This window comes from Gossypium raimondii, chromosome 12, assembly GCF_025698545.1.
Source record: "Gossypium raimondii isolate GPD5lz chromosome 12, ASM2569854v1, whole genome shotgun sequence".
NCBI classification, from domain to species: Eukaryota; Viridiplantae; Streptophyta; class Magnoliopsida; order Malvales; family Malvaceae; genus Gossypium; species Gossypium raimondii.
Genome location: NC_068576.1, coordinates 56,541,879 through 56,676,666, shown reverse-complemented (window position 1 = coordinate 56,676,666; position 134,788 = coordinate 56,541,879). Strand labels below are relative to the sequence as shown.

At 30.8% G+C, this 134,788-nt stretch overlaps 16 protein-coding genes and 1 pseudogene across 20 annotated transcripts; 5 read left to right on the top strand and 12 right to left on the bottom strand.

The window, feature by feature from the left end:
- Positions 1-9,861: 9,861 nt before the first annotated feature.
- Positions 9,862-10,689, bottom strand: LOC105762294 (40S ribosomal protein S20-2). Its single transcript, XM_012580165.1, has 2 exons — positions 10,590-10,689; positions 9,862-10,004 (listed from the first exon to the last, which is right to left on the bottom strand). Exons 1-2 carry the CDS (start codon positions 10,687-10,689, stop codon positions 9,862-9,864), a joined length of 243 nt encoding a protein of 80 aa, XP_012435619.1.
- Positions 10,690-15,123: 4,434 nt separating this feature from the next.
- Positions 15,124-18,311, bottom strand: LOC105765615 (carnosic acid synthase). Its single transcript, XM_012584808.2, has 2 exons — positions 17,282-18,311; positions 15,124-15,827 (listed from the first exon to the last, which is right to left on the bottom strand). The coding sequence occupies exons 1-2, from the start codon at positions 18,227-18,229 to the stop codon at positions 15,201-15,203; spliced, it is 1,575 nt and encodes a 524-aa protein (XP_012440262.1). The 5' UTR covers positions 18,230-18,311; the 3' UTR covers positions 15,124-15,200.
- Positions 18,312-20,465: 2,154 nt separating this feature from the next.
- LOC128035411 (labd-13Z-ene-9,15,16-triol synthase, chloroplastic-like) lies at positions 20,466-23,202 on the bottom strand. Its single transcript, XM_052625041.1, has 2 exons — positions 22,148-23,202; positions 20,466-21,198 (listed from the first exon to the last, which is right to left on the bottom strand). The coding sequence occupies exons 1-2, from the start codon at positions 23,114-23,116 to the stop codon at positions 20,572-20,574; spliced, it is 1,596 nt and encodes a 531-aa protein (XP_052481001.1). The 5' UTR covers positions 23,117-23,202; the 3' UTR covers positions 20,466-20,571.
- An 808-nt stretch (positions 23,203-24,010) lies between these two features.
- On the bottom strand, positions 24,011-26,522 carry LOC105765613 (cytochrome P450 76T24). The gene is made up of 2 exons (XM_012584807.2): positions 25,479-26,522; positions 24,011-24,637 (listed from the first exon to the last, which is right to left on the bottom strand). Exons 1-2 carry the CDS (start codon positions 26,445-26,447, stop codon positions 24,011-24,013), a joined length of 1,596 nt encoding a protein of 531 aa, XP_012440261.1. The 5' UTR covers positions 26,448-26,522.
- Positions 26,523-36,342: 9,820 nt separating this feature from the next.
- On the bottom strand, positions 36,343-36,902 carry LOC105762293 (flavonoid 3'-monooxygenase CYP75B137-like). The gene has a single exon (XM_012580164.2). The coding sequence runs from the start codon at positions 36,857-36,859 to the stop codon at positions 36,377-36,379; it is 483 nt and encodes a 160-aa protein (XP_012435618.2). The 5' UTR covers positions 36,860-36,902; the 3' UTR covers positions 36,343-36,376.
- A 4,080-nt stretch (positions 36,903-40,982) lies between these two features.
- Positions 40,983-43,771, bottom strand: LOC105765612 (labd-13Z-ene-9,15,16-triol synthase, chloroplastic). The gene is made up of 2 exons (XM_012584806.2): positions 42,696-43,771; positions 40,983-41,785 (listed from the first exon to the last, which is right to left on the bottom strand). The coding sequence occupies exons 1-2, from the start codon at positions 43,668-43,670 to the stop codon at positions 41,159-41,161; spliced, it is 1,602 nt and encodes a 533-aa protein (XP_012440260.2). The 5' UTR covers positions 43,671-43,771; the 3' UTR covers positions 40,983-41,158.
- A 9,892-nt stretch (positions 43,772-53,663) lies between these two features.
- On the bottom strand, positions 53,664-55,731 carry LOC105765611 (40S ribosomal protein S13). Its single transcript, XM_012584805.2, has 5 exons — positions 55,603-55,731; positions 55,399-55,471; positions 55,170-55,308; positions 54,509-54,695; positions 53,664-53,954 (listed from the first exon to the last, which is right to left on the bottom strand). The coding sequence occupies exons 1-5, from the start codon at positions 55,623-55,625 to the stop codon at positions 53,921-53,923; spliced, it is 456 nt and encodes a 151-aa protein (XP_012440259.1). The 5' UTR covers positions 55,626-55,731; the 3' UTR covers positions 53,664-53,920.
- Positions 55,732-65,724: 9,993 nt separating this feature from the next.
- On the top strand, positions 65,725-68,535 carry LOC105765610 (probable LRR receptor-like serine/threonine-protein kinase At5g63710). Its single transcript, XM_012584804.1, has 4 exons — positions 65,725-66,367; positions 66,456-66,716; positions 66,807-67,655; positions 67,731-68,535. Exons 1-4 carry the CDS (start codon positions 65,929-65,931, stop codon positions 68,210-68,212), a joined length of 2,031 nt encoding a protein of 676 aa, XP_012440258.1. The 5' UTR covers positions 65,725-65,928; the 3' UTR covers positions 68,213-68,535.
- Positions 68,536-70,524: 1,989 nt separating this feature from the next.
- Positions 70,525-73,845, top strand: LOC105765609 (protein PPLZ12). 3 transcript variants are annotated; one of them, XM_012584803.2, is made up of 6 exons: positions 70,525-70,729; positions 71,911-72,031; positions 72,163-72,254; positions 72,746-72,842; positions 73,120-73,515; positions 73,600-73,845. In XM_012584803.2, the coding sequence occupies exons 1-5, from the start codon at positions 70,535-70,537 to the stop codon at positions 73,488-73,490; spliced, it is 876 nt and encodes a 291-aa protein (XP_012440257.1). In that variant the 5' UTR covers positions 70,525-70,534; the 3' UTR covers positions 73,491-73,515; positions 73,600-73,845. The 3 variants fall into 3 exon arrangements, with proteins under 3 accessions (XP_012440257.1, XP_012440256.1, XP_052480755.1); XM_012584802.2 differs by having other exon boundaries at positions 73,591-73,845; XM_052624795.1 differs by having other exon boundaries at positions 73,120-73,845.
- A 4,193-nt stretch (positions 73,846-78,038) lies between these two features.
- LOC105765608 (uncharacterized) lies at positions 78,039-83,509 on the bottom strand. Of its 2 annotated transcripts, none has more exons than XM_012584798.2 (5): positions 80,929-83,509; positions 79,473-79,697; positions 79,113-79,277; positions 78,643-78,763; positions 78,039-78,379 (listed from the first exon to the last, which is right to left on the bottom strand). In XM_012584798.2, the coding sequence occupies exon 1, from the start codon at positions 83,292-83,294 to the stop codon at positions 80,931-80,933; it is 2,364 nt and encodes a 787-aa protein (XP_012440252.1). In that variant the 5' UTR covers positions 83,295-83,509; the 3' UTR covers positions 78,039-78,379; positions 78,643-78,763; positions 79,113-79,277; positions 79,473-79,697; positions 80,929-80,930. The 2 variants fall into 2 exon arrangements, with proteins under 2 accessions (XP_012440252.1, XP_012440255.1); XM_012584801.2 differs by having other exon boundaries at positions 79,204-79,277.
- An 11,959-nt stretch (positions 83,510-95,468) lies between these two features.
- On the top strand, positions 95,469-96,409 carry LOC105762292 (probable rRNA-processing protein EBP2 homolog; annotated as a pseudogene).
- Positions 96,410-96,510: 101 nt separating this feature from the next.
- Positions 96,511-100,186, bottom strand: LOC105765607 (AT-hook motif nuclear-localized protein 6). 2 transcript variants are annotated; one of them, XM_052624686.1, is made up of 5 exons: positions 99,372-100,180; positions 97,742-97,809; positions 97,496-97,627; positions 97,138-97,299; positions 96,511-97,041 (listed from the first exon to the last, which is right to left on the bottom strand). In XM_052624686.1, the coding sequence occupies exons 1-5, from the start codon at positions 99,721-99,723 to the stop codon at positions 96,748-96,750; spliced, it is 1,008 nt and encodes a 335-aa protein (XP_052480646.1). In that variant the 5' UTR covers positions 99,724-100,180; the 3' UTR covers positions 96,511-96,747. The 2 variants fall into 2 exon arrangements, with proteins under 2 accessions (XP_052480646.1, XP_052480647.1); XM_052624687.1 differs by having other exon boundaries at positions 96,816-97,041; positions 97,124-97,299; positions 99,372-100,186.
- A 1,791-nt stretch (positions 100,187-101,977) lies between these two features.
- On the bottom strand, positions 101,978-105,045 carry LOC105765605 (protein YLS7). Its single transcript, XM_012584795.2, has 4 exons — positions 104,911-105,045; positions 103,832-104,577; positions 103,246-103,520; positions 101,978-102,987 (listed from the first exon to the last, which is right to left on the bottom strand). The coding sequence occupies exons 2-4, from the start codon at positions 104,343-104,345 to the stop codon at positions 102,178-102,180; spliced, it is 1,599 nt and encodes a 532-aa protein (XP_012440249.1). The 5' UTR covers positions 104,346-104,577; positions 104,911-105,045; the 3' UTR covers positions 101,978-102,177.
- Positions 105,046-111,611: 6,566 nt separating this feature from the next.
- LOC105765600 (protein PSK SIMULATOR 1) lies at positions 111,612-113,093 on the top strand. The gene has a single exon (XM_012584791.2). The coding sequence runs from the start codon at positions 111,760-111,762 to the stop codon at positions 112,936-112,938; it is 1,179 nt and encodes a 392-aa protein (XP_012440245.1). The 5' UTR covers positions 111,612-111,759; the 3' UTR covers positions 112,939-113,093.
- Positions 113,094-114,536: 1,443 nt separating this feature from the next.
- LOC105765601 (uncharacterized) lies at positions 114,537-116,141 on the top strand. The gene is made up of 2 exons (XM_012584792.2): positions 114,537-115,564; positions 115,790-116,141. Exons 1-2 carry the CDS (start codon positions 114,764-114,766, stop codon positions 115,898-115,900), a joined length of 912 nt encoding a protein of 303 aa, XP_012440246.1. The 5' UTR covers positions 114,537-114,763; the 3' UTR covers positions 115,901-116,141.
- LOC105765599 (probable aminotransferase ACS12) lies at positions 115,598-118,751 on the bottom strand. Its single transcript, XM_012584790.2, has 4 exons — positions 118,242-118,751; positions 118,023-118,157; positions 117,069-117,229; positions 115,598-116,971 (listed from the first exon to the last, which is right to left on the bottom strand). Exons 1-4 carry the CDS (start codon positions 118,611-118,613, stop codon positions 116,107-116,109), a joined length of 1,533 nt encoding a protein of 510 aa, XP_012440244.1. The 5' UTR covers positions 118,614-118,751; the 3' UTR covers positions 115,598-116,106.
- A 1,739-nt stretch (positions 118,752-120,490) lies between these two features.
- On the bottom strand, positions 120,491-125,933 carry LOC105765598 (cation/H(+) antiporter 23, chloroplastic). Its single transcript, XM_012584788.2, has 3 exons — positions 125,635-125,933; positions 123,831-124,811; positions 120,491-121,799 (listed from the first exon to the last, which is right to left on the bottom strand). The coding sequence occupies exons 1-3, from the start codon at positions 125,860-125,862 to the stop codon at positions 120,561-120,563; spliced, it is 2,448 nt and encodes an 815-aa protein (XP_012440242.1). The 5' UTR covers positions 125,863-125,933; the 3' UTR covers positions 120,491-120,560.
- Between the last annotated feature and the right edge of the window lie 8,855 nt (positions 125,934-134,788).

Sequence of the window (134,788 nt, the reverse complement as noted above, 5' to 3'; positions counted from 1 at the left end):
AGTAAGTTTATATTTTTATTACTTGACTTCAAAAAGTTACAAAATGGTCATTGAGCTATGCAAAAGTTTTCATTTAAGCCAATGGCCTTATATGTTCATTCCGTCTGACCAATCGAAAGTTTTCCTTCCCCTTCTCGTCTATAATTCAATTTTTTATATTTTAATGAAACAATTTTGAATGTCAAAAATCTATAAATCAAAATTCAAATAGCCATCTTCTCCGGTCTCCGAAATTGTTCATCAGATCAATTTGGATATAAGGTACTCTTTTTCTCTGATCGCCACTTGGAGTTCACTAACTTGACTTAAAAAAACTTAATTGCCTAGTGACATAAATATAAAACTTTCTGGTAGTTGAGTGACTAAAATATAAAACTACTAATAATTTAGTGAATTTGGATGTAGTTTACCCTAAGAGATTCTTAAGTGATTGGTTACTATTAGTATACATTAGATTAATCAACTTTGAAATTGGAAGGTGTTAAAATGAGGGTACATTTTCACAATGCCCAACAACACATACCACTATATATGTACACTGGCATTATTAGTTTCCCAAAGTTTATCAAAAGTAGAGACATTGTTAATTGCATTTACCCTTTTGGGGGTTTGAATTTTATAAACTCAAATCCTCGTCACTCTTTATTAGTACATGGAAATTGGAATCTTACTACACAATTATTTAGATATGAACTAACATTTTGTTCAATTTTGTAATTTCTTTTATTTTGGCCCCTAACTTTTCTTGTTCATATTAATCTCAATCTTTGAATTTGATAGATTTTTTCAATTTAGTTTATAAATTAGATTCCATTAAGGTATAAAGACGTGTTACTTTGAAATTATATCATGAGTGATGAATTTTTTATATTTTTAAATTATATATATTAAATTTCAAGCAATAACAAAATATAATCTTAAAATGCTACGTTATTATACGTTAATAAAATCCAAGTTTAAAAATTAAATATAAATGAAAACCATATAAATGCAAAGAACAAGAAATGGTGTTTAGCATTTAGTACTATTTAAAGATGTAATAAGCTTTTCTAGAGCTAATAATGATTTTTAACCCTAAAAACCTACATGAATGACTACTTGTGCTAGTAGTTGGCGGTGCAATTTATGAGCAAACCAACTCATTTAACTCTATGCATATGATTGGGTTATTCTATGCTTTTAAACCCATTTATCACATTGGTTATTTGATTCATTTCCTCATCATTTGCTTTAATTTCTAATCACACATTTGCCCATTAACCTTATTTGATATCAATACATATATTGATTTAATCAAATTGATGTGTAATTAATTTTTAGAAATAGAAAAATAGCGGATGTAAGCACTAAAAGAATGAATTTAAGTTTGAATAATGGAATCGACGTTGTTTGAAAGAGAGAGAGGTAATCACAAATTTCGAAAGGATTAGTGAACTGTAAGATGAATTTTAATTCCATTTGCTATGAATGGAGCTTTAAAAAAAGAGCACGTGGATGTGTGGTGGGATAAATTCTTTTGGATAATAAGTACGGAGCAATATGATATTGCTTACCTTGTATTATACAATATATGAAATTACCATTTTACTCTTATCTATAATTATTAATGGAAACCCTTATGTTTTATATTTAAATATTTATTTTCTTATAAAAGAGATGGAAAATATTTTTAAAAATGAAAAAGATAAAATTGAAGCGAAGTAGGAATATATACCTCCTAAATTTTAAGCCCAAACCCAAGTTTCGACCTATCTCGAAATAATAAAAATATAAACTCAAATTCGATCTGAATTAAATTCTAATATTAGTGGATTTGACAACCTCCACTGGTCCGTTTCATTCAACCTACTTTAGGTGTAGTTATGCTACGGTTACATCCCCTCAATTGGCCTTTCGTGCTGTGCAATTTGAGACGATTGGGACCCCTTTTTTAACGTCTTCATACGAGGGAACCGTCCTTTAAACGACCAAGTGCATTATTGAATCCTTCAAACGCTTGGACGAGTGCTCAGCAAGGTTTGTAAATTTGGATTAGTGATCCAAACATATTGGTTTGATACTTATTTCTTTTATTTGATTAAATAAAGTATTAAAATTTTATAAAAAAGTTTTAATTCAACCAATTTAATATTTTTCTCTATATCGATATTCCGATTAATTCTCGATGCAACTGGTTAAATCAATCTGATTAAAATGATCAAATTAGCCAACAATATATATATTTAAGTTTTATTCAATTAATGTGAGTTAATTGTGTATTAATTCAATTGAAAATAATTAAATAATTTTTTCTTTTTATAAAACGGTAAATATAATTATAAATATATATTTTATCTTTTGCATAATTTTAATTCAAAATAGATTTAATAATTTAATTTTACCAACACAACTAAAGCTCATATTTTTTTATAAATATATATAGTATATTTTTACTCACTTCATAGTATAATTTAGGTTAAAATATGCTATAAGTCTTCGTACTCTTCAAAATTTTGAAATTTAATCGATGTATTTTTATTTTTAAGAATTTAGTTTCTCTACTTTTCAATTTTCAAAATTTAGGTTCAATTGTTAGCATCTGCTAAATTTATTTTGTTAAATTCAAGTTCATTACAACGTCGTTTGTTAGTTGCATGGCTGTCAAGTAATTTTTTATTATTATTTCAAAATGTCACACTAACAAAATTAACAAACAAAATAATAGTTTTCTCGGTTGATCTTGAATTTTAAAATTGAAATATAGACTAAATTGTTGCAAATAAAAGTAAAAGACTAAATTCTAACTTTTAAAAGAATATAGGGACCTATGCTATATATTTTAACCTATAACCTAAATATATATTAAGAAAAAAGAAAAAAGAAAGCAACACAAGGGTCATAGTCATAGAAATTAGTCCTATCCTATCTAGGATGTTTCATGGGTGTGTAGCTTTGTTTACAACATGGACCCCTCTATGTCTAGTTGCTCAAGCATGTGACTATACATATACTTATATATATATATATATGAAATTAGGACCAAATAATTTTCAACATGAAGTGGTTATGGTCGTAGAATTTGAGCCCTATGGGTGTAGATGATAGGTAAAGGTATGGGTTTGGAAGAATGTTTAAGTTTTCTTTTCCTATTTATTATTGGATTTGGACGCATGCAAAGGATTAGGTTAGGAATGATTAAATTCGAATATTTTTAATTGAGTATTTTTTTTTGGAAAATAAATATGGGATAAAGTGTTTTGTTTTTACAACAAAATGTTAATTTTATTTTACTTATCACGTCGAAATTACAATTTTACGTTTATATATGATTATTATAAATGTAAAAGTATAAAATACAAATCTTCATTGAGATTGTATGACTTAGGACAGGACGTATGGTTCTTTTTAATTATTTCCATCTTTTTCTTGAAAAAAAGAACAGTGGAAATGTTATAAACAACTAGCATGGATCAAATTGAGGCAATGCGAGATATGGATCGATGAATGTATATAACATTTATAAACATGGTAGTAAATTTTAAGATTATACAATTATAATAATGTTACGCAGGTGGTAAAACAAAATGTGTCAACTAGAGCTAATAATGGTCTAAAATTTTGCTCAACCTTAGCCCGAATAAAAATGCTAAAATCCAAGCTCAGTTCGTCCCGTATTAAACTTTTTTATATGCAAATAATTTTTAAAAACATAATACATCAAATACAATAAACACATTAAAATAAATATTTCCGAAAAAATAAAAAATAACACTAAAATAAGTGTAACTTAACAAGCAAATACCTCTAAAATAATAGCAAAATTAATAATAAAACAACAGTTATACAATATCCAAACAATAACAACAATATAATTGCGAAACAATGGTAAAACACTAAAAAAAAATTAACAATTTTTTTCTTTCGCAAATTCGGGCCAAGTCGGGCTGGGCCCATTTAAAAAATGGGTCTTACTTCTTGTCCAAGCTCATTTTTTCAAGCCTATATTTTTGTCTAAATCATCTCACTATTCAGACAGACCTTTGAGTCAAGCTAGATAATCCGACCCATGAGTAAATTAGGAGATAAATTGCATAGGATGATACCTTTTGATATTGACAAAGTTTTAGGCTTTATCACTTTTTTTTGAATAAAAAATCCGAAATTGAGTTATAATATTTTAAATATTATAATATATATTTTATCCTTATTGTAATATTAAGTTGCCATTTTTCAAGATATTTACGTTAATGTTACTATTTTTGGAAGTTCAAAACTTCGACTTGTCCTTTGACACTAGCCTTGGTGTTTCTTTTACATGATAAATTGATTTTGATTAAATTAAAAGTTAATCTGATCAGTTTAATTTAACCATTAAAATTAATAATTCAACTTTTAATCAACCAAATATAAATTAATTCAAGTTTAAAGACAAATAAATAGTAATAATTTTAATTTAATCAAGCAAAAACTCAAAATAATTTGAATTGATAATTATCTAAATATAGAATGGTGGATTTTGAAATAATTCATATTCAAATAATTTATTTGGTACTAATTTTTAATCTGACCGGTATCTAATGTAATCTTGACGACCAATAACATGATTGCACGTGATAAAATATTTAAAAATATAAAAAAAATATTTTTATTTTATTTTTTATCAAGTATCAAAATATAAAATTATCACATGTCACGATATTATTTGCCGTCCATGCCACATCAAGATATTTTATCTGTGTTGACCAAGTACCTAAATAAAAAAAAGGGTAAAATACTAGATTGACCCTAAATTTAATATTAAAATTATAAGTCGAAAAAATTAAAACCCGAATAGAAATGGATAGCGTCAAAGCACAAGTGACATTGAACATTGGGCGGATAGGAGAGGGGATGAGATGGGTGCGGCTAATCACGGAGTGATTTTCGCGGCTCTAAATCATGACAGCCGAGCCAGCCAGTAGCAATCTCACAGCTCAGCTAGAGAGCGACTCTTTTTTATTTTTTTGCATTGGACCCCACCGAAAGCAATCAAAAACTACTGTCCTTGGACCTTTAATTTCTTTTGTTCACCATTTCCCAACGTCACGTCACCTCCCCTTTTCACGCGTGCCTTCCACCGAAATATCTCACGCGCGTATTTATGGTTTTTTCGGCGGACAGCGGCGCGGGAACTTGGGGTGCTTGGGAGCGTTAACAGCTGACATGCTCTGCTCATCACCCTCTCTCTCGACTACCAGACGTTCGGGTTTATCGCGTGCGAATCACGGGCTTTAGCTTCATTTTCATGGACAGTTCATATTTTCAACTTGAGGAGTTTAATTTTGGTGAATATAACTGCCAGGTCCCTCTACTATATTAATTAGATTAAATTAGTCCATATGCTATTAAATAGATTATTTTAATCTTTGTACTATTAAAAAGAATAAAATAATGTCAAATTTCAATAGAATATTCTAATTTTTTTTAAAATATCATTTATCTTAACAACCTCTTAATCTAATGACAAGAGTATTATGTTGTAGGCATGTAAGTTTAGGTTTGATCCCAAGCAACCATATTCTCTCCCCAATTATAAAAATATACATATATCATTTACTATTTTAAAAATTGTATTTTAAAAGTTTTTTTATGATTTTGCATAAGAACATTTTGCTTAAAGTTCAATTGTAAATGAAAAAAAAGTTTATTAGTAAATGTTCATTCAATTCAATTTTCTAATTCAAAATTATTATTTGATTCTTTTTAATAGTAAATGAATTACAAGATTAGAAAGACTAATCTGATCCCATCCCTATAATTGAAGGACTTCACAAATCATAATTTTTATTACTCTACTAATGAAATATTTTGTTTAGAGTTTAATTGTAAAATAAAAAATAATTTTATATAATTTTTAAGCAATGAGTACAAGTGTTTAATTGATACTTTTAATAATAGAAGGATTAATTTGATTTAATCCCTATAATAGAGGGACTTTGCAAATAGTTTCACCATTTTATTTTGGGAGTTCCATTTCATGTTATAATACATGTTATTGTTTTTGCTTTAGCTTCATTTTCATGGACAGTTCATATTATATTTATGATAGCATCTTAATTGAGATAATGATTTATATAAACCCTTTTCTGGAGTACTTATTTAGCCATTTCTATCTGCCAGCTACCATTTATTTTTATCCATATAATTCATGTACTTTATACATTATTAATATAGCATTTAGATTGTAGATGAAGTTTCTAAAATTTCATGGATTATGGTAAAAATAAACATTCAACCAAACCCTATATCACAAGTTCGTACCATAGTAAAAATAAATTTATTTTATTTTATGCAGATTGAGTGCTAGTGTTGTTGTTAGTGTATAAGGACGTGAGTTTGAATGCGTTGAAATGCACTATCATATTATTTAAGGGTTGGGGAGAGCTAAATATTATATCAAAAACAAAGATTAGGAATAGTGATGCTACACTTAAATGGAATGAAGTAAGTATAATAAAAAGTATGGTTTGAAATTAATTATTATATATATACAATTGATGAAGTTAGTAAAGTGTGTATAATAAACTTAAAATATTAAAAAAAATTAAAGTACAGCTTTAATTAATTTTGATAATCCAATTAGTATGGTTTAAATCCTATCATATGCATATATTTTTATTTTTTTTCAAATAAAAAAACTAAAGTATCCTTAAATATTTATAATTTAATTTAAATGCAAATGGATACTGAAGTAATTTTCCCAACTGAATTGGAATTCGGTGGATGAATGACATCAACTCAATAAAAGGCTTTATAAATAGTATAGATGGTACATGAACTCCCGTAAGGTGATATAATCTCACCTATGAAGATAATGAAGAGGGAGAGAGATTGATTTTATATATGTTACATTTACGGTACATTCACGATATGGGTGAAAAAAAATTATATAAAAATCAAATGATTGTTTAGCTAAAATTGTAAAATGAAAGGTTGGATATGCATAAATTTTATACACCGAGATTAAGTTAAATTCCAAATTGTCAGCAAAATGCTACGAAAATAAAGATAAAATGTATTGTAGCCAATTCCAACGTTTCGTGTAGAGAGGATATTTAAATTAACAAAGCGAAGTAGTGTTGACTGTAGGAGGAAAAATGTCTATGTAGTAGGTAGGAAAAATCTATGGAGCTTTCTCTTTTAAGCTGTCATCTACAACCATATATTTTTGTATATAAAACAAGGGTTTTTTTTTTTTTTTAAGAAATTGCTCAATGAGGAAGACTCTCAACCAGAAATAATCAATGGAAACCCTAAGTTTATATATATATATAATTAACTCAATCAAAATAACTCACAACAGTCCCAAATAAAATTATGCCGAAGATTAAAAATAGGCTTTGGTTTGTGGAGATTTTAAGAAATTTTGAGGTGATTTTTTTTCATATTTATTTTAATTTAACTAATTGAAGCATTGGAGATAAGGATATGGAAATTTACTAAAACTTGAAATATATATAAACATTAAATTGGCAGTTGAAGTTCTTAATTCTCAAATTATTAAGTGAAGGTGCATTTGGACATTCATTATGTACAGCTTTCACTAGGCAGGGCCGATAAATAATTAAAGAAGGCAGGCAGTAAGGTGGAAACAATATATTATAGGTATTGAATTGAATCTCATGCATAGGGCATGGCTGTTAAGGCAATCAATTTACCCTTTTTTATATATTCCTAATGCCGATACCGGTTTGATTCGGGAAAAAAATACGAGTAAACAGAAATTTAATTTAATATCATTATAGATAGCCCAAACCCAATTTTATAAATTCCAATTAATTTGATTTGTCGATATTTAAATTAAATAAAATATGTGAGCTTTTTAAGTTATAAATTGGAAGTTGAATCCAGTTTAATTTTTTTTTCCCAATCCAATGGATAGTTAAGTGGATTAATATCACGTTGATTGATTCTTTTTCCTTGAATTGGAAGCCAAAGTCATAATGATTCTAATATTTCAAAAAAGAAAAAAAGCCTAAAATTGTTGTACTATGATTCAACAAAAGCTTGCCCTAAAATAATGCTTTGTTTGAGGTGAAATGATGATGAATGGAAATAAAGAACCGAAAGAATCCACACATTAAGATATGATTTTTTCATATAGACTATACAAAAAGGTCATATAATTAACTTGACAAAATGATTACAAACAAAAATCAAGACTCTTTTTTTCTTTTCTTTTTCCGTGAAAATGATGATGTTAAAGTGATTGGAAATAATGTGGGGGAAACTATTTATTCTTAATTAATGGGTTAATTTGACTAAACCTCTCAAATCACAAATATATATTTTTTTCATTTAGGATTTTTTTGGGTAAGATAATTTGATCTTAAAGTGAGTCCACTCAGCCTTATGACAGAGTTCCATGTCCTAGATATCAAGGCAACCTTCAATCCATTTTTGGGGAGACTCATCAAGCTGGGGCAATCTCTTCTACATATCATCAGTGTTTGAAATTCCGCTACAAAGGAAGCATCGTTACGATCCAAGCCGACAACGAAGTCAGACTATCTGCTGAGGAGGAGATTATTACCTTTCGCCGACCAAACATAGTTTACACCCCAAGTTATTTAATTCACGAAAACATTATCTCCTCCTTTTTCGTAATTCTTTTTAGATATTTATATTTAGATTGTTTAGAGTAATATGTATTTAAACTCTTCGACCCGACTCAAATCAATCAAAGTTTGATCAATAAACATCTCTGGTCACGATTAGATCTGTTTATGGGCCGGGTTACTTACTCAAGTTTAAAGATTGTTCAAAATTTGGAAGGATTTAGATAAAAATATTTGGCTCAAAAAACGAGCTTAAGTTAAAAAATAGGCCAGTTTAAAAATCTGGGTTGTGTTTAGACTTGAACATTCAAGGCTCGAGTTCAATCCAACCCTTTTTTTAAGTTTGTAATGTTTTACATTATGTAATTAAAATCAATAAATAAATTATTTATTATTATATTGTAAACGATAAAAAATGTTAACATGACTATAAATAAAAATTATTTTTTGGTAAATGCAGATAAAATAATCATTCCAGGCATTACAAAACCATCTAAACCTTCATGTAAAATCCAAGAATTGCATCGAACACAAATATTCGATTCAAGATTAAAACACAAATATAATTTTAATTTTAATTTTAAAATAATATAGGTGAGCTACAATAAGATTAGATTAGCTATTTATAAATATGAACATGCTTGAGAAAATTTTAAACTCATATTTTAAGTTGAGTCAAGATAAACATAAAATATATTAAGATGATGAGCCAAATCTATCAACACACCTAATTAATAACATTCATTTTCTTTTCAATTGCATCCCATTATATATTGTGCAAAAAATAATGGTATTAGGAAGTGGTAGTATCTTACTCATCAACAAATCGTAAAATTTTTTATTATTTAAGATTTAGAAAAGTATTTAGATTTGTAACAATTTAAATGTATTTTATAATAAATTTAAATAAAACTATAAAAATCGTTGTCAATAGTTTTACCTAAATCACTTAATTTATATCCTAGTTTTGTTCTACTTTTCCTATCAACTATTGAATTTATTTCATTAAAAAAATCTATTGAATTTATTTCACCATAATTATCAAACAAACACTAAATCATACTTATAACCAATATGAAGTTCAAGCAATGCCTTTACTTCCATACAATACTAAAAAGCTCTATAAATAATACATGGAAAATTCAACACCTAAAAATACCAAATAAATTGTTTGGAAATTGGGAAACCCTAAACCTTCAACCTTAAAGTTGAATATTGATTACGAAACAATAAAACAAAAATCTTAAACCCTAAAAGGATAAAATAGCAAAAGCAAAGGGGTGTCTCAAACATCAACAATAGTAACTTCAACTTGAACACCAGGCTCCATGGTAATTGAAGTGACTTGCTTCACCACATCTGGTGTGCTAAACAAATCTATCAATCTCTTGTGGATCCTTAGCTCAAATCTGTCCCATGTGTTGGTTCCTGCACATACCAAAAATTTTCATACAAATTTGTATAAGATTTGACTGAAAAAGGAATGTTTTTAGAATTGAATCAAATTAATCGAATCATTTATTTCCAATTCAACCACCCAAAAATTAAAAAAAATGAAAAAACCTTCAAAATTTTACAAGCACAATTAAATAATAATTTTAATATAGATTTAACTTTTATTTCATTTTTATTTTGGGCTTTATTTTATATTGAGTTTTACCAGTTGGGTCAAATTTTATAGCCCAAGCTAATAAATTGGGTCAAAAGGTAAAAAAAAATAATTTCAATTGACCAAATAATCCAATTCCAACAACATTAGAAAAACGAATAAAAAGTAAGTGGAAACAAGGATAAAGCTAAAACCCTAAATTGGATAAATTGATATGGTTTTTTTGTGTAAACTACCCTCACCACAAGGAGCCTTCCTCGTTGTGATACGTAGGACTTTTGTAGGCATCCTCACCGGTCCCTTAACCCTAATAGCTTTAGCTTTAGCAGCTTGGATCAAATCACCACCAAATTTTCAGTAATAATTATACAAAGCAATATATAATTATGTATTGTTTTAAATACCTTTCTCCAAGTTTTTCGCATTTTTTGAACAAAGGGTAATCCTTATCTTACGTGGTTCTTCATAACCAGGCTTAGTAGGCTTCATGGGTGCATATGTCATTGTAACAAAATAAAATGAAAAAAAATCGAAATATGTATTCATAAAAGAATAATTTTTTTTTTAATCTTGAAAGAAGAATAAAATTCTATACCTTTTTGGTGGGAAAGGAGTTTGCTTTGCTTTCAAGAAATTAAAATCAGGTTAAAGTTTCTGTTATATATATATATAATATGTCAACTTAGGTTTACCCTAATTTTCATATTGGGCTTTTGGGTAAAAGCCCAAAATGCTTTCCCGAAAAACTAACAGCTAATCATATGCTAACAAAGTGGCTTTAAAGAGGAGTAAATAAAGAGATAAGCCAATTTGTGTTAAGAATTTTATTATCAGTAGAAAAACAATTTACTAAAAATGAAAATGTTAAAATATGTCACAAGTCATTGTGCTTTTCGAAAATTAGGAATTTAGTCATTATACTTATATTTCATGGAATTTAATCCCTCTGCTTTTCGAATTCAAAATTCATGTTCAATCATTAACATTGTTAACTTCATTTGTTAAATTACATTCTGTGATATTTTCAAATAAAAATACTCACTTAGTAGCCATGTAATTAAAAAATAACTTTGTAATTAACTTCAATTTAACAAATAAAGTTAACAGTTGGACTTAGTTTTTGAAATCTGAAAGTCCTTGAAATAAAAGTACAATGACTAAATTCTGAATTTTGAAAAGTATAGGACTTTAGGCACATTTTAACCAAATGAAAAAAAGACAGAAACATACAAGAACACCTGTAATTATATTAGTTTTTCTTTTTTAATAGACTGAAGCAAGATTTTACAATTAACATGCACAAACACGAGGCAATAAGATGAACAACAAAATCAACCCTGGTTTGAATAAAACTAGTAGGTTAAAATATACCAAAAGTCCTTGTACTTTTCATTTAATTTGAAATTTAATCCATATACATTTATTTCTATGAATTTAATCCTCTACTTTTTAGATTTCAAAATTAAAGTCCAACTATTAACACAATTAAAATTATATTTTTAAATTTAGGTCAATTACAAACATCTTTTTTTTTCTAGTTACATCATTGCTACCAAGTGATTATTTCTTTTATTTTAAATGTCACACCAACAAATTTAACAGTGTCACACCCGAAAATGTTAAAGGATAAGTACAACAACAATTCTAGGTATCTAATTATAAAACTTTCTGTTTATGAGGGTCGTAGTGTAATTACATGAATCTTGCTAACTGATTTGGTAATTGGTTAGATTTCAACTATTAGTCTCGTTACATTAGAACTGGGTATTTTCTTTAATGGGAAACATTATGATGATGAATTGGTTTTGGTGATCGATTGCGGGAAGGTTATATAGGAGATAGATATCATTCCCCTAGTAGCACTCTCTCATTTATGTATTCATTTTTTTATCTTCTTCTTTAGTTTGTTTTGTAAGAGAGAAAATTTAAGGAGCGGCCTGCTTGAGGGGAGAAACTAACGTATTAGCTTATGAAATTGGAAATTTAGTAAACTTCTACTCAAGAAAGAGGAGGCTCAAGCGATAGGGGAAAAATCAAGTAGATGTAGTCGGTATAAGCTTTTAGGTATTTTGCGGTGAGTTTCTGAACTCAAATCCTCAGTGTTTGTTTTATGTATATCAGTACTGTGTTGTTGTGGTATGTTTGACTTCATGCGCTGCTGATGATGAGGAGTTGAATTATTGTGGGATGTTTGTTGTACGGTTATGCAAAGTGATGATCTACAAATGCATGTTTAGTTGTATGCATAAGTTTGTTGTTTTAATGAACTGTTACTGGTAAAGTAATTACTGAAGAGGTTATCATTGGAATGGTCTGATGGTGATATGTTTTGTATGATCTGTGTTGTGTTATTAACTGTATGTTTAGTTGAATGCTTGTTATATGTCAGTCGCAAAAATGAATGATAAGTGGAGTTTGAAGTAGACGTGCTCATGGGAGGGTTTGGGTAAAAATATAGGCCCGAAATATGGGCTTGGGTAAAAAAATGAGGCCCGTTTAGAAAACGGGCCAGGCATTGGGCACCACTTTTTTGGCCCGGGCCCGGCCCGGCCCGATATAATAAATATATTTATTTTTAATTTTTAATTTTAAAATATTTTAAAATACTTTTTTTATTTTTAATTTTAAAATATTTTAAAATACTTTTATTTTTTTTTAATTTTAAAATAAATTTTGGTATTTATTAAAAATGGGTCGGGCCGGGCCGCACGCAGGCTTATAATTTTTCCGGGCAGGTTCGCAAAATTCAGCCCATATTTGGCCGTAAGTGAGGCTGGGCTGAAATTTTTATGGGCTACCTTACCATGAGCACCTCTAGTTTGAAGGTATGTAATGGTAGATGGAAGTTGAAGAAATGTCATGTTGTACATCCAATGCCACATGTTATTGGTTTTGTCGCCCCTTCATATCCATGAGGGGATTTTGGGCCTCTCTCACATTAGGTCCAATTACGAGTACTTCCCGAATTTTTTGATCCAGTACTTTGTAATTTGATCCAACCCGATTCTATTTTTCTATTTCCCAAAATAAAATTTAATATTTTATATTAAATAATATTCTCATCCCAATTTTACCCCCGATAAAATTATGACGATTTTACCCCTAGTAAAAGTTTTGAGAAAATATGTTTAATATTTCACCACTCAACATATTCATTATGACCAAATAATTTATTTTCATTTTCGAGCTTTAAAATAGCTTAAAAACATAAGCTTATTCTTTCGATCATTTGAGTAATCCATGTACATTTGCAAATGTATCATTTCTCATTTTCATTTCTATTTTGAGAAACCTACATTCATTTCCAAACGATTTCATTTCTCCATTTCGGAGAAAACCATAATTATTCCTGAATGTTTCCCATTTCTTTATTTTTATTAATTCTGTTCATTTTGATTCAAACATGCAATTCATTTCTAGTTTCAATGTGCTAGCGAAGTGATCGATTGAACATATGCAATTAGGGCTCAAATGATTTATAATTAAGTTATGGCTTTTTGTTTATTAATTATAAATTTATTTAGTTACGAAGTCATTCCACTATAGTATCATGATTGAGCTCTCCTTAACAACATATTATTACGAAAACATCTACTCAATGCTTGTCTAATGACCTTGTCATAAGTGTGTTACCCTCATAGGATATCTTTAATCACTTTAGGATAATATTGGCTCTCCCAATATGATTGGCCGCTCCTCCTCTTATTGCCTTTTTGCGAATGACGGGAGGAAGAACTCAACAATTAAAGACAAGGGTCGATTAAAATACTAAGTGCGGAATTTGCAAGTGTGACATGTAAGTTGTAATATATTTGTACAACGAGGTACAAGAGTATTCTGAGGATTGAACCCAAAAGAGTCGAAGATTGAACAATTTCTACTAATGAGCATGCAAAATAAAGAGTCTAACCAACTAATTGTTGAAAATTATATTATGACAAATCATAAGGTCAAGGAGAATTACACTAACCTACGATCTAGCTACCAAGGACTAAATTAACAAATGCAAAATTATGAAATTAACAAATAAAAAACAAATGGTGGTTGATTGATCTCGACGTGGTTTACTCATCCTCAAATTAGGGATCCAATTTGCTTAAACTCCTAAAATAGTTCCATTTTACGTTTCGATTTTAATTTTACCAAGTTAGACAAATTAATCCGATTTATCTCTGGATCTCATCGGCTAACTCAGGACCACCAAATTGGTGCTGAACAAGATCTCCTCTCGATCTCACTTGCCTAAATCTTACCTTGGGATCATCAATCCTAAGTTTTTAGGTTCATTCAAATTAGTTCAATTTATTACAATTTAATCCATCATCCAAAAATCAACTCACCACATCTCCATCAACCAACCCCTTTAAAAGTTTAGTTACCTATATTAAAAGTAAAGCTAATGAAAATGAAATAAGAAACCATAACAACCATTAAAATAAAGCTAAAGAAAAATATTAAAGTTTGGATTTTTAAGCTATATTTGAAGAAAATATGAGGATGATAAACTAGCAGCAAAGTAAAGCACAATAAACATTAAGGGTAAGGTTTTTAACAACTGAAAGTAAAAGAAACTGAAATAGCATTAAACAAAGAGTAAAATGTCATTACAAGTAAAAGAGATAAGCTAAAAGTGCAAATAAACCTAAGTTACAGTAGTAACTAACTCAACTAATTATGGAAGCAACAAGAACAAGAAGAAAAATGCAAAAAAATAACTTCTACAACTCTAGAAGCTGATGAAAATAAAACCAACATTGTTAAAAAATTAATGTTCTAGTTAGCATTTCCATTAAAAGGAAGCAAATTGACTCTTTTTGAAAGATTAATACCTAAATTTAGGTAAAAAAAAGAAGAATAAAAACCAAATTGACAAAAGATGTAAACATTTAGGGTTAAATTTGACATTATGTCAATATGAAAAGTAGAGGGACTAAACTCTTGAAAATAAAAGTATAATGATTAGATTCTAAATTTATAAAGAGTACAATAACTTGAAATATATTTGAATTGCACATCTATTGGTTTTGTATTGAATTAGATAAACGTGCAATAGGCACCACAACAAGCGGCTCTGCCTTTGTTAACACGAATCGTAGCTTCTCTTTTACATCAGGTTGTCGCCCATTTGGCAATTCCCAATCAAAACAATGCAACAATGTCGCTAAAATTTGCATAATAATTTTTTCTGCCAATGGAATCCCAACACAAATCCTCCTCCCTGATCCAAACGGGAAAAAATGGAAACTATTTCCCGTATAATTCCTTTTCTCAGTGTCTTTCAAGAACCTTTCTGGTTCAAATCGAAGTGGGTCTTCCCAAAACTCGGCATCCCTTTGTATTGCCCGCACGTTGAAGAAAATACAGGAATTCTTAGGGATGGTGTAACCGGCTATGACGGTTGTCTCGCTCGGCATGTGCGGCACTAGCAAGGGAACTGGTGGGTGAATTCGTAATGTTTCTTTCACCACAGCATCTAAATAAAGTAGGCGAGGAAGATTGGACTCTTCGACAACGTTTTGGTCCCCAATTATTGCATCCAATTCCTCGATGACTTTTCTCAATTTATCCGGGTGCCGTAATAATTCCGTCATTGCCCACTCCATTGTCGCAAATGTTGTGTCCGTACCGCCGATTACCATATCCTATATCCACAATGACAAAAGATTAAGGCTGAAGAAATTTTAATTAAAACCGAGTTAACCTATCAAGTCAAGATAATTAACTCAAGTCAATTAATTCGATTTTGATTAAAGGATTCAATTAAAATATCCATATTACATAGTTATTTATTTTATATTATAAATTTATAAGTTCCAATATAAGTGAGTGTACCCAATAGTCAAAGGTTAAAATATGTTGCTAATTATTTACTTTTATAAAATTTGAGATTTAATTATTATATTTTAAAATTTTAAAATTAAATTATTTCACTTTTCAATTTAGAAATCTTAATTTAGTCATTAACACCTTTAGTATTTCTTATTAAATTTCATCAACTTAGCATATATATTTTTCATCAATTATTATTACATCACGTGACAACACTCTAATTAACATTACAAATAAATAAATTTTGATGAAAAATACTATTGATATAAACGATTGAATTGAGATTTTAAACAATAAAATTAACTTGTCAACTAATAAAATAAAATCTTCCTTTATTGAAACCCAATCCTAAACCAATTAAGTCGAATCGATTCGATTATTGTAGTTTTATCATTAAATCAATTCGGTTACTAATTTTTATTTTTGAAAAATTGACCAAATTTTTAAAGCTAAATTAATTAAATCAACTGATTATATACCCTACAAAAGATACCATAAATATCCAAATTCATAAAATTTATAATTAAACTGGCTTATATATATATAATTAGTAGTCACTTAATTATTGATAAGTTTTTTGTCACCCAATCATAAAATGTTACAAAATGATCATTTAAGTATTCAATTTTGTTTTTAATTATTAATAATTAAATAGCTAGCAAAAGATGATATGGTAGCTTTTAAAATGGATATAATAGCAACTTTAACCTCCATATTTATACATTATGTTAGTTTAGTCTTGATTCTAAAATTAACCCTCAACATTTACACATCATAAAATTTAATCTTTTTTATAATTTTATTTTTTTATGGTCTTTTCACCTAAAAGTTCAAAAAAAACAAAGTTATCAGCTAAACTAGATAAAAGAATACCAAATATTGAAACACCAAAAATTCAATATAATAATTTTTATATTTTCTTGTTGTTTTAAATTCAACCCTCAATGTTACAGAAAAACAAAATTGCAAAGAAAAGAGACCAAATGACTCAATATATAAATATTGAGAGTTAGGTTTTAAAATCAAGATCACAATATATAAATATTAAAATTAAAGTTATTATTATACTAATTTTAAAAAAATTAAGTTAACTTTTCGAAAGTGATTTAACAGTTGGTAACAAATAAGAAAAATTTATTAATTGGATGACCTTTTTGTAAATTTTCATGAATGGATGACTAATAATATATCTATATACATTTCATAAATTTAAAATTTTGTACCTATATTTTTATTTCTACCGGATTTCAAAATTTAGTCTACTTACCAGCAGCAAAGCCTTTATTTCCATCATGGATAATGAAGTTTTGGCATCGCCTCTTTGGTTCAGCTCCAACAATTGCTGCAGAAAATCCTTACTGTCCGCCATTTTTGGTCCCTCTCCGAGCTTCATTCGCTGCTTTATCACTGATTCGAGAAACCCATAAAACCATGACAAATGCTTCTTGGTTTTGGATTCAATTCCTTGTAAATTGAACGGCCTAAGCATCGGGAAAATGTCAGAAATATTGGGTTCTCCCATCAATTTCATAAATTCCTCTAATCGATCCTTAATTTCAAGCCCAAGCTTTGCTTCTTCTCCATTCAATGAACCACCCCATAGCATGCTGATCGTAACGCTCAGCGTTGTTAAGAATATTTGTTCGCTGAGGTTAATGGGTGACCCGATTTTTCCATGGATATTCTTCACCATTTGTCGGATCTCTCGTCGGCGAAATTCGTAGCACGCATCGAGCCCTTTGTTGCTCATGATTTCACGTACGACGAGCTTACGTAGCTTCTGCAATTCTGGGCCGTTGGATCTCCACACAATGTCAAGTCCGCCAAAGGTTCCTTTTATGGCCGCCACCGGAATATCGCGGTTGGCGAAAATGGCGTCGTGGTCTTTGAGGATTTGTTTTGCGATTGATGGTGAGCTTATGATGATGTAAACTTTTCTTCCCAGCTGAAGCTTGATGATACGACCGTGGATTTGGGATTGCTTGGTTACGTATTGGAGGAAATCGGGTTTGATGAAAAGGAGGTGGCCGAGTATCGGCAAGCCTACCGGGCCTGGCGGCGACAGCTTAGTTTTTATGACGTGTTTCTTAACCAACCGTGAGAAATAGATAATTAGTAGCGTCGCCACCGTGAGAGTGGCTGCAACTTCGGTGATAGTGAATGCAGCGAGTCCATCGCCGGCAAGGACTGCAACCTTATCGTAGAAGTTCGACATCGATGGGTACTCGGGTTTGAATAGGAAAAAAGATAAGAAGCAGTGGAAATGTAGTCTCGTGGCAACAACTCTGATTTGCCTTTTCTACAACCTTCTATCAAAATATCTTTCACCTTTTTTTATATATATTTTATTAAAGAAAAATCTCATCGCCATGCCACATGTCCGATGTCATTCCTCTTCAATATCATCCACTCCTTTCTGTTCTTTCATGGTTAAATTCTACTCCAAGTCCTTGCTCTTTTTCTCATCCATTTAATCTAATCCTTTCCCTATTTTTATTTTTACACTATCACCCAAAACTTCTCACACTTCTACAATTTAATCCATTTCTTAAATTAATTTTCCCAAATTCAAAAGTCCTTTTAATTTCTTATAATTTCCTATCACCTTTCCTACTAATATTAATAATTATATTTTTTTTATCTACTCCGAAAATTTCAAGCACGTGCCAACCCGAATTAACACTGTTCACTTCTCGAGAGATGTTACATAATTATTGAAACTTTTATCTAATGACTACTATTAATCCAATCAAAATATCTTATTTACTATTTCTTTTTCAAATTTAAAATCCAAAGGTAATTCAAAACTTTTAATCCATCTGTCATCCTCTGGTTGTTTTCATCAATCACGTTTTTTTAATAGTACAAATGAATGAAAATTTTAATATAAATGATCAATTTGCTCTTTTGATCTAATGTATAGAGACTAATTTGACTATTTTGTTAGTAGAGAAAATAAAATACAATCGACTTCTAATATAGAAGCCTCTATAGTACTTTTATCGATATATTTATTAATCTTACATATCAAACACGATTATGTTGTTTGATAATATAATAAATTATGATTTTTAAAAATTATTTCATGGTTTTAACTTTTGATGAAAATAATTTTAATCTTATTATTATTTCAGATATTTTAGATAAAAATAAAATTTGATTTAAAAATAAGAATAAGAATATTTTTCAGTAATTATATGTGCACTTATTTTTGTTTAATAGAATGTGAATTTTTATCGATTTATATGAGTTATAAAAGGAATGAATTAAAAGGAATGATGTTTGTAATTAGTTTACACAATCATCCATCTATAAATTAGAAAATATAAAAATGGTGAGAGATCATAAGGTGAAAGTTGATAGCTAAGTGTGAGTAAAACTCGATTTTACTTGAAAGAATTGAAAATTTTTTGAATTTCGAGTTAATCGAATTGAGTTATTTGAGTTATTCGATTTTTTGAGTCAACTCGAATAAGTGATTTGGTTTTTCAAGTTCAAGTCGAGTTGAATTTCACAATTCAAATGACTTGAATAACATATTGATGTAAATACTCCTTTCGCCCCTATCAATTTCGAAAATGCATAAATTATTCTCATTCAACAAAAAAGAAATCAAAATAGTTTTAAAAAATTCAAAACATTCATAATTTTTTATTTAAAAAATTATGAAAATAGAAAATCTAAAAAAAATTAAAAGAATCCAAAACAATAATTTTGAAGGCTTAAACAAGTAAATTACCAATTCGACAAGTTTAGTTTTTTAAAATTTAATTCGAACAATTTCACTCGATTTGATTTCACTTAACTCGATTTGAAAAAAAATTCAAATCAAATTAGGGTGATAAAATAGGACTCATTAACTCAACTAACCCGAAATTGAATGCTCACCCCTTTCACATCCATCTTTGTTTGATATTTAATTTAACATGTAAGGAATAATTTGTCCGTTTTGTTTGATATTTGAGTTAAAAGTTTTTTTACATAAAATAAAAAGTTAGAAATTATTAATTTATATTAAATTTGATGTATATAATCTACATAAATAGAGCATGAAATATGATAGTTAAATTATTAAAATATTAATCATATAAAAATTATAAAAATATGTAAAATCACTTAAAATTTAATGCGAAATAATCTGAGTAAACGTTTGAGTAACATGAAAACATGAGTTGATAGTCGCGTAAATGAACAATGAAATAACAGAAACAAATATATCCCTTGGCAGATGGCCATACGTATAACATCATATCAAAACACATGTACATGACATATATTTAAATATATGCATATTCTATGACCTGTACAATATATTAACATGCAAATATATAGATTAAAAATACATATTTTCATCCTAACATAAGAGTGCATGATATAGTTTCAAGATATATATATATATATATATATATATAAATATAAATAACCGTATAGTCATACGGTTATTATAATACTAATAAAAATAAGTAGATGGTTTAAATTTCTATAAATAAAAATACAAGGATTAAATTTAAAATTTATGAAAAGTATAATGACTTAAAGCATATTTTAATCACAAATTTATTGATATTGCATTGAATTAGATGAACGCGCAATGGGCACAGCAACAAGCGGCTCCACCTTTGACAACACCAATCGTAGTTGCTCTTTCACATCAGGTTTTCGCCCATTCGGCAATTCCCATTCGAAACAATGCAACAATGTCGCCAACACCAGCATCATAATTTTCTCTGCCATTGAAATCCCAACACAAATCCTCCTCCCCGATCCAAACGGGAAAAAATCGAAACTATTTCCCTTATAATTCCTTTTCTCAGTGACATTCAAGAACCTTTCCGGCTCGAATTGAAGAGGGTCTTCCCAGAATTGGATGTCCCTTTGTATTGCCCACACATTGAAGAAAATATTGGAATTTTTTGGGATAGTGTAACCGGCTACGACGATGGTCTCGCTCGGCATGTGTGGCATTAGGAAAGGAGCCGGTGGGTGAATTCGTAACGTCTCTTTCACCACAGCTTCTAAATAGAGTAGGCGAGGAAGATGGAACTCTTCAACAATGTTTTGGTCACCGATTATTGCATCCAATTCCTCAACGACTCTTCGCAATTTATCTGGGTGTCGTAGTAATTCCGTCATCGCCCACTCTATTGTTGTAAATGTCGTGTCCGTAGCGCCAGTTACAATATTCTATACTCACAATTAGAGACAAAGGATTAAAGTTGAACAAAATTTAATTAAAATCGAATTATTTTATCGAATCGAAATAATTTAATTAATTTAATTCTATTAAATTAATTAAATTTTGATCAGAGTGTAAAATTAAAATACATTAGGTAAGTTGGATGTTTATTTTTAAATCAATAGCAAAATTAAGTGATTTTATATACTTTAAAATAAGTTCGAATCCAATTAAATGTACCCTTTATTCAAAGGTTAAAATACCTTTATATTTTTAATTTAAAATTATAGTGCAGTCATTAACATCTTTAGTATTTCAGTTAAATTTTATTAAGTTAGTATATTTATTTTATTTATCAATTATTATCACCACATATGACAACACTCAAATTAATATTTCATGTTGGTAAATTTTGATGAAAAATATTTTGATATTAACAGTTGAATTAATATTTTGAATAAAAATTAACTTACAAAATCCTAAATTTTATCTCCAAAATCATATAGTTTATAACTAAACCGATGAATTCCATGGATTGCTATGTACTTTTTCTAAACCATGTCTATATATATACATATATGTCTGGGAATGGATCAACTTTATGTTGATGTGAAATTGGAGTAATTTACACATTTTCGTATATTTTTGTACCATTAATATTTTAATGAATGAACAATTGAATTTTCTTTTACATAAAATGAATAGTTAAAAATTTTAATTTATGCCAAACTTGATAGGCACGATTTACATGAATAGAGTATGAACTATGAAATATGACCATTGATTTATTAAAATATTAATTGTGTAAAATGTTACGGAAACAATATAAAACCACTTAAATTTTGTACCGGTATACCGGATTAAAATATGTAATATAGTTTTTGTAATTTTTTTAAATTTAGTAATGTAGTTATATTTTTAGAATTCCGGATTTCAAAATTTAGTGTGTATGCTTACCAGCAAGACAGCGTTTATTTCCTTCATGGATAATGAAGTTTTGACATCTCCTGTTTGGTTCAGCTCCAACAATTGCTGCAAAAAATCCTTACTATCAGCCATTTTGGGTCCCTCTCCGAGCTTCTTTCGCTGCTCTATCACCGATTCGAAAAACTCATAAAACCACGAAATATTTTTCTTGGCTTTGGATTCAATTCCTTGTAAATCAAATGGCCTGAGCACCGGGAACATATCAGAAACATTGGGTTCTACCATCAATCTCAAAAATTCCTCGAATCGATCCTTAAATTCAAGCCCAAGGTTCGATTCTTCTCCATTCAACGAACCACCCCAAAGCATGTTAACCGTAACGTTGAACGTTGTTAAGAATATTTGTTCACTGAGGTTAATGGATGACCCGATTTTTCCATGAATATTCTTCACCATATGTCGGATCTCTCGTCGGCGAAACTCGTAGCAAGCATTGAGGCCTTTGTTGCTCATGATTTCACTTACGACGAGCTTTCGTAGCTTGTGTAATTCTGGGCCATTGGATCTCCACACAATGTCGAGTCCGCCAAAGGTTCCTTTTATGGCCGCCACCGGAATGTCGCGGTTGGCGAAGATGGCGTCGTGGTCTTTGAGGATTTGTTTTGCGATTGATGGTGAGCTTATGATGATGTAAACTTTTCTTCCCAGCTGAAGCTTGATGATAGGGCCGTGGATTTTGGATTGCTCGGTTACGTATTGGAGGAAATCGGGTTTGATGAAAAGGAGGTGGCCGAGTATCGGCAGGCCTATCGGGCCTGGTGGCGGCAGCGGCGAAGGCTTGGTTTTGATGATGAGTTTCTTAACCAACCGTGAGAAATAGATAATTACTAACGTCGCCACCGTGAGAGTGGCTACCACTTCGGTGATGGTGAACGCAGCCAGTCCGTCGTGGCGGCGCAACCAACCTTCGCCAGCAACCTTATCGTAGAAGTTCGACATGGGTGGGTAGTCTGGTTGGAATAGAAAAAAAAGCAGAGGGAATGAAGTACTTATTTGAATTATTAAAAAATTATGTAATTCACCACTTCCCTGGGAATTGGAAGACTTATTTACAATCATATATAATAAAACGAGATTACAGCAATATGAGGTTGCGGCTATTGGAGGTAATAGCATTTCCTCCTCTGTCGCCATAAATATTCTAAATGTGATAAACAATTAATCATCAACTTTCCAGAAATGTTGAACTTTCTAGAGATAGAAATTTTGATTGTAATTACACAGAACAATTTATGAAAATAAATCAAACTAAACTTATTTATTGCATTAAATGTAAGTATTTAACAGATAATAAGATCAATAATATTCATACTAACCGAGTAATTGTGATTATCTCTTTTCTTTATATATGTATATGTATATATATTCAAATCAGCATCTATTTGATGCATGGTAGGTGAACGTCGCCCCACTCACCATGCTTATCTCTTTTCCTTTTAATATTATATTATTACCACTTATGCATATTAATAATGAAATTATAATATAAACACAAAATATCTTATTTATACCTTAATATAACATTGATTCACTAGTCTCGAGCTTCAACTTCAAGTTTTATGTAATTCCACATTTCGGGTTTCATTTAAAAAAAAAAAAATCAAATTTTGAGATTCATGACAAAGTTTAAATTTTGATTAAGTTTCAAATTTTAAATAAAACTCGAAAATTGAGTTAAATTGAATCCAAACAAATATTTGAATTAACTTAAATATGAGCGTGAATACTAATAAAAATAAGTAGATAGATTAAATTTCTATAAATAAAAGTACAAGGATTAAATTTAAAATTTATGAAAAGCATAATGACTTAAAGCATATTTTAACCACAAATTTATTGATATTGCATTGAATTAGATGAACGCGCAATGGACACAACAATAAGCGGCTCCACCTTCGACAACACCAATCGCAGTTGCTCTTTCACATCAGGTTTTTGCCCATTCGACAATTCCCATTCGAAACAATGCAACAACGTCGCCAACACCAGCATCATAATTTTCTCTGCCATTGAAATCCCAACACAAATCCTCCTCCCCGATCCAAACGGGAAAAAATCGAAACTATTTCCCTTATAATTCCTTTTCTCAATGACATTCAAGAACCTTTCTGGCTCGAATTGAAGAGGGTCTTCCCAGAACTCGGCGTCCCTTTGTATTGCCCACACATTGAAGAAAATATTGGAATTTTTTGGGATAGTGTAACCGGCTACGACGATGGTCTCGCTCGGCATGTGTGGCATTAGCAAAGGAGCCGGTGGGTGAATTCGTAACGTCTCTTTCACCACAGCTTCTAAATAGAGTAGGCGAGGAAGATGGAACTCTTCAACGATGTTTGGGCCACCGATTATTGCATCCAATTCGTCGACGACTCTTCGCAATTTATCTGGGTGTCGTAGTAATTCCGTCATCGCCCACTCCATTGTTGTAAATGTTGTGTCCGTAGCACCGTTTACAATATTCTATACCCACAATTTGAGACAAAGGATTAAAGTTGAGCAGATTTTAATTAAAATCAAATTAATTGAGATAATTTAATTAATTTAATTATGATTAGAGTGTTAAATTAAAATACATTATATAGGTTGAATGTATATCAATAGCGCTGGATTTTATATACTTTAAAATAAGTTACAATCAATTAAATGTACCCATTATTCAGGATTTCAGATTTATTCATTATATTTTAACAAAAACAATGAAATCCATCAATATTCCTTATTTTTAATTAAATATTTTTGTGTTTTCATCTTTAAATCAGCTCGGTTACTAATTTTTATTTTAGAAAAATCGATTACTCTTTTTAAGCTGAACTAATTAAATCAACCAATTACACACCCTACAAAACATATCGAAATCTCCAAAATCATATTGTTTACAACTAAACCGACCAATTTCATGGATTGTTATGTATTTTTTAAACCATGCCTATATATAAGGGAAAGAATCAATTTACATCGATGTGAAATTTGAGTAATTTACATATTTTGTATATTCTTGTATGATTAATATTTTAACGAATGAACATTTGAATTTTTTTACAAAAAGCGAATAGTTAAACTTTTTAATTTATACCAAACTTGATGTGCATGATGTACATGAATAATTTATGAAATATGACCGTTGTTTTATTAAAATATTATTCGTTTAAAAGGTTAAGAAAGAATGTAAAACCACTTAAACTTGTTTTACACTGATATACCCCCTAGGTTAAAATATGTTAGTTTTTGTAAATTTTTGAAATTTAGTAATGTAGTTATATTTTTAGAATTCCGGATTTCAAAATTTAGTGTGTATGCTTACCAGCAGCACAGCGTTTATTTCCTTCATGGATAATGAAGTTTTGACATCTCCTGTTTGGTTCAGCTCCAACAATTGCTGCAAAAAATCCTTACTATCAGCCATTTTTGGTCCCTCTCCGAGCTTCCTTCGCTGCTCTATCACCGATTCGAAAAACTCAAAAAACCATGAAATATTTTTCTTGGCTTTGGATTCAATTCCTTGCAAATCAAATGGCCTGAGCACCGGGAACATATCAGAAACATTGGGTTCTACCATCAATCTCAAAAATTCCTCGAATCGATCCTTAAATTCAAGCCCAAGGTTCGATTCTTCTCCATTCAACGAACCACCCCAAAGCATGTTAACCGTAACGTTGAACGTTGTTAAGAATATTTGCTCACTGAGGTTAATGGGTGACCCGATTTTTCCATGAATATTCTTCACCATATGTCGGATCTCTCGTCGGCGAAACTCGTAGCAAGCATTGAGGCCTTTGTTGCTCATGATTTCACTTACGACGAGCTTTCGTAGCTTGTGTAATTCTGGGCCATTGGATCTCCACACAATGTCGAGTCCGCCAAAGGTTCCTTTTATGGCCGCCACCGGAATGTCGCGGTTGGTGAAGATGGCGTCGTGGTCTTTGAGGATTTGTTTTGCGATTGATGGTGAGCTTATGATGATGTAAACTTTTCTTCCCAGCTGAAGCTTGATGATAGGGCCGTGGATTTTGGATTGCTCGGTTACGTATTGGAGGAAATCGGGTTTGATGAAAAGGAGGTGGCCGAGTATCGGCAGGCCTATCGGGCCTGGTGGCGGCGGCGGCAACGACTTGGTTTTGATGATGAGTTTCTTAACCAACCATGAAAAAAAGATAATTACTAACGTGGCCACCGTGAGAGGGGCTGCCACTTTGGTGATGGTGAACGCAACCACTCCGTCTTGGCGGCCCAACCAACCTTCGCCAATAACCTTGTTGTAGAAGTTCGACATTGGTGGGTACTCTGGTTGGAATAAAAAACATGCAGATGGAATGGAGGACTTATTTGAATTATTAAAAAATTATGAACTTCGCCACTCCCTGAAGGACTTAATTATAATCATATATATATATAGCAAGAGGAGGTTACAGCAGTATGAGGGGGCGGCTATGGAAGCTTATGGCAATACCTCATTCGTGGCAATAAATATTCTAAATCTGAAACAATTATTGTCAACTTTCCAGAAACAGAATAATTTATGAATTATTCTTGAATTGAAAATAAATAAAATTAAACTCCATGCGATAGTTTGATAGTTAAGAGTATTCACTCCTCATCTCAGATATGGTTTGAATTCGAATCACGTTAGCTACATTTATTATTTGGGCTTGCCATGATATTGTAATTCAAAAAAAAAAAAAAAATTATTATATTAAATACAAGTATTTGGTGCATGGTAGGGTTAACAATGTTCATATCCTGTGACGAATCCAGAAGTACAATTTAAGGATAAAGATGAAATTAAACCTTTTCTAAAAAATTTAAAATTAAAAAATATATTTTTATAAGAGTAAAAATATAATTTTATCGTTTAGAATAAAAAACAGAGGAATGGAGGACTTATTTGAATTATTAAATGATCATGTACTTCACCACTTTATTAATTTTTATACATATTTTACACGTCATTGAATCGTTTAGAAATTATAAATTTTGAATGAAATTACACGTCAAACTATTCTTTAGTAAATAAAATCTGAATAAAATCTAAATGAAATCTTTATAAAACTAAATTTCTATATTTTATAACCTTTATATATACTCAGCCAAAGCATAACACATTTTTATTTTAAATATTTTACCCTTTTTTGTTTTTAATAAATAAGTTATTAACTATTGAAGGTAATGCTTCTTAAAAAAAAACAAACATCGCATTCTTTAATTAAAAAAATAGAGAAAATGTACTTATGGGTTAACTCTCTCAATCACTAAATTTAAATATCAGGACGGATATTTCTAAATTCATTATTGCCTCATAATTAGTACGCTCTGCTCTACCACCCATCTCGCTCCGCTATGGATGTATAATCTTGAAATTCACTATCAACTCCATGAATGTTGGATGCATCCATCTCCACCCCATTCCGCTCCACTTCAATTTAATTGTTGGTACTTATCTTTATTTTTTTTCAATCTTTTTGAAGTCAAGTGAATATTTAAGCATAATTCTTTAAAAAATGTATTTAAGCATAAGATATATGAATTTTTTCTATATTCTATTATTAAATTTTTACCCTTTCAATAGTTTATATATACAAAGATAAAACAATAAGTGAATATAGTGGAGTAGGTCGGAAATGACAAGAAATTACCATAGTCACTTCATATCCACTATTCAAAAGAAAAAAAACTCCACCCGCCCCGTCCCACGTCCACTTTTCAAACAAAAAAAATCCGCTTCATTCGGTGTAGATCAATTCAAAATTCATGAGGCAGTTTGAAGTTTTACAACCTTATTTTAGTGTGAAAAAGCATCCTTTTCTTTAAAATAAAATAAATAAATAATGTGATGTTAAAGTATTTTCTTTCATTTTCCACTGCTTTCTCACCAACAAAATAGAAACAAAAATCAGAATGCAAAGTTTTGACCTTTAATCAACCCAAAATGAAAAACGCACTTTAAATAAACAACAAGACAAATATGCAACTATATTAGTATCCAAGGAATCACCAAAACTTACGAGAGAATACAAAAAAATACAAAGAAATATAAAAACATTAAACAGTACCAAAAATTATAAGTAATTATCAAAACTTGGTTGATTTTATTAAATTTTTAATTTTTAAAAATTATCATTATATATAAATATTAGCATGAAAAATAATAATTTAAAAGTTAATAATTTTTCGGTCTAAAGGTCTCATTTCAAATTTTCATTCGAAACTGTACCAAAATTATAAGAGAATACCAAAAATTATAAAAGTGTACCGAAAATTATGAAGAAATATCAAACATTATAAGAGTATATCAATTATTATGAAGAAATACCAAAAATTATGCTAAATATTTTATCTTGTAACATGTTGAATTTGTACAGCCCAAATTTTGTCCGGGGCCCAAAACCCAATCAACCCGAACACAAGTAACAGACCCAACAAATTTAAACCTAACCCAAGCCCAATCCTAAACAAAACCTAAACGGCCCAAATGGCCCAACACAAAAAAAGAAACAGGAAACCCTAAGCCCTAGTCTGCAGCCGCACCTAGCTAGCGTCCACCCGCCACTGTCCATGCCACTTGCTCTGCCACCGCCGAACCTAACCCCTGCCCATTGTCACGTCGACCACCCCACTTGCGCCGTCACTTGCAAACACGCAACCAAGGAAAAAGACAAAAACAGACCACAAAAACGGGGGAAGGGATTTTTTTTCTTTTTTCTTCTTTCGGCTATAAAGCCGATGATTGTAAAAACGAGAGGGGTCCGGACCCTTTGTTACGAACATCAGAAATAAAAGAAAAGGTTGCTGCTTTCATTTCGATTTATTATTTTATTTTTTATATATCATTTTTTATTCTTCCTTTTAAATTGGTTTTTCTTTAAAAAAAGACTATTAATAAAAAAGAGGAAGAAAGGTACCTAGGCTCGCCATCGCCATTATTTGCCTTGCAGCGTCAGCATACGACTTGACCTCCTCCACGCGCGTTTGACACCTGCAAAAAGAGATCTGTTAGAGTATGCCCAAAGATCAATCATGAGATGGTTGTAATAACATACTTCATTTATCATGTTTATTAATATAAGGCGTTACCATTATTATTTCAATTTCTTTTCTGTATGTATAAATAAACTGTTTTATAATAATGTCCTGAGAGTAATATGATTATTCTTAAAAGATCCTTAGTCAAGTATTATTGTTGGATAGGACAACAATAATGCATTAAGACTAACATGTAGTTGATTGATGATAAAGAGTTGTCATTGATATGGAATGCCAAAATCGATGCATGAATATGTGTGTTAGAGAACGACATATTGGACTGACCCGTTATGAGTATGTTTCTTGGATTATTATGTAATTGTCACAACATTACTCATAGTGATTAATATGTATATGATCCTCAAACTTGAGATCATCATAATCCCAACATCATGAGTTGTATATTTTGATACGATCAAGCGTATAATCGAATCGGGTTGTTCTATAAAGGCTGATGTTGGATATACCACGATCTATGTAGAGGGATATGGTTGATTGATATAGGATAAGTCCCTCCTACATAATGGGAGTAATATCTTAGGCCACTTGATTGAGTGAGACTAGAAATGCATGACCATGCTCAAATAAGCTGATATGAGATGTCATACTTATTTGTATATCATAGTCTACTTAAGATATCAAGGAACATGGAATGGACTATGCAAGTGTGACTATTCCATGACTTGTGTCCAATCCAGAGATAAAGGACTTAAGGATTATTGCTTGAAAGGTTAATCATAAAAAGGTTATGTCGAATCATGATTTATTGTGACTTAGGTAGTAATGATGCATTGCTAGGGGCCACTCATTGTTTGTAACATTAGAATCGTTCTAGTATTACTGCTAACGTTACAAGAACCTACAGGGTCACACCTATAGTTGAAATGAACGGAATAAAACATAGCTGGTATTGTGTTTGGTTGTCGCTTGAATTAAATTAATTATAGAATTAATTTAAATGGATAATCAAATTTCAAACACATTATGTACAAGGTTGTTGTACGCATAATGAGAACATGAATTTTGTTAGTATATAAATTCAAATAAATATATAGTTTATCGAAATCATTATTATAATTAATGTAATTATAATTTTTGGTTTAAAACATAGTTATATTTATTTAATTTCTAGAAACCCTAAAAATAGATATAAAAATCTCGTTTTTCTTTGCTTGAGGTCTAGCATCCGTCAAAACAAAGTTTTTCAAAACAATTTTGGGGATTCCTTCCATTCATTGTCAACTGGGTGGATTATGTATAAGCCGGAGTCACGATAGATTGCGGCTTGGTTCGATAGTAGATCAGATTACTCGTTGCTGAGCCGTTGTTGTCTTCTCAGAATAAAGATTCGGTAATTTCGAAACCTTATTTCACCCCGATTCGTTCCTCACACATGGATCCATGGTTAGGATCGCCGAATATTTTAATTTTCCGCTGCGCCGTAGGGGTGCCGACGTTCCAACAAGATCAACACACAAGACAACAAAAAAACCAAGCAAAACAAACAAAAAATAGAAAACTAAGAGTTTTTTAATCCGGCTATAAAAGCCCAAACTTCATATTTGTAATTTTTTTACACACACACTAATTCTGAATACAAAAAGAAGTTTGAAACAGATTTAAAGAAAATCAAGGTGCTTTTTTATATATTTTTATTCAAAATAAATAAATAAATAATATTGAAAAAATAAAAAAGGGGTGAAATTTATTACCTTTAACGCTGCGGTCAGAGACTTCTCCAGTCTTGAGGGTGGCTGAGTCAGTGGGCTCGCCGCAAACCCCACCGGCGGCAACTGGGAACCAAAAGGTCCCTTTGTTTTGTCTTTTTTTTTTCCTTCGTTTTTTGAATTTCGAGGGTCTTTCGGGCCGTTTTAACCCCAAATCCGGGTTCTACTCGGGAAGAGAGGAGAAAAAGTGTGGTTTTGGCATTTTTCACCACATAAGCAATTGCCATATTGTCTTGATGACCAATGCCATCACAAATGGCCAACAACTGGGCCCAATGGCCGGAAAAAGAGGTGTGAAAGGGAGACTGAGAGAACAAAATGAAGGCTGAAATGTTTTTTTTTTTTCTATTTTTGCTATTTATATAGGGTATAATACGACGCCGTTTTGGGCTTAAGCACCAGTGGCCAAAACGATGCCGTTTTGCATCAGACCCAAAAATCGACCCGAATGCAACCAAGATCTACGCGTTTTTGCTTTAAATGGGCTATTTGCGTACGCGGTCCTTCTGCTTTTGCGATGCTTTGCAATTTAGTCCTCACTTGTTTTTTTTTCCTTTTTAATTTTGCGGTATAATTTTTTTTTTCCTTCCGCTTGCTTCACTTTGGTCCATGCTGGAACGCTGCGCATAGGGGCTGGGAATATTTTCCCAGTCAGTCGCTCATTCTTTTTAAGCACGTTCTATTTTGGTCCCTAGTAACCCTTTCTTATTTATTTACAATTTAAACCCTGAACTTTAGTTCGATTTTAATCTCGTACTCAGTCCATTTAATTCATTTATTTTCTTTTTTAAAAAAAGAGCTCTTTTGTTATTATTTATTTTAAGTTTTTTATATATATTATTTATTCTAAACTATTTTTACCTATTATTTATTTAAATTTTTTTATTATATTACTTATTTTAAACTATTATATATATTATCATTTAAAATTTTTATATATTATTTAAAAAATTGTTTTATATGTTATTTTATATTATTTATTTTAAACTGTTTTGTTATTATTCATTTTAAGTTTTTTATATTGTTTATTTGAAACCTTTTATCATTTACTTGAATTGTTCTCGTAAATTATTTATTTTAAACTATTATTTACTTTAAATTGTTTCATATATTATTTTGGTTCGCTTTCCTTTTCATATATTATTTTGGTTCGCTTTCCTTGATTGTTAATATTGATATTAAAGTGACATGCTTTGTGTGATTATTGCTATCATGTGTACTATAATTCGTTTATTCGTGTTTTCATATTATTGTCACTCATTGATGTAACATTTTATTCATAAATCGTTATTCCATGTTCTATATTATCATTCCATTTCATTTCATCACTTCAAAAGTCGCGTTTAATTTTTATATACCCATAATAAACTGTTCTATTTTAAAATTTTTAAAATAAGGCAATATTTCGCATTTTGGAGATTCAAGAAATCATATCCTAACTTACGGGGTTTCAATTTTCTCGTTAAACCTAAATAGCAAAATATCATTTTAAATTTCAAAATACATGGAATTTCAATAAAAATTAAAGGCAAGCTTATTCTTGAGGGTTCCAAGTGTCGTGTCCTAACTTACGAGACGTGGCATTTCGTTACCTCGAGACGAGAGGGTCTTTAAATTTCTTTTCGATTTATTCAGGCATTTTTATAATGAACATTGATAAAAAAGGATTGTATTTTAAAATCTTTTCAAAATTTCAATTTTCGGCATTAAGACATTAAGTAATCAACTAGGTACCAATTTTGGGCATATCGAGGGTGCTAATCCTTCCTCGAGCGTAACCGACTCTCGAACCCATTTTTTTGGATTTTGAAGACAAAAAATTATCGTTTTAGTAAATTTAAACTTTTATTAAAATGATTAAATTATGAGGTGATCCGATCACACCTAAATAAAAAGGATTGGCGGCGACTCCATTTTCGTTTTTAAACAGAAAGTCAACCCCCTTACAAAAAATGATTTCGAAAAATATATTTTCAATTTAAAATTTGTAGTTTTGTCATTTAACACTTTTAGTATTTCAGTTAAATTTTTTTAACTTATCATGTTTATTTTTATAAAAAATTATCACATCATATGATGACATTTAAATTAACATTTTGAATTGATAAATTTTGACCAAAAATATTTTTGATATTAATAGTTAAATTAAGACTTTGAATAAAAAAATCAACTTGTTTAGAGACAAAATCCTAAATTTTATTGATATAAAAAATAACAATGTGTCTATAGTTTATTCAAAGCCTAAACCTAAATATATTTTAACAAAAATAATGAAATCCGTCAATTTTTTTATTTTATTTTTTCATTTAAATCGAATCGGTTCGATTATTGAAATTTTATCTTTAAATCATCTTTGTTATTAATTTTATTTTTAAAAATCATGGATTGCTATGTGCTTTTTTAAACCGTGCCTATATATATATATATATATATATATGTAAATGGGAAGGATAACTTACATCTATGTGGAACTAGAGTAAATTACACATTTCCTTATATTTTTGTACGTTTAATATTTTAATAAATCAATCGTTGAATTTATCGATATAATCGTACTTATCATACATGTAAATTTTTAAATTAATTCTATATCTCTATTATATCGATCTAAAAAGGGAACATATCAGAAATGTTGGGTTCTTACCCTCAATTTCACAAATTCCTTGAATTGATCCTTAAATTCAAGCCCAAGCTTCGATTCTTCTCCGTTCAACCAACCACCCCATAGCATGTTACTTGTAACATTGAATGCCGTTAAGAATATTTGTTCACTGAGGTTAATGGGTGACTCGATTTTCCCATGGATATTTATGAATTATTTTTGAATTGAAAATAGATAAAATTGAATTCCATGTAATGGCTTGATGGTTAAAAGTGTTCATCGTCTCAAGTGTAGCTTAGATTCGAGTCACGCTAATCGTATTTATTATTGAAACTTTGCTCTAATAAAAAATAATTTTATCGTGTACTTTAATTCGAATACAAAAAAAGGATAGAGGGACTTATTTGAACTATTAAATGATAACGTCCTTCACCACTTTCCTAATAATTGAAACGTTATAAAATATTTATACATATTTTACACGTCATTCAATTGTTTAGAAATTATAAATTTTGAATGTAATTACATAGTAAATAAAATCTAAATGAAATCTTTATAAAACTAAATTTCTATATTTTATAACCTTTATATATTTTCAGCCAAAGCATGTGGAAACTTTCAACTCTGCCTATTTTTATTTTAAATACTTTACTCTTTTTTTGTTTTTAATAATTAAGTTATTAACCGGATACTTCAATTAAAAGAAATAGAGAAAATTATGACTAAATTTGAATATAGAGAAGGATGTAGGGATGGCAATTGGGTGAGGCATGACTGATATTGCTAAATCCATTACTGTTTCATAATTGACACACTCTGCTTTACCGCCCATCCCGCTCTACTATAGATGTATAATCTTGAAATCCACTACCACCTCCATGGATGTTGGATGCATCCATCTCCACCCCACTCCGCTCCGCTTCAATTTAATTGTTGATACTTGTTTTTAATTTTTTTCAATATTTTTGAAGTCAGGTAAATATTTAAGTATAATTCTTTAAAAAATATTTAAACATAAAATATATAATTTTTTTCTATATTCCATTATTATATTTTTACCCTTTTAATAGTTTATATATACAAGGATAAAACAATAAATATATATAGTGGAGCAGGTCGAAAATGGCAAGAAATTACCATAGCCGTTCCGTACTCACTATTCAACAGAAAAAAATCCACCCACCCCGTCCCATATCCATTTTTCAAATAAAAAAATCAGCTTCATTCAGAGTCGATTAATTCAAAATTCATGAAGTAATTTGAATTTTGACATCCTTATTTTAGTGTGAAAAAGCATCCTTTTATTTAAAAATAAATAAATAAATAAAGTGATGTTAGAGTATTTTCTTTCATCTTTCTCACCAACCAAATAGAAACAAAAATCAAAATGCAAAGTTTTGACCTTTAATCAACCCAAAATGAAAAACTTAGGAGAGAATATAAAAAATACAAAGAAATATCAAAAATATTAAAGAGTACCAAAAGTATAAGTGCCTATCAAAATTGGTTGACCTTATTAAATTTATTTCATTTATTAATTTTAAAACCTTATTACTATATATTGATATTAGCATAAAAATAATAATTTAAAAGTTAATAATTTTTGGTCTAAAAATGGCATTGAAAACCTTTTACTCTAAAATTATACTTCATTTCAAATTTTCATTTCAAAAAAATACCAAAAATTATAAAAGTGTATTGAAAATTATAAGAGTATACCAATTATTATGAAGAAATACCAAAAACTATGCCAAATATTTTATCTTGTAACTAGTTGAATTAGTGAAGGCTTATTGGAAAGAGATTTATGCTGGTTGGCTAAAGTACTCCAGGGCATAGAGGGAGTTGGTGGGATAAAACATCGTTGATATCTCTCTCTATCACATACTTCTATTTTTTTTTAAAAACATAAATTATACTCAAGTTTATTTATTAATTGCTCAATTATGAAAAGTTATAAAATAATGGTAGTTTATCACCACCCGTTAACTTTAACATTCAACATTTCTATATTATGTCAATTTAGTATTGATTCTAAAAAATTTAACTCTTAACGTTTTTCACATTAACTGATTTGTACAAATAAATTATGAAATTATTGTAAGAAATATACCACTGCAAAACAAAATTTTTAGCACTAATTGGATAAATAAATTGTGTGTAAATAAATTAAATAATAACTGTGTTGTGGAAGAACCATTACCTTTTAAGCAAATTCGTACTAATCACTGTAATCGTTTAGTGGATATCGCCCCCAAAGTTAACATAGTATTTCAATATTTGTACACCGGAATAAAGAAGATGAAACAAAATTGGTGTTGCACTTTTCAAAGAAATAGAAAATAACCGGAAAATAGAGCTTGGAAAACTAATCGGAAAATATACTGTAAGATCCCAAAAATAAACACAAAATATCTTATTTATACCTTAATATAACATTGATTCACTAGTCTCGAGCTTCAATTTCAAGTTTTATGTAATTCCACATTTCGGGTTTCATTTCAAAAAAAAAAATCGAATTTTGAGATTCATAACAAAGTTTAAATTTTGATTAAGTTCCAAATTTTAAATAAAACTCAAAATTTGAGTTAAATTGAATCCAAAAAGATATTCGAATTAACCTAAACCTTAGCGTGAATACTAATGAAAATAAGTAGATGGATTAAATTTCTATAAATAAAAGTACAAGGATTAAATTTAAAATTTATGAAAAGTATAATGACTTAAAGCATATTTTAACCATAAATTTATTGATATTGCATTGAATTAGATGAACGGGCAATGTGCACAAGAACAAGTGGCTCCACCTTTGACAACACCAATCGTAGTTGCTCTTTCACATCAGGTTTTCGCCTATTCAGCAATTCCCATTCGAAACAATGCAACAATGTCGCCAACACCAACATCATAATTCTCTCTGCCATTGAAACCCCAACACAAATCCTCCTCCCCGATCCAAACGGGAAAAAAATCGAAACTATTTTCCTTATAATTCCTTTTCTCAATGACATTCAAGAACCTTTCTAGCTCGAATTGAAGAGGGTCTTCCCAGAACTCAGTGTCCCTTTGTATTGCCCACGCGTTGAAGAAAATATTGGAATTTTTGGGGATAGTGTAACCGGCTACGACGATGGTCTCACTCGATATGTGTGGCATTAGCAAAGGAGCAGGTGGGTGAATTCGTAATGTCTCTTTCACCACAGCTTCTAAATAGAGTAGGCGAGGAAGACGAAACTCTTCAACGATGTTTGGGCCACCAATTATTGCATCCAACTCGTCGACGGCTCTTCGCAATTGATCTGGGTATCGTAGTAATTCCGTCATCACCCACTCCATTGTTGTAAATGTTGTGTCCGTAGCACCACTTACAATATTCTATACCCACAATTTGAGACAAAGGATTAAAGTTGAGCAGATTTTAATTAAAATCAAATTAATCGAGATAATTTAATTAATTTAATTATGATTAGAGCGTTAAATTAAAATACATTATATAGGTTGAATGTATATCAATAGCTTGATTTTATATACTTTAAAATAAGTTACAATCAATTAAATGTACCCATTATTCAAAGGTCAAAATACTTCTACTTACATGGGATTTGAGATTTATTCATTATATTTTCAATTTAAAATTGTAGTTTAATTAACACCTTTAATAATTCAGTTAATTTTATTAACTTAGTTTTTATCAATTATTATCAAATTATATGAAAATATTAATATTTCAAGTTGATAAATTTTGATAAAAATATTTCTCATATTAACCGTTGAATTAAGATTTTGAATAAAAAATTAACTTCTTAGAAACAAAATCTTAAATTTTATCGAAATAAAAGCACTAACAATGTGTTTTAAGGTTATTCAAAACCTAAACCTAAATATATTTTAATGAAATCCATCAATATTCCTTTTTTTAATTAAATCAGAATCGGTTCGATTATTGTGTTTTCATCTTTAAATCAACTCGGTTACTAATTTTATTTTAGAAAAATCGATTAATTTTTTAAGCTGAACTAATTAAATCAACCAATTACACGCCCTACAAAACATACCGAAATCTCCAAAATCATTTTGTTTACAACTAAACCGACCAATTTCATGGATTGTTATGTATTTTTTTAAACAATGCCTATATACAAGGGAAAGGATGAATTTACATCGATGTGAAATTTGAGTAATTTACATATTTATGTATATTCTTGTACGATTAATATTTTAACGAATGAACATTTGAATTTTTTTTCAAAAGCGAATAATTAAATTTTTTTAATTTATACCAAACTTGATGTGCATGATGTACATGAATAATTTATGAAATATGACCGTTGTTATTAAAATATTATTTGTTTAAAAATTAAGAAAGAATGGAAAACCACTTAAACTTGTTTTACACTGATATACCCCCTAGGTTAAAATATGTTTTTTTTTTGTAAATTTTTGAAATTTAGTAATGTAGTTATATTTTTAGAATTCCGGATTTCAAAATTTAGTGTGTATGCTTACCAGCAGCACAGCGTTTATTTCCTTCATGGATAATGAAATTTTGACATCTCCTGTTTGGTTCAGCTCCAACAATTGCTCCAAAAAATCCTTACTACTAGCCATTTTTGGTCCCTCTCCGAGCTTCCTTCGCTGCTCTATCACCGATTCGAAAAACTCATAAAACCATGAAATATTTTTCTTGGCTTTGGATTCAATTCCTTGCAAATCAAATGGCCTGAGCACCGGGAACATATCAGAAACATTGGGTTCTACCATCAATCTCAAAAATTCCTCAAATCAATCCTTAAATTCATGCCCAAGGTTCGATTCTTCTCTATTCAACGAACCACCCCAAAGCATGTTAACCGTAACGTTGAACATTGTTAAGAATATTGTTCACTGAGGTTAATGGGTGACCCGATTTTTCCATGAATATTCTTGACCATATGTCGGATCTCTCGTCGGCGAAACTCGTAGCAAGCATTGAGGCCTTTGTTGCTCATGATTTCACTTACGTCGAGCTTTCGTAGCTTGTGTAATTCTGGGCCATTGGATCTCCACACAATGTCGAGTCCGCCAAAGGTTCCTTTTATGGCCGCCACCGGAATGTCGCGGTTGGCGAAGATGGCGTCGTGGTCTTTGAGGATTTCTTTATATATATTTTATTAAAGAAAAATCTCATCACCATGCCACATGTGTGATGTCATTCGTCTTCAATATCATCCACTCCTTTCTGTTCTTTCATGGTTAAATTCTACTCCAAGTCCTTGCTCTTTTTCTCATCCATTTAATCTAATCCTTTCCCTATTTTTATTTTTACACTATGACCCAACACTTTTCACACTTCTACAATTTAATCCATTTCTTAAATTAATTTTCCTAAATTCAAAAGTCCTTTTAATTTCTTATAATTTCCAATCACCTTCCCTACTAATATTAATAAGTATATTTTTTTATCTACTCCGAAAATTTCAAGCACGTGCCAACCCGAATTAACACTATTCACTTCTCGAGGATGTTACATAATTATTGAAATTTTTATCTAAGGACTACTATTAATCCAATCAAAACATCTTATTTACTATTTCTTTTTCAAATTTAAATTCAAAGGTAATTCAAAACTTTTAATCCATGTGTCACCCTCTGGTTGTTTTCATCAGTCACATAAGTTTTTAATAGTACAAATGAATGAAAATTTTAATATAAATGATTAATTTGCTCTTTGATCTAATGTATAAAGACTAATTTGACTATTTTGTTAGTAGAGAAAACAAAATACAATCGACTTCTAATATAGAAGCCTCTATAGTACTTTTATCGATATGTTTATTAATCTTACATATCAAATACGATTATGTTGTTTGATAATATAATAAATTATGGTTTTTAAAAATTATTTCATGGTTTTAACTTTTGATGAAAATAATTTTAATCTTATTATTATTTCAGATATTTTAGATAAAAATAAAAATAAAAATAAAAATTTGATTTAAAAAATAAAAATAAGAATATTTTTCAGTAATTATATGTGTACCTATTTTTGTTTAATAGAATGTGAATTTTAACGATTTATATGAATTATAAAAGGAATGAATTAAAAGGAATGATGTTTGTAATTAGTTTACACAATCATCCATCTATAAATTAGAAAATATAAAAATGGTGAGAGATCATAAGGTGAAAGTTGATAGTTAAGTGTGAGCAAAACTCGATTTTACTTGAAAGAATTAAAAAAATTTTGAATTTCGAGTTAATCGAATTGAGTTATTTGAGTTAGAGGTGCTCATGGGTCGGGCCGGGCAGAGTTCATGCTGGGCCCAGAAAAAATTTTGGCCCTCATCCTAGGCCCGGGCCCGGCCCGGCCCATTTTTTAATAAATAACTAAAATTTATTTTAAAAATAAAAAATAAAAAAAAAGAATTTTAAAAATATTTTAAAATTAAAAAATAAAAAAAAATATATTTATTATATTCGGCTAGGCCCGGGCAAAAAAAGTGGTGCTCGAGGCCCGACCCGTTTTCTAAACAGGCCTCATTTTTTTTGCCCAAACCCATATTTTGGGCCTATATTTTTACCTGAACCCTCCCATATTTCGGGCGGGCCATAGGGCCGAGTCGGGCCGTCCGGCCCATGAGCACCTCTAATTTGAGTTATTCGGTTTTTTGAGTCAACTTGAATAAGTAATTTGGTTTTTCAAGTTCAAGTTGAGTTAAATTTCACAATTCAAATGACTTGAATAATATATTGATGTAAATACTCCTTTCTCCCCTATCAATTTCGAAAATGAACAAATTATTCTCATTCAACAACAAAAAAATCATAATAATTTTAAAAATTCAAAACATTTATGAAAATAGAAAATCTAAAAAAATCTAAAGAAAACATAAATTTTTTTAAAAGAATCCAAAATAATAATTTTGAAGGCTTAAACAAGTAAATTACCAATTCGACAAGTTTAGTTTTTTAAAATTTAATTCGAACAATTTCACTCGATTTGATTTCACTCTACTCGATTTGAAAAAAAAATTCAAATCAAATTAGGGTGATAAAATAAGACTTATTAACTCGACTAACCCGAAATTGAACACTCACCCCTTTCACCTCCGTTTTTGTTTGATATTTGATTTAACATGTAAGGAATAATTTGTCCGTTTTTGTTTGATATTTGAGTTAAAAGTTTTTTTTTACATAAAATAAAAGTTAGAATTTATTAATTTATATTAAATTTGATGTATATAATCTACATAAATAGAGCATGAAATATGATGATTAAATTATTAAAATATTAATCATATAAAAGATTATAAAAATATGTAAAATCACTTAAATTTTAATGCGAAATAATCTGAGTAAACGTTTGAGTAACATGAAAACATGAGTTGATAGTCGCGTAAATGAACAATGAAATAACACAAACAAATATATCCATTGGCAGATGGCCATACGTATAACATCATATCAAAACACATTTACGTGACACATATATATAAACATGCAAATATATAGATTAAAAATACATTTTCATTCCAACATAAGAGTGCATGATACAGTTTCAAGATATATATATATATATAAATAACCATATAGCCATACGGTTATTATAATACTAATAAAAAGCATAATGGCTTAAAGCATATTTTAACCACAAATTTATTGATATTGCATTGAATTAGATGAACGCGAAATGGGCACAACAAGAAGCGGCTCCACCTTCGACAACACCAATCGTAGTTGCTCTTTCGCATCAGGTTTTTGCCCATTCGGCAATTCCCATTCGAAACAATACAACAACGTCGCCAACACCAGCATCATAATTTTCTCTGCCATTGAAATCCCAATACAAATCCTCCTCCCCGATCCAAACGGGAAAAAATCGAAACTATTTCCCTTATAATTTCTTTTCTCAATGACATTCAAGAACCTTTCTGGCTCGAATTGAAGAGGGTCTTCCCAGAAGTCGGCGTCCCTTTGTATTACCCACACATTGAAGAAAATATTGGAATTTTTTGGGATAGTGTAACCGGCTACGACGATGGTCTCGCTCGGCATGTGTGGCATTAGGAAAGGAGCCGGTGGGTGAATTCGTAACGTCTCTTTCACCACAGCTTCTAAATAGAGTAGGCGAGGAAGATGGAACTCTTCAACAATGTTTTGGTCACCGATTATTGCATCCAATTCCTCAATGACTCTTCGCAATTTATCTGGATGTCGTAGTAATTCCGTCATCGCCCACTCTATTGTTGTAAATGTCGTGTCCGTAGCGCCAATTACAATATTCTATACTCACAATTAGAGACAAAGGATTAAAGTTGAGCAAAATTTAATTAAAATCGAATTAATTTATCGAATCGAAATAATTTAATTAATTTAATTCTATTAATTCAACTTTGATCAGAGTGTAAAATTAAAATACATTAGGGTAGGTTGGATGTTTATTTTTATATCAATAGCCAAATTAAATGATTTTATATACTTTAAAATAAGTTCCAATCCAATTAAATGTACCCTTTATTCAAAGGTTAAAATACCTTTATATTTTTAATTTAAAATTATAGTGCAGTCATTAACATCTTTAGTATTTCAGTTAAATTTTATTAAGTTAGTATATTTATTTTATTTATCAATTATTATCACCACATATGACAACACTCAAATTAATATTTCACGTTGGTAAATTTTGACGGAAAATATTTTTGATATTAACAGTTGAATTAATATTTTGAATAAAAATTAACTTACAAAATCCTAAATTTTATCTCCAAAATCATAAAGTTTATAACTAAATAATCGATCAATTCCATGGATTGCTATGTACTTTTTTAAACCATGTCTATATAAATACATATATGTCTGGGAATGGATAATTTTGTATATTTTGTACCATTAATATTTTAATGAATGAACAATTGAAATTTCTTTTACATAAAACGAATAGTTACAAATTTTTAATTTATGCCAAACTTGATATGCACGATTTACATGAATAGAGTATGAACTATGAAATATGACCGTTGATTTATTAAAATATTAGTTGTGTAAAATGTTATGAAAGAGTATAAAACTACTTAAATTTTATACCGGTATACTGGATTAAAATATGTAATATAATTTTTGTAATTTTTTAAAATTTAGTAATGTAGTTATATTTTTAGAATTCCGGATTTCAAAATTTAGTGTGTATGCTTACCAGTAAGACAGCGTTTATTTCCTTCATGGATAATGAAGTTTTGACATCTCCTTTTTGGTTCAGCTCCAACAATTGCTGCAAAAAATCCTTACTATCAGCCATTTTTGGTCCCTCTCCGAGCTTCTTTCGCTGCTCTATCACCGATTCGAAAAACTCATAAAACCACGAAATATTTTTCTTGGCTTTGGATTCAATTCCTTGTAAATCAAATGGCCTAAGCACCGGGAACATATCAGAAACATTGGGTTCTACCATCAATCTCATAAATTCCTCGAATTGATCCTTAAATTCAATCCCAAGGTTCGATTCTTCTCCATTCAACGAACCACCCCAAAGCATGTTAACCGTAACGTTGAACGTTGTTAAGAATATTTGTTCACTGAGGTTAATGAGTGACCCGATTTTTCCATGAATATTCTTCACCATATGTCGGATCTCTCGACGGCGAAACTCGTAGCAAGCATTGAGGCCTTTGTTGCTCATGATTTCACTTACGACGAGCTTTCGTAGCTTGTGCAATTCTGGGCCATTGGATCTCCACACAATTTCGAGTCCGCCAAAGGTTCCTTTTATGGCCGCCACCGGAATGTCGCGGTTGGCGAAGATGGCGTCGTGGTCTTTGAGGATTTGTTTTGCGATTGATGGTGAGCTTATGATGATGTAAACTTTTCTTCCCAGCTGAAGCTTGATGATAGGGCCGTGGATTTTGGATTGCTCGGTTACGTATTGGAGGAAATCGGGTCTGATGAAAAGGAGGTGGCCGAGTATCGGCAGGCCTATCGGGCCTGGTGGCGGCGGCGGCAGCGGTGAAGGCTTGGTTTTGATGATGAGTTTCTTAACCAACCGTGAGAAATAGATAATTACTAGCGTCGCCACCGTGAGAGTGACTACCACTTCGGTGATGGTGAATGCAGCCAGTCCGTCGTGGCGGCGCAACCAACCTTCGCCAGCAACCTTATCGTAGAAGTTCGACATGGGTGGGTACTCTGGTTGGAATAAAAAAAATGCAGATGGAAAGGAGGACTTATTTGAATTATTAAAAAATTATGAACTTCGCCACTCGCCGAAGGACTTAACTATAATCTCATATATATAGCAAGGGGAGGTTACAGCAATACGAGGGGGCGGCTATGGAAGGTTTTGGCAATACCTCATTCGTGGCAATAAATATTCTAAATGTGATTAAACAATTATTGTCAACTTTTCAGAAATGGAAATTTTGATTATAATTGTACAGAATAATTTATGAATTATTCTTGAATTGAAAATAAATAAAATTGAATTCATGTGATAGCTTGATAGTTAAGGATATTCATCGCCCATTCCAGGTGTGGCTTGAGTTCGAATCACGTTAGCTACATTTGTTCTTTGGGCTTGGCTCTGATATTGTAATTCACAGAACAAAATTAAAAAAATTATTGTATTAAATACAAGTATTTCAATATTCGTATCCCGGAATAAAAAGAAGAAACAAAATTGGTGTTGTTCTTCTTAGAGAAATAGAAAAATACCCTAAAAATAGAGCTTGGAAAACTAATCGGAAAATATGCTATAAGATCCCAAAAATTGGGTTAGAAGAAATTGAATTTTTAAATCAAAAGTGATCATCACTCGATTAGAGTTTAGACTTTGAAAATTTTTAACAAGTAAATTGATCTGGTTCAGTGGTTAAGTGTTCTGAGTATGTGTGTGAGGTTCTAAGTTTGAATCTTGGTTTTGAAAATTTTGTTATTTTCCTTAAACTCTTACCTATTTAATCTAGTGTTTGAATCTCGATGAAAACAATAGTGAATGTTTTATTTTTTATTTTCGTGTGTGGTAGTTAGTTTCGGTTGGTTAACTTTTAGTCACCGATTATTGCATCCAATTTCTCGATGACTTTTTGCAATTTATTTGGGTGTCATAGAAGTTAGACATGATTGGGTAATCTAGTTGGAATAGAATAAGGCAGAGGGAATGGAGGACTTATTTGAATTATAAAATAATTATTCGATTTTTATCTTTTTTTATCACCCGTCGTTAAATGACTAATAACAAATTGACGTGGTAGTTTTTTTTTTTAAATTGAGATAATAACAACTTCAATATTCAACATTTATATATTATGTCAATTTAATTTTAATTCTAAAAATTAACTCTCAACGTTTTCACATTACCTAATTTGTATAAATAAATTATAGACAGTGAATGTATGGTGTGGAATAACTTATGTTGTTTTATATCTTTATTTACATTAGATTTTTTTCAAACTTAGGTAAAGGTTAGATACTATGCACATTATAATCGTGTTTATTATTATTAGGATTGAGTAAGAAAAAGCTGAAAACTGACGTATGGATGATTTATAGAATGTAAGTTTAAAATTGGTGATACCTAAAATTGAATCGAATCCTATTTTTTAATGAATAAATTGATTTTAATTTTAATTATATAAAAGCATACTTATGTAAATTTTGAAATGCTGCCATTTTGAGTGGTTCTTTTCAGATGAGTCAAAGTTCAATTTCCAGTCCAAGAGGGCATTGATAAAAGCCAAGAAAAAATCCAAGAAAACTGGACCATGAACCCTCCTAATAATTGTTGAGTACAATTATTTTGTTTTAATAGCTAAAACCTTCGAGGGAGAAAATGAGAATGAATGCAATATCAAATATGCAATTACAAAATAAACTGTGTAATATTTTATTTAGTAAAATTTTTAAAAAGTTCGATAAAATTATCATGGAGGTGTTTATATTAGGAATTAGATTATATCTTTTCTCACTCTACTAAAAAAATGTGTTAATCTACGTACGTTAGATCAACGAGTGAAGTGGTCCTTCTATTAAAAGTTACTTCAATTTCTACTGTTAAAAACTAGTCTTTGTACGTCAACATGAGATATACGTGGCAAGTCATGTGTTACTTTTTGATTATTCTGTCAGCTATGCCAATTTTTAACAATAGAAATGGAAGAAATTTTTATCAGAAAAGACCAATTTCCTCTTTGATCTAATGTACAAGGCCTATTTTATTTATTTTTTAGTAAAATGGATAAAATACAATATAACATTTTATACCAGAGTTTCCGTGATTTGTTATCAAAAATGTCTAAAAACATACTTATAAGCTTGAAACGTTACACATTAATTTTTCAACTTTCTTAAATTTTTTCGAATCAGATTAAATTTTACTACTATCCTATGTAATCAGCCCAATTTGCCCTGCCCCAATAACAGTCCATTACAGCCCAATTTACAAATAAAGGCCCAAATAAAAAAAACTGAAGCCCAATACAAAACCAAACCCTAGCAACTTCAGAAAAAAACAAAAAAACATCCACCCTAGCTTGCTGTCGCCACACCTAGGCCTGTCCCTCTGCCACCACCGCGCCACCAACTCTGCCACCTGCTACCGACTCCACTGGCACCAACACTTGCAGATAAATGACAACAAATATTAAAAATCTTGTAAAAATGGCTATAAAAGCCTAAGAAAACCGATTGTAAAATGGGGGGCACAGAGATTTCAAAAAAAAAAAACACGAACATTTGAGAAATAAAAAAACAGAAATCGTTTTCTTTAAAGGTGATTGTTTTTATTTTTTTGCTCTTGTTTTCATTTTATTTTCCTATTTCGAAATAACAAAAAAAGGAGTTTTTACCTCATTGGTTGGTCGTCGGAGGGTAGACGGGTCGAGAAGTTTGCGGAGAAAGGGGAAACTTTTAGTTTCCGCCACCATATCTGACTGCGCCGAGACCGTGAGACGACCGCGGCGGTGATGGCGGGAGCCCCTGGCCGAAAATCGAAATGAGAGAGAGTGGGGAGCGTTTTTTTGAATTTTTTTTGGAAAGGGAAGAAATGAATTTTTTTTTTTAAACGATTTGGCTTAAATAGCCCAAGCAAAATGACGCCGTTTTGGTCGGCATCCTTTAGCCCCAAACGACGTCGTTTTAACCTGAATCGGACCGACCCGACCCGAACTGTAATACCCCAAAATTTTCTACAGTAAGGAAAGTAAGATAATATCTCTGATATAATAAAATGAGGAAATAAAGTGCTAAAAAGGGGTAATTTTGAGTTATGGCAATATTGGGAAGTATATTATAACATATTAATTCAAGAAAGGATCAAATCGTAAAAGTGAGAAAAGTTTTGTTACTCAAGACTAAATACTCAAAAGTTGAGGGGTTAAAGTGTAAACATGAAAATCTTGAAGGACCAATAGTGTAAATATTTTAAGGGTGGAATAATCTAGAAACTAAGGAAAATGGATGGATTGGGACCAAATTGAATAGATGAAGAATTATGAGGGACTAAATTATAATTTTACCAAATTAAGTGATGACTCAAGGATGGAATTTTAAAAGATCTAAAGGGCAAAATGGTCAATTAGAAGAAAGAGAAATAAATAAATAAATATTAGTTTATTAATATTTTAATTGGATTTTTAAATGACATTTTATTTTTTATTATTATTGTTATTATTAATATTATTGTTATTATATTATGAAATAAATTAAAATATGAGAAATGGATGGTAATGATAAAACACATGTGTAATAATATGTAAATGTACAAATGTAATATTTATATTGTTTATTAAATAGATATTTATTATTATTAACTATATATATATAAGACATAAAGTAAAAAAAAAAAAAGAAGAAGAAAGTTACAGAGAAGAAACAACGAAAATAAGGGAAAGAAAAGAACAAGGGGAAATTAGAGATTTGAAGCTTGGGGCTTATTTTGGTAAGTCAATCAAGTCCTTTTCTTTTAATTTTGATATTTTAGAAGCTTTAGAATAAAGTTTTGATGAAACTAAGTTGACATATTGAAAGTTTATGAGTTCTCAAGTATAGTTTATGTTGAACAAAAACATGAATTAGGGACTTAATTGAATGAATTTCAAGCTAGAATTGATAAAAGGATTAAATTGAAAAGTAAGCTATAAATCTTATGTTGTAGGGACTAAATTGAGGAAAATTCAAAATTAGGAAAATTTTCTGTAAATTTAATAGTTAAATTTGAGTTTGGATGGAATTTGAATAGAAAAGAAGTATGAATTGAGTTAGGAAAGTAAGTAAACTTAGTTAGAATTAAATTGTAAAATAAGTTATAAGAAACAGTTTTGGATAGCAGCAGTGGTCTAACTTTGAAAAATCACCAAAAATTGTGGGAATTAAATTAGAAGATGAATAAAATATCAAATTAAAGCTTATTGAGTCTAGTTTCTCATACAATAAATGGTGTAAGCAATGGAATTGAAAATCGTGAGATATTATAAATTTTGTGAGACAAAGTCAGAATGATTTCGAGTTCCCCTGTTCTGACTTTGGAAAATCATTAAAAATTGTAAAAAAATAATTATGGGATAAATTTTATATTCTTAGAATCCTTGATGAGTCTATTTTCAAAGGAATTAAATGGAAACATCATCCAAATTCTGTACAATTAGATAATTCATTTTTAGTGAAGAGTGGTCGGAACTGTCAGACAGCGAAACAGGGGAAATTTAAAGAATAAACTGTACTATTTGGCCAAACCAAAAATTCTGAAAATTTTATGGAAAGAAGGTATGTGAGTCTAATTTCAGGAAAAATTAATGGATCTTAATTTTTATTTCTATAGCTCAAGATATAAATAATTTAGTGACTATGACTCAAATGGACAGCTTTGAATAAATTTACAAGAAAATAGTGAAATTATAGATAATGTTACTTATAAGCATGCTATATAAATTAAGGATGTGGAATGGAGAGGAGGAGGAGAAAAATAAATGTATGAATATTATGCTAGCATGGATTTACATTACAAATGGTTAATTTGCATGATTTGGGCTCGAGGACTAAATTGAATAAAAGTCAAACTTTAGAAGCAATTTTTAGAAAAATGTCAAAAATGACCAAATTGCATGAAATGAGTTGTTTTATTAAATTAAAAATTAATTTAGATCAAGATCGGGTAGAAAATCGAGAAAATGGAAAATTACCAAAATGCCCTTGTATCTTGGTATTTCTTCAAATTAGCCTGGTAAGTTCATATGGCTGAAATTTAATGATTAAATGTTAATTTCATGAATTATATAATATATGATGAAATATTTATTTATTGATGAAATGAGAAGAAAATAAAAATGCGAAAACCAAATAAATGATCAAATTAAGCGGAACGCCGGATTTGAGTACTTCTGATCAAGTAACAAAGTGATAAGTGGTAGCTTTAGCTACACTTATCTGATCAAGTGACAAAGTGATAAGTGGTAGCTTTAGCTACACTTATCTGATCAGGAACAAATGATAAGTGGTGACAAAGTGATAAGTGGTAGCTTTAGCTACACTTATCTGATCAAGTGACAAAGTGATAAGTGATAGCCTAGCTATACTTATCTGATTAGGGACAAGTGATAAGTAATCATACGTAAGACCATAGTTATACTATGGCAAGGTGAAAGTGAAGTACTCAATTTTCCGTAATCGTTCCCTAATTTGATTAAGGATGGTAAATGACAAATTGGCCCAAAAGAATTAAAGGAAATGGATAAGTGGTAGTGTATTTATACAAGGATGAAGTTGTTATTTAAGCTAAAGTGATATTTTCATTGCAAAATTTAGAATTTTCATAAATGTGTTAATGAATGGTATAATCGATAGACGTTGAATTAAATGGTAAATACGTATTAGTGTTGAACTTAATGACATTGAATTGTACGTGAATTAAATGAAAATTGCTAATGATATGATTTAAATTGTGAGCATGAGAAATTGCGAATTGAATGAAATGGAAATGAAGCATTAAATTGCATGAGTATGTATCGGGTCTCGTAGGCCCTAATTATTATGATCATTATATTTTGAGGATATATTATGAAAAATTATAAAAGCATGTTAATAATTTTGAAAATTTTAATTTAGATGAAATTTATAACTCGGTTAAATACGTTTACAAGCGTATGTGTTCTGGTAATGCCTCGTACCCTATTTCGGTGTCAACTACGGGTAAGGGGTGTTACACGAACCGCTTAAGATCCGCGTGTTAAATTTTACTACTATCCTAAATTTTGAAATGCTGCCATTTTGAGAATTTCTTTTCAGATGAATCAAAGTTCAATTTCCAGTCCAACAGGGCATTGGTAAAAGCCAATAAAAGTATCAGCCGTGTTGTTTTCACCTAGTAAATAATATTTAGCACCCCATTTTCTAAGCCACCATCTTGGTTTTTTTTTTTTTAATTTCTTCATATTTTTTAGTTTTATAATTTTATTTTAATTGATAAAAACGGTTGAGTTGATAATTTTCTTATTTTTAAATTTGTAATATTTTATAATTATAAATTTTGAAAATTTAAAATAATAATCAAATTGATAATATGCAGACGGTGAGGACTAAATATATTAAATTGTTTAGAAATAAAATTAAGGACTAAATTTTTAATTTATTTTCGAGATTTAATTTAATTTATATTATTTTAATAAATTTCCCCACTGTACTGAAATACTAATTAGCGAACCAACAAACCATGCACAGTCTGTATCTTATCAACAAGGGCAATCTGTATCGTTATCAACAGGGATTAGATAAAGAAAAAGAAAAATAGAAGACCTGAAATAGTTATAATCACATTCTATTTTAATTTTTATTTAATAAATAAATAAATTATGATTAAATATCGAATCAAAACAAGTGTGATTGATCAATTTTCGCCTTCCTTTTCAACATTTTTTATAATTCAAATTTTAATTTTAATTATGCAAGAAATTGTTTCCTTAGTATAAAATCATAATTAAGTCCTCCATTTCTTTATGTGAGTAGTAATAAAATTCAAATTTAGTATTTGGGAGAGTTATTGCAACGTGAATAAATTCTCTCAATGGTTTTAAATCGAATCGATGATCAAATTGATTAGGTCATTAGTTTATCGGTCAAATCAATTCAATTAAAAATTATTAAAATTTTAAAAACCTAATTTAATCGATTTTTAGTCCATTCATGGTTTATACTAATTCTCAATATACAATAAATTATGAAATTATAGGTATTTGGCACAAAATCAAGTATTAATATACAATAAAATATGATTTTTTAACATAAATACCCCATTTCTTATGGGAGTGATGAAGTCCATAATTTTTTAATAAAATTTAAAAAAACGGTTTAACTAGTTCGTATCAATTCCTGATCTAATCGTTTCAAAATCTTTCTCTAGATTAGTATTCGACCAATTCCTGGTCTGATTGATCCGATCAGTTCAAACGTCCTCCCAATCCCTCTACCTTTTCTCGATCCAAACCAAAGTACCCACTGATGTTGAACTTTTACAATAAAGTTGCAGTCCTTGTCGATGACAACTGGTTGCGTTGCCACGACGGTCACGGTTGAGCTAAGAGACTCAACATTAAAATTATTATTGAAAATCTTAACCCAAATTCGAGTTTAGTTCAAAATCAATACTAATTAATTGAATTTTGTATCAACCATGAACCAGAACTTAATTATTAATAAACGGATTTAATCGAATCAACTCAAATTCTTATTAAAAAATAATAATAAAATTCATATCCAATTAGGAGTAATTTAAGTATTAATATACAACAAAGATGAGGGTATTTGGCACAAAATCATTTAAAAAGCAACACATGCTTTTAGTCCAACTCTTTGCCTTAAAATGAATTACCTGCGTATGGAGGCTTTTTTTTTTTATAAAACTAATCTAAAAAATTTAATTAATTATCTAAATGATCCATTTTTTTAATAAAATACAGAAATTGCCTTAAATTGTTTGGCGCCACCAACATGCCACGCCAACAACCAAGATAAAAAAATTAATTTTTTGGTGGAGCCATGTTAAATGACATCATTTATATAAATATCAAGAAAATACTACAATTTTTAAAAATGAGAGATTTTAAACAAATTTTTCTTTTTCTATGTAGCCAAATAATTTGGCACCAGTTTCCAACATCTCTACCACCTTTTTTTTTTTTGTCATCTCCTTTGTTTTTATTATTTGTTTATAATGTTTTAATTTTATATTTTTTGGGTGGAGCCATTTTAATTGGGATCATTAATTCATTTAAATAATTTTTCTTTTTAAAAAAATATGTTTACTATTATTTTATATAATTTTTGGTGGGGTCATAATTCATTTAAATACTTTTTTAATTTGTTTATTATTTTTATAATATTTTTTATATTTAAATTTTTTATCATCTCAAGGCTTTTATTTTAAAAAGTAAATATGCTTTTAAAAAACAAATAAAAACATTTTTTGTCCCTTTTATGTTATTATTATTATTTGTTTATAATATTTTAAATTTATATTTTTGGTGGAGCCCATTATAAATGGCATTACCAATTCATTTAAACCCTTTTTTAAAAAATTATTTGTTTTTCTAAAAAGTAGATTTATTTTTAAAAATATTATAAAACAAATAAAGAGAGATGGAGATAATAAAGAACAAATAACAAAATAAATAATAAACTGTTATAAATTAAAGAGAGATGGAGAGAATAAAGAACAAATAAAATATGATAAAAAAGATTATTACAATACTTCATCGAGTCTCTATTTATAGGCATAAGAAGTATAAAAGAATTAGAGATCTAATTCTAATAACTATTAGAATTTAAAGTACATTAAAACATTATCTCGATCATGATGGACATCCACTTAATAATATATTCATAACATAAACAAATTTTTTAAAAATGTGTTTAAAAGAACTATGACTCCTCCAAAAATTATATTAAAAATAATAATAAAAAGAAAAAAAGGATTTAAATGAACTAGTGGCGTCATTTGGAATGGCTCCATAAAAAATATAAATTTAAAATATTATAAACAAGTTATTTGGAAACTGGTGGAGATGTTGGAAATTGGTGGTGTTAAATTATTTGGCTCTACTAAAAGAAAGAAAATTTATTTAAAGCCCCCCTCCATGTTTTCAGAAATTATAGTATTTTTTCAATATTTATACAGGTGGCACTATTTTATATAGCTCAACCAAAAAATTGATCTTTTTTATCTCGATTGCTGACGTGGCATGTTGGTGGCGCCAAACACTTTGGCTCCACCAACTTGTATAGTAAATTTTAGGTCATTTCTGTATTTTATAAAAAAAAAGAGTCATTTACGTAATTAATTAAAATTTTTAGGTTAATTAAAAAAAAAAGGCATAAGGATTGACAGACAAAAATCATAAGGTAGCTTACTGTTGCGACCGATGCTGATGACTGCTATTGGTAACTTGTTCCATCTCTTCAGCATCCGTTGATTTGAAGCTGCAAGGGGTTTTTTTCACAGAAATGGGATAAACAAGACAATCCCAAGAAGGGAATGTAGAAATTTATGCGAGAAAACTGTACGACTATAACCGGATACATAAAAAAACTCAGGTTAGAGAAGTTCAATTCAATCGGAGAACTAAAATTTGTTGTAGCCGTAATTTTATCAGATTCAAAGCATAGGCATTGATGAGGATGGCCGATTGCGCTTGTCGGGTTCTGGGAGAAATGCCATAATTATTGTTTATACTAAAATTTTGAAATCAGCAGATCAAGATTTATTTATTTTTTAGAAACAGTAGACCAACTTTATTTATTTACTCACTACTGTACTGTCAAATGTTATTATTAATCCATTTTAGATAAATTGTGACCTTAATTTATATATTTTAACTAAATCAATTTCAAAATTCATCGATTTTAGTTTTAGATTTCTCAAATTTTGAAATTTCTCAACTAAACAATAATAATTAAATCCGTTGGATAAAATTTTGATATAGATTTAGTGCATATTCTTCAATTCAATTATTAGTAATAACTACATTTTTCGTATTTCAAAATTTCAATATTAAGGCCAACTCGTTAAATCTATTATCCATCTTCTTCTTCTTTTTGAGTAGTATGCAAACATGGTATTACACGTGCAATTATATGTTAATCATATTAGATTTCGAAAATAATACAATTTAATAAATTCAAAAAATTCAAAGACAAAATGATTAAATTAAAGTCCAATGAGAAAGAGGTGATACATTTTGGTGCCAACAAAAATCAAGTAAAATCAAAAGAAAAATGAGCTCTAAACTCTCTTTTCAGACAACAAAATTCTTAAACATCCATTAATGAAGTCTTGCAACAGGACATCTCAACAGAACAGAAAAAGAAACACAATCTAACTCGCTCGGAGCATCTGGATTGAACCACCAAGTTACCCCGAACTGCACTATCCACATGCAAAATCTAAGCAACGAGGGTGCTGGCAGTCGTAGACTCACTGCATATCGATAAGTTGAATCAATATTGCAACAAATCAATGAAAAAAGAAACATACAAATGGGAAGGGCATAGACCAATAGACAGACTTGGTCATCTGTAATAAAAAACAGTGCACCGAAGCAAAATTACAACACAATCTAATGCAGGGGCTTACGTATTTAAAAAAAGACAATGTAAACCATATCGTTTACTAAACCAAACATGCAATATGTTCTAACGATTCCCCTCAACTCCGACCTTAGAAATGGATTCGAGCAGCCCACAATAAACCCATCATATATTGCAGAGAACAAATCAAGCAGGGTATTCATTTCATTGAAAATCACAATATAAAACCAACTACATGAACAGCCATTTTGTAATGGGATTATGCAAATACGGTAATAACTTAATACCGTCATAACGTACTGCATCGCATGGCAAGACAAAACAAAACACGCATCAAGGAAGAAACCAAACAATATAAGTTCACTAACTAGACATTAATTGCAACAATGATCAGTCTTAGATAAGAACACAAGTATGAAGCTACGAACCGATGCATAGACTTACTATTTCCAGACAGGTGGAAGCTTCTTTGTTTTCTTGTAGTAACGAGCAAGCCTGTGAATCCTGCTCTCGACAAGAATCAACCTAAACTTGGAATCCTTATCCTTCCTGTTTCTCTCCAAATGCTTGCGGATCGCAACAGCTTTCTTAATAAGGTGGTATAAATCCTCGGGAATTTCAGGGGCAAGACCTTTCAAAAACAAAAAAAAATAACAATACATCAAAATAAACCCCACAACCTTTATGATTTAGTTTTAGAACTTAAGGTAATCAGTGAACATTTTACAGCTAAAACATTGTTCTAATCAGAATTTTAATTTTGTAAGATTAAAACATCCACGCCAACCAATAGCCTATTTTAACAAGAAAAATCCATGCCATCTATGTAATAAGAATTCAATCAACCATCTTAAACATGCTCGATATCAAATTCAAGCTACCATTTATCGCCTACAAGGACAGCTAAACTAATCAACGAACCAATTGATAGGATATTGATACTGAGGTCTATGTCATAAGAATTTGATGATCTATTTTAAATATGCTAGCCTACACGGACAGCTAAACTAATAAACGAGATCAATTAGATTGTTTCGAGATCAATTTAGAATTCGGGCGAATATTTGTTGCAATTAACCCTATATATTTTATATTTACATATTACCGTGAGCCTTGAGGATACGCAAGATTTTGCTTCCAGTAACGCTCTTAACCTGAGCAATGCCATGAGAGTCACGAAGAATGACACCGATCTGAGATGGGGTCAAGCCCTTTTTTGCAAATTTGCAAATGTTCTCCTCGACCTAAACAGATTTACGTATCGAATAATAAGTAAATTTTTCATGGGGCATTTCTGTCAGAAAGGAAATTGAAACGGGGATTTAAGGACTCACATCTTGAGAAGAGATCTTGAGCCAGCTTGGTGGAGTTCTCTTATAAGGTAGAGCTGAGGCAGAAATACCCTTGCTGCAACAATGAAGGAAATGTTAGTATTTAGCTAAGTATACGTAGAAATACGAGTGTGTGTGTGTACACATATATATATATATATATATATATATATATAGAGAGAGAGAGAGAGAGAGAGAGAGAGAGACCCGCGGCTGTGCATGCGACCCATGGCGGCGGCGGTGGTGGCGAGATTTCTCTCTTTGCCGCTAAAGTTTTGAACTGGGCAGTTGGAAACGAGGCGCAAGCGCAAACCCTATCTTTCTCTTTTATGCGGGGTTTTCCATTTTATATTTACAGAGAATTTTTGGCAAAAAAGGGGTAATTGTACAAATGGTCACCCAACTATTCCCGTACCACTGTTTCGGTCACCAAACTTTAAAAGTTTTCAATTTAAGACTAACGTTTGTATTCATTACTATTCTGGTTACCACTATTAAATTGATAAAGGAAGTGATGACAAGGACTTTTTTAATTGGTATAATACTATATTTAGTCTACAACACTTATATATTCTACTAATTTGATCTTAATTCTAAATAATTTAATAAATTTAATCTTTTTATATTTAGTGAATTTAGTCATAAAATCATTTTCATAACAAAATAAAACATAAATAAATCAATTCATTACTTTCTCCTTGCTTTTTTTTTTTTATTACATAAACCCAAAAAACAAAATTGGCAAAAATTGCTTTGGTCATTGTTTGATCTCAATGATCATGGTTGTTTCAATCCATTCCGTTATGGGCGACATCACAACCTCACTTGCATCGTCGACGAAATCAAATGCTGTAGAAGCTGACACGCCATGTCTTGATGGACAAGATAATTCCAAAGAATCATGGTCCAATTAGGTCAAGGACAAGATCAACGGTATTGGAGGTAGGGATGGAGCCAAGGAGCTGGCAATAAGTCCGGACTCCTTAAAATGAAAAATATTCTATTTAGACCTATTATAATTTATAAAATTTTAAATTAGTAATAATAAACTTTTACTTTGGCCTCTTAGAAATGATAAAATTTGATTTAGTCCTTTAAACATTATAAATATATAACCTATTAAAATGGTGAAATTACATTTTACAATCGTAAAAATATATAATTTAATTTCAACCCCTAAATATGAATATGAATTTAATTATTTATGTTTTTAATGAATATGAATTTATGATCGATTGATAGAATTTGTTAGAATGTGTAAGTCTTGTGAACTAAATATGGCTATTATACCAATTATAAAAAACTACATCTTCACTTCCGTTATCAATTTAACAACGGGTGACTAAAATAGAAATAAATACAAATATTAATACCTAAATTATATTTTTTTTAAAATTAGATGACCAGAAAAGGAATGCAGACATATTTAGTGACTTAGTTGATCGGGCAATACAATGCACTTGCATGATTAGAACAAACAACCGATGATCATATATCAAGCAACACTTCGAGCAGTCAAAGCAACTCTTATTTTATCTAGCACATCTTTGAGCCGATGCTTCCTCCAATTTCGGGCCCTTCCAATGAGAGTTGTGTTGCCGCAACGGGACGAGTTTTGCAGTGGATAGGCAACCACGATGGCTTCCTCCCCTTGGTGATTTTAGGTCGACGATGCACAGTAGTGAATAATAACTAAAGTGTTTAGTGGGAATAGAAATTTTACTCGGTAATGTTTGATCTTAGTTTATCCATATCCAAATTTAAATATGTCGAACTTTGAGTCTTTGTATTGGTGACTGGTTTTTTTTAGATCTTTGTTTCGTACGGAATTTAAGTCTAAACTACTTGCAATTTCTTTTTGTTGTTGAAACGAATGATAATATATATTTAATAAATTAAAGTATTATAGGAACGGGATCAAATTAGTCTCTCCATTATTAAATGGATTAATTTAGTCTCTATACCATTAAAAAATCAAATAAGTCTAAATTGCACCATAATTAACATTTATTGTATAAAAATTATCTTGAAATTTATTTATTTTTCAATTGCAAGTCAATTTCAAACAAAATATTTCATTTATAAAACTATAAAACTTTAAAAATATTAACTCCGTTAAACAAGAAATGTTAACTCCATTCCAATTAGGCCTTATTTGACTCTTTTTAATAGTATTGAGACTAAATTGATTAATTTTAATAGAATACATAATCTGATTAGGTCCTTATCATAGAAGGACTTCTCAAATACATTCATATATTAGTATATGTAATAAATATTTTCGTTTTGGGCTAAAGATTCATGTTTATTAGGCCCATTACTACAAGATCCACCGTTTCTCATGGGCCAGGCCCAAACCTCACTCATCTCCTTCCAAGGCCAACACGGCACATCCGATCAGGCAATTTCATATATATCAAATAAAATTGTTAAGAAGTTGAATAATTGAAATAGCATCACAATCAAAAACTAAGTTATCTTTTAATTTAAAATAAATTTAAGAATATATCATAGAAAATTACTTAACTATAATAATGTAAATAAAATAATAAATTAAAACAAAATTATGTAAATATATAACTTTAGAAAAAATCATTATTTTCTTTAAAACTCATCATTCCCCCCCCCCCCCAAAAAAAAAAACCAACCACCACCATGAACCATGGCCTCCGGCATCATCTTCGACCAGCAATATCTTCGATCAACGTCAAGTTGGCTTTTCTTTTTCCAATTTTCAATTTCAGAATCGTGTTTCCCAAAATCTAATACAATTTATTAAAAAATATATACTAATAAGAAATGTACCTCTAATTAAAATTTAAATATACAATAAATAATTACACGTGATAAAATAATATAATGACTTACAAGCATGGCACATAAAAACTTTATTATTTTTCGGTTAATTGAACTAACTCTTATTTTAGTTAAATTGTAATTAATTTTAATTAACATAAAATAGTGAAAACAACTTGAAAGTATTTGATAAAAACCATTTTAAAGAAACTATATAAGAATTATTGATTATTTTATTTACTTGTAAAATTAAATTTTTTAGAATGTTTATGAATAATGCTTTGCCATATTACCAATTAATTATATCCAAAACCATAATATAAAACTCAATTTATTAAAATATAAAATCTAAACTTAACATGAAATAATTAAGAAGTGAATTGGATCAAATTATTACAAAAATATTTAAAATTTAGAAAGAAAAAAAACCCACCTAATGTACTAAACCTAACCCAACTTACCTACTAAATTACAAAAGAATAGTTGATTTTAGCAAATTATATAAATTAATATTTTAATTACCTTGGTTAACTTGCCCTAAAGCTAGGTAATTTGTGTCCCCAATACATAATAGGTATGTGGAGTATGTGGCTTTTTCCATGCTAGGATCCTTTGTAGCCTACACTCTATTCTGCTATCAGATAAGCATTACTGTTATTTTTTGTTGCCTACAATTATAAATACTCCAAATATGTGTTTGATACCTACTTATTTGTTGGCATTAGTTATGATTTTTCGTAATTATGATCAACTTTTTTTTAGAAAACAGAAGATATTTATATCAAATGCATATCTGTTATTCAACATTCAATTGAAGTGGTTGCGGTTTTGTTATCGTAAGGATGAGAAACTCATGTTTAAATCCTCGTAATCATATTTATCGGGTTAAGAGAGATTTATCTACGTAGTTTGAGGTATTTTGTAATGGAGGATTTTAAGTTTTATGAATTGTTGAGGGAATATTGACTCTTTCGAAAGAAGTCTTCAGAATGTTGTTTGTCAATGAATTTCAATATTGTTTTCGGCTAGAGTTTTGTCTTTCAACTTTTTGGTGAAACAATCTTAAGAGGTGACGAGTTTAACAGAGTGAAAGCATCTCGTTAGGATGGTCACCTACTAAAGAAAGTGAGCTTTGTTCTTATTGTAAGGCCCAAGTGGTAGTATAGTTGTTCACAAGCGTTCACAATATGAGCTCAAATCCTACCAAGCATAAATACTTATATTTTTCTAGTATGTGGCTACGCATCACGTACGATCTGATCTGATGAGGTTCTCTTACACTACTGAACTGACCGCATTTTTAAGCATTTATTATTTTAAGGAAGAAAGCTAATTTATAATTTTATAAAATCTAAATGAAAAAATATCACATTCTCATTTTAGGGTCTCAACCACTATCAGCTCCCTTTAGTGCCGCCCTTGTTGAGTGGACCACGCTTCAAATCCTTCTTCCGGAAAAATCAACCCTCCCTCGACATGGCTATAGGACTTGATTGCTTGAATGTAAGGATCCAACAAAGAGAACAAAAGCTACTTTGGTGTGCTAAAGGTCTCGCAAAAGCTACCCAAAAAAAGGCACATCACACTTTAAATTAAAGCCATGAACCCATACTCTTTTGCCACAAAAGTTTCACTTATGCAATAAGACCCATAAATTTTACATGTTTCCTTGTTCTGCCTGTCTATCTATTTGCTACAAAACTACAAGTATAGTCCACCCCATATAACCTTTTGGTAAATAAGCTTAACCATTTAAATTTAGGGTATTTTGTTTTTTTGTTTTTGTTTTTTTATGGTAAATGTGCATTCTTTGCAATTTAACTTGTACCAGTACCACCCTAAAAAAAAGTGGGATTTGATTTGACATCAAAGGGAACTTCATGCACACAACAAGTTTCTTTTGCCAAATTCTTTTTGGTTTGGTGGTTTCCTATAGTCACCAAGGTAGCTTTACACAAACTTTTTTTTTTCTCATCTCCTCTACCAAAGGAGATTCTCCTCAATTTGATGTTGACATTATGCAATTATCTTTAAAGTTCCCAGCTACATGCATATATATAAGTCCCTCAATTATTAAATATATCAATTCAACCTTTCTATTATTAAAAAATAAGATAAAGTTAAAATAGTAATATATTTCATTTGCATAAATATAAAATATTTTAAATTATTAGCTATAATAAAAAGTAAATATTAATCCTATTGAAATTTAACTTTTTCTAATAGTATAAGGACTAAATTATTTAATCTCGTATTTATATTAGAAAAACTTGCTAAATACTTGTAGTTACCGTGATATCCCTAAACAGTTTACAATGTAATTAGTTTATTTAAATCTCACATTACTTAAAAATTTTCAAAATAAGAATAAGCAAATTATCTTTTAACTCCATGATTTATCTCCAATCACTAAAACAATTTTTTAGCTTCTTATCTGAAACTAAACAGTGCCATTTTTCTGCTTTATCTGTCCCTCTCTACCAAGTAATCAAAAAAAGCTTTCAAAACACTTTGATGCAGCATGCTGTGCATGCATTAGAGACCCCCCTCCCGAAGCCCACAGCAGAACGTGGAACAAATAAAAGCTCATAAAATAAAAATGGAAAAAGAAGGTTTCGGGAACACCACAAACTCCATAGCCCACAGCACCGTTTTGGTCTAGAATAGACCGGAACAGAACCAGATTCCACAACACCCCCAACATATCTGTTTTTGCCTAAAAAGCAGCATCACTTCCATATAATATTACACTCTGTTTTTTTTACCTCTTCTTTTTTTCATGCATTTTTGTGCAATCCTAAATATTCTACTGTAAAAAACCACACTTTATGGTTTTTTTATTTTTGGGTATCCTAACTGCTACATGGTAACCTAAATGAAGAATCCAACCTTTTTTGTGGTTGATATAGGGAAATTTTAGAGACAACACAAAGGCATCCGATGCTCAATTATTCTATCTATATTTTTTGGGGTTAATTGGATAATGATGAACACTTCGATTTTTTACTTTTCTTTTTTGGTTTCAAAATCAACATTTGTATCATTGTATTCTGATTTTATATGTTGTTGGGTTTTTTACTTAACTAACAAACTTAGACAATTTGATTGTTGTTAGTTGAATTTCTTTTTTTATAATCTGTTAGTTTAATTTTAGTTTCTTTTATTTTATATTTTATTTGTGTTATTTAGAAGCAAAAGTCGATTCAAATCAATTTCATCGATCGTTTTTAGCGAGTTTGATCAGGTTAATTAAATATGATAATTAATTTGATTTTGTAGACAATTAAAATGAGTTAATTCAACCTATTATCGGTTATAAATTTTCACAACCGGATTAATCAATTTAATCAAAACCTTAAACCAAATAATGCTTTGAAAGAAACAATAGGAGAAAAGATCTAATCAGTTTAATTGGTTGAACTGAAGAATGTTAAGTTGGCTCCAATACATTAATTAAGACCTTAGTTGGTCAATTAGTTAAATAAATTATGGATTGATTGCTTAAGTCGGTTTTTTAATTTTTATTAATTGAGTCAATCGATTGTTTTTCTTTGATTAATTGAACACGAACAATCTAAACAAAATTAAATGAACAAAAAAACAAAATTTTATTTGTTCAAAGTTAAATCATGACTTATTACTACTCCGAGCGGTCTAATTAAAAATTATTAAAATTGAAAAAATAATAACCTGATTCAATCGATTTCGGTCCAATCAGTTTAATATCATTATTCAAATTGATACCTTAATCAACTATTTTATTCAAACATCATTACTTTATACTATACATATAATATATTAAATGCCATCATTTTTTGTTGTTGCAATTTTGGTAAAAAAAAATGGAAATAAATAAAATTATATACATATCCCATGTTAGCATTTTGTGAATCCTGTGATACCTGACGTATTGCTAGCTTCCAACATCCACTTGCTAATTACTAATGTGGTCCTCCACTTTTTGTATTTTTTCCCTTTCATGTTCTTCTTCCCTTTGATTTGACAGTGGTGATCAAGGACGAAGTTAAAAATTTTAGATCGAGTGTTAATGTAAAATTCTAATACTAGAGAGGCCAAAGTTAAAATTTTGTCTTATAAGAATTCAAATTAAATTATTTTTAGAAGGGATACAATTGCAAATTATCCATTTAACTAACAATTAAAAAATTAAACCAAATTTTACTATTTAAAAGGCAAAAATAAAAATTTCTCTTTAACGAAAGATCAAAGCTTACCCACACAAAAGAAAAATAAATTAAAGTTTCTTTGCTACTCCCACTAAAACAATGGCAAATTTTAAATTTTGCCCTCTTTTATATTTTATTATAGGTTAAAATATGCTTTAAGTCCAAATACTTTTCATACATTTGGAATTTAGTCTTTTATTTTTATTTCTCTAGATTTAACCTCTCTACTTATTGGATTTCAAATTTTAGGTACCACCTTTGAAATTCTTTTATTAAATTTTATGCTATTACTTTTTGAAATTACCTCACTTAGTAGCCATTAGACAACAAAAAATCGTTGCAATCAACTTGTCTTTAACCGAACAATTTTAACATTGTTTACTTTTGAACTTGGGTAAAAAGTAAAAAGATTAAACTATTTGAAACAAAAATAAAAGGACTAAATTTCAAATATATAAAATTACAATGACTTGAAACATATTTTAACATTTTCTATATGGTTTGTACTTCGTACAAGAATAATGCTTGCCGGGGCAGGCTACGATGTCTGTCCCTTTACACCCATCACCATAATTTGGGTCCTACTCTCCAATTACAAAAACATCAAATGCATACAAAAGTAAATTATCTTTGGCGAGTGAAATTAAAATTAAATTTTAATATAATGGAGTTGTTTATATTATGAGGTAGATTATATTTTATTTTTTATTTAAAAATGAATAAATTAATCTATGTACGCTAGATCAAAGAGTAAATTGATCGTTCTGTTTAAAAAAGTCATCAATTTCTACTATTAAAAAGCATTTTTTGTATGTCAGAATGAGGTATGATGGCACGCAACGTGTAACTATCTAGTGATTCTGTCAGCAATGCAAGTTTTTAATAGTAGAAATAGACGAAAGTTTTAACAAAAAAAGAGACTAATTTACTATTTAATTTAATATGTGCAAAGATAATTTTTTTCAGTTTTTAATAAAAATGGAAAAAAACAATATTATTCTTAGTAAGAAAGTTTTCACAGTACTTTTAGAGGCCAATTTATTAGGGTTGAAGGATTTAAATGTAATCTTGTAAAATATATGTCATTTCTTTGTATTAAAAAAAAAACTAATCCAAGGGGTAGAAAAGGTAGAAGCGAAGGAGTGGGGGTGCATGTCAGATTCTGACCTTTCTTATTATAATATTATTACCTCTTTTTTTTTGGTTAAGGCAATCTCTTACATTTATTAATTTATTATTTTGAATTTGTTATTTTATCAACTGCGGTTTTCACCCACCGGTCAGTTCCACTTTTCTTCTTGATCAGATTGTCTTTTAACATGATTGGATCTCATGTTCAAAATCAGGGGGAAGTGGAAATGGTCTTACGGTACGAGTATCTCATGAGATCCTAGAAATTCAAATTTCGAATTCCAATCCTCCGGGCTCCGGGGACATAACGGCTATTCCTCCCATTAGTAGCGTAACAGACCATCCATGTACGACCACGTGGCATACGTACTTGTTCAACTCTCTCAGTTTAAAGTTTCATGCGCACACCAATAAGTGAAGCGGGCATTGAGAGGAATTGAGAGGAATCTCTCAGTGATTTTGGTTGCTTATGAGATTAGTTTTGTTGGTTATTTTATTAAATTTTTATATCGATTTTATTTAATATATTTTTAAATATATATTATTTAAGTTCAATAATTAAAGTCAATTAATCGATTGATTTAAAGTCGATTTAATTACGTTAATTTTTTAGTTCTAATTTAGCTGAATAACTTAAAAGACGTATTGTTGCAAACGACAACTATTAACCTGAAAAAATTAATCTCTATAAATCATAAAATTAAAACGAAAACAATTTAAAAGTTATTATATTGAATCTAAAATTGAAATTGATTTATTCAGAATTTCTTCTAGTTTGAATTTAAAAAACCCCATATAAATAGCCTTTTGAAAATTAGGCATATTTGTTAGGTAATAATTATTACTTCCTTGATTTAATCTAAGATCTATAGGTTTCACGTGTGGACGTAATGCTAGGAATTAAAATAAAATGCTTCACCATGCTATTATTATTATTTGAAAGTTGTATGGTAGTGCCATTTCGATTAAAAAAATACTCGCACAAACAATAGTGTGGTTTAGTCATTAGTGCACTTATTCAATTGGTATCTATAATTGCCGATTAGATTTTTTAAAATATATATTTATTAAATGTTTAAGTAGAAGTTAAATAAAGTTTTATTTGAAATAATAAAATTTAAAATTTAAAATTATAGTATTATAAATTCAAATCTCATCTTTTGCGAGTTTCTTTATTGATCCTATATAAAAATATAAAAACTTCCTAATAATATAATTAAATATCAAATTGAAAGAAATAAAAATTTGTGTATCAAATTAAATATTAAACCTAAATTTAAGTATCAAATAATATATTAATTTAATAAAAAAGATAAATTAACCCAAAGAGAAAACGGGAAAGGAATGTAGTGAAAATGGTCAACCAAAGTCTCCTTTTATCACAAGAAGCAAGAAACCCTACCCTGCAACTCTGCCCATTATTTATTCTTCACTGCTCGCTTAAAAAGACCAATCAATCCAACTGTCCGTCATAATCTTTATCCCCTCCCTCTCTGTTTTTTTTATTTCTTGGGTAAAATATAACTCCTGGTCCTTAAGTTTAATTTCAATGCTCAAACTGGTATTTAGATTTTTTTTAAATTGATGTTGAATTTAACTTTTCTCTTAATTTTTTCTTTTGTAACATTGTTAAAATGGGAGGATATGAAGTAGTTATTACATGTGACACACATACTACATCTTCAACTAAATGTACATGTCACGTGTAACAACTTGATTGGTACACGTTATCACATTTTAAAGTTAAAAAGACTTAAATGTATGATGAAAGCCAAAATCGGATACTAATTAGAACAAAAGAAAATTAATTTGAACATAGAAAGAAATTTTAAGTATGAAAAATAATGTGCTTTAAGTCCTTATATTTTATCATATTTGGAATTCAAGTATATATTTCAACAATTTAGTCTTTCTACCTTTCAAAATTAAAATGTAAGTATAATTGTTAACAACATTAAAATTTCACTATTAAATTTAGATTCCTTAAAACTTTTTTTTTGTCACATGATTACTAAGTAAGTTTTTTTTAATTTTAAAACACGACACAAACAAATTTTATAGAACAATTTTAAGATGACATTAACAATGGGGTCTGGATTTTAAAATCTAAAAAATATAGAGACTAAATTCCTATGAATATAAGTAGAGAGACTAAATTTTAAATTTATAAGCCTATTTTAACCTTTTCTTTTTCCTTTCATTTTCTTGGTTGAATTTTCTAAACTCACTTTTTAAGCATTACCCCTCTTCTTTACCGAAACAAAAACATGGACATCTCTGCGTCTTTGTCCCTTCCCTTTGTCCTAAACACACTGTGACTTGAAAACCGAGTTCGTTCATAATGACTCAGTGACCACCCATTTTCTCCCACCATTTATTATACCTGTAAGGGAATCCAATAGACCAGAACCAAACAACAATGAGTTCCATGCCATATCCTCTCTTCTTCTTCTTCTTCTTCTTCTTCTTTCTTCTCTTCACAATCCAATGTTGTTTCAGTTCAAACACTAGTGAGCTAAGAGCTTTAATGGATATCAAAGCCGCTTTAGACCCTGATAATCAATACTTAACTTCATGGACCACTAAGGGTGACCCTTGTTCTTTTGAAGGCTTAGCGTGTAACGAACAAGGCCAAGTAGCCAACATTTCCTTACAAGGCAAAGGATTGTCCGGAAAAATCTCACCCGTCATTGCTGAGCTTAAGCACTTGACCGGTCTTTACTTGCATTACAACTCTTTATACGGTGAAGTACCGAGAGAAATAGCTAACTTGACTCAACTCGCCGATTTGTATCTTAATATGAATAATCTATCCGGTGAGATCCCACCGGAGATTGCTCAGATGGATAGCTTGCGAGGTTAGTGCTAATACGTTTTGTTTTTTGTATTTAGCATTGGGTTTTTTTTTTGTTGAGATTTTTGAGCTTTTTTTTTGGGTGAATGTAGTGTTGCAGCTGTGTTATAACCAGTTAACTGGGAGCATACCAACACAGTTTGGTTCTTTAAAGAAGCTTAATGTTCTTGCTTTACAATCAAATCAACTCACTGGTGCAATCCCTGCAAGTTTAGGAGATTTGGGTACTTTAATAAGGCTTGATTTGAGCTTTAATGATCTCTTCGGTTCAATCCCAACAAAACTAGCTGATGCTCCATTGCTCGAAGTTCTTGATATAAGGAACAATTCACTTTCAGGCAATGTTCCTCTTGGTAATAATCTTTGTTCTTCTATCTTGTTCTTTTTATGACAAAAACATGAACTGTGTTTGATTTTGTGTTCTTGTTGTTTTGATCTATAAGCTCTCAAGAGATTGAATGATGGATTCCTGTTTCAAAACAATCTGGGTTTATGTGGGTCTGGTTTTGCATCACTTGAACCATGTAATACCTCTTATCAAACTAATCCAACCAGACCTGAAGCATATGGACAAGGGGTAACTGGTATGTCTAGAGAAATACCAGAGACAGCAAATCTAAGGTTGCCTTGTGAACAATCTCAGTGTTCTAAGCCGTTGAAATCTCGAAAGGGTCCGATTCTCGTCGGCCTAGTTGTTGTCACAGTTGCATTATCAGCCATAGGGTTACTCACATTCAAACAATACCGTAACCGAAAACCGAAGCTCGGTACCTCATTCGAAGAGCCTGAAGCCAAGGAGGGGGACAGGAAGAAAGGTTCGCCACTCGTTAGCCTCGAATACACTAATGGTTGGGATCCTTTAGATGGTAGTAGGAACTTCAATGGCTTCACACAAGATGTGTTGCAAAGTTTTAGGTTCAATTTAGAAGAAATAGAGACTGCAACACAGTACTTTTCGGAGTCGAATTTGTTGGGAAAAAGTAACTTTGCTGCTACATATAAAGGGTTCCTTAGAGATGGATCAGCTGTTGTGATTAAAAGCATTAGTAAAACTAGTTGTAAATCAGATGATTCCGAGTTCTTGAAAGGATTGAATGTTTTAGCATCGTTGAAACACGAGAATGTAGTCCGGTTAAGAGGATTTTGTTGCTCAAAAGCACGCGGTGGGTGCTTCCTCGTTTATGATTTCATCCCTAACGGAAATTTGCTACAGTATCTCGACGTAAAGGATGGTGACGGCAAGGTCCTAGATTGGTCTACTAGAGTTTCCATTGTTAAAGGCATAGCCAAAGGTTGGTCTCCAGTTATGTTTTTTGCCTTGTTTTAAGCGGTTCCTATTAGCTAACTAGACTTGTTTGTTGGAACAGGGATAGCATACTTGCATGAATACAAAGTAAACAAACCGGCTCTCGTTCACCAAAACATATCAGCCGAGAAAGTGCTCGTCGACCACCGGTTTAAACCCCTACTTTCAGATTCCGGCTTACACAACATCCTCACCATTGACATTGTCTTTGGTTCACTCAAAGCCAGTGCTGCCATGGGTTATCTCGCACCCGAATATGCCAACACGGGTCGTTTCACCGAGAAGAGTGACGTTTACGCGTTCGGGACACTCGTTCTCCAACTCCTTTCGGGTAAACAAAAGGTGACCAGCTCGGTACGTTTAGGAGCTGAAACTCGTAAGTACCAAGATTTCATAGACCCGAACCTTCACGGTCGGTTCTTTGAACACGAAGCGGCTAAACTAGCAAGAATAGCATGGCTTTGCGCTCATGAATGTCCTATAGAAAGACCATCAATGGAGGAAGTGGTCCAAGAATTGGGTAACTGCAATGGCCGTCCTTAAATGGTGATGATGATGTTGTCACTTAACTACTCACTGAGGCATGAATGGGGCATGCTTTAAATTTGTGTCCTTTTGCTAAGGACTTATGCTTTTGTGAATTTTGTTCATGTGAATTCAACCTCGTAAACGCTATTTTTATTTTGTTATCGAAGAATTTATTTCTAGGCTTTTTTAATTCACTCTTTTAATTTTGTGCTTGAAAGTAAGCTTTATATGTTATACTGATATTTTTTAGGGTGTAACCGAGCAGGCCTGAGTCAAACTTGAAATTTGTAGCTTGATACTCAGTTCAAGTTCAATTAAATATCTATGTTTAAGTTTTAGTTTGACTCTAGATATAATCGAGTTACTTGAGATCGAATTTTATTGAGTTTATTTATCAATTTTTGTACTCAAGCTTGAGCTCGACTTGAGAATTGAGCTTTGGATTATATATATTAAGGGTTAAAAATATGAAAAGTTCGATAAAGCTTGTGAGCTATTCGAGTTGAGTATTAGTAAACTCAAATTCAACTTGACTAATAGCTCTAGCTGTTCGAACTCGGTTCAATAATTACTATATTGAATTTGAATTTTTTTAAATTGAACGCGAATAATTTCGCGAGCACTAGTGTCTCATTTACACCTTTAAGTCTCATGAATCTACGTTATTTGGTATGGTCGATATAATCGGCACTTGAAAGTAAAAGTGTTCATAGACTAAATGAAGCCAATATTTGAACCTAAAAAAAAAATAGGTATAAATTTGTCTCAACTTAACGTGTCTAAATAATCTATTTTAAACTGTAAAACTAATCAAATTAAGTCAAAGTTAAATAATTTAAACTCGAACCTACTTAAACCGGACCGAATGACTATCAATATGGCCATTGGGCTAGAGGGACAAAATTATATATCAACCATGCAATGTTTGCCTGTCTGTCCTTAAAATGGGGGATGTCATGAAGTAGAATGTTGGTTTTTTTGTTTTTTTTATAACAAAGAAATTTAACAATATTCTATTTGATATTCAACATATATCCAAGTATGAATTCTTTTAATATTTTTCATATCTTTAAAAAATCATGTTTTTTTTATTTATCTCTAAATTTGTGTTAAAAGAAGAGATTTATATGAATTCTTTAAATAAATTGTAATCTGGATGAGTATATAATATGAAAAATCTTCGATAAAAGATTTCTTTCAATTTCGATATTGAGCAAATTAATTTTCTTTTTTAAGATGGAATAATTTAGTCCGTGAATTTTAAGTGAGCAATTAAGAATAAATCACATTGTTTACTTTTTTTTGTCATTTTATCGTACTTTTTATTAGTATAATAATAAATTTAGTCCTCAATGTTTATACATTCTATCAAAATTGGTTATAAACTTAAAACAAATTTAGCCCTCATTGGGTATCAATAAATTTAAAATCAAGACCAAGTTGTTAACATGTGTAAATATTGATGGCAAAATATATTATTTATAAAGTTAAGTCCAATTTAACAGAGTGTGTAAACATTAAAGGCTAAATTCATTATTGTACCAATAAAATAAGATAAAATATGAAAATTAAACATTGTAATTAACTATCCTTAATTACTCACTTTGAAATTGAAAAAACTATTTCGATAAATTTCTTTAAAAAAACTAATATACTTTGAAAAAGTAAAATTTGGATATTTGAGCCACATGACCCTGCCAATAAAGAGATGACATTATTAACAAAGGCTAAAGTCTGAGTCTTTCTACTTTCTAAAGAACATTAAAATTATTTTTATTTGGTACGAATTGTGTTACACAAACTCGAGAGAATATCAGACGAGAATTAACGTATATTCAATTCTTACCATAGTCTCGTTCACACTAAATCTCTCACTTATCTTTGCGATCTATTAGACATTTGATATTATATAAATCAGGTTTTGTTATTAGTAAAATTGTTAACATAATCATTGAACGATACGTCAAATTTTATGTAGCTAAATTTAAAATGAAAAATTTAAGAAAATGAATATGATTAAAATATGTTTTAAAAATCTTAGCTATGCTGCAATGTTCTAATTATTTAAAACTTTCATTTTAAACCTAGATATATAAGATTTGATGTGTATTTAATAGTTAAATTATTGATTTTAGTAATAAAAGGACCTAATTGATATAACTTCGATAGTTTAGGATGTAATTAGAAAGATTTAAAGTTTAGGTACTAATTTAAAATGATGGGTATAGTTTGGGATGTTTGGTGCAATTAAAGAAAAAAAAAGGTCGCTTTCTAAATTACCGCTAAATAAACTGAATTTTATTTTGATCTATTTTCCGATCGAGAGAAAAGAAAATAATGGGGAATACGTCTTGCATGTTTTGTACCTGCGTCAAACAGGGGAATATCGGCGTGGTGGAGCGGTTTGGCCGGTTCGAGAAATTGGCGGAGCCTGGCCTCCACATATTTAATCCTTTCGCCGGTCAGTATCTCGCCGGCATCCTTTCAACCAGAATCTCCTCCCTCGATGTTCGCATCGAAACCAAAACCAAGGTAAATTGTTTAATTCACCAGCAATTTCGATTGCATACATGATTCCGTTTATCCTATAAGATTATTCGTAGCTAGAAGAATTTGAATCCAATTGATCTTAAATTTGTGTTTTAATTTATTTTTTGGTTTGGTCATGCCACGATATCGTTTGACGGTTTTACTTCTTGTAGGAGAAGAAAAAGGAATGGATATTTATGTGTGTGTGGAAAGAAATTTTTGAATTTTAGGAATTTTTATTTTTATTTTATTGGTTCGAACTCCAAATGTATTGAAATAATATTTTCGTTGGATTTATCAGTGGCAGATCTTGACATTTGATTTGATCTTCTTTTGTCTAATACTATATTCGAGTTTGTCGACTCTTTTGTCTTTGTCTACACGAGATAGAGATTGAAATGGTGTCATTTCACGTCGGTTAAATTTTGGATTTGTATATGATTTTTCTATATAAGTTGGCTCCTGCAGTAACTAGCTAAGATATGCATTGAAAATTAAAAAGGAAATGCAATCTTACTGAAAAATCAAATGAAAAGAAGAAAAGTTATAGTCAGCTACAAAGAGGGAAAGGAAATCGTTTGATACTTGGTTGGAGACTTAAAGTGCTATTGGAAAAGCTAGAAAGTTGATTTAGCTTTTGTTAAATTTACATAATTTATCATTAATGGCAAACCTTTTTGGTTTTTTTTTTTAAATAACATAACTAAATTAATTACATAGGGACATTCTGAAAAGAAAAAACACTCTTTGACTTATCAGTTTTAAGGATATCTAGAATAACCATAAGAGAAAGATCAAAAGTCTGTAACTCTTCTTTTTTAACCAAAGCTAGTTTAGCTAGGCAATCTGTAACTTGATTTTGTTCTCTAAGAAGGTAACGCAAGATCCATTATTCTTTTGAGACAAAATATTTTGTATTCGTCTAATCAAACATTTTTAGTTTTAATTTGTGAATTCTGATTAATTAGTACAATAAATAAACAAATTGCAATACGATTTAATCACAATAAATTCTATGAATAAAGTTAACAAAGAAAACATGTCATGAAATTAACAATTTTAGTTTCAGAAAATATTTAATATGTTTAATACACACACACGTAGACACATATCCATCCCTGAGTTCTGTTACTCTTTTCAGAAGGATCAATGGGTTTGAAGATGAAAATGTTGCATATTTGTAGGACAATGTGTTTGTGCAATTGCTTTGCTCGATTCAGTACAGAGTGGTGAAGGCACATGCTGATGATGCATTTTACGAGCTGCAAAATCCCGATGAACAGATCCGGGCCTATGTGTTTGATGGTAATTTTCTTTGCTCTTCTTTTCTCATATCAGCTTATAAATATATTATGCTATTCATTTATAATTTATCCTTCCCCGTTCTCTCCCTTCTATTTATTTCTGTGACTAAAACGTTTCATTCCTTGGGGTAGTTGTTCGAGCTCTAGTTCCTAGAATGAATTTGGATGATCTCTTTGAACAAAAGGGTGAGGTTGCTAAAGCTGTTCTTGAGGAACTTGGAAAGGTAATATGGTGCATTCTTTTTCTCAAATTCACCCTCATTTAGTTAATTATTCAAGTGTCCTCAAATTATGTGCATAAGACATTTGTATGATAGACACATTTTGGTTTAGAAACAGCTGAGCTGGTGGAAAAGATCCTCTAATATGTCAGTGGCCTACTTGTTCTTTCAATTTGTGTGTGTCAAAAAATAGATGGTTAATGAAATACATACATACCCTGCATTATACCGGTCCTTTTGGCTTGCATTTTCTCAGAGTATGAACGCCTAAGGAGGAAGCCGAGAAGGGGAACATGCATTTTTCTTTTGTAAACTATGAGATTTCGGATGCTACATGATAGAAGTTATGACTACTTCCTATCTAATTGCACTAGAACGAACAATTATGTTTCCATCCGAATTATTATTATTTTAACTTTTCTCCATCTTTGTGCTTGCTATCTATCTTCTATGAGGCTTTTCACGCATGTACGGAATCTGAACTTATGTATCAGGTGATAGGAGAATATGGATACAGCATTGAGCACATACTGATGGTTGACATTATACCTGATCCTGCTGTGCGCACGGCAATGAATGAGATAAATGCAGGTAATATATAATTTAACACTGAATAATATTCGTACTCCATCATCAATTATGGTTCTTTCTGTTTTTGCTACAAGCATGTAAAAATTAAAATCTTGTTAAAACATAGGAATTACCCCCTAAACACCAGTTTTGTTGAGAATCATGTCTGCCTAAGCTATGAATGTAAATGATGCAAACTAGAACATGCATGGTACCGAGTAAATTCAACGACCATGAGCCATTCATCTGAAGTTGAACAAAGACTTTAAAACTTTGAAATGATTTTGTCTTTTACCAGCTCAAAGACTTCAGCTTGCCAGTGTGTACAAAGGTGAAGCTGAGAAAGTGCTCCAAGTTAAAAGAGCAGAAGCTGAAGCCGAATCCAAGTACCTGGGTGGAGTCGGTGTGGCCAGGCAGCGTCAGGCAATCACAGATGGGTTGAGGGAAAACATTTTGGACTTCTCTCACAAGGTGGAAGGCACCTCAGCCAAGGAGGTGATGGATCTTATTATGATCACACAATATTTCGACACGATCAAGGACCTCGGCAACTCCTCAAAGAACACTACCGTGTTTATTCCCCATGGACCTGGTCACGTTAGGGATATTGGTGAGCAGATCCGGAATGGGCTGATGGAGGCATCAACTGCTCAAATAAATGTTGAATGAATATCAAGACAAAACAATCTAATAGGTTGGTATTTGTGTTTAGATTTGTTATATTCATTGCGTGTACATTGCAATTGCTTTTGATGGACCTTCGGCTCAGTCTCTGCAGGCCGTAGTGACCCAACTTTTCTTGCCATTGGCTGTCGGCTGCAGTTGCAGGTACGTTTCTTGCATTTCAGTGTCTTGGGCCAATGGCTAATTTTGGCTTTTAGAGCTAAACGCATAGCTTATAATTCTGTTTCTTTTTCCGAAGAAAATAAATTCCACAATTAATTTTATGTAATATTCTATGGCTGATTGAATTAATTTTATGTGATGTATGTAACTAGAAATGAAATAAAATCGTTTTTGTCCATACTTGGTAGGGGAAAAGAAAATTTCTCACTTTCTTTGTAAAATATTAAAACAAATTTATATGTAAATCACACTTGTGCATGATTTCAAGTTTAAGCATCTCAAATTATTGATCAAGACGAATTTGAGCATTGTAATACTTGATTTGAACAATTTGTGAACTTAATCGAGCTTTTCATTTTAATATTCTTTTTATTATGAAATTATATTTTTAATCTTATCATATAGAACAAGTTTAATCGAGCTCGAGTAGCTCCATTAAGTCTCGAGCTAAGCTTGAGTTTAGAAATTGGTGTTGATCAAACTCGAGCCAAGTATTGAGCCTTGAATGTTAAGTCGAGCTTACGCTTGTTACTATTCGAGTTCTACTTGACTCGATTGCAACCCTAATTGGTATACTGCCAATGAAATATTTTAATTTCTCGAGTAGGCTTTAAATAAAACATGTGTGATCTCTAGAAACCTATCTTGAAGAGTCTAAAATCTCCAATTATATAATACTAAATAATTTTCTGATATCAAAATATTATTTCTTATAATATTTATATTTTAATCATATTTAATTAAAATATTTATTATTTAAATAATAATTCAGGTTGAGTTGGGCCTATCTAAATTACAAAAGATTCTGTCCAATAGTGGTCCAATATGAGCGAGACCTATTAGATTGAACAAAAGTTTTGAGTAAATTCTTTTAATCTGCAAAATGAATGAAATCCTAAACAGCATAACATAATTACATAGGAAAAATCCAAAAAAAAGAGAGTAAATAATGAGCTAAGACTTTTTAAAATGTATCTATACTAACATTAAAATAATTAGGATAGATTATTTTAGTTTATGTCCCTCAATTTTATTTTATTTTATTTTAAAATTATCAAATAATATGTTGGACCAACATTTTATTTGTTTTGTTTTGGTCATCATAAGTATGAAAGTGTTTATCTGTGAGTCAAATGAAAAATGTTGTCACAACTTTTGAAATTCAAATCCATTTCACCAACTTAATTAAATTGAAAATTTTATGATTCCATATGATAAGTAAAAAGCAACAAATTTTGGTTAGTAGTTAGAAACAATGAACAACCTAAAAGATATAAAGGTAGAAGACGACAAACCGAGGTGGTTAAGCCCTAAAATAAATAATAATAAGCTCTACAATAATAATATTCCATTTTGTTTTAGCTTTTCAAGAAGCTGGTAACCAAAATGTCCCCACTGCTAATAGTTATCATTTACTAATTTATTTGTAGTTCTTTTTTTATTTATTTTTATGGTTTAAATTTCACTATGTTTTTTTAAATTTATTTTAGTTTAGATTTTAATATATTTTTATTATAATTTTTATTGTGTTTTGTAATGCTTCATCTTAATTATAATTATGTGAATTTGTACTTGTAACCTATAAAATATTGGTAAATTTGTTAATTATATGTTAAAATGATATTTCAATATTTTATAAACTAATACATTATTTTTATTTTATTTTGTTACAATAATAGATTAAATGTAAAATTGTTTCTGAAATGAAAATTCATGTAAGCTTTGTTGTAGGGATGTAATTAAAACTTTTAGGTCTAAATTTAAAAAAGAAGAGCATGTTTAAGTATGAAATAAAAATTATACTTCATTTAAATGTAATGAAAATATTAAGATTTATATATAAGTAAAAACAATAGTTTATATATATTTTAGATAAATCTCAAAATTATACATAAACTTTAATTTGGTGTAATTATACATTTAAACTTTGATTGTTGTTCAAATGTATATATGGAACTTTAATTATGATTTAATCATACGCTTTTAAATAAATAAGTAAACAAACCAATTTATTTTTATTTTGGCCATAACTCCGAATTCGTGGATGATATTATGTGCTACACTCTCAAACCCGCATATTTTAAATTGCTGCAATAGTAAAGATGTTAACGAAATTAATACTCGATCAGTCATGTCTATCAAAATTGGTCTAATTGATGATCCAATTGATTCAACCAACACCGTAAGGCCAATTAAAAACCATTTGAATCGAATTTAAGCTAGTTTAAATATTTAAATTTGATGTTATAATTTATAAAATGAACTATTCACGTTTAATATTATTTTAATTGTAAATTAAAATTGTAGTCCGCATTTGAACCTACTTTCCTGTAGGGTATAAAAAAAGGTTGGGGGTAAAATGAGATTTACATTTTAACTGTTAAGCGGAAATTAGGTTTAGGTCCGGCAAAAGCAAGATATGGAAGTTCAATCAAAGCTTTATAAAGTTATTTTTAACCTCACAAAGTCAAAGTAAAAAGGGCTTTTTGGCCCATAAAATGTGGACCAACGTGAAAAACTGTCTCTACTTTTGGAAATTTTCAATAAAATAATTAAGAAAGGTTTAGGCGTTTTGAAAGGGAAAAAAGAGTGTGTAATCATGAAATTAGGAGAATATAAATTATTTTGTTTTGTAATGAGTATGGATCATCATTATTACTATTAGTAGGTAAATATAGTTGGGAGATTGGTAGGTTCTACACTAATATTAATTGAGGTTTTTATTATATAAAATCAACGAATTTCCTTTTTTCAATTTAATAAAAATAATTACCTGTAACACTTATTTTTATTATCAACTTCGTATCTTTCAAATAAAATTTTAGGTTTGAGTCTAATCGAAACTCAACACTTGTTTCAAAAATAGAAAATTTATATTTTAACTCTAAATTAATATTTGACATGATTTAATAATTTTTTATAAATATAAAATTTTAAACTGAAAAAATTATATTTTATCTTTCATAAAAATTTTAATTTAATTTTCACCCTTTCCCAAAATCTTCTAACTTTAATATATTTACGAGATACCCTAAAAGCTAGGGGGAATGAAAACCCCATCTAGGCCTAATGCCCACCTATCTTTCTTTAATTTCAAATCTCTCCAAATCAATGGGTGTTTTAAAGTTTTATTTTCCTTTCCCTATATCGGATTAAAATTTTTTATTTTTTAATTTGATTGATATAAGAAGATCTGAATTTAAGTGTGCTGAATTACATTATCCTCTTATTTAAAAGTTAGAAAGAGACTATGAATAATTTTAGGCATTATATAATAAAAAAACAGATATGATAAAATTTATAATAAAATTAATATTTTAAAAAATCCTCATGACAGGATAATAAATATTAGTATTCAGTAATAGTAAATGTAGATCTCTATTATTCAATTATTTAGATAATGGATAATAAAAAGCAAATTCATATAATCGAATTTATTGATTACAAAATGTTTATAATTTTGATTTTATGTATTTAAAAATACTAATGGTTTCATAGTTGAATTTTGTAAATTTAGATACCCGAAAAATATTAGAAATTTTAAAATTGATTTTTTTTTACGGATAGAAATAATATTTTATTTAAATTTGAAGATGAATAGTAACTCTGAAAATTTTATAGATAATTCAAAATTAAAAAAATCTAACCTCTGCCATTCCTATTCCTAGGGCTCAAACCGGGTTTGCAGTATAACAGTCATTTGAAAATTAGAGCATAGAGAGAAAGATTAGACTTTAAAGCAACCAAAGAAAGAGGAGAGGGGGATGGTCCACAAAATTATGACTACCAGTGGCAATACAAATCAACATCATCTCACATTACAATTATATGGATCTGATTCTGCTTCAATTTCAAAAACAATCGACAACCATATAAGTGGGTAAAAAGAAAAAGGGGAAGTAAATTGGTAAAATTATCATGGAGACCCTTATATTAAGAGTTGGATTATATTTTCCCCCTCTACTTAAAAAAATGAGCAAATTAATCCATGTGTGTTAGACTAAAAAGCAAACCGGATATTTTGTTAAAATTTCTATCTATATATGATGTTAAAACTAATCATTATACATTAGTACAATTATGGCATGCCTCATGTATAACATTGAGTTTTCTTTTAAATAGTACAAATAAATGATATTTTTAATACGAATAATCAATATGTTCTTTAATCTAATAAACAAGAGTTAATTTGTCCCTTTTTTAAACAGAGAGGACAAAATACAATTTGACCCTTAATACAGGGAACTCCATGATATTTTTATCAATGATAATATAATAATCAAGAAAAGAAATGATAATGAAGTTCTTTACTAAGTATTTGAACCAAGTTCGAATCTTGCAGTTAACATTGTTAGGAAGTGTTTAACTAAATATCATCCTCAACTCATACAGTTTTTACTCTTAAAGCGTAGAACCGATGAAAACAACTGTGATTATACTGAAAAAGACAAAAGAAAATTAATCATGGCGTAACATGAAAGTGTCAAGATTCTTTGTATAAGAAAGAGGGTCCTCCTCTTTGTCCTATACTTAATGATTATACTTTTCTTCCCCTTTTATCAAAGAAAAAATAAATAAATTAGTGGAATGAACAATAAAAAGGCCATACCATAGGGGTATAACCAAAAAAAAAAGAAAGAAAAAAAGCCGCCTCTGTAGTTGGTGAGCAGTCAACATTACTTGGCCTTGCCGACAGCTGCCCTTATCCCTCCCTAAAAATTCAAGTAGTAATGACCAAAACATAAAAAGGGTTGATCCAAAATATGTAATATCTTCAGTATTTTTGTTATTAACATGCTGGTAACTACGTATGAAGTTCGATTTTATACGGCTTTACCATCAAAAGAGGCAATGGTTTTTGAGTGTTTAGCAAAAAAATTTATCGTATTGTCAATCAATGGTGTATCATGGAGAGTGATACAGAAATTACTAAAGAAATGCATGTATGTACATTTAGGGCTCGTTATTGACTTACCTTTTTCGCGTATTAGTGGCACTGTTGTCATCACCTCGGATGTACCTATACGTGCATTAGCAGTCCGTTTGAATGCTTAAACATGCCGGAATGGACATCCAGTGATTCCACTTTGAAGTTGCTGCAAAAAGTCTCTTTTTGTTAAAATTGAATAAAATCTCAGTCTAACATGCACACGTTTCCTTCGTTTCTCCTTTTTCTAGACTTCTAACATGGTTATACTTAATTTTTTCCAAGTTCTTTCATATATTCCAAGGCTCGTACCCTCATATCCATGTCCCAATATACACACAAACACTTCAAAATCGGAGACATATAGTTTTAAGTCAAATATGGCACCAGGATACCCTATGAGCCAGTCTTAATTTTTATATGTATGCTTATATACATTTATTAGATTTGAGATTTTGACATTTTCATATTGTCCCTAACAATATTCATAATCCATTGCAACGTGCATGGATACATACCACTAATACCAGTCAATAAAGCTCACAGAAATTTAAGAACCAGCAAAATCGGGTCAAGTTCGTTGCGATATCTCTATCAGCCATCGTGTACCTCCTAAAGCCGACAGTCCTCTCTTTGCTTCCACTTTGCTCAAAAACTTTGTAGCAGCTATCTAACCGATAACCCTGTGAAAAAATTTCAATATTCAATCTTAACATCAAAAAATTTGAAATACAAAGGGTCCCAGCTAGAAAGCAGCAATGTCACCATAATTGGAATGTTTGAAAGACAAGCTACCGAAAATGATGGAGATTAAGCTCGCCAGTAAATGATAAAAAAATCGAATAGAGAGAGAGGAGGAAAAAGCCGTTACTTCTTACTTTTTTTCCCTTGACTGTGACAAGACAGACATCCACTCTCCTCAAGGTGGGGGCTCCTCCACATTAGCAAAACCAGACAACCTTGGTTACACAGTTGAGTCATATCAGCAAGTAAGTGCCTTACAGCAACAAAGATATGTTCCCGAGTTCATCCGAGGTTGACCCTTTTTCGAGTGGAAACTAAAAATCTGGTTCACCACAAGCTTCAACTGGTTTTTTGCATATCTGCAGCACCAACAATGATACTATTAAATGCCAAGGCCTATTTTTGCAGTAAATCATAGTCCAAACTTGTTTTTCACTTCTTTTTCTTCAACAAACAGTCAATATGCAGACATTAGTTCCGATAATCAATGATTTTTCACAAATGCAATGGTATCACAAACTGATGCTCCGATCAAGAGTCGGTTTTCACAAGATTCCTTATCCTTTTTGGATTAGATATACAACAAAGACGCCAACTAGGCACTGGCATACTAAGTTTTCAAGATACGAGGCAGTAAAACGGATCAGCATCGTTCTAGGAACTTACTGATGTATCATAACAACACAAATATGGCTAGATCATCCTTGTACCGATTCCAGTTTGGCTTACTAGATCATGAAAGTTCATACAGAAGATGAATGTACCAAAAGTAAAACAAACCATATATAACATACGGCTCGGTTGAATTCGGCAAGTAAAACCGAAGCTTACCATCTTCAAAAACTCATGAAAATCCCTCAAATTTTTTGCATTTTCATTGAAAGAGCATGTTGGGGCTTGGGATGACAGAATATTGGTTTTAGACCCCAAAAACTTGGAGCATACCACATTTAGAATAAGAGAAGCACCTTTAGGAGAAAACTTCATATCTTTATGAGAATTTTTAAATTGTAAAATATTCATATAGTCCACTTATTTTTCAACTTTTTTCAGATAAAGGCTTCTTCACATGAAACTATAGATAGTAACTGTCCTTCAAGCATTTAAAATATGATGATAGGAAAAAGGCACACATGTGCCAGGTTTATGCAACAGATTCTAGTACAATTCCCTTATATAATAATTGATAAAAAATTTTACATTGATGCATTTGACATGCAAATACATAGGCTACCATTGTATAACTTCAGCCATTGTTCTGCAGATAATCCCCATTCTTCTCTTACAAAATCAAATTCTTTATAAATATATAGAAGAAGATGATACTGTATTCATTCAGTCACTATGGACAAAAGAAAATGAAATCATGGTAGGACAATAAAGTGGTTATTTTCATTCAAATCATGCAATCATTGAAATTTCTAACAAACATTCTCTAGCTACTACATCACTATCTATATGTTTTTTTCCTGATTTTTAAATTGGAACAGAAGTGAAGATGGACAAAAATAAAAGACAATTGAAGAAAGAATTCGATCAAATCCTAAAGTTTACAATTCTACAAAGAGTTAAAAGAAAAAAAAGCATTACACTTATGGTGCATCTGTAAAGACTCCATTGAGGATGTCATCCTCACCGCCGATCATAAATAGATCCGCGTCTTTTTCTTCCTCGTTGGAGAAATCCCTCCTGCCGAGCTTCGAATGAGCTGCAATGAATATCATTTTTTGAGCCCTTTCGAGGCCTATCCGTGAGTGTCTGTGTACACAAATCCACTTCATCAAAGACCAGTTACGTTTAAACCCGCATGATGTTGCATGTAAGAAGATAAGCCTCACTGCAACCTTTCCCAATGATTTGTACTCACTAAGACAAGTTTCCCATACCAGCCTACTGCTTTGGGGGTTAGCGATCTTCAGTTTTCCGGTCACAGAGTCCCGTTGTTTAACTTGAACGGCTTGAGCATAGAGTGGTTCTAACCCTTCTGATCTCCATTTCATGAGCTCCATCAGTGCAACATGTGCTTCTTCCTTGGTAACCAAACGAGTTATGAGTTTATCAACATCTTTCTCTTGCTCGTGAGTCAAACACTTGAATGGTGGAAGGTATTTTCCGCTGGTATCCCGTATCAGGTAAAGCGGATCGAGTATAAATGCAGCTGACCATGCGGGGTGGTAGTTCTTTCTAAATCTCTTTTCAACAATTTTCTCAACAGGCGCTTCGGCAATGTTGAACTTGGCGCACCATTCCTTCACTTTGACCCTCAACTCCTCCCAAAGAGGGAGGCATTGCCCGATCAACGGCCTCTCCACCTCAATCTCATGAGCCATACCTCTGATCAACTTCACCAGTGCATAAACAGCCCCTAAATCATTCCAAAACCCTTCATTTTGGACAATACCGGCAACTTCCCTCGCAACTGGATCCTCAATACAGATCCCCTTGTAAGAATCGTCCAATACAACCATCTGAAGCACTTGTGAACAGTTCAATATGTCCTCCAACATTGCAAAAACATGTGCAAAGTTACTGCTGCAATGGCATTCGTTGAAAGGAACTCGTATCAACCCAGCACAATCAAGCTCCTGCATCTTATACTTTCGAAAGCTGTTCCTAGCTTGCAAGTTATTATTTACAAAATTCGCTAGCTTTAAGGAATTCTCAGTGACGGTCCTGAAAAGAAGGAGCTCTTTGCTAAAATCCTTTATCAAATTAATGAAACCTTGAAGCTGACAAGAAAGATTAACCATCCAATGATTCTGAATCTCCAAATTCTTCAATGCCTTCGCCTTATGATCTGAAACGATTCCTACACATTTCTGAACACCATTTCCCGATATCCCCATTACCGTCTCCCACAAAACCTCCTCAGCTTGCTTGGTACTCACCGGTCCACCGGTGAAGACCGCCTTCTGGTACAAGCTACTCCCATTCGGAAGATTAACACTAAATTTAACAAAATTCTCCTCCACACATCCAAAGTTACTACCACCACCACTACTACTTGTATAACTACTACAACAACAACTTTTCCTCTTCCATCCATCAGAAGCAACTTGAAAGAACATTGCATCCCTAATTCGAGCCTCGGATTCGTCCTTGGCCTCGTAAAACTTATTATCGAGCCGAGCACCGGAAAGGTCCCTTCTCGAAATAGCCGGCATCCCAACTTGGTTAAGGAAAGCTCTAAACTTTGGGTGTTCAAGGCTAGAAAACGAAACCGACCCACAAGACTCGTAGAACCAATCAGCTAATAAATCAAACGCAGAATCTATTTGACCCTTACTTAAAGCTGGACCAGGGGAAATTTTAGGACTCTTAAGCTTCTTAACACTATCTTCCAACATTGCTAAAGCACCTAAATCTTCTTTTCCACCAGATAAAATCAAATGATGTTGAGTCAACCCAACATTGTTGTTGTTGTTATCAGTATGACTCGTGTAACTCAGTAAACGAGTAGACTCAACTATAGCCAACGAGTTACTATTGCTATTATTATTGGTATCATGACTGTTATTATTACTTACTTGGTTTCGTAAAAGAGAAACAGCAGCTGAAGGACTTCGTTTACGATGATTATGATGATACGAAACCGAAGGTGAAGCTAATGAAGAGATAGGCAAGGGGGATAACGAAGGATTGGGTCTTAAAACAGAGCTGAAGTTGGGGCAAGTGCCGCGTTTCAAGTGCTCGGCGGCGGTCCTGGACGGGTTCGAGGCCGAGAAAACGGCGTCGCATAAGGAACACTTGAGTTTCACCGCTTTCGGTAGACTACTCTCTGGGTTCCGAACAAGGATCGGTTCGAGATGTGCCCAATACCAAGCTCCTTTGCCTTTAGTAGCCTTGGTTCGGACCGTGATGAGCCCTTCGTACCGTTTGTTGACGGCTTTAGCTGCTGGGTCTTCTGTAGATGAAGAAGAAGGGTCAGTTGGTGGAATAGAGATGGTGGAAGCCATTTTTGTTTTTGAGCTATAGAAAGTGATGATGGGGTTTATGAGGGAAACTGCTGTTTACTGGGTCACTTTTAAAGCCATAGCCATAACTGAATTACACACACACACACACACACAGAGAGCTTTGAAAATGGTTTTGATTGAAAATAGGAGCGGGAGAGAGATTGAAGAATAAAGAAACACTAGGAAGGGGTATAAATGTAGAAAGGAAAAAAAAAGGGAAGGGGGGTGTTCTATGCTTATGATTATAGTTGTAATGTCAAACTATTCATTCATTGCTTTAAAATTAACCCATATTGGATTAAATCGCAAAGATTTCGATAATTTTTAATTAAGATGTATTTAAAAGTAGTGTTCAAGAGTATAAATGAGATATGGATACTCATAAATTATTTGAGTTTTAACTTTTTAAAAATCGAATTCAAATTCGATTAAATATTGAGTCGAACTTAAACAATTTGAGCTATTGATCAAGTCAAATTCGAGCATTATAGTACTCAATTCGAAGAGTTCCTGAACCTAGTTAAGTTTTTTATTCTAATATATTTTTATTTTATGAAATTACATTTTTACCTTTATTATATAGAAAAAAGTTCAATTATGAACGAACTCAAGTGATTCGATTATGTATTGAATTGAGCTCAAGCCGGATATCGAATCCTGAATTTCAAGTTAAGTTTAAGCTTATCATTATTCAAATTTAATTCAACTCAATTACAATCCTAATAATATCGAAAGATTTTTACTCAAGATTTTATAATTTAATTCCGCTTTTAACTCCAAATTCAACCACATATATTATAGAAAACTTTAATTAAAAGTTTCTATTAAAGATTTTTAATCTTTTATTTTTTAAAACATTGTTTTTAATTATTTTATTATTGTTCTAAAATTGTTTATATTTTTGTTCTAATTATTGTCAACTTTGAAATAAAAATAATGTATTTTTATCTATGGTCTTTAAAAGTTGTGATAACTATTCACAAAATATTTCATTCTCATCCACTCCTTTTAAATTTACATTTATTACTGTTAACCTTTTATTAATATTTCATTTTCATCCAAAAATCTCTATTAATACTTTTATTCCCGTCCATTAACTCTTACCCAGGTAAAAGTAGCAGGGAGGTCCCTGTATTTAGGGATGGACTGCATTTCGGCCTATTTACTAAAAAAATAGATAAATTAGTCTTTATACATTTTGAAACGTGTGAATTAGCCCCTCCGTTAAATTTTATTTGTTAAATGATGACGTGAAACGTTCATTTAAATGGTTAATTACTAATTTGGTCCCTGAACTATAGCTAAAATATCATTTTAATTTTTTTATCTAACTTTTAGGTCGGAACCCAAAAACCATAGTTGTTTTACAAGACTTTCTTTCCTATTCTACAGAACCCGTAAAAATCAAAAAGGTTTCACATGATTGATTAAAGCCGTAAATAAAAAAATAAATACTTGATTGAAGCCAAAAAAAAAAAAACTAAATTTTTTGATTACTCACTTACAAATTTATCATGCTTTTGTTAATGTTCGATTTCATCTTTACCACTAATGCTTACAACTAAAAGGTACATAAAAATTTATTTAATGTTTATTTTCTTCTACTTTAGTGAATATTTATTTTCACATCTCTTGTACTTACGTATCAATGGTGTGTAATCACTGTTATAAAATTTCGATTACTAATTTTCGCATTTGTAAATCTTATTGTTTAATATCAAGAAGCTTTAATCTTTAAGTTATTAGGTTTAACAATTTTTGGGTTTTGAATTTTCAATATAAATTTCTAGGTTTTGAACAATGAGTTTATGGGTTTTGAAATTTTAAAAAATAATATTTTTAATTTATGGGAAGAAATAAAAAGATAAAGTAAAATTTTAATTTAAAATAAAACTCTAAAGTTGCCAACATGTCTCCAGGGGTGAAGAAGTAGCGAAAGAAGCTCATTGTCTTCTTCGTCACCAAAGAGATGCAAAATCGAAAGATTTTGTTTACTGTAAATGTATTGTTTATTTGTTTTGATTGTATTTCAATAGTAATTAAACCATGATTTTATTGAAATTGGTGCTTTTAGAATTGCACTGGAGAGCGCCTTTAATAGGTAAGATGTAACGACCCGATAGTCACAGGTGTCGAAAAATGTATTTTCAAGACTCCATTTTCGTAAAACGGTTTTGTAAATATTTATTAAAAATATTTATAAAGTTAGTTGTGTAGTTAATTAGGTTTTGGCTAGGTGAATTTGCATGAATTAAGAGTAATTAGGTATAAGAACTAAATTGCATAAAAGATGAAAGTTGAATTATAGATTAAAGAAAAGTAATGGGACTAAGTAAGCAATTAAACCTTATTTCAACAAGTGGACGGTAACAGTTATTACATGAACAGTTATTACATGTGTAAAAATAACATACATATGTATATATTAATAAAATATGTATTACTTAATATTTAAGTAAATATATATAATATAATAATAAAGTAAATATAATAAAATAAATTAGTAAATGTAATAAATAAAGAAAAGAATCGAAAGAACAAAGCAGAAAACGAAACAGGGAGAAAAGAAAGGAAAGAAAGAAAGGATAAACTTAGGTTTTAAGGTTTCAAGTTCAATTGGTTAGTCAATTTAGTTCATTTTCTTGTAATTTTATATTTTAGAATCCTAATATTAAATACTACCCGATCTATGTTGAAATTTTAGAAACTATTGAGTTTTTAAATGTTGACTATGTTGAATAGTTTGAGTATTATGGATTAAATTGATAGATTTTAAGTTGGAAATGAAAAAGGATTGAATTGTAGAATAAATTGTAAATTTTGAGTAATAGGGATTAAATTGTGAAAACTTCAAGATTTAAGAATTTATGTGAAAATAGGAAGTTGAATTTAGTCTAGAGTGGAATTTGCATGAAAATAAATAATTAAATGTGAAGAATAAAAGTTAGTCTCGGTTTATGGACTAAATTGGAATTTAGACAAATGTCGAGTAAAAAGTTTAAACATTCAATATGAAATTTAAATTGTATTGTATTGATAAATTTTAATTGTTTTAATTCCGTAGCTAACGTCGTACCGAAACTCTCGACTAAAAGGGGAAAGATAAAATCAACAAGGAATAACTCGGAATTTATGGTTTGTATTTCTATAATCTGAATTTAGTTGTTAATTGTTATAATTCAATTTAATGTATATGGTAAATGTTGATGTGAGAATTATTGTGTTTTGCAATTGAAATAGATTGATTTAGTAAGTGATGAATTTATGGAATTTATATTAATTGAATTGGTATATATATTGAATATATTGATTATTTGAATTGAAATGAATATTGGTTGTATTTGAAAAGTGAACTGGAACCTATTAACTGTATCGGGCTGAGTCGGATATAGATGGCATGCCATAGGATTGGAAGAGTTCAGGGATTTCTTCGACTTCGAGTCGATGAGACACTGGGTGTCAATTTATTACTTTAGATATATTCGATGAGGCACTGGGTGCCAATTTACTTCGATTTAGCCGATGAGGCACTGGGTGCCAATTTACTTCGGTTTAGCCGATGAGACACTGGGTGTCAAATTATCATTTCGAATTATCCGATGAGGCACTGGGTGTCAAACTGGTGTGTTTTTGTTAGATCCGTGTACTCGTTCGAGTCCGAGTCATGTTAATAGGGGTAATTAATTGAAATTGCATTATGATTGATGTTAGATGATATTGTATGTGAAATGAAAATGAGACGGTGAATTGAAATATGGATTGAGACACATGAATTGTGTATTCATGAATTGGATGTGGAATGAACAAAATTATTGTTTAAATGATATGTGTATTATATCGTAAAAAGCTATTTATATAGCAAATATGAGAATTGAGATATTGTGAAACAAATGAATGTGATATGGTTATTGAAATATTTAGATTGTATATTTGTGATTCATATTTTTTTTTTATATTCGAATTATAAAAATACCACTGAGTTTTACTCAGAGTATGATTTTGTTTTCCGTGCGCAGGTTAGGTACTTAATTTTGATCGCCGATTCATCATCCAATAACGATCCTGAACTGAAACGTGGTGATGTTTATCCTTTTTGTGTCGGCATGTACCTAAGGTGTCTAATTATTAGTCATTTTGTGGATTGATTGTAAATAAGATTATAAGTTAATATTGGTTGGTTATATATATAAATATGTGTTTATGTTTGAAGTCATATTATGACATGTTTAAGTTAATGTTTAAATGAACATGAAATAGGTAAAATAGATTAAATTTGGCATGTTTACAAGTTGGATTTGAATGATGTTCTATTGATATGTTTTATTGATATAATTGTGATACCTATGAGGGTACATTGGTTAGGCACCTAGGATGATTGTTATGACATGTTTTGGATACGTTTGATTGTGTTTTGAAATTATGTCTGTTTGATCGGTAATGCTCCGAAACCCTATTCCGGCGATGGATGTGGGTTAGGGGTGTTATATAAGATTAGTGTCTCATTACATTATATAGTTCTCATCAAATCAAGAATTTTATGGAAAGAGAACTCAATTTTTCAAAAATAAAAAAATAAAAACAACATGATTCACCAAAACAGAGCTTCTTCGAATGTAAGTTTTGGCTTTAATAGATTTGAGTTTGATTTTGTTTTAACATAATTTTTAATATTTTAAACAATTTATATCAATTTTTAAGATTCTTTTAATTTTTTAGAATTATTGTTAAGAAAAAACTTTAAAAAATCAAAATAATCTTTTAGCTATAGTTCAGGGACCAAACTAGTAATTAACCATTAACAGATAAAATTCAACGGATGGGCTAATTTGCACGTTTCGAAATGTATAAGGGTTAGTTTGCTCATTTTTTCAGTAAAAGGGTCGAAATGCATTCTACTCCTAAATACAGTGACTTCCTAATACATTTACCCTTTTACCCATAATATTTAAAAATTATATTAACTATCCATAATTTTATTAATATTCCATTCTTATCCTGATTATAACGTAGATTGTCGTATAAGCTGCTACATTAATACAAGTAATCTTTTAATAATTTAATCAAATTTTTTATCTTAATAAATAATTTAACTTAATTTTATAAACTGATGACCAAAATAAATTTTTTTTTTTTTAAAATTCATGATTATGGGTTGATGGTAAAATTCACTTGTAAGACTATTGGGGAGCCTCGTGAATCAATGATTTCATATTAAAACACTCAATGGAAAATGCTCTCCACTTTACGAAGCCACCTCCTTTGACGCTTCTAACTTCACACGCACAATAGGCTTCTTCTTTATTTCTTTTAGTAAATCAATTATTTTTTAATTAGTGGGTTAGAAATTTTTGTTCATTTTATTATAAAACTCATTTACTTTTATAAAGTTGTTCAGGATTACTATTTGATGATGGGATTTCATATAATTATTTTAAAATCTACAAGCACGATTAATTTTAAGAAATTAATTAAGAGTAGTTAATTATTTTTATTCCACTTGTGAAATTAATCACCACCACTAATCTATCGAATAATTACTCATTGTTTTTATACACTAAAATATGGCATTTTTAATCCATGTAATATTTAATATTAGCAATGATGTCATATTAACAATTCAACTAACTTTTCGTCTAAAAATCAAAATGACAGAAAAAAAAGAGATAAACATTAGGGATTAAATTTTAAATTGTACCATAAAAAGACAAATGAAAGAGGCAAAGAGCTATGGTAGGTCCATGTGGAAGAGAAAAAAAAGTCAAAGAAAAAAGTAGTATATTTGGTTGGATATGTGAGAGGGTGATGGCTCATTTTCACCTTAAAGAAGCAAATGGTGCTTTCCTAGCTCACCACATCCTCTCAAATCAATGACTTTTATGCCCCTTTTTTTTAATATAGTAAATTATAATTCAAAATTTTCTAAAAATCTACAAATTCAAATTTGACGATATGTTCGCTTATCAAATAAACCCTTTTAAGTCACTTTGGACACAATGGACCCATTCTATTTTGAACATTTAGATTATTACTTTCTTTGTTCCATTCAATTTAATTGATGGTTTAATTTTAATAAAATAAATTATTTTAAAAATTAAAAAATGTTAATCTATATAACCAACTCAACTAGTTCAACTTCAAGTTTAATCAATCTTTGTCTTGATTCCGAACAATTCGCCCAAAATTCAATTTATTTTTTTGTCCAGATCCATATACCAATCGATTCTTGGTACGACTGACTGGTCTAGTTCAATTTCACAAACCATGATTCTTAAATCTAAAGTCGTAAATTTACCATAATCAATCATTATAATTACATAATTGAATAATTAACTCGGTACAATTAATTAAACTAACTAGAATAAACCTAAAGGAATGCGCTAAAAAAAATCTAAGAGAAAACTCATACATTTATATAGAGTGCGACTTAAACCTCAAATCATAAAATTTAAAAAAAAAAAGAGATTACTTTGAAAGGAATACTACAACTATAAAGAAGTACAAGAACATGAAGTAATCAATGAGTAATGGTGATTACGGCTAGGAAAATAATCATAAAAAGATAATTAAATTGAATAATACAAAGATTAGGAATATTCAATTAACTAGTTTGCATGAAATTAATTCATTATCATCTTTGTGAGTAAAGACACATGCCAAGGAAAATAAACAAGGTCATGAAGCAAAATTATAGCAAATAATTTGGATCGGGTTTGGGTTTATATTTTATTTTCAATTCAGTTTTAATTATTTTATTATTTGAAAAATAAGATAAATTATACTAGTAGTCATCTAACTATAAGTATTTTTTTTTAAAATCTAACTATGAAAAGTTATAAAATGGTCACTTAACTATTCAAATATTTTTTGTCGAGAGTTAACTAACGTAAAATAGAAACACCAAAAAATCCAAGATAGGGATAACCAAAAAATAATCGAATAGTTAAATAATAAAAGAAAAAATTTATTAATAGTTGGGTGACTATTAATAGAATTTATACTATTTTTTATAAATTTATTTTTGATATTGGATTGAGTTTATATATAAAAATATAATATTGCAAGTGTTTTGTCTTTTGCGTTGCGTAAAGTGAAGGAGGTAAACTAAAAAGTACTTTTTCCATCATTGTTTTTTCATTATGAGGGCTGCAATAATAATTAGTTTTAGATATATAAAACAACACATGTTTTTAATTTTCAACTTTTTTATTATATATTATTATGTATTTATCTTTTGTAGGGTGGATTTTTTTTATACTATGAAATATTAAACAGTACTTTTGGACTGGCTTAATCTTTACGTTATTTAAGTTTGAAATTAAAATGTTATTTCTAGAAGAAAACAAAAAGTATAATTTCTATTACAACTAATAAATAAAAGTATGATAGGTTAAAAAAGTTTTTAAGAAAACGTAAAAAATCAATTAATTCTCTTCCCTGTCGTTAATTAAAATAATTGATTAATCTCTTCTATTAACGATTTTCATCATTGACCATGCTGACTGTTAAAATAAATTGATGGACTAACCAGATGATGGCACGTGATACCTTCTAGTTTAATCTAATATTTTTTATAAAAAAATTTTTAAAAAACACAAAAATGTGAACTTATAAAAATTATAAACATTATCAAAAATATAAAATTTCTAATAAATTCTAATATTTTATAAAAATTATAAAATTAATAATACATATTTAAAATTTTATAAATACATGTTAAAGTTCTATAAAAATTATATAAAAAAAGAGTAAAAGTGTTAAATTTGATATAAACTTATAAAAATTATAAAAAATCATAAAAACTTTAATGAGATTGGATTAGTTGGTTGGACCGGTTACACTGAAATCAGTAAGGGTATCGATAAGTGCTAAAAGTAACATGTTTTAACCTCATTCTTAACGCGTTTTTGGGTGATTATTCGATGTTAATTGTGAATTTTATACTCCTAATTCTTTAAATTCATTTTTAATGTTTAATAGAGCACTTGGGAGCAAAATGAGCAAAAAATGAGAGAAAACCGAAGTGTCGGAGCAAACTACAGGAGCCACACGGGCTGGACCATTCGACACGGCCATGTCGATTTCACGGAATTGAGCACCAAACAGCGAAAAATCACGATTTTAGGTTTTCCAGGCATTCTAAGATGTATATATGTCAAAAAAAAAAAGAGTGAGCCGTCAGATAATATTCAAGAAAACAACTCAAAAAACACCATTGAAGCCGATTGTGAAGCAAATTATTGTCAAGATTGAAGATTCCTAGTTGATTTCTTAGGAATTTATCATGAGTTCCTTTATTTATTGTGGTTATACTGTATCTTGGATGAGAAAACAACTAAAAAAAACACCATTGAAGCAGATTATGAAGCAAATTGTTGTCAAGATTGAAGATTCCTAGTTGATTTCTTAGGAAATTATCATGAATTTCTTTATTTCTTGTAGTTATACTGTATATTGGATGCTTTTATTTTCAAGCATGAACTAGTTTTCTAAAATACCTAGGGAGATGAACCATATAATGGGTTTTGTCATTTGATTTTTATTTTACGCAATAAATATTTAGTTTCCTATTCTCAATTATGTGTGCTTAATTTTTGTTTGATATTTTATATTATTAATCATTGTTTAACGTGCTTAAATCAATAGTTGAATAAACCCTATTTAAGAGTAGATATTGTGTAATTAGGTGGAATTGCATGCAATCCTAAAATAGGACGACATTAATCTATCGATTAAAGTCAAATCTAATATGAGAATTCATAGCACAATTAATGCGACAATATGAGTTTTAATCAAAAGAAATTTCAATTAATTAACCTAGACTTAGTTGCTCTTATGCTTGAAAGAGATATTAGCATAATTTAGGGATTTCTATAAATCAAAGTCCTAAGTAAAGATTATTGGGTATTGTTTCGCTTATTGGTTGTTACTCAATTATTTTCCCGATTTATTTTTTACTATGTTTGTTAGTTAATTAATTTAGTTAATTTTAGTTTTAATCAATCATTCGAATTGTTCGGTTAAATAATAAAAAGATGATAATTACTAGTAGTTGTAGTCCTTATGGGAATGATATATTTGCTCACTGTAACTATACTGTTAATTGATAAGTGCATTTATCTTAGTCTAACTTGTAATTGGTTTCATGACACATCAGGTATAGATCTGGAGAAAGCCATTAGACCGATCAACTTGGGAATTGGATGGTTGAATCCATTTTTATTTCTTAATATTTTTTTATTTTTTATTTTTAATATTTTATTTAATTGATTTGGACAGATCAATCAAACTGGCAAATCGGTGGCCTAGCCAGTTCAATCACCGGTCCGATTTTAAAAATTTTTATCAGAATTTTCATTTTGACATATGCTAATAGTTGAATAATGAAATATTGGTTTGATAAAAAAAAATCAGTTCAACCGCCTGGTTCCCAAGTCAACATGTGTAATGGCTTTCCTCACATCAATACCCTTATCGATTTTAGGTTGACCGGTCCAATTTAAGTTTTTTTATGATTTTTTATAACTTTTATAAGTTAATATCAATTTTAATATTTTTATAAATATTTATAATTTTTAAGAATTCTAATATGTTTTTAAATTTTAAATATTTTAAATAAGTTTTATTAATTTTATATTTTTGTAATTTATTAGAATTTATTATATATTATATATTTTATAATATTTATAAGTTTTATTTTTTATAATTTTAAAATTTTATATCAATTTTAATATTTTTAATATTTAATATATCTATGTTTTATAATTTTCTTTGATATATTTTTATGATTTTTAATAATTTTTATAGAAAAATATTAGATTAATTCAAAACTGCATTCAAAACTGCTACGTGTCACAATTCAAAATATTAGATTAATTAATTATTTTAATTAAGGAGATAGCCTTAATTGAGTGCGAAACTAAAAGATATATTTACCATTTTTGTGAACAAAGCCATTGTCTGCTCCCTTATCTACGTTCTTATGTATGAATATACTTGTATTGATATTGCTAAAACTTCTCACAATTCAAGAACAGTCTATGAGTGTCTCAAATCACATGATGATCTGAGGGTAAAGGCAGGGGAAAAGGGAGTGGGGGAGGGGGGGGTTAGCAGGGGCTGGTAGGGCCTCCCTTAAAATGGGATATTGCTACTTTAGACCCTAAAAAATTAAAAGAATTAAGTTAATATATGATAAAATTATAATTTACCCCTCCCAAAATGCTAGAATTTTGGTTTAATCCTTTTAAAAATCATAAATATATAAGTCGATACGAGAGTGAAATTGAATTTTAGTTCTCATAAAAATATATAACTTATTTTCGCCCTCTCAAAACAAAAAATTCTAACTTCACCCTTGGGCAAGGCTTGGCTCCCCAAAATGGGAAAATTATGCTTTACACCTTCTAAAATTTATATTTACCTGTCAAATTAGTATCTGCTCAACCTACACAAATAATAATAATAATAATAATAATAATAATAATAATAATAATAAGGGAATATGTTATTAAATATATTATTTTAAATAATTATTTAATTAAGTTGGTCTGACTTGTGAGCTGATTTAAAATGTATAGAAAAAGTTTGAAGAAGACAATCTTTTTCCCAGTCCATGTACGAGAATTGGCTAAATAAAAACAACAACAAAATACCAACTACATATATTTTAATATATTTCATTTATTAGTATTTTTATATAACAATAAAACAATATATTAATGGATTAAAGGCTAAACTCCGGCTTTTCTCCTTCTATTATGCGTATATTTAAGATTTGATCTCTATACTTTAATTTGACATAATTTAATTATCTAATTCTATAATAATTTTAGCTTTAACTATTTTTGGTTAAAATATTGGCATAATTTTAAATTTTTTAAAAACTTATCTTATAGATGTGGATTTTTGTTTATATATGTTGAAATGAGTGTTTATAAAAATTTTCACTTCAACCAGAATAATTAATAGTATTATATTTTACCCTACTAATTATATTATTAAAGATGAATTAAATTATGTTAAAATAAAGTATAGAGATTAAATCTCAAATTTAAGTATAATAGAAAGACTAAAATAATAATATGATTATGATTGAAGTATACGCGTGTAATATAATTTTATTATTAATGAAAGTGAATTAAGAACGAATAATAGATATAACTAATTATCATAAAATTATTTTTTCATGTTTGTTAATAGATATAATTTTTATTAATTTTAATTAAAAGTATAGAAAATAAAAGGGTTAAATAATTTTTTGGGGCCTGAACTTTTTTCTAATTCAAGTTAGGTCTTGAATTTGGCAATTGTTTCTACGTTAAAATTCTGAATATTCGTTTAGTTCAGACTCTAATGTAAAAATAATTATTAAATTTAAATCCCAAATAATAATCTAACCCAAATAAAACTAAGATCAAAGTGACGCTTTGGGTCTCTTTTCTCTATGCAGAAGGCTTTGTTTAGTTTTATTTTATGTTTTATTATTGGCGATAAAATTTGAGTTTTAAATATAAGGTATAAATTTTATTTTTAAATATTTTACTATATCACCATAAAATATTTGTCATCTCTTGTTTATTTTAGAGTCTAAAATTTCACTTGAACCAAATATTATTCCTATAATTATTAAATAAAAACATCGAATATAAGAATTATAAATCAGTATATAATAAATATTTATATAAAAATATTTAAATAATAATTATATCTAAATCATAGTAATTTATCTTTTGTTAAAATTCTTAATTTTATTCAAATAAAACTTTTTTATAAATGTTATAAAGAAAAGAAAAGTTTTTCTAAAAAATCCTTCAAAAATTTTCTGACCATCCTTGCCGCCAGGCTAGCCTCTCACCACCGCTCTATCTCGGCCGCGCAAGGCATACCAGGAAGTTAAATAAGGTAAAATTTTTAAACATTAACTTTAGCTTCGTTTATTTCTATTATATTCTGCTTGATCTTCAAGCTTGAAGGCCGTTATTGAGGTTTTTCAGCCGCCGCCGCGAAATAGCGACTGCGACACCGCTATTTGAAACCTAGTTTTGGCTATTTTATTTGCTTTGTCGCTCATATGGATTTTGATTGCTTTATGTGGGAATAAAAACGGTGTTTAAAAAAAAACAAATCTATTTGCATGCTTACGAGTTAATGCATTTTGATTTCCATTTTTTATAGTAGGTTTTTTTAGGCAAATGGGGTTTCAAAGTAAATCAAGCTTACAAGCCGAGAATACAGTGGATGATGATGATGTAATGGAGGATTTTAATGGGGAAGACTCTGAATCTGGGTCTGAATCAGATGTGAAGTTAACGGAGTAGTCAAAGAACGCTGTATACAATAGGGAAAGCGGAGTAGTCAAAGAATGCTGTATACAATAGGGAAAGCCTCATCGATAAGCTCAAATATATCAGCTGCCCAGAAAACGTCGACTGGATACACAAACTTCCCCTTGATACCGATCAAGAGAAAAAGGTGGATGTGAACGATGATTCAACAAGACAGCTCGTGTTTTACACTAAGCATTGGAAGGGACGGGGCTGGCATTCGAGAAGTTCCAGTCAATGGGGTTGCCGTTCCTTCGGCCACCAAACTATTACGCGAATATTCCCACATGGAGAAAGTGAAAGGCAAGCTTTAAGCGCAGAAGAGTCGGATCAAAGAGGCCGAAGAGAGGGAAAAACAAGGAAGCCAAGAGAATTGCTAAGGAAGTTCAAGCTGAGAAGTTGAAAGAAAGAGCTAAGCAAAAGAAACAAGAGATTGAAGCCGTTAAGAAGTGGAGGAAACAAAGGCAGCAGAATGGCTTTTGAGACGGGAAAAAGGGTTTACTGGACTTGGGTTTCGAAGACAGTAAATCATTCAAGAGGTCAAGCAAGAAAGGACCAGGGATGTCTCCGGGGGATTGATCTGGAGGTAAGGCAAAGCAAAGCGGTGAAAAGGGCAATAATAAGAAAACAAAACAGGGAGTTCTGGAATTCCAAGTTCGGGTTCAGAGGTAGAATAGGTTTTAAGAAGCAAAACACCGATGAAACAACAAATGATCTTAAAGGCTTCAACAATGGCAGTATTGCAGGTAACAAGAAAAGGAAAAGGTGATAGATTGTTTTAAGCATTTTTGTTTAAACTCTGAAGTGTTGTTTAATCCTTATTGTTTGTGTAATGGTGATAGGTCAAATATGCATTTAGAACTTAAAATCATTGTGTATACAAAGGTACTTAATGAGAGAAATGGTACCAGTCTTCAATCATTCATAAATTTTCTATCAACGAGTGATACATCACTAGAAAATACACCATGCGGAGTGAAGAAAGCCGAGTACAGTTCCTAACGATTAGGAATCCTACCTAAACCTAACAAGACAGTACAATTAGGGGTTAAAACCTAGCTTTAAAGGGCTTATATTTGTTTCGGACAAGGATTTCATGTCCGTATAGATAGACCATCGAGCATGTTCTATCAGCTCGAAACTTGACACTGTGATAGACTACGGCTGTTTGATTCGTTTTCAGCTGAAGGCGAGTTATTGTCAATACTAGAATTTCTATAGCTCTGGATAGGGTTTAAAGAACCTGAATTGTCTCCATGGAATGAATAGGTGAAAATTGGCTTGATTCTACCATAGGACACATTAATGTCTGCAGGCATGGAATGTGTAGCCGTAGGACTGATGATAGTCACCGTGGGTTCAATTCTCTGTTTCTTGTGCTTCTGCTCCTGCTTGTGACCCGGTAGGAAACTGCCGACAACAACCTGTTAATTCATAAGGTTTCAGATTGTGACAATGATCCTTGTATATATGTTAATGTTTTTTACTACTTAATATCTTTCATACAATATGGTTTTCACCTGCACAGGACCGGCAGCTACCAACAGACCAGCAAGTCCCCCTCCTAGAACACGACCATCTGGACCTGCCAAAGAAATACTCATCCCACCTGACCTACTCTTCGTTCCGCCATTGTTAGTAGGCATATATGACCCAGACAATGAAAGGATCTCGAAATGTCCCTGGACGAAATAATAGGGAAGCTAGATTTTACTAAACGGGAAAGACAAGAACAAAGCAAAAAGCTTACACTGGAAGTAAACCGGAACCAGTTTTCTAAATTGGTTAAATAGGCCTAATAACACTAGGAAACCTAGTAACTAATATTTCATGCATTCTTATGCACTCAAACTCGTATTAGAGGACGAAGGGACACACCTCATACGTCAGAGTACCACCGGATGAAGTAGGCTGACGAAGGGTAACATTTGAAATAGTTCCATTCGCCGAGAGGACGCAGATAGCATGAGCTCCTTGCTGAGAAAAAAACATCACCTTCATTGAAACGTCCTACAGAAATCATAATGAAAGTGAGAGACGCACACAAAAACATTATAGCTGAAAGTTATAGAAAAAGTCACTTGTATTGATCACCCCTACGATTCATCGACAAAGAGGGCATACCTCACCAGCATTCACAGTGATCACATGAGGTGTGAAATTTGTCCCGACAAAATATGCGATTTTGTCACCTATATATTATTCAAATTAGTAAAACAAAAATGAATCAGCAAATCCTTTATAAGCATGTTGATTGCATCTGAACTAAGAAGATCAAATAACCAAGCAGAGTCATAGTAGAACTTGATGCACTAGTCGATGTGTAAGTCCAATGAGGGGACAAGAAACAAACCCCATATCGTTGACATCCGAGTTCCGTGCTACTCACTAAAGCACACCGAAAGTATTGCACAACCCCTATTGTGCTGTTAAGCTTAATCATACCCAATGAACTAAATATATACATTGACTATTGTGCTCCATAATGGATTAAAGATGGTAATTGTACTTCCTATACGTGTTTCACTAGACAACAAAAGCACCTTAGACGTTTTTGAGCAAGGAGCACACGATAAAACGCAAGACTTGTACACCTAGGCATGCTCTCTTGTAAGGCAGTAAACAAGAAAAAATCGAATTTCCCTTGCATTTCTTTTATTTTCATCTTTGTAATTAGCTTTACTAGCTTTACCTCTAATAGCACAAAAAGGGATATCATCAAACTCTCTACGTATCTTAAAACATCTTACGTACAACACAACATAAACATATGATCTTAACTTCACTCAGATGAGTGCTTTTCTTGTGCTACACGTCTCGAGCAATAGAATGTTTATGAAAACTTAGGAAAGATGAATTCGGTTTTCATATTGAGGTTCAAGTTTAAGATGGAATGCTCGTAAATTCGAGTTGAACTAATTCTGAACTAAAGCACCTCGAGTTATTCTACCTTACCAACTAAAGCACAAAAGCAAAGGTGGCACTGGCACCTTGAGTAACAGCATTCTGGTACTTTGCTGCCATTTTTTACACTGTCTAAAGGCAAGTATAGCACTCTGGAGACAAGAGAGATTCTCCTAGTAAATCAGCTTGTCTGACTCAGTATTTACCATTAATTCCTCCAGATATGGACCAGAATCTGATAAACTGGTCCCCCTCGCGATTTTTTTCAAGGTTACAAGCAAAAAGTCCCGCATAGACAAAGGCCAACAAAGCCATAGATCTAGTGAAAACCTCGGTCCAGACTAAGCCCTAAAAGACAAAAAAGGGGTAAAATGTTACGGAAGCTTCTGTATTAGAATTCAGATTGTAGTTTGTCCTCCTTACACAAAATAATAGGCAAATTAGTACTGTTAAAAATCGACATCGACATGGCGAACAGAATAACCAAACAATTACACATTGTATGTTAGTGTAATAGGGACCAAATTTTAACCATAAAAATGGATGAAATTTTAACAAAATCTAACCTATAAAATACAATCCATACTTTTACTCGAGAAAGCCCAGTTCATCATAACTCCTAATTCTCAAATCAATGAACTATATACCTCTCTTAAACTCTTCATAAAATTTACCTATAGCTTTTGTTTTGCTCGCTACCTATTAATAACATAGTAAGTTGAAAGTTGAATTGTTGAAACTCTTTTAACATTTTAGCCCAGATTTTCATTTTCTGAGACCCCAAGATTTTGAATAAAATACAAAAAAGGACAGAAACAATTTATTGCTATAAAAGAAAATTTCAGAATACCTGGGTTGGTCTCGAGCTCATAGTTAAGTGACTTTTTGATGAACGTGTCAACTGGTTGGGCTTTTCCCTGATTCCAACCGGGAAAGTCTCCGTTCATCGGAATCGACGCCGATATCGGCATCGGCGACAATGTTATGGCCAAAGATCCATCCGGTGCGTACTTTCTCGGTCTTCCTCTTTTCTTCTTCATCATCTCTGAACCGTTGCCATGTCCCGGTGGCACTACCATGCTAGGCGGAGGTGCAACGATGCTCGGAGCTGTAGGCCCCACATATGAGGCCACGTGGAAGCCATCTAGACATTCATCTCCTTTCACTGTGACACCGAGCGTAGGTCCCTCTTTGTCCTCCATATATGGGGAAAAAAAAACAAATCACAACTGGCTAAAACCCTAAAACCCTGCAACCTACGATTGAAGATTGAAGCTATTTTTAAAATTTTAGAGCGATTAAATCGAAAAAAAAAAGGAAAATTTATCAGAAAATAACACAACTTGAGCTCAGTTACAGAGTAAAAAAAGCATAAAAATAGAAGAAAAAAGTGTTTGAAAAAAATAATAAGATAACAACTTTGATAAAAAATTCGAAGATCAAAAGCAACTCAGTTTTATGAGCATTAAATTTGGATTTACTTTTTCTGCAATGAAAATTTCGTGGCTTAAATCTTCATTTTTGAGAAGACACAAAGCTTGAAAAATGATTTTAAAAAATAAAAAAAAATAGCAATAATTACAGAGAAGAAAATTGCAATTTTTTTGGCATGAGGTAAGAATTTGTTCAGCAAACAAGAATTTAGGGTTTTGCAGGAGAAAAGGAAGACAAACGAATAAAGTAGAAATAATTAGAAAAAAAAGAAAAGAAAATATAGTAATAAACCACTTTATATTGTGAAATTAATTAATAATTAATAATATTTTAAGGATTGTTCTAGGGAATTTTATTTTAAAATAAAGTTAAATGAATTATATGTATATTTTATTTTTTAATATCATCTAAAGATAAATGTCAGTATTTTATTCTTATTTGTGAATTTTTCTGAAAAATACTTCTTATAGTTAATTAAATAATTTTATTATTTTAATTACAAAATTCAAAGTATGAATTTTGGTTAATAAAATGGTTCACGTCCGTCTTGGAAATTTAATAAAATATTCTTTGATGGAGTTTAATAGTAGAATTTGTGGGTATAAATTAAAAATAATATTACTTAGATGAATTAAAATAAAATTTTAAAAAAAATTGAAATATATAGTCGAGGTTGCTGAGATGTGAGGTATATTAGATTGTTTACTTCTCCTTCAAAAATAGAGATATGATGAGGTCATTATCCAATTGGATAATCTTGCGAATGTTATTTTTATTTGTAAGAGCAAAAATGAAGGTTCAAAAAGTCTTCTAATTAGACGAATCTAACAATTTCTAGCCTTTGAAGAGAAATGAGCCTTGAAGTATGTTCCCAGATAGACTAATTGGATAGTCGATGCTTTGATAAAAATGACTTTATCGAGTGACAAAGTCTTGCGCATGTTTAAAGATTCCCTTTGAAGAACATAGCGATTTTGAAAGAAGATAACTTTCTGGATAATTTATCTATGATCAGCTCTATGTAATCCATTATTTAGTTTACCAAAAAATTTGAAATATATAATTCTAAAAATAAGGGTAATTCGAAATTTTAGTTAAAATTAATAATTCTAATGACATTTATAGACTTTTATATAATTAAATTTAAAAGATTACCAATTTCTTCTTAAAATAAATTTTCACATATTTTTCACTGGCTCGCATAAAAGTTAACTAAAATAATTTCTCTTTTTTTATATATATTAATCTAATAATTTATATTAAATAATATTTTTATAGTATATTATGAACTGTAAAGAGCCATCCATGGCATTTTCCAACTACTAACAATCTTCTTTTGTTTGTTTAGTTAAACCAAAGTTAACTAAAGTTAATTATTAATGCCACTGTTATAAATTTATAAACTTACCAATTGCCATTCTTGTTTTCAGCATTTGCAGCACTAGAAGCGTGGATTATGTGAGATTGGAATTGGTAAAACTATTATGGAAGTCTTTATAATAAAAGCTAGGTTATGCTTTATTTAAAAATAAATAAATTAGTGTTTATATGTTAGATTAAAGAATAATTAATTTTTCTATTAAAATTTTTATCCACTATTAAAAGCTAGTATGGTGATGGAATAATCAGATAGCTACATGTAACGTACTACGTTTACCTTATGTTAATGTATAAAGACCAAATTTTAATAGTAGAAATTGATGAAATTTTAACAAAAGATCGATTTGCATTTTAATCTAATGTATAAAGATTAATTTGTTCATTTTTAAATATAGAAGATAAAATGTAATTCAACTCTAAGTGTAAAACCTCCATAATACTTTTACGGATTGAAGATGCATTATCAATTATATCTCGAGTGTCAACGTAACGATTACTAATAATTTTTTGTTGAAATTGCGATGAGATCTCTTCCAAAAGTATATAAATACCTGACATGCTTTTGCTAAAAGCATTAGTGTTAATTAAATTTAATCATCAGCCACATATAGCAAGAAACTGAAGGAAAAAGAAAAAGAAGAGTAGAAACATACCAAACAAAACTTTCTCTGGAAAGATTTGTTTTCTTTCCTGTAAAGAGTGAAATTTTCCTAGTAAAATAGCTCAATGTTACAATCTGCTACAACAGGTATAAACACAAAGGACTTTCCTTGCCTCTTCTCATACATCTCACTGAACTGAATATGTTACCACTTTCAATTACAGAAGCACGCAATCAAATCTTATGATGACGAGTTTCGGTTGCCCTCGAACTCTCTTCTGATAATTTCGAGCACGAGTTCATTCCAGGTATCAATAGGACCTGGCATGCACCAGTGCAAGCAATCTTGAGGAGGCGGCTTTCCGTCTGGACCACGTTTCGTGATTTTATTTGGATCCGGATTCCTATACGGGCCTGGATGGCCATCATGGCGATACGAAAAGACTTCGGTAATGTCCATCAACCGTAGCTTGGACTTATTTGTTGCCTTCTTAACAGCATGTTCAAAACCCGAGACCTGTTTCTCATGCATTATATTTGTAAAACCGTTCTCCACTAACTCACCGATGGCTAAAGGTTTTTCCTTTCCAGTACATGATCCACCCGTATTCCAAGCCCCGCCCTCGTAATGATCAGGAGAAAAGGAACGTACGATAGTCAGACCGGTGTAATTAGGGTGTGTAAGAATTGCGGAGAGAATTGTCCCTACAGATATTCCAAATGCGTCGACATTGTTGACTTTCATGGGAGGAGATCCATTTGGCCACCATAATTGTCCTCCCACAATCTCGTTGTTCAAGACATAGACAGATTGTTTGGCAAACCAGTGGCCGGAAGAAATAACAATCACATCAAAATTTGGGATGAACTCCATTAATTTATCATCAGGAGCATCAAGATGAAGCTTGGTAACACCCTCGGGAGCAAAGTCGATTTTTTCAGTGGTTTCACGAACAAGCCAAGAAGACCATAACCGGACTATCATTACAGATGTTGACACGAAATGCCATCGTTGCATTCTTTTGTTTCCTCGATTTTGTGGAACTTCAACCTAAAATGATCCCGAAAGTAGAAATAAGAAAGATCAATCTATTGTATGAAGAAAGATGAACCCTAAAGGTACGGAGATGCATATTACTAACATTAACTAATGGAAATAATATTTCAAACTGCATGAGCCTATCACGAAGCTACAAACAATCCATTCCCGGACATACCATTGTTCTAATATTTCAAAGCCAAGAAACTGCTCAATGTGAAACAACGGATTAAACCAAGAAACTGGCAGTTTAAGAGTGTAGATACTTGCCTGCCAGAGAAGACACAGCATCGATTCCATCTGATTTCGAGCGACAGAATCACCAATGAAAGCAAGTGTCTTTCCTCTCATCAACTCGAGAAACTTGTTGGCATCAAATCTGGGGAGGTCACATTTAGAGGGTTTCCAACGCCAATTCTCGTATTCCTTGTCAGGCCTCCCATTACCCTGGCAATTCTGCATCTGTGTTATGACAGGGCAAGAATTGTTGGTGTATGATGGTCCCTGTGGATCATAGAACCACTTTCCGTTGTATAGGTCACAGCCTAGAGAGTAACCAATCGAAATGAAAATCAGAATCTCCCCGAGCTTGAAGAGACTTTATACCATAATACAGGGGACTAAAAGAACGCATGATGCGGGACTCGAGACTTAAACAACAGCAAGCTACCATGTTAGACATCTAGCATAAACCTAGTGATAAAGCATAACAAACTAGTGTAAAGTTGATCTAAAATCGGATGGAAGATTCCACCTATACTATAGCAAAAACGAGAAAACAAAATCGAATGGCAGCCACGGCTAAGTTGATCTAAAATCGGATTTTGATTCAAAACAAGTGTAAAAGGAATACTACCTGAATCAACAGAATTGCTCTCAGATGTATTGCTAGACGGAAAACCGGACATGTCTGCCTTCTTTTCTGTTGCTCTAGACGACAGTTTTGGCAGCTCTGTAGGTTTCTCCAGAGTCGCATTATTCTTCAAGTCAACTGAATCTTTGCCACTAGAAGACGGTTCTACATTAGACTCAGATGCCATCGAATCCTTTTCAACAGATCTAATGGAAACTTGTGCTTTTTCATTATTAACAACAACAGAACTATTTGAACTCATCGTGGGCAGTTCTAAATTCGACCCGGACGACGAATTGCTATAGCTGTAATCTACATTCTTCGATGCAGGCAAAACTATTTTCCCATCAACACCGTAAAAATATCCTCTAATAGCTGAACCGATCGGAAACGAAACTAGAAGCCAAGAAGCAAAAATCAAGAACATTGCTAGTATCACAACTGAGGCTGCAATGGAAGTAAGGCCCCAAGGGAAAGCAACCATTTTACCATTGCCTTTTGGGGAAGCCAATGTCATGGTTTCCTTATGAAGTACTAAAACGAAGTGAAGATCGATCGACTAACTAAATAACAACTGTTTATAATCGAAGAATCTGAGAATTTCACATTAAACTTCTAAATCGATAATTTATAAACATTCAAATCGATTTAAATCAAAATTTTCTTTTCTAAAGTTCATTGCATATGCTTCCATCAACGAAACCATCTAGTAAATCCTATTAACGAATCTCAGAAGAACATCAAATTTCCTGGAAAAAGAAAACAAGATAAATCTTAGGAGAAAAAATCCGTGATTAAAGTAATCATTGATTAAACTTGAAATTAACATCAAAAAGGAAAATATTAAATCTCCAATAAGTAAGGAATTAGTATAAATCTATTAAAGATCGTTCTGAAATAGAAACTTTTTATTTTGACTATAAGTAAAATTACTAAGAATAAATCAAACATCTAAAAGAAGTTCTCTGTTAATCAATATCCGAAAACAGCACTAAATAAACTAAATTAGATTTGAATGTTGCAGATATGGAAATTTAAAAAAAAAAAAAACAGAAAAACCTGAAATTCAACTTCGAACTTACAGTAGTTGGTGAAATACAAAGGAAAATGTAAGGATGAACTTGTGGAATTTTGTAGCTAGATCTTAGCGAAAGCGAAATCGACTCGGATTAATCGAGGGAAAATCAAAATTTGGGATCGGGTAATACAAGAAAAAGAATATTATAATTTTTTATTGCCGATATGCGTTTAAATTAGGATAATATAATTTTTGACCCCTGAACTTAAGAACTAGATTCACTTTGGTATCAAAACTTGTCAACTAAATTCATTTTGATCCATGGACTTCAAAATTTTAAAAGTTTAATGACATAGCACTCTGACATTGTGCCACATCATCACTTGAAAATTAAAATTATATATAAACTTTTAAGTGATGATGTGATACAATTTTAGAAAGTCATACACAGTGTTCTAATAACATATAGTGTTAAAAGGACTGAAATGAAAACTTATGAATTGTTCAATGACCAATTATTATGGATAAATTATGGATAATAACATATTTAATAATAGTTCAATGACTGATTTTTCAAAGACGTGTCACGTGTACCTCATGCTGATGTACATAGACCAAATTTTAACAATAGAAATGGATAAAATTTTTAACATTAGACCATTTTTCTCTTTGATCAAACGCATGGACTAATTTGTCCCTTTTTTTTAGCAGAGGAGATAAAATGCAATTTGACTAATTTGTCCATTTTTCTCCATGATACTTTTACCGATTCTTTCCTTCTTGAAACAAAAAATAAACTTGTTTTAAATTGATTTGATCATGAAAAATCAATAATTCAAACTCGTCTAATCTGAATCTGAATTGACCTGAACCTAAACCAACCTAGACTCAAAATAATCGAAATCTCAAATGACCTAAACAAAGAACTTGAAATGGCTTAACTTAAAAGACTCAAACTTCAAATTCGAATGAATCAAACCCAAACAACACTGACTCGATATTAACTTAATCCAAATTTACCCAAATTAAAACCAATCCAATAGTATAATTGACAGGTTTTATTAAAAGGGCAGACACAATCAGTCCACTCTTTACTAATTTACTCTTAACATTTTATTGAGCAAATTCAATGCATGCAGCAAATTATAAAGCATGTTAGCTAGGCCTCGTGAAGGTACGTAGAATGATGATGATCACACGTGCACGTAGTTCTTGGATTAAAGGCAAAGCAAAAACCAAAAGGGGAAATGAGAGAAATAAACAGAAAAGAGAGCATCATCTTATATTCTTTAACAGATGTTTCTAAAAGTGTGTTTGGTTATGGGACCATTTTTTTCTTGTAGGAATGTCCAGCCAAAGTGAAACAACTGTTCCTTCAACCAGAGACTTCCTTGTGTCTGTTCTTCCCTTCATTGCCCATTAAGATCATTATTCTTCAACATTTTCCTTTTTGTAGTTGATATATGGAGAATTAAAGACAGTTCCCCTTCATTCTCGTTCTATGTTTATTAAAATTATTGGACAACAATTGTGCAATATAGACAAGGACGAGTTAGAAAATTACTTTAGGGGTTAAAGATGAATTGTAAATTATTGAGGAGTCAAAGTATAATTTTACTATCATACAAACATGTAATTTTGTAAATATTTAAAGAGTTACAAGAAAAATCTATCATTTTTGAGGGGAATAAAGCATCTGTTTATTTGACGAGTTTGATGGGAACACGAACTTATTTAATTCGAACTTGAATTGACCCGAATATAAACTGATTCAAAATCAAAATCATACACACTTAAAATAATTTAAAAGAATAAATATACAAAATGATCTAAACCTGTAATGACTTGAAATCAAAATCAACTCCAAAAATCTCGAGCCTCGAGACCTAAAATAACCAAATTAAAAATGACCCAAACTTAATACAACTCTAAATCTAAAATTACTTGAACCCGAATTTCAATAACTCAAAAATTTTGAATTCTAAATATCTCCTATCTAAATCAATGATTCCCTTACCCAAATCCCATCTATTGGTAAGAAGTGAATATATAATAATGGTTTAGGGAAGAAAGTGGAATAGTCATCACCCAAGCTTCTTCGATATGGATACAAGTGGCATCATCACCTTTGGCACTATAAATTTGTTGATTTTTAGCATCACATTCACACACACAGATTTGGCTAGTTTTGATTAGTTAGTGAGCATATATACAGGCCTTATTTCATGTGGAGTCACCGCCAGACCGCGTGGCTGCACCCGACCTAGCCAGCGTGCTGCGCCCATGCCATACCAATAGCATGCTATTCTGCACGTTGGCTTACGCATGGGGTTCTCAAGGCTTTTAGCCCACAATCTCATCACAAAGCATTGAAAAAAAAAAAACTCTAGATTAAAGTGTGATTTCAAGATATTTTTGGCCAATACATTCCTTTTCATTGTTTATTTCTTTTAAGTCTTAGCATAGCTAAAGTATACTTAAGAAGATATACTTAAAAATAATTTGGATTTATTTTAATTACTTCATATAATTATTTTTGGGCAATGATACCATGCCAAATCCAAACCATTGATTTGGGTTTTTTTTTAAGATTTAATATTAGTATTATTTAGTTATAATTTGTTTTTATTATTAATATAATTCCTAAAAATTAATTTAATATTTTTAGGCTTAATATAACATTTGGTATCTAAACTTATTACTTTTTCCTAATTTGGTACTTGGATTTGACACTTTGTCTTAATTTGGTACTTAATTCATTGGGTCTAATTTGGTTCCTAAATTTGCCAAACGTTATACAAATTACTCCTATATATTAATAATGTTATTTTTATGAGGTAGAAAAATAATCAATGTATAAACAAGTGAAAAATGACATGATATTTCTTTTTCAGTATTTAAATGTTCAATTAATTTTAGTTTTATTTATTTATTTAGTATAGCTCAATGCATAATTTTTAATAGGAATTTTCTTTAATCTGACGGTATTTTGTAGCATAACACAATTTTTTTAACACCATTAGTGTTTTAGGAGAAATTTGTATATCATTTAATAAGTTTGGGTACCAAATTAGGAAAAAGTGTCAAATTCAAGTACTAAATTGGACAAAAAACTTAGATACTAAATTAGGAAAAATTGTCAAATTCGAGTACTAAATTAGACCCAAAAATATAGGTATCAAATTAAAAAATCAAATTCAAATACAAAATATTATATTAAACCTAATTTTATAAAATTCTAAAACCTTGCCCTTAAATCTTAATTCTAAACCTTAAACATAAAACCCTCAACTCTAAAATTTTAAATTTATCTATAAATCTTATCCTTGCGTCGGATCACTTTCATTTTCTATTACTTTTCAACATTAGATTTAAATATTTGCATGTATTTATAACTTTTATATTTCAGTTTACAATATTTTTAGTATTACTCATATGAGTTCATAAATTTTATCCATAAGATTCGAACCAACATTCTCACTTTATAAAAATACAATTAAAAATGAAAAATATATGAATCACGGGAGTTAGGTGAGATGACAAGAGCCTCTCCTACCGTAACCAGTGGCCGAGGGTTCGTTCCTCGCCCTGGGTATGAAGCAACTTTAAAATTCGTGGTCAACATCTACATTCTTAATAAACCTACAGAATGCAGAAAATTAATTACTAAACTCATTCCAATAAATACCTTGAAGATTAGATTAAAGCACAGATTTTGAGGTGCTAGATCTTGGTCTATTAATATATGATACATTTTGTCTTATTATCTTATGGGATCTAAAATATTCCCACACTTCGTATACCTAAATATTTGGTTCATTGCATTCATCCTATAAGGTGCTTCACTTTCAATTTCCTTTTACTATTTTATAGTCTACACTTAAATCTAACTATTTTATCGATTTACACTAATTACATCGGATTCGATTAAATTTGAAGTTAAATTGAATTGAACTTTAAAATAGAAAGTAAAATTTTTCTAGTATTATTTTTATCATCTATATGATTTAAACTCAAATCTTACTAAAGTATTATTCATATATATTTTATAGTTTATGAAGATATCCTTGTCGGATTTATGAATTTATGAATGTTCCTCCTAACAATGTTATTTTCGGGTTAGGGTGAAGTTGGAAATTTTTCCAGGAGGGGAGATTAAATTATATATTTTATGAGACTTAAAATAAAATTTCACCAATTTATTGACATATACACACACACACACACATATATATATAGTTTTTAGAAAGACTAAATCGAAAGTACACCATTTTTAGGACTAAACTATAATTTTACCATTGTTTACTTAAAATTTTATAAAATTTGAAAGAGTTAAAACTGAAAATTTCCATTTTAAGGAGATCAAGCCCCCGCCTACCCTCCTTTGCCTCTATTTTAAAGTTCGAACCTAAACTCTCCGTCTATAAATGCAATAAACTTATCATTGCACCCGATACGTTGTAATTAATTTTAATAGTGGTGAATGTTGGGATTGAAAATAAAAATGTAATAGGATTTTATGGGGAGGCTGCTCTTCCCAACAATCCATTGAAAGAAACAAATAAAACAAGCCAGCATAAGATCATATATATCTTCTTCTCAATTGTTAATTACTCAATAAAAATAAAAAAATTATTAATATTTGAAAAAAAAGTAATCATATATGTAGGAGGGTTTGCCTATTTATTTACAGACAAGTAAACCAGGGATTGTCTTGTTTGCCATGCAATTGGTAGGCAAAAGAAAGAAGGTAAATAAATAATAATAATAATAATAATAATAATAATAATAATAATAATAAAAGAAAGAAAGCATCAACCTAAGTAAAAGAAAAACAACAGAACAAAACTTTGTAAATTAAAATTTTTGAAATGCCAAATTTTGAAATTAAAAGTTCCATAATTTAAATATTTTAAATCATATTTGTTTAATTTCAATATATATATATATATATACTTTTTAATACAATTTTTTAACAATAACCCCAAATATTTAGACTATGTTAATATGGTATATGATGATTAATTGAGTTGAGTGATGTCCACCACCAAAAAAAGGGTTAAAAATAAAAATAAAAATTAACCAACCCCAAAAATATTCCCTCTACCCATGTGACCTGAAATGAGTAAGTGGGGTTTTCTTTTTAATATATATGTATATATATAATCTGGACAACCCAAAATTAAATGTTAATTTTGATAGAGATAAAAAATATTTAATTTTTGAATTTGGCAAATTTTCATCTTGGTCCTTGAATTTTTTATTTGTATTAGTCTCAAAATTTGATATTTTTTAGTTTGGTCATTGAATTTGGATTATATTTAAGTATGATGACGTGACACTTTTAAGATTGTGTCATGTCATCACTTAAATTTTAATTTTGGGGTTTAGATATTATATAATTTTTGAAAAAATTCAAGTGATTACATGACAAAATCTCAAATTATGACATCATCATATCTTAATTGAATCCAAATTTAAGGATTAAATTGAAAAAAATATAAATTTAGGGACTAAAAGTTATTTTATCCTGTTTTGGTACTATATAATCCTCTATCTTATTAAATCTTATTCAATCCAATATTCCCATTCTTCATCATGATCATCATCCTCTCTTCTTCCAATTAGTCAACTCTTTTAAGTTAGATTTTCTTCATTAAATCTTTTAAATTACTATTTTTTCTAATTTCTTTGTCATATAGCACTTATCCTTAAACTCATGGCCTAAGAGGCAATCATTAAAAACAATGAATTAATATTTTTATTTATTTATAAGAGAAAATGGGTCAAAAACCAATTCATGGTTAGTTTTAATGAATGGCATTGATGTTTAAAGTGATTGAATATGATTACAATTGTTTTATTTGATTAGATATTAATCAAAATTTTAATTGATTGTAAATTATACCTATAAGGAATAGGTTCGAGTTTAATTATATATTTATCCTTTTAGCCACTCAATGACGTACTTTCGCTTTGTGAATTAATTGCTTTTTAAAGTATTTTAACTCTTGGCAACAAGGGAGAAGTTGAAAATTCCTTTTGGAGGGATTGAAATTTAATTAAAAATTTTGTGATAACCAAAATGTAAATTTCTTCATTGTAAGCTTAAAATTATGTAATTTTTAAAAGATTAAATCATAATTTTATCATTTTAGAAAGACCAAAATGTAATTTTATAATATATTAATTTACCATTTTTAAATTTCAAAGGGATTAAAACATAAAATTTTCAATTGAAGGGGTCAAGACCCTTGCCAACCCCTGTAATGCCGCTCTTGCTCGACAAAGTCACTCTGTGAACTCATTTAAAATCTCAACAAAATCTAAAGATAAAACCCATAATATTTTAAGTGTTAAGGGTCCAACCAAAAATTTGACCGTAGCAGAATATATGTATACAATTATTTTTTTCTTCTTTGCTCAATCATTTCTTTTTTCTTTAAAAATGTTCTCTCTTAGGATGCTGCTGACAAAGCATTTTAAGAAAAATAATATTTATAAATGATAAAAAATTAATTAAATTAAATTATTGACATTAAAAAAGTCTAATAATGTTGAGTGACACGTTATTTATTAAAAAACATATTTAAACTCAATAAAACAATATTTTTAACATAATTTTTAATAATTTAACTGCTTTCTAGTCTCTAAACTCTTCTTATTCTATTTATTTATTTTAAATATTTTTTTAAAAAAATTAAATCTGTTCCTTTATATAAATGGTACTGCCATTTGTATACTGGCCTCAGCAGCATCCAATGAAACACACCACCACCATTAACCCTTTCAAAGCTTTCACTTACCCTTTTTCTCTGCACACCTCCATTTTCTCTTTTGAACCATTTTCCTTCAAAAGGGGTCCCTTTGCTTTTTCATTTCTTTAATTTTGATCCTTTTTTTCCCCTTTGAAATGGCTCTTGAAACTTGGTTGATCAAAGTGAAAAGAACTATATCCAAACATCCAAACCATAAATCCAACGTTGGGATATTATCCTTTGAGATTGCTAGCCTTATGACAAAGCTCCTCCATCTTTGGAACTCACTTTCAGACAAGGCCATAATTCGTCTTCATAACGAATCGATACCCTTCGAAGGTGTCACGAAGCTCGTCTCCAACAACGAGCTTTTCCTTTTGAAGCTAGCGTGTGCCGAACTAGTCGAAAACATCAAGCTGGTAGCCAAGTCCATTTCAAGGCTAAGCAGCCGATGCCAAGACGCCAAGCTTCGGTGTTTCGACCAATGTTTCGATTCATTCACCGATTCAGGTCACGATTTTCATCTCTGGGCCTTGAGTTCCAATGACATGGAAGCTAAAAACAAGAAGATGGCAACGTTGATAGCCATTACAGCAACTTTATATAAAGAAATGGAAGAATTATCCACAATGGAGAACAATTTGAGAAAGTGTAACTGTTTCTCCATGAAAGACCAGCAAAGGCTTTACTGTCAAAGTCAAGAGGTTAAGCATTTGAAACAAAAATCCTTATGGAACACAACATTTGACAACGTTGTTTCCATCCTTGTAAGAGCGGTTTTCAGCATTTTAGCAAGGTTCAAGCTAGTTTTCGGGCTCGGTTTTTTCAAATCAAACTCAAATTTCTTAAAACCCCCTCTGGATACATTAGGTGCTTCAGCTTTAGCCTTACATTATGCAAATCTAATCATTACATTAGAGAAAATGATAAGATCACCACATTTAATAGGCTTGGCTACAAGGGATGAGCTTTATTCAATATTACCAAGCACCATTAGGTCATCATTAAGGGGTAGATTAAAAGGAATATTAGGGTTCATAGCAGATGACCCATTGCTTGCTGTTGAATGGAGATCAGCTATGGGGAAGATATTGAGCTGGTTATCACCATTAGCACATAATATGATCAAATGGCAAAATGAAAGGAGCTTTGAGCATTGGGATTTCAATTTGTTGCCTAAAACAAATGTTCTTCTTTTAGAAACCCTTTTCTTTGCAAATAAAGAGAAAGCTGAAGCTGCCATTACTGAACTATTGGTGGGTTTGAATTATATTTGGAGATTTGAAAGAGAAATGACAGCCAGGACCTTGTTTGAATGCAGCAAAATAGTTTAATAGGGGTTTAATGGTATTGTGTTGTTGTTTTTTGGGGGTTTTGATTTTGATTTTCTGCCAATTTTTGTAATTTTAGACTTGAACCAAGTTTTGTGTAAATTACATGAAATATGTATATAGTCATGTGAAAATATTCCTTTTGTTTTGATTTTGAACAACGGACATATTATCTGCTTTTGTTGTTATTAGAACAAAAATACTGGATCCAGACTCATTAGTTTATAGATTAGTTTAATTATTTCATTAATGAATTCTACAAAATGTTGTTTTGATTAGATGGGGACTAACTTTTAATTTGGTAAAATTGAAATTCGAGTTGAATTTTTTTTAAATTTATTTTAATTAGATAGCTTGATTTGAATTAATCATTTAATTATTAATTTTGTACTCATAATCATTAATGTTATAATAATAATAAAACTAAAATAACTTGTAAAACACCTGGTTTATTCATTGCAAATAGCCCATTTCTCGGAACTCACTTTTATTCAGATTTTAATTTGATTTTAATTTCAAAATTTAATTGAGTTTTTAAAATACTAATATTATATTAATCACATTTTTTCATTGATGAAACTATTAATTTAGGTGCTAAATTGACAGATTTAATCGGATACATAACACATTTAAAGCATGTGCATTAGATTGTAAACACGTGTATTAACTAATAGACAGGTTGAAAATGATGTGTTAAAAAAACCGATTTTAATACAATTTAAGAAAGCTATATTTTTAACACATCAAATCCAAAAGTTCATTAGATGAAGCTAACATCTAAATTGAGCTAACATTTTAACTCTCAAGCTCACCAAAAAAATGATACTAATGAAAACTCAATTAGAATATTCTAGGTCCGAAAATTAATTTAAGATCTAGATCATAGTTTTGAAAATATTAGCTACAATTAACCATTTCGTTTCATAATATAATTTTAACCCTTCAACTTTGCAACTAAATCCACTTTAATAACTATACTTTTTTTTTTACTTTAGTATCTAAATCTAACAACAATATTAAAGTGTCACATACAGTATTCTAATAACTAAACCAATGGTTGAACCGATTAGACTACTGATTCCCGATACAATCGGTTTGATACCAATAATAACTAAATAATTAATTAAAATTTCATAAAAATTTAAAAAACATAAAAAATTTATTAAACCAATTCAACATATTCAACTAATGGTTTTTTTTCTTAGTTTCCAATTTTACCGGTTTTGAGCAACTTTTGATTCAACCGGTTCAACCCTTTGCTTGGACCAGTATACCGATCGGTTCTTGGTCCAACCAGTCAATCCAATCATGTTCCAAGAACACTAGCCACATCATCAAATCATGGACCAAAATGAATCTAATTGCCAAGTTCAAGTACCAAACTGAACAAAAGAAAAATACAGGGACAAAAGTAGACCAAATTGTCTAGTTCAGGGGCCAAAAGTTATAATATCCGTTTTATTTACGTTTTATGTTCCTATGTCCTATCGATAATCCACGAAACTGAAACTGATTGCTAATGACAATTTAGTCGCAATAATGCCTAATAAAGTTGGTCACACGACCACTTTAACGGTGGTTTTGACCTACCAAATCCAAAACCAAAGTAATAAATTCCCCTATTTAAGTGCAGGTCAGCCTACCGTTTTTTCCTATAATTATTCTTTGTTGTTCAAAGGTGAGCTTACCTTATTGAAGCTCAGAAATGGTGCAGTTGGGAGATTTGGTATTTTAGCAACTCTTCTAACCCACTTAGCACTATCAATATATAGGAAAAATATTGCATTCAAAGACAGAACGAAGAACTGACCTTTTGAGCTGTTTTGGGATGGCAGAGATGAAAGCCGAAGGACATGCGAAGAAAAGGGCAATCAGGCTGCCACCCTCGGTCCCGTTCCTATGGGAGGTGAGGCCTGGAATAGCAAAGAAAGATTGGAAACCAGAGGCTTCTACGATTAGTAGGGTGTTACCACCTCCAACTCCGATCAAGTTTATAGCCTCGATTCCTTTTAATTGGGAGGAAAAGCCAGGTACACCGTTACCTAGCTTTCTCCAGCCTGCAGTGGAACCGATGGGTGTGCAACCGTCAGCAACGCTCATGACTCTGCCTCCACCACCAGTGTACTCTCCAGCCTATTTTAATGGCTGCAACAGCAATGATGACCAAGGTGACGATATTGAAGCATTTGGTTTTGAAACAGATGATTCCTTTAGCTCAGCTTCATCGATCTTGGAAAATTGCAGCCTGGCAGCATCAACGGTGGTTTCCACTATTGTTCCAGAGCAGAAAACTTACCAGATAGACAACGATAGTGACCATCCGGAAATACCTTCCTCACCAGCTTCGGAAACTGATAGTACAAGCAGCTATGCAACCGGTGCTTCAAGCCTTGTAGGGGTTTCTTTCTTGGAATGCCTTTTTCCACTGCTTCCACCTAATGCTGGATTCCTTGAAAAGGTCAGGTTCCCTGACGAGGAGCCTCAAACAGCTCAAAACAATTTCGATCGTGAGAGTAATAACACTGTAATCATAAGGAAGCCACCAACACTTGGAGAGTTGATAATGATGAGCAGAAGGAGAAGTTATCAAAGAAAAGCTGCTCAAATAAGAGAGAAGAATATATCTATGGTAATTCTAGCCATTACTTATTGTCTAAAACTCTAAAACAGAACTGTTCTTTCATTATAAAGGAAAAATGGAGCAAAATTTATGCTTTTCTTTTGTCCAAATATCACATAATCACTTTTTGTCAATAGTTTAGAAATAAAGAAGTTGTAATTCTAACTAGCTACTAACTTGCTAAAGATCTGCAAATTGACATTCTACTCTTGCCTGAATGAAACACTATGACAGGAATTTCTGAAGGAAAGAAGAGCTCCGGGATGCTGCATCTTTGGAACTGGCATCAAAATTATTGAAGGATCGCAATTGAAGAAGTTCCAAAAAGGACTGAAGTTCTTCTAGGACTGCTTCACCGTTCATCAAGAAGCTTCAGAAAATTAGGATCTAGATGATTTTACAGGCCTGGAATGTAAAATGTTATAATTAAGCTGCAGTTACTTGAAGAAGTCATCTGTGTCCGACTTAGATATTGTGCATTACCCACATCCTCTTGTTTAGCTATAAGAGGAATATCTACGACAGTAAAATCCTACTAGTGATTGATGCAATTAACTTGAATTTAAGAGATCTGTAGTGTTTTCAACTGCTTTTCGAATTCTTTCCAGAACTACAGGAATATCCTCCTCGGCTAAGGTTGTAAAACAACAACGGAACCATCCCGGTTCAATGCAATGGCAAGCTGAACCAGGAGTTACATTGATCTTACCCACATTTAATAGCTTATCCCACAGCTCAAGTTCTCCTTTCTCACTGTAAGAGGAGATTAATTTGCTCATATCAGCCCAACAATACAAGCCAGCACTACTATCTGCACATCTAATATTTAATCCTTTCAGACCAGCTACAAATAAAGCATGCATATTTTGTAGCCTCCTTTTATTGGTCTTAATGTATTCCTCGATGAATCTCGCATCTGAAAGCATTGAAACTAGTAATCTTTGAGTTGGAGCAGAAACGGAAGAAAACCTAGTTAACTTTCTAGCAGCAGCCAAAACATTCTCATTAAATGAATAGATCACTCCAACCCTAAATCCTGGAAGAGAAAGGTCCTTTGATAGCCCGTAAACTATATGAACCCTGTTTTTATCAAAACCCTCTGAATCAAGAACTTCAGCCATGCTAACAAACTCTTCATTCCCATACATAGACCCTGCAAATATTTCATCCGATATGACATGGATGTTCTTTTCTCGAGCAAAGTCCAAAATAGCATAAAGCATCTCCCGAGAAAGTAGATTGCCAACAGGATTTGCAGGGTTCGAGAGGAGAATTCCCCGAATTTTTGTTCCATGTTTTCTTGTCTGGTTGAATGCTTGATCAAGTGCTGTGATACTTAAGGCGAAGTTGTCAGTGCTGCGACAATGGACGGGTATTAGCTCCACTCCAGTTCGAAATTTCACGTCCCTGTCAAATCTGCAGACGGATTTTCTAATTAATCCAATAGAGCCATTTACCCTTTTGTGTGTGATTTGGGGAGAGTGTTTTTCTGAAAAGAGGGACAAATAGTTACCCAGGATAATAAGGTGTAGGAACTAGAAATGCATTCCCCTGATCTGCCAAGCAGAAGCATAAGGTCTCAATTGCTGGAGTCGCACCAGCAGTTAAAACCATCTGCGATGGTTCAAACGTGACAGCTCCTCCCATAATATGAGACATAAAACCTGCCATAGCCTTCAAAAGTACCAAACAAATGAATAAATAGAAACAACACCAAACAGTCTCAAAAAGCATCCCTATTTGCATTACTGTCTAATTCTTTATAACATAAGATGATCGTTGTTAAATTTAACCATCGAAAGTATAAACTACAAAAGCATAAAGCTTCCATTATAGCTTCACGTCTCTTAATCTCTACTACCACTATGAATGAATGTGCAGAAAAAGGTATGAAAGCTCCACTATAAAAAATCTCAACAGTGAATGCGGTGTGTAAATATAAACGCAAATATTCAGTTTGCTACCATTTATCTGATTCTTAAGCTTCTAAACCAATTAAACTTATTCATTTCCATGCATGCTCTTATATGATTGTATTCACACAAAAAAAAAATCCAAATTTCTATACCACTGAATAGTTTAACCTCACTGTTCCACCTATGCTGATACACACACAAAAATAAATAAAAAATAAAATCTAAGAATATTTCGACTTCTTATTGATAATGTATATTTTCTCCTACAGACTAACAACAAATATCACAGTATCACAAATCAAATCCATTCTCATTCAGGTGATTATTCAGAAAGAAGATTAAAAGATAGGATTTCATAATAATTCTGCATGGCAAAACTTATGCATTATAATTTACTTGTAAAGTAATATTAACAGAGGTTCCAACATAAGATTAAAATAGAAGAAGTATACAAACTTATAGAAGTTCAATGCAAAAGCACTTCCATAAGCTTATTAAACATCCAATAAAAGCAATAAAAATGTTAAAGAATAGGAGAGATTTGAATTTACTAGCTTGAGTTCCATTGTTCCATCAAAAGGTTGGTAAGTGGCAATCCCGTTAATATTCAATTCACCATTATCTCTTCCGGTAATCGAGTGGCCCAGGTTCTCCGACATCCATTTCTCAATCAAATCAAAACACAACTGGAGAAATTTTTTAATAAAAATTAACGGCTAGGATTAAGAAACGACAATCCAATGAAACCATGTTTAAAAAGCAATGCTTACCCTATTCTCTGACAAACCGAGCTGGATAACTCCATCCGGGTTACTTAATCTATCGTACGGATCCTCCGAGGCCTTATCCAACCCGATATAATACGGCGATTCGTTCGGCTTGGCAATGGAAATTGCTCGGGAAGATATACGAACCTGTCCGATCGAGCGAGAGAACAAATTGGAGCGGGAAGAGGTTCTCGTCATCTCCGCCAGCTTCGGTGACGAGGTGGTGGGAGAAGGAGGATTGGACTGAGGTTTGGGGGAACGATGTCGTTTGAGGTAGAGTTGGAGGAAGTAGAATAAAGCGCATGGAATAAGAGAGCCGAAGATTAGGCCTCCTCTGCCTTGGACAACGCTTTGGAGAGGTACGATGAGGCGCATGGCGGCGGCGGCGGCGGCTCTAACTGGCTTTCTGGTTTGAACGACGAGCGGGGCAGGGTCATGACCCAGCGGGAAGGACAAGTGTGTCTTTGGACATATGATATTTTGAGAAGATATGAAAGGGTGAAAGAAGATTTGCGCCGAGTTGGTGGTTAAAATTGTTAAGGTGATACGAGTTTACAATTATGTCCTTATCTACAGCTCCATTACCGCTTTTTTCTGTCTTATTAAAAGTGAGTTCTAGTTTTTCAATATAAAAAATTATAATATAATTTTTGGCCCCTCAACTTGACAACTAGATTCATTTTAGTACTTATATTTTTTTTGTTTGACTTTAGTCCTTGAATTTGTCAATTAAATCTATCTTTGTTTATAAATTTAAATTCTGTCAAAATTTAATGATGTGATCCGATTACTGAAAATCAAATATATATTGAATTTGATTCGATTTTAAAAGCTAACTAATTAAATTCAAATTTATCCAAGAAAAACTTTAAATAATCTCAAACTCCACCATCCAAACTCAAATTAATCTTATATCTAAATCAACAGACCAAAAACTAACTTAATTCGTAAAATTAAGTGGCACATTCCAACATAATATCTAATTAATACATAAATATAATAGGCATAATATTAAATTTAGCCCTCAATGTTTACATCTTTTATCAATTTGGTTATTTTTAGTTAAATTTAGCCAATAATCTTTTAAAAAGAATCAGACACTTTTTTTAATGAAAATATTGACTAAAACATTAATTTCTAACAACACTAACGTAGCAACCCGCATGACAATTCATGCGTACTTTATGTTGACATGTCACTATTTACCTCATATGTCACGTTATAAATTATAAAATTGTTTAAAAACAGGAAAATTATAAAAAAAATCATTAAAAAATAAAAAAATAGCATGAAATACACATGGGTTACCAAAAGTGTAACAGCCCAATTTTAATGGTGTCAAAAATACAATTTCAAAACCCTTTATATAAACCGAGTCTGTAAATATTAAATTAAAATATTCAAGTTAGTATAAAATAGTATTAAAGCTTAGTCCTTCAATTTTACCTATTATTTGCTTAATTAGGGTACAGGGATGAAATTGTAAAGTTCTTATCTTTATGGATTTGTAAATTGCTAATGATTCAATAATTAGACCATTTTGTCTCATAGTGGAGGATGATGTATCATCCATTAACTTTGATTGAGTATGATTAAGTTTTGATTAATTAAGGTTTAATTACTTAATTTTGATTAATTAAATTTTAAATTAAGTATATAAAGGTATTGTCATCTCTTTCTTTCTTCCTCTACTGAACTAGCATAGAGAAAACCTAAGAAACCATTTTGAAGCTTCAAAACTTTCGTTCCTCAATTGTTAAGGTATTTCAAGTTATTTTCTTGTAATTTTATGTTTTTGAAGTTATGGGAGCTTGAGTTAGTTTGTCCATATACCGATTTGTAAAATTGTTAATTTTTTTAAAAGTTGTCGTTCTTAATTTATCGAAAAAGTTGATGTTAAATTTCTAGATTTTAAACTTAGATGTGAAAAGGATAAGATTATAATGTTTAATTGTTAATTTTTGTATATAAAGATTAAAGTAAATAAATTGTAAAATTGGTAACACATAAAAAGTATATTATGAAATTGAAAGAAATTAAATTAGCTAAAATTTTAATAAATGAAAAATATATAAAATTATTAAATATTAAATTAAAAATAATATAAATATTTTAAAAAATTGAAAAGAAATATGAATAGATGTAAAATAATATAAATAAAAATACATATTAATATCATATTTAAAGCATAGTGGAATTCAACCCAAACAGATGAGCAACTCTAAATCCATAAATGCAACTATAAAACAATGTTAATGAAAACTTCGGCATTTCATTTCATTCGAAGCAAATAAATAAAGAAAAAAATATATATCGTTGACTTTAAAAATCATATCTTTGAACATCATGCTTCGTCCCCACCCCTAAAGAACAAGTCGAAGAACCATCGGCCATCTCGTGAATCGCATCTGTAGAAACGTAGTGTTGCACCACCAACACCGATGAATGCAACGCAAAGTTCGACGATACTAAAGTATCGCCGATTGACCCTAATTCCGGGCAACTTCCCCAGTCCGACAGTCCTTCAGTCACCGGAGATATTTCCCCTTGTCGTCTTCCTATTATGTACAAATCAAAAAAGTCTTCACCCAATGATCTGATAGCTGCTATTATTTCTTCTCCATTGTGAACAACCATTTCTGTATAATTTATACCGATATTTCTCATCAACTTGTCTTTGAAATCTTCTATATGTTCATCGTCGATCCGTCGTTCACGGTTGACACTAACGTCATGGCTTAAATCCATTGCTTGTTCACCCGCGACAAACCTAGCCACCGTTAAACAAACATCAGGGTGACTAGCCATCCTCCATGCGTAAGCCAATGCCTCTCGGTCGTCAGGTCCACCGATAAATAACATCGCGATTTGTCGAGCAAAGTTACCGGGGAATTTCTCTTGTGAGTCGAACATTTTCGACCCCATGCCACGGTCGACTATCATCGCCACCGAACATGGCGCATTCGTCAACACGTTCATGTTAACATTAGCGAAATTCGAGTTCCCATTCCCCATCCTACCATCACCTTTCACTTCCTTATGGAACGGTAATATTATAAGGTTAACACTTTTATCCTCAGCTAAGCTACATATATCAACATGCATGGTAGCGTAAGGCGATATAACCGACATCGTTTGGACCGCCACCGCGTTGTTGGTTTTCTCCAAATTCTCGAACGCACGGATGATATTAGCCGTTTCGTTTTTCGACTGGTTATTATACCGACCTTCGTCATGGTTCTTATCGTCGTGCACGATGAGCATCGTGGTTGTGGATCGTTTCGATAGTTCAATTAGATGGATAGCGAAGACGGAGAGTGATGAATCATTGGTGCCATTAGAAAGGTGAAGGACACTAATGGTTCCCATTACATTACGCATGGAATGGACACAAGCAAGGATACGTATCTCCGTGTCTGGTTCCGATCCTTTGATGCTCCGATTCATGTGTCTCGTGATTTTCTTCGTCGACTTGTTGGCTAATGCGATTATGGGTTCTATTAAACATGACATTACCAGTAGCGTAAGAACCATCAATGGAAATGACTGGTTGTTTAGAGCCTGGTAAGAAAGATGAAGTCACAAATGTAAATATTTGTTTTTGTTCAATAAGGTTAAATTACGGTTGTGATCCCTCTACTACACTTACATTATGGATTTAGTCCTTATACTTTCATTTAAAAATTTAGGTTTAATTGTTAGCATGGTTAAAATTTTTCTACTAAATTTGTTGACAGGACACTCACTTAATAGTCATGTAATAAAATATAGTGTTGCCATAGACTTGAATTTAAGAGTAAGGTATAGAAAATAGAGGGACTAAATTCTCATAATAGAAGTAGGGTATTAAATTTCAAAAATATGAATAATGTAAGAACTTAAAGTATATTTTAATATTTTAGCATAATTTTATTCCTCTAATTTTATAACGTCATTAGTTAATCCAAATAGTTAAATATTTCTAAATATTTTATTAAAATATTAATATCAATTTTACTTAGAAACACCCTTTCTAACTCATAATACGATATAGATTTTTTTTTTTTTGTTAGGAGGAGTGGTTTGAAGAAAAATTCAGGCTTTTTTTTATAGTCACAAATGCTCTCATCTATTTTATGATCTGAATCTAATTGTATTTAAGTTGAGATGATATTCAAATAAAGCCCTCACAATCAAGCCTAACTCTGGGGGCTGTTTAAGAGTCCAGCCGCCCAAGGCCCAAGATTGAAATAGGCCCCCAAAAAATATTTTTTCAGCTTTTAATGTTAAAAAAATTTTCAGACTAAAAAAATTAATTAAATACCTAGGGTTTTCAATTTTTACCATATATGCTTTATCTCCTATTGCCCCAATAGAGGTGCTCATGGGCCTGGCCGGGCCCAAAAAAAATTTTGGCCCGCGTTCTAGGCCCGTGCCCAAGCCTGGCCCGAAATATGGGCCTGAAATTTTATCCAGTCTCGGCCCGAGAAAAAATTCCTAAGCCCGAGCTCAACCCGGCCCATTTTTTTAATAAACATCAAAAATTTGTTTTAAAAATAAAAAACAAAAAAATTATTTTAAAAATATTTTAAAATTAAAAAAATAAATATTTATTATATTCGGGCCAGGCCGTGCCGGGCTCGGGCCAAAAAAGTGGTGCCCGAGGCCTGGCCTGTTTTCTAAGCATGCCTCATTTTTTTGCCCAAACCCATATTTCAGGCCAATATTTTTACCCGAACCCTCCAATATTTCGGGCGAGCCATCGGGCCGGGCCAGGCCGCCCGACCCATGAGCACCTCTAGGCCCCAACAATTTTTCAGCTTTTATTGTATTACATTTTATAATTTTTTAAAAAAGGGGTCAATTTATTATTTCGCTTAGGACCCCAAAAATGTCAGGGCATGCTCCCAACAATAATATCTCCAAAAAAATTTGATTTTAGTTAAAATACTTATAACAAGGTTCAAACCATGAAAACTTTTTAGTAGGGATGAGCAAAATTCGATTCAACTCGAAAAAATCGAAAAAAAATCGATTTTAAATTATTCGAATCGAGTTAATTGAGTCAACTCGAATTTTTTTCAAATTTTAAGTTGGAATAAAGTTGAGTTTTCGAATTCGAATAAACTGAATGTTAAACTACCCCACCCTTACCCAAAACCCCCTCCCTTTCTCTTCAACTTTTTTTTTTTTACTTTCCCTTCCTTTTACTCTCAAAAATCAAAATCTTCCAAGAATCTTTTATTTCTCCCCCTTTACCCCAAAAATCAAAATCCTCTTATTCTTTTTTTATTAGTTGTTTTTATTTGTTCACTTCAATCTTTCTTAGTATGATTATTTTTTAAAAACTTTAAAGAAAAATATTTTTTTAAAATTACATAAAAATAAAAAACACCAAAACTATTTTTTAATTTAACTCGAACAAATATATTCGATTCGATTCTAATTCCATTTCACTCAACTTGATTAGAGAAAATTTCAAATCGAGTTAGCATGATAAAATAGGATTCGTAAACTCAATTATCTTGAAACTTTTTCATTCGATTCGATCGAACGCTCACCCCTACCCCTTACCAATCCAAAAACTATTGCCGATGAAAAAGAAGAGAGTACCTTTATGTTTCGGCCCGTATTGAGGACGATGAGAGCCAACACACCTTTAGTATTCATAAGCAAACCCAGAACGAGACCGTCCATTGTCGACATCTTGTAATGCAATGAAATAAAGAACACGCTAGCAACCTTTGCAACCCAAGACATGACAATAACAATCAATACCATCTCCCATGGTGTATTTTCAAACATATACCTCAAGTCAGACCGTAATCCACAGATCAAAAAGAACAAAGGCATCAATAATCCGGTGACGACATCCTGAAGCCTCTCTAAAATCTTGGTTCTAACAGAGTCATCGTGTGGCAAAATAGCTCCAAACATGAAAGCACCCACAATAGAATGTGAACCACAAGCATCGGTTGCCAACCCACAGAGCAAAATCCCGGCCATAATGAACCAAACATGGGTGTCACTAATGATTTCGCCTCTCGAGGTACGATCGATTAGCCAAGCGACGGTGGGACGGAGAGCGAATATAGATATGAGGATGAAAATGCCGGTAGAGAGTACAGCGTTGTATTTTTGGCCGTTGAAGATTGATATTGCCATTATAAGGAGGAACCATGTGAATATATCGCTGATAATGGCGGAACACATAGCTATTTTACCGATGTTTGTACGGAGGAGCTTGAGATCGGCGAGGATTTTTGTTAGGTCCGGGAAGTTGGTTGCTGTTAACGCGATGGCCCAAAACATTGAACCCCTACTGTCGAAATGGTCGGATTTTGTTACGGCTATAAAATATAAGCCGAAACCGAAAAGCAGTGGGAAAATAATCCCGGCGGCGGCGATACTTACTACCTGAGATCCGGCATGCATGATAAGTGTAAATTCCATCTCTAACCCAACCAAAAACATGTAATATGTCAACGCCAAGTTGGCAAATGTCTCTAACACCAATATTGTTTTGTGAGGGAAGATGTACTTTCTCGAGAATGAGGTCCTGGACAGCATCGTGGGGCCTAACAACACCCCACACTGCATGGAAACCACCATAATTAGTACATTCATACATAGATGCAATCATGCATAATTATGTATAAACTGACAGGAGGAAAGCGAGACATTTGCCGTTTTATAAATTATAAAGAAACTAAAAAGAGAAAATTTTCTATTTTAGGGATGACCTACCAGCCCCAGGCTATGCCCTGTATACTAACATATGATTTCATAAAAATTGAAGGGATCACGAAGAGAATTTTCCATTTTCTTAGAGGGTAAATGCCCCTGTCTTGGCCCTTGTATAGGGAATCGGAATTCAGAGGGGTAAACAGGGTTATATAGAGAAATTTTCATTTGGAAGGGTCCGTCTTCACCCCTATATAGAGAGCCAAATCCAGAGGGGTAGACACTAGACAGGGCCTCAAATGGAAAATTTACCTTTTGATCCCCTAATACATGATAAAATTCAAAATTAATTTAGCAAAATTACACTTTAACCCGCTTCAAATGAAAAGATTTCTATATAACATTTTACTAACTTATGATTTCATAAAAGTTGAATGAATTAGGTAGATAATTTTCCATTTGGGAGGTTGGTCTTCGCCCCCATATCCAGAGACAAATCCAGAGGGGACGGGCACTTCAAATGAAAAAATTAAATTTTAGTCCTCTTATATATAATAGAATTAAAAATTAATATACAGAAAAATCATAATTTTAAACCCTTCAAAAATGAGAAGATTTCAATTTAATTCTTTTAACAAGGGTGAAAATCTTAAATCTAATGTAAAATAAAATTGCACTTTAACCCAAAAAAATTATAATTCAATTTCAACCGGATTTGATATATTATACTTACGAGGATGTGAGCCACGATCGGAGGCTGACGTAAGTATTTGAGGATGAGCAAGAGAATCCGATCAACAAAAAGGACGACGAAAAGCTGGGTTAACAAGAAAGGAAGGGAAGTATTCAAAGAGCTATGATCTCGCCATAAAGGATCATGGCCGTTCTTTTTTATGTAATAACATGCTTCGATGAGATTATCTGTTTTCTTTATGATGTAGTGATCGTCGGAGGCGTTCATGTTGTTGACGCCGGCGACGATGCAAAAATAAAAATTTAGCAGCCAACGAGCTGCCCTAGAAAAAAAAAATTTCGAAGAGAAATTAAAAAAGATGTTAATATAATTAATTGACGGTTTGCCGTTATATTTGGTATTTGCTAGCTGTTTTTACATTGTGATTTTTTTGGTTTGGTTTACGTGTACAACAGCTATTTCATTTTCATTTTTGCTAATCACGAATTTGTATTCCCCGGGTAAATTACACAATTAGTCACTAAATTATGGGTATGTTTTCATTTTGATCATTTAACTATTAAAATGTTTTTATTTAATTTATTGGCTGTTAAAATCAATGCTATATGGCTTTTTCTGTTCATATTGCCTGCACCAATCAAAAACTCACATTCTCCTTGTCTTCTATAGTTAATTTATTTTTATGAAACAGATTTTGACGTTACAAATCTGCGAATCAATATTCAAAGAGTTTTTTTCTTTGATCTCCAACTTTGACCTTCAAATTAATTTGGATCTAAGGTATGTTCTTTTACTCATCAATGGATATTGATCCACCGTATTGATTTGTCGAATCGTCGCTTGGAGTTCGTTGGTGGAATTTTTTTTTTAAATAAACTTAACAACCTAGACTTAAAATAATTTTTTTGAATAGTTCAATGACCAAATTGTAACATTTTTTAGTTAAGTGACCAAAACGATAACTTACCCATAGTTAGTGGCTAATGTTGTAGTTTACCCTATATATAAATATTTTTGTTTGGGTTATAAGCTCGTATATTTTTAAAATTTAAAATTTAGTCCTTGTACTTTAATTTTCAGAAATTTAGTCCTTCTACTTTTTGATTTCAAAATTCAAGTTCAACTGCTAACAATATTATTTTTAGGGTTATACCACATTTAAATCAAATTAAAAGTTTGGGGTACTAAAATGATATTTTTTAATGAATAACAATGACATTGGTTTTACTTTAATTACGTGGAAAATCAAAATTTAAAAAAATTCATATCAACTCGCCATTTGTGATTTTAATGGAAGTGGTCAAAATGATTGAATTATGTAACTTAAGTGTCTAAATTGTAAATTTTTTGAGTGCCTAAAATAAAAAAATTATAATTGAGTGACTATCTGTAATTTAACCTTAATAATTTGATTTTTAAGTAGGTGTTTTTAGAAAATAGTTTTTCTTTAAGTTTGAGAATTGGAAAAACTAAAATAAATATTTTTTATAAAAAATTAAAATACATAATTATCATTATATTTTTATTTTATTTTAATGAATTAGGATTTTGTGTTTTCATCAATTAACTTGATGTCAAACTCAATCGATGAATTAATATATAGTATAAATAAGTACCAAATTTAGATATTTAAAAATATTATGTTTAATTTTGTAAATAGGATGCGAAATTGATCTGGGTAGTTTGATGAAACATCTCATTGGTTTTCACTGATATTTATTTATGGGTATCAATCATCCTCCATCGAAGGAAGTGATTTCACCCCAAGTACAAGTATAACATCGACGAATGAGTTCGGACCAATTATTGGCCCAAAAGTTGACATCTAAATGGGTCTCGCTAAGCCTAAAATCGCCACCACCACCACAAGGCCCAATATTAATACATGAAAGTATTTTTTTAGTAGAGATTTTGACGTGAAAATTCGCGTGACAGTAGAAAATTATTTTTTTAAAAATAAAGTACATGTGGATTGCTGTGTAGATTGTTATATTTGAGATTTTAATGCTTTAGTCGATATTTTTATTTAAAAATAAAATTTTACTTTTTTAAGATTAATGATTAAATTCAATTCTTTTTAAAGATTGAGAGTCGAATTAAACTAGAATAAAAACTAAATTTACATAAAGATATAAATTGGGGTAAATTTTATAGCATACATACATGTTTAAAAGGGAGGCCTGCACATTTCAAGTATTTGACTTTCATTATTATTATTTTAATTTAAAGGAAAAAAGAAATTTGTGTTGTGGCAGTACCACATTGGAGATATAGACATGTTGGGTTGTAATATTAATATTTCACCAAGTGCACTTGGCATTGGAAAATTCGATGGGCATATAGTATATTGATTTTAGTTCACTTTCAATCATCACCAACAACATAGTATTAACTTTTATTTTTTCTTAAAATTATAATACTCGATTGAGTTTTAACTCGACTGATATGGGTATTATTGTTAACGTAAAAGAACATGAGTTCAAGTGTGCTGAAGCGCATTATTCTCTTATTTATGGATTAGAGAGAAACTATAGGTAATTCTAAAGTATTAAATCAAAAAGATCCGATCTAGTCAAAATCTATAATGAAATTATTCAAATAAATTTTAAAAATATACGGTATTTGTTTATTTTGAATTAATGCAATTCACGTAAGGGTTAATTAATTATAGAGTAAACAAAAACAGAGATGGATACAGCGTTATCACTTTTTAATTATTCTTTTCCTTACATTAAGCCACCGACGACACCTTTCAATTTTTCCAGCAAATTAAAGAAGAAAAGAACAATCAGCTTTAATTATGAACTAGAATGAAAGTCATACAAAGTTCAAAAAATCAATATTCAAAATATAATCAAATAAAATATATACATTCAGAGGCTAAGTCGAAACTTTTTGGGGACGAAAATAAATTGTATATTTTTATGATAATAAGAATATAATTTTACTATTTTAATAGATTTCATCTTTATATTTTTAAAAGATTAAATTAAATTATTATTATTTTTGGATGAAAATATAATTTTATCATTATTAATCTAAAATTTTATAAATTATAAATCAACGTAAATAAAAAAAAAATCATTTTAAAAGGACCAAGGCCCCTACCATACCAGTATCCTTAGCAAGCCACTAATGTCTAATCTTAAATTAAAATTAAAATAAAATAATAATAAAGCGATAAAGCGATAAAGCGAAGCTAGTTAGCACTAATAATAATTTTCTTTAAGACCCCACCCCACCACGAATAAATAAATAAAATCTTAAACTCAGGGGCTAAATTAATATTGCTTTTGAAAAAATATGAAAATTTTAAATTTTTTGTTAAAAGTTTTGGAAAATAATTTGTTTTAAAATTTAAATCTTTATTATTATAATTAAAAGCGTTTTTAAAAGATAAAATGTTTATTCAAAACATAATATTATAAATACAAATTATCAGCAATAATTTTGAATTGGTCAAATAAAAAATGTTATTTTATTGTTTTTAACTAATAAAAGTTTGTGAATTTTTACCCAATAAAATGCTGTCCTTTATTTGTTATTTTTAATATCACCCTTAAAAACTTTTATCTTATAATTTTTAAAATACAACTTTAAAAGGTTATTTTAGAAAACTTGTAAAGGGTTTTTTATCTAAATAATATAAAATAATTAAATAAATGCTGAAATGAGATAAAAGTAGTAATATTTACGAATCTAGGTAAGAGTTATAGTAAAAAATTGGTGCCACCTGACTAATTGATAGCACCCATCTCCCTAACCACCGATCACAACAGCTTTTAAAAAAATATGCATAGATTTAATTACCATAGATTAACCTATTGCTGCTATTCTTTCATCACCAAAAAGGAAAAATAATGGTTTTGGTCTAACGTTGTTAATTATTCCAATTTTATAAACAAATAAAAGAACCTATCCGGGTACACACAAGCACTTTACATAACTGAAAACTACGTTTTCTTTAGGTTAAATGAATGTTTAGGTCTCTATATTATATTTTAATTTAAGATTTGGTCTTTAACTTCAATTCGAAGTAATTTAATCATTCTATGCTTATAATGTAATTAGTCAATTCAAATATATAACATAATCAAATACTAATATGATTGGTTTTTCTTCAAAACAACCTTCAAACTCATCACGTCAACGTAAAAAAAAAAAATTAAAAATCTATGTTATAAAATTAGAATAATTAACAGTTTTACCTATTTCCACTACCAAATTATACTAAAGCGTTAAATTTTAAATTCAAACATAATGGAAAGACCAAAATCATTATTTTTCCTTTTACAGTGATGACAGAATAGCAGCAAGGGGTTAATCTATGGCGATTAAATCAGTACAATACTGATGCTGCCGATTGACTAGGTGGCACCCATAAAAAATTATTATTTTTAAAGTTGATGTGACCGGTGTCTGGGAGAGGGGTGCCACTGATTGGTCAGGCGATACTGATTTTTCACTGTAGCTCCTACATAGATTCGTAAATATTAATGCCTTAATCTCATTTCAATATTTATTTAATTATTTTATATTACTTGAGTAAAAAATTCTTTTTAAAAGTTAAAAGAGTTCATTTATGCGAGTTTATCCAAAATTCACAACTTTATTTATAAAAGCGGTTTAGTTATGATTTTTTAGTCACCTAATTATAAAAAAATTATAAAATAGTCCTCCACCTATTTAATTTCGTTCTTTTTATCTCCTAAATATACTTAATTTTGGATATTTTCATTTTTACATAACATCTAGTGAACATTTTCAACTCGGTTTTGCACTAGTTAAAATTTTAAAATATGATACTATAATTTATGCAAAACAAATTTCTTGGGCCATAAAACTTCTAAGGAAAAAATTCTGATTTTGGGAACTTCGTCCCCCGTCCATATGCCGGCTCATGTCTCACTTTTGTCGGTAGATCAAATTTCAATGCCAATTTTTCGTTTTTGTATTAAGGTATCAAATTAAAAAAAAAGTTATTTTTATTTTTATTTTAAATTTGCGTTATTTTTTTAAATTACCTCAAAACGGATGAAAGAGTTTATGATTTTATTATAACTACTTCATTTATTTCGAGGTAATTTTACAAACAATGAAAATTTAAATATTAAAAGAAACAAAAATTCAATAAATAATTAAAATAACTTTTATATAAAACTAGAGGATCAAAATCAATTATCCAACTATCTATGTTCTTCACACGTCCAAAATACATGTTTATATATTTTTATTTTAAGGTATAATTCTTTTTAAAAGTTGATTATAACATACTTTTTGTAATATGATTATTAAATAATGATTATTTCAAAATATGATATCAATAAAAATTTTAATGGTCTTCAACATTATACTTTATTTTTACAATTTAAAAATAAAAAATCAAATTCTTGAAAAAAATTAGAGTTAATTTGATAAATGAACTTTGATTTGGTACAATTATACACATGAAGCTTTAATTTTGATTCAATCATACATATTTTAAAAATAAATACATCAATTTATTTTATGTTAGATAAATATAATTATTTGTGTACATAATAAATAAACCTAAGATGATGCTATACAATAATTGTGTTAATAATTTTTGAAAATTGATCAAATTAAAATTTTATGTATAAATCTACACAAAATTAAGATTTATATATAAAATTACACGTTAAACTAAAATTTATATATAATTTTGAGATTTATTGATAAAATAAAACAAATCGTGTAGTAAACTATTGAACCTAACAGGTGTCTATTTTATTAGAGCCACTGCTTGTCACGTGGCGTAGCTTGCGTCATTAGTCAACGTTTTTGATCCATTGACTTTTCTGCTAAAAATTATTCTAAATCAGTGCCGAAAATATATATAAGGATGGTTATCACATTGTAAATTTTAAATATTGAGTTCTAATATTTATTATTTATAGTTTTATATGTGAGTTTCGAAGTCTGTGTGAATCTAATTTAATTAATTTAAAAAGCATGAATTAAACAAAACTCCACTCATCTTGAGTCTGCTACCCTAGCACGTTTCTGTCTGCCGCCTTTGGCATGATTTTTTAGGTTTTTCGTAGATTGCTTTTGTTCTTTTTTCTTGAAATCGGCTTGAATACAATTTTGCTCAGACGATAGGGAGGACGGGAGAGTTTTTCTGAACATCAATTCCTGCAATCATGGAAACAGAATTAGCACAATTGTCGCTCAATGAAGAAGAAGAGGAAATTTTACAGATCCAGACTGATCCATGCATGCAAAAAGAACGTGAAGATTTTCAGCTTGTAGGTTGTTTTCTAACAGCAAGCATAATTCACTTTCCAGCTATGAAAAGCACCATGGCAAATTTGTGGCACCCTGTCTGTGGGGTACAAATTCGAGATCTGGGAGAAAAAAGGTACCTTTTTAAATTTTTTCACAGTATGGATTTGGAAAGAGTTCTGAAGAGTTTACCGTGGACTTTTAATAATCATTTATTAATACTCTGCAAACTGAGAAGGGGAGAAAATCCATTGACGGTACCACTAATTTTTAGTCCTTTTTGGGTACAAATTCATGATGTCCCAATAGGTTTATTTACTGAAAGCCTAGCAACACAGCTGGGCAATTTTATTGGAGTTTTCATGGAGTACGATGTATCTAAGTTGGGAAAGGAGACTCATAATTTTATGAGAATAAGAGTGCAGATTGATATTAGGAAACCTTTGAAAAGAAAGAAACAGATTATGTTTGGTGGGATATACTCATATGTTAAATTTAAGTATGAGCGTCTATCGCTGTTTTGTTTTTTCTGTGGACGTTTAGGTCATAATGACTCTTTCTGTGAAGAGAGAATGAGGGTTGGAGGGGAGATTGCTGAAATGGGATGGGATTTAACATTACGGGCACCATCTCGAAGAGCTCTATCAATGAATAGCATTTGGCTGCGAGAGGAGGGGGAAGGGAAACTTGGAGAATGCTGGATGGAGAGTAGGTTTGACGGGTTAAACGAGCAGAATGAGGCTTCAAAAGGAAAGAGGGGCAAAGCTATTGATCCAATATTAGGGATTAGCCTTGAGGGGAGGGCAACACATGAAGAACAACAGAGAAATAAAATCTGGTCTTATCAGATGCAAATGGCTATGGAGCATGATTTGGAAGATGAAACTTTAATAGGGAGGAAGGAAAAAGAGAAATAGAGGGAGATGGAAGGCGACATTCTTCTAATATCTATGGTTGCCAAAAGGCATGCCGACCGGCACAATGAAAATCTTAAGCTGGAACGTCCGTGGTTTGGGGAGACAACGGACGGTTAGAAGACTTCGGCATTTGCTGAAAATTAATAATCCCCAAATAGTCTTCTTTATGGAGACTAAAATTAATAAGAAACAAATGGAAATTACTCGCAGGAGGTGTGGTTTCGCAAATGGAATCAAGTAGAATCAAGGTACGAGAGGAGGGTTGTGCTTAGCTTGGCGAATCGACATTGAAGTTATGCTTCAGAAGTTACTCTAAAAGACATATTGATGTGATCGTTGAAGATAAGGAAAAGGAATTAATTGGAGATTTACAGATTTTATGGTTCCCCATACATACGGGATAGGAATGATTCGTGGGAGGTTTTGAAAAGTTTAGCTAATGATAGAGAAACCCTTGGTTGGTTTAAGGAGACTTCAATGAAATTATGTATGGATTTGAAAAAAGGAGGGTTACCTAGGGATGAAAGAATGATGGAAATTTTTAGGAAAACATTAGAGGAATGCCGATTGAATGATGTGGGTTTTGAGGGCAGGCGTTTTACTTGGGAGAGAGGCAACTTACCAGAGACGAACATCCAAGAACGTTTGGACAGAGGAGTAGCTAACACAAATTGGATTGTTATGTTTCCAGAAATTAAAGTTCAACATCTTGCTCATTCATTTTCAGACCATTGTCCTCTTCTTATTAATACCAGGAGATTTGCAGAACGAGTAAGGGATAACAATTTCAGATTTGAAGCATGGTGGCTGTTGGAAGAATCTTTCATGGAAGAAGTCAAAAAACTATGGGAGAATTCGTCAGAGGAAATATTAAAGAGGCTGGATAATTTAAAGAAAGGATTGCAGATTTGGGGGCGCTTAAAAAATAGGCGTAAGACAAAACAGATGCTTACGAAGAAACTTGGCGAAGTTAATAAGCAACCGAAATGAAGAGACCTTAGTGAATTGATTGATACAAAAATAAACTTGAATTTTGAGATTGAGAAGGACGAATGCTATTGGGAACAGAGAGCTAGAATTAACTGGTTGAAATTAGGGGACAAAAATACTGCTTTCTTTCATAGCCAAACTTCACAACGGAGAAAAAAGAATCTCATTCATAAGCTGAAAGATGAAGAGGGTAGAGAAATGGAGCTCATTCAAGACATTGAGGGTGTGGCTAAGTCTTATTTTCAGAATTTATTTTCGGTAAGAGAGAATGGGAATTATGATCATATTCTATCAGGGATAGAACGCTGCATTCATGCGGATGACAACCGAAAACTTACAGAACCATATTCCAGAGAGGAAATTAGAGAAGCTGTTTTTGAAATGGGACCTACAAAAGCACCAGGGGAGGATGGATTTCCAGCATTATTCTATCAGAAGTGTTGGCAGATTGTTGGGGATGACGTCCTATCTTTTTGTCTACAAATTTTAAACGGAAATATGGAGATTAGTCCAATAAATTCCACAAATATAGTGCTTATTCCCAAAGTCAGCAATCCATCAACTATGATGCAATTTAGGCCAATTAGTCTATGCAATGTACTTTACAAAATTATTGCAAAGGTACTTGCAAACAGATTTCGAAGTGTTATTGGCAAATGTATTGATGAAGCGCAAAGTGCTTTTGTGCCAGGCAGGTTAATATCAGATAATGTATTACTCACTTACGAAATATTGCACAAGTTAAAGCAAAAGAGAACGGGGAAAAAAAGATTTATGGCCGTTAAACTCGATATGAGTAAAGCTTATGACAGGGTAGAATGGAAACTTATAGAGGAGGTCATGAAAAAGATGGGGTTTGATTTTAGTTGGGTAAATGCCATTATGAAATGTGTGTCATCTGTTGCTTATTCAGGTTGTCATAAATGGGTACAGAGGAGATAAATTTGTACCAACCGAGGACTTAGACAAGGGACCCATTAAGCCGCTTTTATTCTCGATATGTGGTGAAGGTTTATCGAGCTTGCTGAGGTTAGCAATGA

Excerpts from the sequence above, each read along its gene's own strand:
- LOC128035411 (XM_052625041.1), bottom strand. The coding sequence starts at position 23,116 with ATGTCGAACTTCTACGATAAGGTTGCTGGCGAAGGTTGGTTGCGCCGC. Across the intron at positions 21,199-22,147 it reads AAATAAACGCTGTCTTGCTG|AATATTGTAACTGGCGCTAC; the intron begins GTAAGCATACAC and ends TTGTGAGTATAG.
- LOC105765601 (XM_012584792.2), top strand. The coding sequence starts at position 114,764 with ATGGCAGAGATGAAAGCCGAAGGACATGCGAAGAAAAGGGCAATCAGG. Across the intron at positions 115,565-115,789 it reads GAGAGAAGAATATATCTATG|GAATTTCTGAAGGAAAGAAG; the intron begins GTAATTCTAGCC and ends ACACTATGACAG.
- LOC105765609 (XM_012584803.2), top strand. The coding sequence starts at position 70,535 with ATGGGGAATACGTCTTGCATGTTTTGTACCTGCGTCAAACAGGGGAAT. Across the intron at positions 72,032-72,162 it reads CCGGGCCTATGTGTTTGATG|TTGTTCGAGCTCTAGTTCCT; the intron begins GTAATTTTCTTT and ends TCCTTGGGGTAG. Across the intron at positions 72,255-72,745 it reads TTCTTGAGGAACTTGGAAAG|GTGATAGGAGAATATGGATA; the intron begins GTAATATGGTGC and ends CTTATGTATCAG.
- LOC105762294 (XM_012580165.1), bottom strand. The coding sequence starts at position 10,689 with ATGACATATGCACCCATGAAGCCTACTAAGCCTGGTTATGAAGAACCA. Across the intron at positions 10,005-10,589 it reads TGCGAAAAACTTGGAGAAAG|GAACCAACACATGGGACAGA; the intron begins GTATTTAAAACA and ends TGGTATGTGCAG.
- LOC105765599 (XM_012584790.2), bottom strand. The coding sequence starts at position 118,613 with ATGCGCCTCATCGTACCTCTCCAAAGCGTTGTCCAAGGCAGAGGAGGC. Across the intron at positions 118,158-118,241 it reads TCGGTTTGTCAGAGAATAGG|TTGTGTTTTGATTTGATTGA; the intron begins GTAAGCATTGCT and ends AAATTTCTCCAG. Across the intron at positions 116,972-117,068 it reads CCTACACCTTATTATCCTGG|ATTTGACAGGGACGTGAAAT; the intron begins GTAACTATTTGT and ends ATCCGTCTGCAG.
- LOC105765607 (XM_052624686.1), bottom strand. The coding sequence starts at position 99,723 with ATGGAGGACAAAGAGGGACCTACGCTCGGTGTCACAGTGAAAGGAGAT. Across the intron at positions 97,810-99,371 it reads TGAGCTCGAGACCAACCCAG|GTGACAAAATCGCATATTTT; the intron begins GTATTCTGAAAT and ends AATAATATATAG. Across the intron at positions 97,042-97,137 it reads TAGCTGCCGGTCCTGTGCAG|GTTGTTGTCGGCAGTTTCCT; the intron begins GTGAAAACCATA and ends ATGAATTAACAG.
- LOC105765613 (XM_012584807.2), bottom strand. The coding sequence starts at position 26,447 with ATGTCGAACTTCTACAACAAGGTTATTGGCGAAGGTTGGTTGGGCCGC. Across the intron at positions 24,638-25,478 it reads AAATAAACGCTGTGCTGCTG|AATATTGTAAACGGTGCTAC; the intron begins GTAAGCATACAC and ends TTGTGGGTATAG.
- LOC105765605 (XM_012584795.2), bottom strand. The coding sequence starts at position 104,345 with ATGACATTGGCTTCCCCAAAAGGCAATGGTAAAATGGTTGCTTTCCCT. Across the intron at positions 103,521-103,831 it reads GAGCAATTCTGTTGATTCAG|GCTGTGACCTATACAACGGA; the intron begins GTAGTATTCCTT and ends GTTACTCTCTAG. Across the intron at positions 102,988-103,245 it reads TGCTGTGTCTTCTCTGGCAG|GTTGAAGTTCCACAAAATCG; the intron begins GCAAGTATCTAC and ends GGATCATTTTAG.
- LOC105762293 (XM_012580164.2), bottom strand. The coding sequence starts at position 36,859 with ATGGAGTGGGTGATGACGGAATTACTACGATACCCAGATCAATTGCGA.
- LOC105765611 (XM_012584805.2), bottom strand. The coding sequence starts at position 55,625 with ATGGGTCGCATGCACAGCCGCGG. Across the intron at positions 55,309-55,398 it reads TCAAGATCTCTTCTCAAGAT|GTCGAGGAGAACATTTGCAA; the intron begins GTGAGTCCTTAA and ends AAATCTGTTTAG. Across the intron at positions 54,696-55,169 it reads GCGTATCCTCAAGGCTCACG|GTCTTGCCCCTGAAATTCCC; the intron begins GTAATATGTAAA and ends TGTTTTTGAAAG.
- LOC105765608 (XM_012584798.2), bottom strand. The coding sequence starts at position 83,294 with ATGGCTTCCACCATCTCTATTCCACCAACTGACCCTTCTTCTTCATCT.
- LOC105765612 (XM_012584806.2), bottom strand. The coding sequence starts at position 43,670 with ATGTCGAACTTCTACGATAAGGTTGCTGGCGAAGGTTGGTTGCGCCGC. Across the intron at positions 41,786-42,695 it reads AAATAAACGCTGTCTTACTG|AATATTGTAATTGGCGCTAC; the intron begins GTAAGCATACAC and ends TTGTGAGTATAG.
- LOC105765598 (XM_012584788.2), bottom strand. The coding sequence starts at position 125,862 with ATGAACGCCTCCGACGATCACTACATCATAAAGAAAACAGATAATCTC. Across the intron at positions 124,812-125,634 it reads CGATCGTGGCTCACATCCTC|TGTGGGGTGTTGTTAGGCCC; the intron begins GTAAGTATAATA and ends GTTTCCATGCAG. Across the intron at positions 121,800-123,830 it reads ATACGGGCCGAAACATAAAG|GCTCTAAACAACCAGTCATT; the intron begins GTACTCTCTTCT and ends CTTTCTTACCAG.
- LOC105765615 (XM_012584808.2), bottom strand. The coding sequence starts at position 18,229 with ATGTCGAACTTCTACGATAAGGTTGCAGTCCTTGCCGGCGATGGACTC. Across the intron at positions 15,828-17,281 it reads AAATAAAGGCTTTGCTGCTG|GATATGGTAATCGGCGGTAC; the intron begins GTAAGTAGACTA and ends TTGTGGATATAG.
- LOC105765610 (XM_012584804.1), top strand. The coding sequence starts at position 65,929 with ATGAGTTCCATGCCATATCCTCTCTTCTTCTTCTTCTTCTTCTTCTTC. Across the intron at positions 66,717-66,806 it reads TTCAGGCAATGTTCCTCTTG|CTCTCAAGAGATTGAATGAT; the intron begins GTAATAATCTTT and ends TTGATCTATAAG. Across the intron at positions 67,656-67,730 it reads TGTTAAAGGCATAGCCAAAG|GGATAGCATACTTGCATGAA; the intron begins GTTGGTCTCCAG and ends TTGTTGGAACAG.
- LOC105765600 (XM_012584791.2), top strand. The coding sequence starts at position 111,760 with ATGGCTCTTGAAACTTGGTTGATCAAAGTGAAAAGAACTATATCCAAA.